At 37.6% G+C, this 144179-nt stretch overlaps 4 protein-coding genes and 1 pseudogene across 8 annotated transcripts; 2 read left to right on the plus strand and 3 right to left on the minus strand.

Annotated features, from left to right (window-relative positions):
- Window positions 1–3324: 3324 nt before the first annotated feature.
- On the minus strand, window positions 3325–117124 carry YTHDC2 (YTH N6-methyladenosine RNA binding protein C2). 3 transcript variants are annotated; one of them, XM_057490788.1, is made up of 30 exons: window positions 116760–117121; window positions 115496–115586; window positions 107143–107339; window positions 105630–105829; window positions 95755–95921; window positions 94922–95024; window positions 93858–94014; window positions 91040–91147; window positions 89276–89424; window positions 87855–87990; window positions 84356–84482; window positions 84072–84137; window positions 68142–68320; window positions 67812–67908; window positions 67646–67733; window positions 67483–67563; window positions 63653–63735; window positions 60512–60617; window positions 59294–59413; window positions 58713–58985; window positions 38991–39117; window positions 35427–35632; window positions 34884–35079; window positions 26217–26326; window positions 24554–24846; window positions 18650–18827; window positions 7815–8018; window positions 6887–7069; window positions 4382–4469; window positions 3325–4275 (listed from the first exon to the last, which is right to left on the minus strand). In XM_057490788.1, exons 1-29 carry the CDS (start codon window positions 116947–116949, stop codon window positions 4389–4391), a joined length of 4296 nt encoding a protein of 1431 aa, XP_057346771.1. In that variant the 5' UTR covers window positions 116950–117121; the 3' UTR covers window positions 3325–4275; window positions 4382–4388. The 3 variants fall into 3 exon arrangements, 2 of the variants coding, with proteins under 2 accessions (XP_057346771.1, XP_057346772.1); XM_057490789.1 differs by having other exon boundaries at window positions 24554–24842; window positions 26213–26326; window positions 116760–117120; XR_008993386.1 differs by lacking the exons at window positions 3325–4275; window positions 4382–4469; window positions 18650–18827 and having other exon boundaries at window positions 6917–7069; window positions 24554–24842; window positions 26213–26326; window positions 116760–117124.
- Window positions 85852–87834, plus strand: LOC130680391 (60S ribosomal protein L12-like; annotated as a pseudogene).
- Window positions 117125–119307: 2183 nt separating the features above from the next.
- On the minus strand, window positions 119308–126251 carry LOC130680394 (transmembrane emp24 domain-containing protein 9-like). Its single transcript, XM_057490792.1, has 2 exons — window positions 125303–126251; window positions 119308–121916 (listed from the first exon to the last, which is right to left on the minus strand). Exons 1-2 carry the CDS (start codon window positions 125553–125555, stop codon window positions 121876–121878), a joined length of 294 nt encoding a protein of 97 aa, XP_057346775.1. The 5' UTR covers window positions 125556–126251; the 3' UTR covers window positions 119308–121875.
- A 6344-nt stretch (window positions 126252–132595) lies between these two features.
- LOC118933481 (transmembrane emp24 domain-containing protein 9-like) lies at window positions 132596–134696 on the plus strand. Of its 3 annotated transcripts, none has more exons than XM_036927796.2 (3): window positions 132598–132820; window positions 132987–133087; window positions 134658–134696. In XM_036927796.2, exons 1-3 carry the CDS (start codon window positions 132637–132639, stop codon window positions 134679–134681), a joined length of 309 nt encoding a protein of 102 aa, XP_036783691.1. In that variant the 5' UTR covers window positions 132598–132636; the 3' UTR covers window positions 134682–134696. The 3 variants fall into 3 exon arrangements, with proteins under 3 accessions (XP_036783689.2, XP_036783691.1, XP_057346774.1); XM_057490791.1 differs by lacking the exon at window positions 134658–134696 and adding an exon at window positions 133998–134072; XM_036927794.2 differs by lacking the exon at window positions 134658–134696 and having other exon boundaries at window positions 132596–132820; window positions 132987–133364.
- Window positions 134697–135159: 463 nt separating this feature from the next.
- LOC118933479 (transmembrane emp24 domain-containing protein 9-like) lies at window positions 135160–137772 on the minus strand. The gene is made up of 5 exons (XM_036927791.2): window positions 137400–137772; window positions 136934–137034; window positions 136491–136616; window positions 135790–135936; window positions 135160–135663 (listed from the first exon to the last, which is right to left on the minus strand). Exons 1-5 carry the CDS (start codon window positions 137755–137757, stop codon window positions 135514–135516), a joined length of 882 nt encoding a protein of 293 aa, XP_036783686.2. The 5' UTR covers window positions 137758–137772; the 3' UTR covers window positions 135160–135513.
- Window positions 137773–144179: the final 6407 nt, after the last annotated feature.

Below are 144179 nucleotides of genomic sequence, written 5' to 3' on the forward strand. Positions count from 1 at the left end.
CATAAAAATGAACCCCAATTAAATATCACAACTTGTATAAAAATTAACTGAAAATGGGTCATGAATCTAATGATAGACATAAAACTGCAGAACTTTTAGAAGGAAACAGGAGAAAACCTTTATGACGGGATTAGGCAGAGTTGTTAGACATGACACCAAAATCACAATCCATAAGAGAAAAAAAATTGATAAACTGTAGTTCATCAAAGTTAAAAACTATAAAGAGTACTGTGAAGAGAATCAAACAAGCTACAGAGAAAAAAAATATGTGCGAATCACATATCTGACAAGAACTTACATTCCAAATACAGTAGACCCTTTCTGCAGTTTCAGTTACCTGCAGTCAACGTTGGTCCAGAAGCAGATGATCTTCCTTCTGACCTACGGTCAGCTCAGTAGTAGCCAAACACTGCATCACAGTGCCTACATCATTCCCCTCACTTTGTCTCATCATGTAAGCATTTTATCATCTCGTATGATCACAAGGGTGGTACAGCAAAATAAGGTATTTTGAGAGACCACATTCACATTTTATTATATATTGTTATAATTGTTCTATTTCATTATCAGTTATTGTTGTTCATCTCTTGCTGTGCCTAATTTATAAAATTAAACTTTATTATATGTGTGTATGTATAGGAAAAAACACAGTATATACAGAGTTTGGCACTGTCCTGGTAAAAGGTAGTCTTAGAACACATCCCCCATGGATAAGAAGGGGACTACTGTATATAATGAACTCTCAAAAGTCAACAGTAAGAAAACAACTGACTTCATTTTAAAATGGTCAAAATACATGGGCAGACATTTCACCAAAAAGGATGTATGAGTGACTGCTATAGGCTGAACGTTTGTGTCCCTCCAAAATTCGTATGTTGAAATGTCAGTGCCCAATGGGATAGTATGAGTAGCCTTTGTGATGAGGTGATTAGGTGATGAGGGCTGAGCCCTCATGAATGGGAATAGAGTCTTTATAAAAGGGGCCCCAGAAAGCTTGCTTATCCTCTTCCACCACGTGAGGACACAACGAAAAGTCATCAGTCTGCAACTACGAAGAGGGTTTGCATCAGAGCCTGACCTTGCTGGTACCCTGATCTTGGATTTACAGCCTCCAGAACTGTGAGAAATAAATTTTGGTTGCTTATAAGCCAGACAGCCTGTGGTATTTTTTAAAAGCAGCTTTAACAGACCAAGACAGTAACAGACTAAGCAAATAAAACTATGTTCAGCATTAGCAGTCATTAAAGAGATACAACCTAAAACCATGACCAGATACTACTGCACATTTAATAGAACAATAAGAAATATATATATTGACAGTATTAAGTGCTGTCAAGTATGTGGAGCAACTGGAATTCTAAGACTTTGCTGGTAGAAATGCAGAATGATATAGCCACTCTGGAAAATAGTTGGTAGTTTCTTATAAAATAAAACAAACACTTAACATATGATTCAGCAATCCTATTCCTAGATATTTACTTATGGAATGGAAACTTATTTCCACACAAAACTTGTACACAAATGTTCAGCTGTTCTACTTATGATTTTACACACACACACACACACACACACACACAAAATGGAAACAATATCATTAAACAGGTAAGTGGTCAAAAAAATGTGGCACATTCTATACAATGCAATGATCCTCAGCAATAAAAGGAAACGAACTTTGATGTACACAACAACTTGAATCAGCCTCAAAGGCATTGTGCTGAGTGAAATAAGTCAGTCCCAAAAGTTACACACTGTATGTTTCTATTTATATGATAGTATCAAAAAACAGAAAGCTGGAATGTCAGAGAACAGATCAATGGCTGGCACGGGTTAGGGGTAAATGGAGGCTATAACAACAAAGGGAATTTTGGGTGAAAGGGAATTCTATCCTGATCGAAGTGAAAGTTACATAAATCTGTACATGTGCTCAAATTCACAGAGCTGCACATATAAAAAAAGTTCATTTTATTTTAATTTACAAGTTAAACACATTTCAAAGGGCATTCCAGGCACACTGAACAGCTATAACAAGGCTGTAACATGCCTGGTGTATTGAAGGAATAGTGAGGAAGTCAACATAGAAAAAGTGGAGTGAGTATCGGAGAGGACAGGAGAGAAGGTCAGAGATACAACGGGAGACCAGATCTTGGAAGGCTTTTATGCAATTATAAGAACTTTGGCTTTTGGGTGAAATGGGAGCTGTTGGAGAGTTTTGAGCAAGAGTGATATGCGCTGATTTCATGTGTTTAAATGTTCACTGATCTCTGTGTTGAAAACAGATTGGTGGCAGAGGTGGGGGAGGCAGAAGAGGGGTTCTCAGGAGGCTGTCTCAGTAACTCAGATAAAAATGATGGTGGCTCAGTCCGAAGTGCTTGTGACAGGTGCGGAGGGAAACAAAGTCCAGGTATATTTTGAAAGTAGACCCTAGAAAATTTTCTGATGGATTGGACCGAGAGAAATAAAGGCATCAAGGGTGACTGTTTTCTGGCCTGAGCAAACAAAAGAATGGACCTGAAGAGGGCAGCTTTAGGTGGAACAGGCTGCAGGGAAAGAATAGTAGTTCAATACTGAATACACAGTCTGAGATGCTATTACACAGCCATAGGGAATTTCACACTTGGCTGGAAGGACCAAGGTGCATCTGAGAGTCTTGGACCTATAACTGTAATGCGTGGTCCTCTGAGTAGAGAGGAACGGTGCAGAGGGCTGGGGCACCGCGGGGATGAGCGCTCCGGGAAGCTCACTCTGACTACAACGTGTGATCAGTTGAGGTACATGTTCAGTTGAAGTATTTTTGCCCTAGTGTTGATTCGGGGATGAAGCATCCTTGACTTATTCCTCAAGACTGTCTCTATTCCAGAATATACGATTCTAAATGGTGACTGAGTCATTGTTAAATGAATCTGTCTTTTCTTAAAGTACTTATTTGAGATATTCCTTCCTCGCTGACTTCTTTGCTACAACGGTGGAGTGAGGCTGGGCTGTTCGGCAGACACACGGCATGTCACCAGAATGCAGGGTCTGAACTGGGAACGGAAGGTGGGTAGCTGCGCATTTTATTAACATGCAGAAGATTGGTTCTTTTAAACACACGTTGAGATTTTTTTCCATTTCCCTATCATAACAAGGTAAATTTTTTCAAGGAAGAGATACTGATGAAACTCACCTTTTACATCAATTTCATATTCTTCAAGGCATTTGAAATTCATTAATATCTCAAGGGATACACTGGTCACAGTTACCTTAGACCTATTACACAGTATCAGAAATAACATCTAAATATCTAAATATCTAAATAACTGAACAGAATTCGATAAAGTTCATCTCTTCCAAAAACAGAATTTTAATTATAATCAAAGTGTGTTCACTTTAAATATTAACAAGTTCATCATTTACATACAGGGCTATATATTAGAAAACAGATGAAAATTAAAACAAGTTTTATCTTTTGAAAGTTCTTACTTCCAAATTTAGTAACTGTAAACTGCTAAATATACACCTAAACAAAATGTATGTATCATCAGAAAAACACAAGTGGCTCTAACCGGAGAAGAGCTGTAATACACATACAGTGGAACATAACTCACATAGGCACAATTTAAAGGCATGTCTCAAGGTATAAAACAAACCAAAAAAAAACACACAATAACTACAAATTCAAGCAAAAATCATGGCTGATGTTCTAAGCTAATGCACCAACACATAATGCTTTCCAAGAGAAAGTAGAAGGGATCTCAAGATTTTATGTAGACCCATGATTTTTACTCCTTTGTTCTTCAACACAGAAATAGTGACTCAGTCTTTTCTTTTTGCCTTTGAATTAGACTTATGTTGGTTTTCTGTTACATAGCAATGACCCAAATAAATCATAAAAAGTGCTATCAAAAACCTGTTCTATTTAGAACTCAGTAACCAAGATATGTTTCTCATTTTTCCCTGTACTTCTATTTCCCTTAAAAAGTACTCTAAGGAAACTTTACAGACAATGATGGTAAAAAGATCAAATACTTTTGAGATGCAAAGAAATTGGCACTAACATGGGCTCACAATAAATTCCTCCTCATTTATTAAACTAGAAGTGCAAAAAAAAAAAAAAAGTGAAATCATACCCCCCAAACAGATATGGGATAAAAAGTGCTAGAAAAATAAAGAGGCATTTAGAATTGTGGTGTTTCTGGGTATTTGAAAGACCTTTCATAACACACAACCCCATCTCAGTTTTTGAAAGTCAGTGCTCTCAGCAGTTATAAGTATGATGGTCTTCCGTAGCTAAGAGTTCTGGAAGGGAAAAAAAAAAGAAAAGAAAAGAGAGATAAATATCTGAAAGGTATCCTTAATGATCACAAATACTGCCAATAGTACTCAAAATCAAATATGACATAACCTGAGTGTCAATCAGTTGTGCTTTTTTCTCCCAGTGGAAGGCGTTCCCATAACTGGAGCAACTGTTCACCAACCTGAGGTTCCAGCTCCTAGGTACATCAAAAGTAAGAATGAACAACTAGATTGAGTTTTTTTTACTCACCAGAATATGTACTGATTAAAAATGTAAGAAAAGCACTTTAAATTTCATTTTTCTACAAGAATACGCTAAAATCATATGGTTTGCATGGCTTTCAGCCTTCAGAACTGTAGTTAACCTGCAAATTTTAAAAATGTTTGTTGCAAAATGGTAAGACATTTCCATGAAGTTCTTCTGAAATTTTTCTCTATCTGGAAATAATGAATTTTGTTTTTATGAAGATTTAGCTAAAGCACTCAGCTTGAACTTCGAAAGGTTAACTGTGAAACTTAGCACATTAGATGTTTTGGAGGTTTTTCTCAAGAACTTATCTTAGGTGACTGTATAAAATTTTATTAAGGTATCATTGATATACACTCTTATGAAGGTTTCACAAGAAAAACAATGTGGTTATTTCATTCACCCTTATTATCAAGTCCCCCACACACACCCCACTGCAGTCCCTGTCCATCAGTGTAGTAAGATGCCACAATCTCCCCACTTGTCTTCTCTGTGCTACACTGTCTTCCCCGTGACCCCACACACACCATGTGCACTAATCATGATACCCCACAATTCCTTCTCCCTCCCTCCCCATATGCCCTCCCCTACCCCTCCCCTTTGGTAGCTGCTAGTCCCTTCTTGGGGTCTGTGTGTCTGCTGCTATTTTCTTCCTTCAGTTTTATTTCGTTGTTATACTCCACAAATGAGAGAAATCATTTGGTACTTGTCTTTCTCCGCCTGGCTTATTTCACTGAGCATAATGTCCTCCAGCTCCATCCATGTTGTTGCAAATGGTAGGAGTTGTTTCTTTCTTCTGGCTGAATAGTATTCCATTGTGTATATGTACCACATCTTCTTTATCCATTCATCTACTGATGGACACTTAGGTTGCTTCCATGTCTTGGCTATTGTAAACAGTGCTGCGATAAACATAGGGGTGCATCTGTCTTTTTCAAACTGGGATCCTACATTCTTAGGGTAAATTCTTAGGAATGGAATACCTGGGTCAAATGGTATTTCTATTTTTAGTTTTTTGAGGAACATCCATATTGCTTTCCACAATGGTTGAACTAGCCAACATTCCCACCAGCAGTGCTGGAGGGTTCCCCTTTCTCCACATCCTCACCAGCATTTGTTGTTCCTAGTCTTTTCTGTGCTGGCCATCCTAACTGGTGTGAGGTGATAGCTCATTGTGGTTTTAATTTGCATTTCCCTGATAATTAGCGATGTGGAGCATCTTTTCATGTGCCTGTTGGCCATCTGAATTTCTTCTTTGGAGAACTGTCTGTTCATATCCTGTGCCCATTTTTTAATAGGCTTACTTGCTTTTTGGATGTTTAGGCATGTGAGTTCAAGGGGCACTATAGTTCTTAATCATAACATAGGTAGGTCACAAGGACAGTAGCACAGCACAGAGAATACAATTAATGAATACTGTTTTCTGGCCTTTGTAACTCTGTAACATCTGACTATGTGATAGACAGTGACCACACTAGAGGGTGTGAGGACTTGATAATATGGGTAAAAGTTGAACCACTGTGCTGGGTATGTGAAACCATCATAAGATTGTATATTGATGATACTTTAATGAATAAATAAAAGAAAATACCCTCATACAATTGAAAAGAACGTCATTTATAGTCCTCTTTGTGACATGATGTGCATTTAAAAAGAACTCAAAGGCTTTCAGTGATTTGAGGCAAGTCACTATGGTTCAAATAAATTATCAGCTGTGTGACCTTAGGCAAGACTAATTCCTCTGAGTCTGTTTTCTCCTACATAAAATTGGGCTAATAACACATTTTATGCATTAAACTAAATTACCTTGGATAAAGCAGCTAGCACAGTAGTTCATACACACACTAATTTCTATCACCGTAACTAAAGTACATATTAGCAGCATTATGAAGGCAAAGCAAAATGTCACAGAAATAAGACAAGTCACAAAAGTATAAATAAAGACTGTTACTTATGTCACATAATTAAAGCCATAAAGAAGTTAAATACTGTTGTTACCCTTAGGTTTCAGTGAAATTACTTTAGAATTACACTCAGTGTTAATCATATCTGTAGTTAGTAATACAACAGGAGCTTCTGTGAAGTAACCTGTGAAAGATTTTACATATGCATATTGTAAAATAAATATTAGATATATGACAAGTCAAATTTATGAAACGTTAAAAAACATTTCTGGCATGAACTCTGTCAGACATACTTGTAAGCAGGTTTTTACTAGCTCTTTTTCAAATCTGAACCACTACCTCCCATGTGCATATGGAATATACAATTTGTAGTCTTATATTTGCTCCTCAAACAAGTCATTGAATAATAGCAAAAGAGAACAAAAAGAAAACTAAGACAAGAAATATTAGTGCCATTGTATACCTGCCCGTCTCTGCTGATCTGGACTTTCTTGTTGTCATTCCAAGGATTGAGTAAATGGTGTGTAAACTGAAAAGGAAGACTTTCTTTTTGTATCCACTCCACCTTAAACACTCCTCCTAGTCCAGCAGAGCCCCAGTCCTGGCTCTTCTCCTTTCCTATCTCAGAAGACATCCTAGAAAATCCCTGTGGGTAAAATGAGGTTTGGGAAGAGGGAAGGTAAGGGTGATATTAAAATGTCTAAGTTCAATTTATCTGAGAAAGCTCTGAGTTTTCTAAGGTAAAAACTAATATTAAAATAATAGATATCTAACAAAAACAAAAAAAAAGTTGCTTATTAAGTGTTTTTCATAAAAACATGTATTAGCAATTTTAGAGGAAAAACTAATCCCAGCCTTCCAACATAATTTCAAATATAAAGGTATTTTCTAAATAATGTATCAACAGTTCTAAACCCACATTTATTCTGATAAATGGATACAATCTAACTTTTAAGTTTTTACTTACAAAAATTATAATAATGTCAAATAATTTATTTTGTAAATTCAGATTTATATCAAGTCAAGATGAGTTAAGAAACATACTCAGTTTCCTGACTGTCAATACTAACTTCCTTGGCCTAGTTAAATAAAATTTAACCAAAAAGTCAGCTTCTCATTATTTTTAATCCACCTGAGAAATAGTAAATCTAAAGCTGTCTTCCAATGGAGAAATTGTTTATTTGGAGATGCTCTGGTAAGACAAGGCAAAAAAAAAAGGGATTCCCTACATATGAATCTCCTGAAGAAATGCAATATACTCCTTATTCCCAGTGAAACAAGATGCATTTTTTATTCCAATACCATAGAAAGCCAGGTTTGAGGAGTGGTTTTAATCTCTGTAGTCTAACTTTGTCAGAACAACCCCATTATACTGTTGCAGGATGGCTCACCTGAAAATGTCCAGATCCTTGAACAGAAAATACCAAGTAAACCATGCTGCTTTCCGAAAAGGCTCGATTTAGCTTCCGTTCATTATTAGGGGTTGTAGACCAGATACCCTTCTGTTGAGAAATTTCAAGGTTTCTCAGATTGCTACTCTTCATTATGAAGTATCGAATAGGCATGTTTGGTCTTGGTGAAGGAGATTTTGAGCCCTGTAAGAGAATGCCTAAGTTTTTGAAAGGTAATTTGACCTTTCAAAATGAATAGACTCTATTAAATAACATCTTCATAAACATAAACCAAAATATTTTACCAAATATTCAACAAATGCAAATAACTCCACCATGCCTGAAAACCTACACAAGGCTCAAGCAACACAAGATTAAAGAATCAAAACCAATCACTCATTTTCAGAGCATTCGAACTCCCTTATCAAGGATCCTGGACTACCAACTTTGATTTATACTCCAAATGTACCTCCAGAAAATATTTTAATAAGCTTTCAAAGTGTGAAAACAGAACAAAAACTGCTCTAGCTTACTGCCTAGATACAGTTTCCTGGTGACAGTGCAGGGAAAGGAAACACAAACAGAATCCAGTGGTCTCACTGAACTGCAGAGAAAAGAGCTCATAGTTAAGAGGCCATGGTAGTCAGAATTTCTATAGTAGAATACTAGACATAGGGAGTTGCATGGAAAGAGACTTAAGGGGAACTGCAAAAGGTTCTCCACAGTTTCTGGCTAAGTACTGACCTGTACATATGTCAGAAAAAGCAACCTGAAGCCACAGAAAGTCCACAGGAAAGCAGGAGAACAAACAATTCCCAGAGCTTACACGTGGTTGGGAATATTTCATGTTATCCCCAGCCAGAATGGTAAGAACATGTAAGACATGGGGCATTAGCCCACAGAAAGGTCACACCTTAGTACTGGAACTAAATCAGTATCAGAATAAAAATTGTTCTACATCCACACTAACACTGCTTAAAAGTAAATCTCAAGAGGATTAAACTGATTGCAACTAACTATGTACCAGATCCATGTCTAATATTAAAGGAATACAATAAAAATAGCAGCCAGACAAAATTATAAGTAGTACATGAAAAACAGGAGAATATGACCCATAACCAGGAAAAAAAATTAATCAATAGGAATAGACTCAGATCTGACAGATGATGGAATTAGGAAATGAAACATGTTAAAACAGCTATCATAAATATGTTCACTGTGTCCAAGAAAGTAAAGGAAACATACATATGGATGAAAGGAGAAATGGAAGGTATTTTTTGAAGACCCAAAAAGTGCTCTATAAATGAAAATATAATAGTTGAAGTGAAAATACACTAGAAAGAATGCATAGCAGATTAGTCACTACAAATGACAACATCAGTGAATTTAAAGACCTATCGATAGAAACTATCTCAAATGAAGCAGAGATAAAAACAACTGAAAAGAAATGAAGAGAGTATCAGTGATCTGTGGAATAGTATCAAGTGGTCTTACATTTCTGTATCCACAGTCCCAGAAAGGAAGGAGAGAAGTAAGGGATAAAAAATATGTGAAGGAACAGTGGTCTTAAATTTTCCAAAACTGATGGAAACTAAAATTACTTAGCTTGAAGAAGAACTATAGAGAGAACCATACCAAGTCATATCAAAATCATATTGCTGAAAACCAGTGATACAAAGAAAATATGAAAAGCATCTAAAGGAAAAAAGACACATTATATACAGTGAGACAAAAATAAGAGTGACAGTAAACTTACCATCAGAAATTATATAAACCAGAAGATAATGTAGTGACATCTTTATAGTAATGAAAGAAAACCACTATCAACCTAGAAATACACACAGTAATGATATCTTCCAAAATTAAGAGTGAAAAACTTTTCAAGCACCAAATATTACAGAATTCATTTCCAGCATATCTGTACTAGAAGAAATGTTAAAAGGTTTTTCAGGAAAAAGATACATGATCCAAGATAGAAAATCATATCAACACAAAAGAATAAAGAACACAGGAAATGGTAAATATTGAATAAATTATAAAACACATTTTTCTGATTTTTGGTAGAAGATAATTTACTATGAAGTAAAAGATAATACACTGTGTCATTTATGATGTAGGTACAAATAAAATATATCAACTCAATAACATAAAGGACTAAAAGGTTAAAATAAAAGTATACCATTGTAAGGATCTCAGACTATACCTGAAGTGTCATCATACAGATTCAAGATACACTAGGAAAAGCTAAAAATGATTTCACTAATGAATTCTACCAAACATTGAAAGAAGAAATAATACCAATTCTACACATCTCTTCAAAAAGTTTAAGTAGAAGGAATAGTTCCCAACCAATCTTATGAGGCCAAGCATTACCCTGATACCAAAATCATATAAAGATAACACCAGAAAAGAAAACTACAAAGTATTCCTCATGAATAAAGATCCCTCATTTTAAAAAATTTTTGACTGAACAAAATGAAATCAAGCAATATTTTAAAAGGATAATAAATCATGACCAGGTGAGATATAAACCTTAGAAAAATCAATCAAGGATTTACAATTGCATTAAAAAAATTAAATACCTAGGAATAAACCTAACCAAGAAGGTAAAAGGTCTGTTCTCTGAAAACTCTAAGACACTGATGAAAGAAATTAAAGAAGACACAAATAAATGGAAATCTATTCCACGCTCATGAATAGAAATAATTGATATTGTCAAAATGTCTATCCTGCCCAAAGCAATTTACAGATTCAGTGCAATCCCTATCAAAATGCCAATGGCATTTTTTAAAAAACTAGAGCACATAATCCTAAAATTCATATGAAACCACAAAAGACACCAAACAGCCAAAGCAATCCTGAGAAAGAACAAAGCTGGGAGGGTTACGCTCCTTGACTTAAGCTATGCTGCAAAGCTACAGTAACTAAAACAGTATGATACTGGCACAAGAACAGACCCATATTCCAATGGAACAGAATAGATAGCCCCAAAATAAACCCATGCATATATAGTCAAATAATATATGATAAAGGAGCCGTGAATACACAATGGAGAAAAGAAGTCTCTTCAATAAATGGTGTTAGGAAAACTGGACAGATACATGCAAGAGAATGAAACTGCATTACTGCCTAACTCCATATATACAAATAAATTTGAAATGGATTGAAGACCTAAATATAAGACATGAAATCATAGAACTCTTAGAAGAAAATGTAGGCAAAAAATCTCTTGAATACAAGAATGAGCAATTTTTTTTCTAGAGGTTTCCCCAGGCAAGGGAAACAAAACCAAAAATGAACAAATGGGACTACATCAAACTAAAAAGCTTCTGTACAGCAAAGGATACCATCAACAAAACAAAAAGGCAACCTACAGTATGGGAGACAATATTTGTAAATGATTTATCTAATAAGGGGTTAATAGCCAAAATATATGAAGAATTCAAGCATTCAAAATATATAAAGGACAATATTTAAAAAACCTGATTATAAAATAGGCAGAGGAGCAGAGGAGCTGAACAGACAGTTCTCAAAATAAGAAATTCAGATGGCCAACAGACACATGAAAAGATGCTCCACATCACTAATCATCAGAGAAATGCAAATTAAAACTACAATGAGATATCACATCACACCAGTAAGGATCACCACCATCCAAAAGTCAAACAACAAATGTTGCGAGGTTGTGGAGAAAGGGGAACCCTCCTACACTGCTGGTGGGAATGTAAATTAGTTCAACCATTGTGGAAATCAGTATGGAGGTTCCTCAAAATGCTCAAAATAGAAATACCATTTGACCCAGGAATTCCACTTCAAGGAATTTACCCTAAGAATGCAGCAACCCAGTTTGAAAAACACAGATGCACCCCTATGTTTATTGAAACACTGTTTACAATAGCCAAGAAATGGAAGCAACCTAAGTGTCCATCAGTAGATGAATGGATAAAGAAGATGTGGTACAGATACACAATGGAATATTTTCAGCCATAAGAAAACAAATCCTACCATTTGCAACAACATGGATGGAGCTAGAGGGTATTATGCTCAGTGAAATAAGCCAGGCAGAAAAAGACAAGTATCAAATGATTTCACTCATCTGTGGAGTATAAGAACAAAGCAAAAACTGAAGGAACAAAACAGCAGCAGACTCACAAAACCCAAGAATGGACTAACAGTTACCAAAGGGAAAGGGACTGGGGAGGATGGGTGGGAAGGGAGGAATAAGGGATGGGGGGAGAAAAGAAAGGGGGCCTTACAATTAGCATCTATAATGTGGGGGGGCACAGGGAGGGCTGTACAACACAGAGAAGACAAGTAGTGATTCTACAGCATCTTACTATGCTGATGGACAGTGACTACAATGGGATTTGTGGGGGGGACTTGGTAATGGGGGGGAGTCTAGTAAACATAAAGTTTCTCATGTTAACTGTAGATTAATGATACCAAAATAAATAAATAAAATAAAATAAACCTCAAGTGGATTAAAGACCTAAATATAAGACGTGAAATCATAAAACTCTTAGAAGAAAATGTAGGCAAAAAATTTCTTGAACAAAAGAATGAGCAATTTTTTTCTGGATATGTTTCCCCAAGCAAGGGAAACAAAATAAAAAATGAATAAATGGGACTACATCAAACTAAAAAGCATCTCTACAGCAAAGGACACCATCAACAAAACAAAAAGGCAACCTACAGTATGGGAGACAATACTTGTAAATGATTTATTCAATAAGGGGTTAACAGTCAAAATATATGAAGAATTCAAACATTCAAAATATATAAATGACCCTAAGTAGAATTCGTGCCTCATATAGAAATTACCGAGTATCATAATTCTTCCAAGTGGTAAAGATACCTCAAGACAAATGCTGGACATAGAAGCCACAGGGCATAAATATGCAAAGAAGTAAAAAGCTAACCTTTTCAAACAATAAGGCTTCTCTCTCACTTACCAACTTAACATTTCCCTGTATGGCCCCGGAAGATGACTGGTTAGCCAGAGACAGGTAAGATTCCTCAAGGGAGGAACAACCTGAGACAGGCACAGTTGCAGGGGGGCCATCAGGTGAGAAAATGGAGATCAACAGAGGTGAGGCTTAGAACCTCACCCCCCCTGTTTTGAGAGCAATCTTCTGCATCCGTGGATGTTTTGTTGCCCTCGTCTAGCTTGGATTAACACTTAGTCTACAGGCACACACCTGATCATCTACATTTGCCCTCTTACAGCAATAAACTATGTTTTCTACCTTTATCTTGCATCTACCTACCACTTCAGCATTTTATTTAAAAATAATAATAATAATAAGGGAGAAATGTGGGATTCACATATAAATCAAGTATAAAGATCAAATGAATAATCAAAATTGACCTGATTGTTTATAGTTCATGGTGTGTGATCAAAACTGAAAGTTTCTGTGATGACTGCCCTTGCACTGTTCACCATGTAAGAACTTATTCACCATGTAAAACTTGTTTCTTATGCTTCAGAAGACTGGAGACTGTTGAGAATTAGGCTTGGGGTTGATTAATGATTGTGCATTGAGTCCCCTATACAGACTTTTATTGTTGTTAACAACCATATGATCAATAAATATGAGAGATGCCATCTCAAAGGGAAAAAAAAAAAAAAAGATAGAGGACAGAGGAGAAGAAACATGTCAGAGAGTGGCAGGGCACAATCTATTGGCATTGTTTTAAAAATTGCTTAAAACACTTAAAAGCACCAACTTCCAGTTACAAAGTCTGACTCCACAAAGTGTGGACAGTTGTCGCTTGTCCCTCTCTCCTGATACCACTGAATGTGATCGATTTAATAGTTATCAAATAAAAAACTCTGCAATGACAAAATATATATATATATATATATATATATAAATGACAACATCAAAAAAAATCTGATTAAAAAATAGGCAGAGGACCAAAGGAGCTGAACAGACAGTTCTCAAAAGAAGAAATTCAGATGGCCAACAGACACATGAAAAGATGCTCTACATCACTAATTATCAGAGAAATGCAAATTAAAATCACAATGAGATATTACCTCACACCGGTAAGGATCACCACCATTCAAAAGACAAACAACAACAAATGTTGGCGAGGTTGTGGAGAAAGGGGAACCCTCCTACACTGCTGGTGGGAATGTAAATTAGTTCAATCATTGTGGAAAGCAGTATGGAGGTTCCTCAAAAAGTTCAAAATAGAAATACCATTTGACCCAGGAATTTCACTTCTAGGAATTTACCCTAAGAATGCAGCAACCCAGTTTCAAAAAGACATATGCATCCCTATGTTTATTGCAGCGCTATTTATAATAGCCACGAAATGGAAGCAACCTAAGTGTCCATCAGTAGATGAATGGATAAAGAAGATGTGGTACATATACACAATGGAATATTATTCAGCCATAAGAAGAAAACAAATCCTAACATTTGCAACAATTTGGATGGAGCTAGAGGGTATTATGCTCAGTAAAATAAGCCAGGCAGAGAAAGACAAGTATCAAATGATTTCACTCATCTGTGGAGTATAGGAACAAAGCAAAAACTAAAGGAACAAAACAGCAGTAGACTCACAGAACCCAAGAATGGACCAACAGTTACCAAAGAGAAAGGGACTGGGGAGGTTGGGTGGGAAGGGAGGGATAAGGGGGGGGGAAGAAAGGGGGCCTTACGATTAGCAGACATAATGTAGGGGGTGCGGGGCACGGGGAGGGCTGTGCAACACAGAGAAGACAAGTAGTGATTCTACAGCATCTTACTATGCTGATGGGCAGTGACTGTAATGGGGTTTGTGGGGAGGACTTAGTGATGGGGGGAGTCTGGTGAACACAATGTTTCTCATGTAATTGTAGATTTATGATACCAAAATAAAAATTAAAATAAATAAAAATTTTAAAAAGACAGAGGTCCTGAACATACATTTTTCGAAAGAAGAAATTCAGATGGCCAACAGGAACATGAAAAGATGCTATAAGTTGCTCATTATCAGGGAATGCAAATCAAAATCACAATGAGATATCACCTCACACCAGTTAAAATGGCCACTATCCAAAAGACAAGAAATAACAACTGTTGGCAAGGATGTGGAGAATGGAGCCCTCCTGCACTGTTGATGGGGGATGTAAACGGGTGCAGTCACTATAGAAAGCAGTATGGAGGTTCCTCAAAAAACTAAAAATAGAAATACCATACAACCCAGTAACTCCACTTCTGGGAATTTACCCAAAGAAAACAAAGTCCCTGATTCAAAAAGATATATGTACCCTATGTTTACTGCTACATTATGTACAATAGTCAAGATATGGAAGTAACCCAAATGCCCATCAATAGATGAAAGATAAAGAAAAGGTGGTACACATATATACAATGGAATATTATTCAGCCATAAAAAAGAAAGACTGCCATTTACAACAACATGGATGGACCTAGAGGGTATTATGCTGAATAAAATAAGCCAAGCAAAGAAAGATAAATGCCGTATGACTTCACTTACATGTGGAATCTGAAAACAAAACAAAACAAAATTAACAAAACAGCAGAAGACTCATAGACACTGAGAAGTGACTGGTGGTTACTGTGGGGAGGTGTTGGGGGTCAGTGAGTGGGGTGGGTGAGGGGATATGAAGGCACAAAAATCTCAGTCAAAATATAAGCTGATCATGGGGAGGGAATGGAGAATATACAGCATGGAGAATATAGTCAATGGTTCTCTAATATCTTCCTATGTTGACAGACAATGCACCAGTTGTGGTGAAGATTTAATGTGGATAACTGTTGAATCACTGTGATGTATACTTGAAATCAATATAATATTGGATATCAACTGTACTTCAATAAAAAAACACTTTAAAAAATCAATGAAATCCACTATTTTAATACACCTAAAAAAGAAGTTATAATTTCAAGAGATGTAAAAAAAGCTTTGAACACAATCAATGCTTATTCATAATAAACCCTCTCAGCAAACTATTTCCAAAAGGAAATGATCGAAAGTTATATCATGCTAAATGGTCAAAGACTTAATTAAGGCTTTCTTTTCCTCCAAGGTCGAGGCAAAGATGTCTGCCATCAAAATTTTTATTGAACATTTTTTTACTGGAAGTTCTAGCCAGAGAGACAAGAAAGGAAATAAGCAGCTTCCACACTGGAAAGGAAAAAAGTAAAATGAGTTTTATTAACAGATGGCATGATATCTATGTAGAAAATCCTGAGAAAGCTATATAAAAAGCTAATATAATCAATAAGTAATGTAAGATAATGGAATACAAGGTAAATATAAAATAATCAAATGTATGTCTATGTCTTAGCAATGAACAACTGAAATCAAAAATTTAAAAACAGCATCAAAAAACTAAAATACGTAGGGATAAACTTTAAAAATCTGTGATAATTGAACTCTAAAATTTACAAAGCACAGTTGAAAGAAATTTAAAAATATCTAAATAAATGCAGATACATAACATACTTGTGAATTAGAAGACTAAAATTTGTTTTCTTCAAATTGGTCTACAAATTCAATGCAATTCCACTCAAAATACCAAAAAAATTCTCCACAAAAATTGACAAGCTTTTCCTGAAGTTTATATGAAACCACAAAGGAACCAGAATAACCAAAACAATTTTGAAAAAGAACACAGTTGGAGGAAAAAATATTAACTAATTTCAAGATTTACTATAAAGATACTATAATGAAGCCACTGCAGCATTTGCAAAAAGAGAAATAAACAGATTAATGAAATGGAATAGAGCCCAAATAAATAGACGACATATTTATGGTCAATCAACTGATCTTTTTGACAAACATGCTAAGGTAATTCAATGGAAAAAGAATTAATCTTTTCAACAAATGATGCTAGAACAACTGTACGGGCAAATGCCAAAAAATGATCCTTTACCTACCCATACTATAAACAAAAATTAACTCAAAAGAATCATATACCTAAACGTAAGAGCTCCAACTACAAGATTTCTAGAAGAAAAGAAAGAAGATCTTTGTACTCCTGAGTTAAAGATTTCTCAGGACACAAAAAATATAAAGCATAATAGGAAAAAATAGATTAAATGGACTTCATCAGAATTGAAAACATGTGCTCTTCAAAAGACACTATTAAGAAAATGCAAATGCAAACAGAGACTGTTAGAAAAGAACTGCAAAATATATATGAGTAATACTTGTACCCAGAATATATTAAAAAACTCTTCCTGCTAATTTAAAAAAAAACAGCCAACCAACAAACAACCCAAAAAAGTTGAACAAGAATTTGAACAGATACTTCAAAGAAAATACAATGACAAATAAGCAAATGAAAAGTGTAGCCACTTTGGAAAGCAGTTGGGTAGTTTGTTGTAAAGTTAAACATACACTTACCATACAACCCAACAATCCTACTCCTGGGCATTTACCCAAGAATAGAAGACATTTACACACAAAGACGTGTATTCGAATATTAGAGCAGCTTTACTCATAATAACCAAAAAGTGTAAACAGTCCAAATGTCCATCAGTTGGTGAATGGATATACCTACTGTGGTATACCCATACACTAGGATACTATTCAGTGATTAAAAAGCAATAAACTAACAATATATATTACTAAATAATGTGGATGAATTTCAAAAGTAAAATAAGCTAGTCACAAAAAGCTACTTACATATGATTCATTTACAGGAATTTCCAGAAATGGCAAAAAACTCTAGAGACAGAGAACAGTTGAGTGGTTGCCAGGAGCCAGCAGTGAAGGAAATGTTGTATATATGACTGTGATACAGTTACATGATTGTATAGATATGTCAAAATTCATGGAATTATACAGTTAAATGGGTGAATTTTATTGTGTGTAAATTATACTTTAATAAAGGTATTAAAAAAATTTTTAACCTAGGAAGCAAATCCACAAAGGCATTTCTTTCCCTCTTATTTAATAAGTGTTTCAGAAGATGTTTTAACCAGAACACTACATGTAGCTAAATAACCCTAATCAAATACTTACTCAGGTACTAACAATGTAGGAAAGTAAAAGTAAACATATTCTAAATGTTTGAAGTCATTCATATTACAGATTTTTTAAAGGACACATACTTCTCAATTCCCTCTGGATATTTCCTGTCTTCCTACACCCATCCTGTCTTGTATTTTTCAATACAGCTGACCCTTGAGCAACAAGGGTTTGGACAGTGGGTGTCCACTTACACACATATTTTTTTCATAAATATATTGGAAAATTTTTTGGAGATTTGCAAATATCTGAAAAAAACATTTCTTCCTCTAGCTTACTTTATTACAAGAATACATTATATAATAAATGTAACATATAAAATGTATGTTAATCAACTGTATATGTTATCAGTAAAGCTTCCAGTCAAAAGAAGGCTATTAGTAGCTAACTTTTGGGGGAGTTAAAAATTATACTCGGTTTTTTGACTGGATGGGGGATCAGCACTCATAACTACCATGTTGTTCAAGGGTCAGCTGTATAACCATTGAGTTGGAGAAATCAATTAGCAATTAAAAGAAACCATTGTTTTCAATTCTGAAATTATAAACCAAAATTAATTTAAGATATTTTGTTATTTGTTCTAACAAAAAAAGGTCCTAAAGATATGGAAAACAAATAATGACCTACCTAGCTACATGCCATCAATGAATGACCTGTTAGTTTTAAAACACTCCAAAACAGTAATAACTAGAAATATTTGGCAAGCAGAAAAAAACTAAAAAGTTTACTCAAGGTGTCTCAAGTGTGTCGGCTTCCATTTATTATCTAGAACATAGGCCATGCTTAGAAGCTGAAAAGTAATTATATCTGTTCCTTGCCACATCGACTTTCAGATACTCTACCTTTCCTGGGGATGGAGGAGAAGGACTAGCACACGGACTTGGGTAACTACCGCTGTCTGCAGATTTCACAGAATATTGATCTGATCGGTCATCAGTGCTTCGTTTAGGATGTAAAATTCCTCTATCTTTGCACTTCTGAGGTAGGTGTACAGCTGGGGATGGAGATTTCATCAATACTCTTGAGTGAGAAAGAAGAAGCAAATACTAGTTATAAATAAGTTCATAATCAAAGCAGATGCCATTTCAAACCAAAGTTCCAATGACAGTATGATTTACAAAATATTATTTAAAAAGGGTATTTCAATAGCCAAAGCAATCCTGAGAAGGAAGAATAAAGCAGGGGGTATCTCACTTCCCAACTTCAAGCTCTACTACAAAGCCACAGTAATCAAGACAATTTGGTACTGACACAAGAACAGACCCACAGACCAGTGGAACAGAATAGAGAGTCTGGATATTAACCCAAACATATACAGTCAATTAATATACGATAAAGGAGCCATGGACATACAATGGGGAAATGACAGCCCCTTCAACAGCTGGTGTTGGCAAAACTGGACAGATACATGCAAGAGAATGAAACTGGATCACTGTCTAACCCCATACACAAAAGTAAATTAGAAATGGATCAAAGATCTGAATGTAAGTCATGAAGCCATAAAACTCTTAGAAAAAAACACAGGCAAAAATCTCTTGGACATAAACATGAGCAACTTCTTCATGAACATATCCCCCCGGGCAAGGGAAACAAAAGCAAAGATGAAAAAGTGAGACTATATCAAGCTACAAAGCTTCTGTACAGCAAAGGACATCATCAATAGAACAAAAAGACATTCTACAGTATGGGAGAATATATTCATAAATGACATATCCAATAAAGGATTGACATCCAAAATATATAAGGAGCTCACGCACCTCAACAAACAAAAAGTCAATAATTCAGTTAAAAAATGGGCAGAGAATCTGAACAGACAGTTCTCCAAAGAAGAAATTCAGATGGCAAACAGACACATGAAAAGATGCTCCACATCACTAATCATCAGAGAAATGCAAATTAAAACAACAACGAGATATCACCTCACACCAGTTAGGATGGTCACCATCCAAAAGACAAACAACAACAAATGTTGGTGAGGATGTGGAGAAAGGGGAACCCTCCTACACTGCTGGTGGGAATGTAAACTAGTTCAACCATTGTGGAAAGCAGTATGGAGGTTCCTCAAAAAGCTCAAAATAGAAATACCATTTGACCCAAGAATTCCACTCCTAGGAATTTACCCTAAGAATATAGGAGTCCAGTTGAAAAAAGACATATGCACCTCTATGTTTATTGAAACACTGTTTACAATAGCCAAGAAATGGAAGCAACCTAAGTGTCCATCAGTAGATGAATGGATAAAGAAGATGTGGTACAGATACACAATGGAATATTATTCAGCCATAAGAAGAAAACAAATCCTACCATTTGCAACAACATGGATGGAGCTAGAGGGTATTATGCTCAGTAAAATAAGCCAGGCAGAAAAAGACAAGTATCAAATGATTTCACTCATTTGTGGAGTATAAGAACACAGCAAAAACTGAAGGAACAAAACAGCAGCAGACTCACAGAACCCAAGAATGGACTAACAGTTACCAAAGGGAAAGGGACTGGGGAGGATGGGTGGGAAGGGACGAGGGGAGAAAGAGGGCATTATGATTAGCAGACATAATGTAGGGGGTGGGGGGCACAGGGAGGGCTGTACAACACAGAGAAGACAAGTAGTGATTCTACAGCATCTCACTACGCTGATGGACAGTGACTGTAATGGGGTATGTGGTGGGGACTTGATGATGGGGGGAGTCTAGTAACCATAGTGTCGCTCATGTAATTGTAGATTAATGATACCAAAAAAATAAAAATAAAAATAATGATAGTAATAAGAAAAAAAGGGGAAGAGGGGATTTCATTCTCTATTACAAAGTTAAGAAACAGCTGAACTATTAAGATACACTCACAAAAATAGTAGACAAAAATACATTTAAAACAACCTAAAAAGTCTTCACTTAATATTAACAAATACTCAAGTACTACTTCCCTTATAAAACTCTAACTTCTTTTATGGTGGTATCAGAGAGGTCTTTCACAATTATATTTATATTGATATTTAATGTCTTTTAATGTTATATAAATTATTTAAGCCCATACATCTATGAGAATGGCCCTAACTAGAATATCATCTTTTCCACTTTTGCTCCACTTTCATACAATACCTTAGTGCCAAGTAAAATAGATTTTAAAAAGCATACCAAAAATTACAGTATAATGGAATTTTTATACTCTTGAGTGAGAAAGTCGAAAGAAGATATCGGACTACAGTCAAGAGAGAATATTTCTTGAATAGTACTAAATTTATAAATAAGGAGGTATGAAATCCATGACAAGTCTCTTAACTTATCTGAGCTTTAATTTCCTTATCTGTTAAATAAAAGGATCATACAAGATAAACTGTATGATTTCTCTAAAATTCTATGAATAAATGCAGCCAAGACAGCAATCAGGAATTTTATAATTTTTTAAAAAGTGTATGTCTGTGGAACAACCAGACATTTGAAACAGACAAAAAAAGAATTTAGTACTTGCTAAAGTCATGCACTATAAAGATCAGAGCACAACCTATATAACATTCTTGCCAAAATATGGGATCTAATCAGGCCCTTAGAGCTAACTCCAGTCTACATGAAATGTATATGGTATAGAAATAAATAATGACAGGAAGAAACAGAAAAATCCAGAATTTGGTATATCTCACATTACTACTGACCTAGTTTTTCAAAAGAGTTAACAGAGGAACTGCTCTAGATCACAAGAGACTCAAGAAACATGACACCCTAAAACAATGCTTGAGTCCTCCTGGGATACTAATTCAAATAAATCTATAGTTTGAGAATTGGGGAAATGATCATTTTATTGGAATTGATAACTGGATTTTCATTATGTATAAAAAATGCCTCTATTTTTAAGAGATGCATAGTTAAGTATGGAAGGGTAAAATGCCATGACATACAGAATTTATTCTGAAATATGTTAAAAAAGCAAGAGAAAAAAGAAAATTAGGGTAGTTACATCAAGTATGTGAAAATCTTGGTAACTGTTGAATGTGGAATATGGAGTTCATTATGGAATATAATTTATTTTGTTGTGTTTAAGAGTAATTATAATACATAAATTCAAAACCAAAAAATATAATAAGTATTCAATAATTCATAAGCTCCCATAGAGTCTTAAAATTATAATTACTCTGTCTTCAAAACAAGTTAAAATAGCTTGTCCCCACAGTCCAGTTCTCTTTCAATAAATCTTAAATCTAGGATAATTTTTTACAAATGAAATAAAATAGCAAAAATCTAAAGATATTATTAAAAATATACGTAATGAATGAACATCTGAATCATTAACAACTTGATAAAAAGTGTAAAATATAACTTTTGAGGGTCGTTTTTCCCTTGTGAATTGAAGTTCAAAGAATTATCTAGTTACAACCTTTCAAGTTCCATCATTCTTACCCTGATACCTAATTGACCTGAAAATCAGATGGCAAAACTTAATGAAGATGAAACGTATTAAAACTAAAATGGTATTTTCAGTAGAACTAATGTCTACTTTTGCGGTTTTGCAATTATTTTTACTCAGAGCTCTATTCTAGCTTCTCTCTCTCATACTTGGCTTCCTCTGAAAATATCACTCAGGTAGAAATAAATTATTCCCATAAACCCTTCCACCTAAATTTTCATTTAAGAATAAAGAGTTCTGATACAGAACTCAGTTATATCTCCTTTTTCTAACATAAAATATTTATTTGTCCTCTGCCATCAAATTATTTAGAAAATAACAAGAAAAAAACATTGGTTTGATTTTAGGATAGAACATGGGCTATTTCTATTATATTAATAGTTTCTTAAACTATTTTTAAATAGTTTCAATAAAATGCTTTTATTAAAAGATATTATCTATCCTTATCTTGTCATCCTAGAGTGAAAACTCTAAATTTCTGCAAGTAATCACATAAAAAACAGTAACTTCTCCCTCCAAAAATAAATCTTCCCAAGAGTTCTCATTCTATTCCTCACCAAGATACATCAAGTCCAGGTCTTACCTATTAAAACTACCAAAAGTCTGAAAGTAGATGAAATTCTGTATCTTACTGTTCAACAGGTAAGAGAATGAAGAGCACCAGGCTGCAACTTGTAAGAAAATGAAAATGGTTGATCCTAGTATCACAGATGAACAACTGAATTTATAAGATAATCAATGGCTAAAGGATATCAAATGTTACTTTAATTCTTATTTCCTTCTGTATTTCCAAATTTATTAAATATGTACTACTGTTACAAACGGAAAATGAAGCTTTTATTCTCTAAGCATGTGTCTGTATGTGTGTGTGAATATATGCACATACATATACATAAATATGTGTTTATACACACACATACATACATATAGTCTCATAAATCCAACAAAACAAGGGTTTTTTTATAGACAGGTCTAGAAATAACACTACCACAGCACTTTCTGAGGTACTTTCACGTTCTAAATAATCATTGTTCAAGTAAGCTTTTAAAACAATCTTTTCAAAAAATGGGAAGCATTTAAGTAGAACATCGACTATTCTTTCACTCAGCAGGGTCTACATCAGAAAGGTCTGGGCTCACAGAGTATGAGGTTTTTCTTGGCAACTGGCTATTCCTAACATGTAATACCTGAAGAACCTGAAAGCCAATATGTATTATTACTCCTCTTTAACTGAAGTCTGAATGGATGAAGCCTTTATGCATCATTCAAATATGCAAAATCTGATCAAAAGATAGTACTAAAGCCCCATCTGATCTTTAAAAAACAATAAGCATCTCATATCTTTTATGTTTCTATTGTTTCTATTTTCAGTCTTTTAACAATGAAATCATATTCTTACTATACAGACTTTCTACCAACATTGCCAAAACCAGCATCACAGGCAAAAATGTTGTCTGTTATCAATTATAAGAGGGTTAAAAAAATTTCTAACTGATAGAAACTCAAATTTGATTCTAACAAATGTTTTCACAACAAGAAATAATTCTGAATTATGGTCAATGATTGATTATAACTATTATATTACCAAAATATATCTTTGGAAATATAATTCAATACAAGAGCTATTATTAATAATCATATAATAAATATAATAAACAAAAATGTCACATCTAATTATGTTAGAAACAATCAAAGTATTTGATTAAACTGTAACAAATTTTGTCACAACAGTAAATTCATTTACCTATTTATGATATGTCTCCCCTCGATAAAATGTAAATTCTAAAGGAAGAGATCTTGTCTGTTTTATACACTGACATATCCCTCACACCAAGAATAAGCATTCAAAGTGTCTGAATGGAAGAAATGAATGAATGAACGATTTTCCTGTGGGGATTAGTCGGTGCCCTTGACACCTAGGTCACACTTGTGGGGAGGCTGCTCTTTTAAGTGGCCACAGCTGGCCCTTCTTGGTGTAGGGCACCTGCGAGAAATGTCACTTGCCATGTGTTAACTGAAATGTATCAGAAAAAAGTTAGTGCTACCTTTTTAACAAAACATAAATTTGTGAATTCTTAAAATTAAACATTTTGAGTTTTTCCTGATAGAAAGTTTCCCTATTATATAACTCACAAATACCAGTACCTTGAACTCCTTTATATTACCTTAATACTAATAAGAATTATGTTTCAAAAGTAAAAAACTCTTCCCATTTTATTGTAACCTTTGTGTGTCTTAGATTATAAGAAACATTAGAAATATTTTTTAAATATTGGAAAAGCACATTCTATGATAAATAACTCATTTTCCTGGAGGAAATGTCTCATTTTGATAAAATATTACAAATTTACCTTTCAGCAGTAGCAGACTCCTCAGAAAATTCAGTATCTGCTGAACTTTTCCTACTATTATTCGACCTCCAGGATGATGTCAAAGGAAGTTCTTCTGAAGACATAGGCCTTGGCCTTTGACCAATCCCAGATGGTTGTTGTAAACCTGCAGACTGTTCTTCAGTGCTTAAAACAGCTATAATTGCTCTTATGACAGCTTCATCAACTTGAGTCCACGGTTTAGATGGAGCTTTTATTCGGCGTAAAAATAAGCTGTGCCACTTCTGTCTGAGCTGCAGCAATAAACTAGCTGCCTGTAATAAAATAGTTTCCTCAGTTCAAATACATACAACCAAATTGTTTATCACACTTGCAAGACACCTATTTATTCAGGTGTGCAATTGTTTGTGAAGAATGCACTTTAAATTTTATGTAATTTACTACTAATTTCATTCTTTCTGTTGCATGAATGAAATAGAATTTCTTATTTACCATATTTGTGGTCCAAGAGACATAATAGGAAACAGTACAGTATAATAAATAGACACAGTAAACAAAATATGATAGAGTGTAATTAATACTAGAAAAGTAACAGCAGGATAAATTTAAAAAAATAAATTTAGCTCCATTCACACTTTATTTCAATGCCTGTAGAACATTCAAGTGATAATGTCCTGAAAGCAGCTAGAATCATAGGCCCAGAGAAAGGTATAAGCTAGAGATATAGATAGACTTGAGAAACATCAATGAATAAATGGTTACTAAATTTACACAGAGGTGAGACCCCTAGCAATTGTGAAGGGATAGTGAGAAGAGCAAAGCACAGCACAGAGTACTTGAGAATGTCTAACTCTTAAGGAACAAACACATACAGAAGAGTCAGTGAAGGAACCTAAGAAGGAATGACCTCTCTAGAAAAAAGAATCAGCAAAGACTAATGTCACAGTGACAAAGAAGTAAGAAGTAAAGATGGAAAAGGGGGAAGGGCATAATTACAAAAAGAAGGTTATGGACAATAGTGCAAATATGAGAGAAGGGTCAGATTTATCAAAGAAGGAAGGCTGGCTTTGACAACATACAAGACAATGTTGACCAGTAAGCACAGTTTTAGGGAAGTGAAAGGCTGGTGAAAATGGAAGTGAGACTACAGGTTGATGTGATGAATGAATGGATAATACAGAAGCAAACCTAAACAGTGTCAACTATTGACAGTTTAGCTACCCAAAAAAAAAAAAAAGGCTATAGAATGGTCTTTAAAAGTAGAGATGGAATGAAGGGAAGGCTCCGTCAAGAAAATTTTCAATTTGTAAAAGACATTCATCTTTCCCAATTCAGAGATAGATGAACGGAGAAAACAAAATACAGGCTGAACTCACATCTTTCTCTTAAAGGCAGAGTTATGCAAAATAAAAGGAGTTCTGCGTACCCAATACTCAGTATTTTCTTATATACACAGAAATATTCAAATATTACATACTTAAATACTGAGCCACACCTAGTTCTTCAAATCCTCTTTTGGAATAAACCTCAAAATAAGAGAATGTATGCAAGCCCTATGAAAACTGAAAAAGAAGCTGTATATTCTTAAGAGCTCAAAATTTTTAAAATAATTTTCATCCTACTGTGTAGCAATTCATATTAATTGAATGGAATAAATTTATCACACTACTAAAAAGCAACTTACCTCAGGCTCTAGTTTGAAATTGAGCCACTCATCGAGCTTCAAAGCCGCCAAATTAGCAGTAGTTGTGTCTTCCATTTCACTGTCACTACTGTCATTGGGAATACCAGCCGCTATTCAAACATACATGGAAAGGAAAAAAATTTCACTTTTGCCATCCTTTATTGTAGCAAAAAAAAGGTGAAACTACACATTTAAATACATCTTAGAGAAACAGTGTAAAACCCAAAGAAAAACAGAAGAAATAGTAAGGAAAAAAATTGATATATTAGATAGGACAAACTGGTAGTAGTAGATAAAACTATAATTAAGTTCCTTGAAAAGACTAATATGCAACCGTCTGGCAAATTTAATAAAAGAAGAGCAATACACAAATCTATCCACAAAATCAGAACCGAAAATAAGATTATAAAAATCAATACAAAAAGTTTTAAGCTAAAAAAGATATAGTATGCATGAGTAACGAACAAATTAGAAACCTTCAAAGAAATTTACTCTTTTCTATAAAACAAATAAGAAATTACTAAAACTGAAAGAACAATAAAAAAAACTAATTAAGGAAGAAATTAAAGATGTCCTTAAAGAACACCAAGAAAGAAATCCAAAATATCAAGTCCCAAACTTTCAAGGACTTGATCAATGGCCAATTCCATTAATGACAAATCTGGGCCTAACCCTAAAACCTGACAAAACCTAAAGATAACTAAATATGCACAGGCAAACACCACACAGACCCTATAACGCAGCCTCACTAATGAACATAACAATTTTAAATAAAATCTAGCAAAATCTTCAGTGTTTCAGTAAATTCCCCTTAGTCCAAGGAAGGCTTATTCTTGGAACAAAATGACAGTTCCATAAGAAAACAGATACACCCTACCACTAGGCTAAACAAATTCTGATTATATTAGCAAATGCTCAAAAGCTATTTAATAAATTCAACACATTTAAAAAACATTAAAATAGAACAAGTCTGTCTTGATTTAATACAAGTGCTTTTATTAAAACAAAAATTACCAATATAAGCAATGATGCAACTTAAGAATTTAAAACTTTAAAGTTCAACAAGACAAAGTAGACAAGTAACAGTTTTCCAAGGTCATAAAAAAGAAACAAAAGGTAATCAAAGACCTGAATGTAAGACATGAAACCATAAAACTCTTAGAAGAAAATATAGGCAAAAATCTCTTGAATATAAACATGAGCAACTTCTTCCTGAACACATCTCCTCGGGCAGGGGAAACAAAATAAAAAATGAACACATGGGACTACATCACGCTAAAAAGCTTCTGTACAGCAAAGGGACACCATCAGCAGAACAAAAAGGCATCCTACAGTGTGGGAGAATATATTTGTAAATGACATGTCCCACAAGAGGTTAATACCCAAAATATATAAAGAACTCACAGGCCTCAACACCCAAAAAACAAATAACCCTATTAAAAAATGGGCAGAGGATATGAACAGACACTTCTCCAAAGAAGAAATTCAGATGGCCAACAAGCAAATGCAAAGATGCTACACACCACTAAATATCAGGGAAATGCAAATTAAAACCACAATGAGATCTCACCTCACACCAGTTAGGATGGCTGGCATAGAAAAGACTAGGAACAATAAATGCTGCTGAGGATGTGGAGAAAGGGGAACCCTCCTACACTGCTGGTGGGAATGTAAACTAGTTCAACCATTGTGGAAAGCAGTATGGAGGTTCCTCAAAATGCTCAAAATAGAAATACCATTTGACCCAGGAATTCCACTTCTAGGAATTTACCCTAAGAATGCAGCAACCCAGTTTGAAAAACACAGATGCACCCCTATGTTTATCGCAACACTGTTTACAATAGCCAAGAAATGGAAGCAACTTAAGTGTCCATCAGTAGATGAATGGATAAAGAAGATGTGGTACATATACACAATGGAATATTATTCAACCACAAGAAGAAAACAACTCCTACCATTTGCAACAACATGGATGGAGCTAGAGGGTATTATGCTCAGTGAAATAAGCCAGGCGGAGAAAGACAAGTACCAAATGATTTCACTTATCTGTCGAGCATAAGAACAAAGCAAAAACTGAAGGAACAAAACAGCAGCAGACTCACAGAACCCAAGAATGGACTAACAGTTATAAAAGGGAAAGGGACTGGGGAGGTTGGGAAGGGAGGGAGAAGAGGAATAAGAGGCATTACCATTAGCACACATAATGTAGGGGGGTGCACAGGGGAGGCAGTATAGCACAGAGAAGACAAGAAGTGACTCTAAGGCATCTTACTACGCTGATGGACAGTGATGACTGTAATGGGGTATGTGGTGGGGACTTAATAATGGAGGGAATCTAGTAACCACAATGTTGCCCATGTGATTTTATATGAATGATACCAAAATAAAAATAATAAAATAAATAAAAGAGTTCTGAGAGAACTCCTTTGTCCTTCCACCATGTGAAGTTACAAGACAGCCTTATATGAACCAGGAAGCAGGCTCTAATGAGACACAAACCCTGCTGACACCCTAATCTTGGACCTCCAGCCTCCAGAACTGAGAAATAAATCTGTGGTTCACAAGCCACCCAAGTGTGAGGTATTTTGTTAGAGCAGTTCGAATCAAGTAATAAGACATGAAGGGAATTGTCCTAAGTGAAAAAATATAATCTCAAAAGGTTACATACTATATGATTTCATTTATATAATATTTTTGGAGTGACAGATTATAGAGATTAAGGATAGATTAGTGGTTTTCAGAAATAGTATGTAGAGGAAAGGAGGTGAATATGGCTACAAAAGGGTAGCACATGGGAGCTTTTTCCATGGAGTTATCTATATTTTGATTGTTATGATGGCCACATAAATCTACAAGTGTGATGAAATACATAGAACTAAATACACACAAACACACAAAAGAGTGTTTATAAACCTGGTGAAATCTGAATAATGCTAGTAGATTATACCAATGTACGTTCCTAGTTGTGATATTACAGAATAGTTATGTAAGGTGTTATTGTGAGAAACTGGGTAAAGAGCATAGGATATCTCTTTGTGTTACTTCTTACAACTACATATAAACTGACAATTATCTCATAATAAAACATTTTTTTAAATCACTTAAAAAATAAATAAATAAAAGGTATACATTTTGGTAACAGATTAAAATACTATCACCTGAAGGTGATAGCTTAGTAAAGCAGTTAAGTAAATAAAATATACTGTCTATAGTAGTGTTCCTATTAAGCAATATAAGAAGTAAAATGACACAAAGAGAACCCATTCACTATAATAAATCAAGAACAAAAAAATCTTGAGAATCTTAACAATATAGACAATTTTTATAAAAGTTACAAAAAATTAAGATACTAATAAAGTTAACAGAAGGTATAGCTGCATAGAAGAATATACTAAATTTCCTGGAAGCAAACATTAAATTAAAACCACAAAAGAATTGCTGGTTGCAGAAAGGATTACAAAAATATGCCTACTGAATATTCAATAGGTAAAAAATAGGTAAGATTATCAAAGAATAGCTTAAGTTATAGGTACATCCTCTACTACCAGATTCTAGGAATTATTAAAAGACAAAACTACTAAACAAGATGGTACAATATGAAAGCTTAAATTTACAGGAATAGAGTATAAACAAAGTTTTAAGTGCCAAATGTAATTACATAATGATTAAAGGATCAATTCAAAAAGAGGATATGGCTGTAAATCTCTGCAACCAACCCAGAAGTGCCTAAGTATATAAAGCAAATATTAGCAGACATAGAGGGAGAAATTGGGAGTATTACAATAATAGTAGGGCACTTTAACATGCCACTTATATCAGTAGATAGATAATACAAACAGAAAATGAATAAGGAAATAGTGGTCTTAAATGACATTAGACCAGATGGATTTTATAATAAATATATACATATGTATAGATGGAATATATATATTCCATCTAAAAAATGCAGGATACACATTCTTTTCAAGTGCACATGAAACATTCTTCAGGATAGATCACATTAGGTCACAAAACTAGTCTCAATAAATTTAAGTACACTGAAATCATATCAAACATTTTTTCTGACCACAACAATATCAAACTAGAAATCAATTACAAGAACACTGGGAAAAAACACAAACTTGTGGAGGTTAAACAACATGCTACTGAACAACTAAAGAAATCAAATATCTTGAAATAAATGAAAATGGAAACACTATGCTCCAAAACCTATGGGACACAGCACAAGTTCTGAGAGAATTTTATAGCTATATAGGCCTACCTCAAGAGAAGAAAATCTCAAGTAAACAACCTAACCTTACATCTCAAGGAATTAGAAAAAGATTGAATAAGCAAAGCCCAAAGTCACTAGAAGGAAGAAAATAATAAAGGTCAGAGCAAATAGAAATGAAATAAAAACTAAAAAATAATTTAAAATATCAATGAACCTAACAGTTGGTTCTTTGAAAAGATAAGCAAAATTGACTAATCTTTACCCAGACTAATTGAGAGAGAGAGAAAGAGACAGAGAGGGCCCAAATAGATAAATCAGAAGTGAAAGAGCAGTTACAACTGACACCACAGAAATATAAAGGAAAGACTACTTTGAACAATTATATATTAACACGTTGGACAACCTAGAAGAAATGGATAAATTCTGAGAAACATACAATCTTCTAAGACTGTATCAGGAAGAAATAGGAAACCTGAACAGACTGATTACTAATAATGAAATTGAATCAGTAACCAAAAAACTCCCAACAAACAAAAGTCCAGGACAAGGTAGTTTCATGGATGAATTCTACTAAATATTTTTAAAAGAGTTAATACCCATCCCTCTCAAACTATTTCAAAATGTTGAAGAGGAAGGAATGCTGCTAAACTCATTATACAAAGCCAGCATAGTATTGCCCTGCTACCAAAATCAGACAAAGATACTACAAAAACAAAAAATTACAGGCCAATATCCCTGATGAGCATAGGTGCAAAATTCCTCAACAAAATATTAGCAAGCCAAATTCAAAAACACATTCAAAAGATCATATACCATGAACAAGCAGGATTTATTCAAGGGATACAAGGAAGCTCAATATCCACAAATTAATAAACATGATACACCACATTAACAAAATAAGGTTAAAAAATAATATGATCATCTCCATAGATGCAGTAAAAGCATTCTACAAAATTCAACACACATTCATGATAAAAACTCAACAAAGTGGGTACAGAGGGAACATATCTCAATATAATAAATATCATATTTGACAAACACACAGCTATCATACTCAGTGTTTAAAGCTAAAAGCTTTTCCCCTAAGATCAATAATAAGAGAAGGATGCCCACTCTCACAATTTTTTCAACATACATTGGAAGTCTTAGCTATAGCAATCAGACAAGAAAAAAAATGGTATGGAAGAAGAAAAACTGTCACTATTTGCAGATGACATGATACTATATATATATATAAATACTACATATACAAAACCCTAAAGATTCCACCAAAAAACTATTAGAATAAATGAATTCAGTAACATTGCAAGATATCAAGTTAATACACAGAAATCTGTTGTATTTCTATATACTAATATACTAATAACAAATTGTCAGAAAGAAATTAAGAAAACAATTCCATCCACAATTCTATCAAAAAGAATAAGATACCTAGGAATAAATTTAACCAAGAACGTGAAAGATGTGTACTCTGAAACTATGACATTGATAAAAGAAATTGAAAACAATGCAAATAAATGGAAAGAGATACATGCTGATAGATGAGAAGAATGAATGTTGTCAAAATGTCCGCAATACCCAAAACAATCTACAGATTCAGTTCAATCTCTATCAAAATACCAATGGCATTTTTCACACACCTATAAAAATTAATCCTAAAATTCATATGGAACCACAGAAGAACAGCTAAAGCAATCTTGAAAAAGAACAAAACTGGAGGTATCACACTCCCTGACTTCAAGCTATACCACAAAGCTATGATAATTGAGACAGTATAGTACTGGCACAAACACAACACATAGATCAAAGTAACAGGACAGCCCAGAAATAAACCTATGCTTATATAATCATTTAACCTATGACAAAGGAGGCAAGAATACATACAGTGAAAAAAGGTCTCTCCCAAAATAAACAGTGTTGGGAAAACTGGGAAGCTACATGCAAAAGAATGTAACTGGACCACTTTCTTATATATTATATACAAAAATAAACTCAAAATGGATTAAAGACTTAAATGTAAGACCTGAAACCATAAAACTCCTAAAAGAAAAATGGGCAGTAAAATCTGACATCAGTCCAGCAATAATTTTTTAGATCTGTCTCCTCAAGTAAAGGCAGCAAAAGTAAAAATAAACAAAGGGACTTCATCAAACTAAAAAGCTTTGCACAGAGAAAGAAACTATCAACAAAATAAAAAGGCAACCTCCTAAATGGGAGAATATATTTGCAAATGTGATGTGATATCTGATGTGAATATCCAAAATATATAAAGGTATCATACAACTCAGTAGCAAAAAAAAAAAAAAATCCAATTAAAAAATGGGCAGAGGATCTGAATAGATGTTTTTCCAAAGAAAACACACATACAAGTGGCTAATAGGTACAAGATGCTCAACATCACTAATTATCAGGGAAATAAATGCAAATAAAAACCATAATGAGATATCACCTCACTTGTCAGAATGGCTATTATCAAAGAAACACCAAATAACAATTGTTGCCAAGAATGTGAAGAAAAGGGAACCCTCATGGACTGTTGGTGGGAATATAAACTCGTGAAGCCAGTATAGAAAATAGCATGGAGGACTCCTAAAAAAAATAAAAATACAACTACTATAAAGTCCAGCAATTCCACTTCTGCGTATTTATCCAAAAACACTAATTTGAAAAAATATATACAACCCTATGTTCATAGTAGCATTATTTACAATAGCCAAGATATGGAAGCAACCTGTCTATCATAGAGGAATGGATAAATAAAACGTACACACACACACAAAAAAAAAAAAAACATAAAAAAGAATGAAATCTTGCCATTTGAACAACATGGGTAGACCTAGAGGGTATTATGCTAAGTGAAATAAGTCAGAGAAAGACAAATACCATATGACTTCACTAATATGTGGATTGTAAAAAATGAACAAAACAGAAACAGACTTATAAACACAGAGAACAAACTGGTGGCTGCCAAAGAGGAGGGGTGTTGACAAATGAGCAAAATAGGTGAGGGGAATTAAAAGGTACAAACTTCCAATTATAAAATAAATAAGCCACCAGAATGTTAAGTACAGCCTGATTATAGCCAATAACTTTGGAGGCAGATGGCAACTAGACTTATCACAGCCGTCATTTTGTAATGTATGTAAATGCTGAATCAAAACTATATAATATTGTATGCCAACTACTCTTCAATAAAGAAAAAAACAGAATCATTCAGCAAGCTGCCATAATCAAAAACCTGAGAGTTAATTCAATCCAGCAGTACCAGCACCTCCAAAATAATATTGAATCTATTTCTCTTCGTAACAGCTTGCAACTACTACAGTTCTGAGCCATCATTATCTATTGTAAGACTACTGCAAAAGCCTCCTACTTGCCTCCTGTTTTCTATTCTTGCTCCTTCACTAATCCTTTCTCATAACCAAATTGATCTTTTTGAAGATAAATCACATCATATCACCACTACCTTACTTAAAACCCCTGATGTCTTCCCTTGCACTTCCCATGGCTTTCAAGTCCATGTCTTTCTTCCAACCTTACTGCATCCCACATTCCCCTTGATTATAATGTTCCCAGTTACATAACCCCTTTGTGTCAGCTCCTAGATCATTTCCTAGTGCAGAATCTTGGCCCTTGACAGCTGCTTCTACCTAGAGCTTATTTCTGCATCTTCACATGGTTGGCTGCTTCTCATATTTTAGGTCTCAGCTTAAATTACATCTCCTTAGAGAAACTTGCCTAGAGTCCCTTCCTAAAGTAGGTCATCCCTAAGGCAGTCCTCTTTATTTCTTTCATAGTACCATGCAGATTATTTATGTTTTTGCTGTCTGTATACTCCCTCTACTGTGTAAATTCCTGAGGACAGAAACACCTTGTCCATCTTGCTTTGTTATATCCTCAGTCTTTGCACAATACCTGACACATAGTAGTTGCCCAATAAATACCTGAACCACTGAGTAGCAAAAAATTGGAAACAATCAAGATGTCCAACTATAAAGGAACATTTTCAATGCATTATGCGCATTATGCCACTTTAATGTGATAGAATATTTTGCAACCATTAAAATACTAGTTTTTTAATATTCTGTTCAATGAAAATAACAATGTAAAATAACAGTATGAGAAAATAAATTATGTAAACATTAAAAATATAAGTGCACAAGGATAATGGAATTATTACCACTTCCTTTAAATAATTACCTTTGTTATGTTAAACTATCATTAAACTCAAGGGGAAGAGAAAAACTTCCTATCAGCAAGATTAATAAAAAATGCATAAATCAACATCAAGTTAACTTAAGAATCAATTTCAAAAGAGTGGAATGCTTTAGTATTTTGTTATTAGTCTTAATATATCAAAAGGGAACTGCTACATAAATTTTTGTCCTTTCAAAATCTGTTAGGTTTAGAGGTTTAGCAAGAAAAAAAAAATGTCATTTCAAGAAGATTTTTACCTCGAAAGGATGAAGGTTCCTGAAGAGCATTACTCGCCAACCTAGCTGGTCCACCGAATACCAAGACAGTGACAGGTGTCACTGCCGAACAACATCGAATATTAGCTATTCTGTGGGCTCTGGTCATTTCGTCATAAATAAGCCAATCTGTAGGTAGTGCCTGAATTGCTGCAGCTTGACCATTGGCTGGAGGTATCTATTAGAAAAATAAATCAAAAAGTTGTTTACTGTAGTTATCACATAATTTCCTGGCAATACTTACAAAATATAGAAAGTCCCTCAATGAAACAGATGATGTATAGTAGTACCCAAGCAAAAAATTAAAGCAAGTCATTGCTTAAGTAGTTTGTATAAAAGTCCTCATAGCACATCAACTCTTCCAACACCAAGATTTGATCAAAATTTTGTTTCAATGTTAAGTTATATATATAACTAATTAATTTCTTAAAACAGGTCGGTATTTGGAGCATTTTTCATTAATCTTCAACTATCTAAATTACATTAGTTTCATCACAAGGCCTAAGAGCTTTAAAAATGTTTTACCTTTTTGTACTGCGGCTGACTGAGAACTGAAGTGGGATGAAACCGTACTTTCTTCTCCTTTGGCCCTGTCAATACTACATTATCTCTGTCCACGTGGATTAAATTAGGATACATGCCTGCAACCAATGCAGCTTTAACAACAGCCCAGTTCTCAGAATTTGTGTTAACATCTCGAATGTTACCACCACCTCGTGCTCTAACAAAACCTACAAGAGAGGAAAAAAAACACACCAACTTTTTCTATTTGTACAAAATATATTTTAAAACATACAATTCCTAAGTTTATGTTCAAATTCCACAATAATTAATAAAATCTCCTCTGTTAAGTTCAAAATATAGAAGCAATGTTCTAAGAAAGTTTAGGTTTGCTCAGGCTAAAATATGTAGAAGATTCATTAGGAACTTCAGGACTTCTTAAAAACTACACAGTCATATTAAGTTTTTCATAGGGCTTTAAAGCAGCTTTAAAGCTATAAAGCTGCTTCAGAAACATACTAAAATCATAGCTGAAAAACTATTTGACTGGTATATGTAACATTTTGCTCATAATAACATGAACTGTGGCGGTGAAGTCAAGTAAATATGCAGTATTGTTGCTAGAATTTCAAAAGTCCTCCTATATTTCCCCATATTTGAGACTATTCTTAAATGCCCAGGTTCATTCCTTATATGACTTTGGCACTTCAGCTAATTCATGAATCCATATTCTGGTTCTCTTCTTCTATTTTTTTCAATGTACTAAGCTACTCAAAAAGAAATTCAAAGCAACAATTCTAAAATGAAATAGCAACACTGGCATCCTCTTTAAATATAAATAAATAAAGTGCCTTCAAGTGATTACTATTTTTTTAATGTCCCAAATATAGTAATTTCTATTTCACAGAGCTAAATAATTATTTATTAATGTGATAAAATATAACAACTATGATATCTAAATTGATCTTTGCCAAAAAACACATAACGTGTATTATGCTCAGTGAAACAAGCCAAGCGGAGAAAGAGAAATACCAAATGATTTCACTTATCTGTGGAATATAAGAACAAAGGAAAAAGTGAAGGAACAAAACAGCACCAGAATCACAGAACTCAAGAATGGACTAACAGGTACCAAAGGGAAAGGGACTGGGGAGGTTGGGTGGGTAGGGAGGGATAAGAGGGGGGGAGAAATAGGGGGGTATTAAGATTAACATGCATGGGGGGGTAGGAGAAAAGGGAGGGCTGTACAACACAGAGAAGGCAAGTAGTGATTCTACAACATTTTGCTATGCTGATGGACAGTGACTGTAAAGGGGTTTATAGGGGAGACCTGGTATAGGGGAGAGCCTAGTAAACATAATATTCGTCATGTAAGTGTAGATTAGTGATACCAAAAACAAAACAAAACAAAACAAAACAAAACAAAAAAAAGGGCAGTTCCTGTGTGGTAACCTCCAATGAGTTCTACACAAGGGTATAAAGGGCATATAAAAGTGTAGACAAAGGGTCTGTTTGCGTTTATACAGAAGATCAAAGCCTAATTGGGCTACGCCGAAAATGAACTAAGATACGATATGAAAGAGAACTTCCAACATCAGCACTCTCTGGAAGACTCATGCCAGAAGATGATCATCAAAAAACCCCAACAAAGATCCACACACTGCTACAGCTGTAGATGCACTCATCCCACCAGTTCCTGGACTTGCCATGGGAATGAGGAAGGAGATATCTAAGCTGGCCTGTGCATACAGTAAAACAACAAATTTGACTGGATCTATACTGTTGGAACTCAATCAAGAATTAGGAGAAGTGCAAATTGTAGCGCTCCAAAATCTTACAACTACAGACTATTTACTGTTAAAAGAACATAAGGGATGTGAACATTCCCCAGGAATGGGTTGTTTTAATTTGTCTGATTTCTCTCAGACTGTTCAAGTTCAGTTGGACAATATCCACCATATCATAGATAAGTTTTCACAAATGCCTAAGGTGCCTAACTGGTTTTCTTGGTTTCACTGGAGATGGCTGGTAATTACAGGTGTGTTTTGGTTATGTAACTATACTCCCATTATGTTAATGTGTGTGTGCAATTTAAGTAGTAGCTTAAAACCTATACATGCTGAAGTTACTCTACAAGAAGATATGTCAAAGAAATAATCAATCTTCCCATGTTTTCTGCCGCCTGCTACTTCTATAGCTTTTCTTCTTCCTTCCTAATTACAACCCTTAAATAGAATTCGTGCCTCATATCAAATTTACCGAGTATCATAATTCTTCCAAGTGGTAAAGATACCTCAAGACAAATGCTGGGCATAGAAGCCACAGGGCATAAATATGCAAAGAAATAAAAAGCTAACCTTTTCAAACAATAAGGCTTCCCTCTCACTTACCAACTTCACATTTCCCTGTATGGCCCCGGAAGATGACTGGTTAGCCAGAGACGGGTAAGATTCCTCAAGGGAGGAACAACCTAAGACAGGCACAGTCGCAGGGGGGCCATCAGGTGAGAAATTGGGGACCAACAGAGGTGAGGCTTAGAACCTCACCCCCCTGTTCTGAGAGAAATCTTCTGTATGTGTGGATGTTTTATTGCCCTGGTCTAGCTTGGATTAACACATAGTCTACAGGCACACACCTGATCATCTACATTTGCTCTCTTACAACACTAAACTATGTTTTCCACCTTTATCTTGTATCTACCTACCACTTCAGCATTTTATTAAAAATAATAATAATAAAGAGAGAAATGTGGTATCCACATATAAATCAAGTATAAAAACCAAATGAGTATTCATATTTGAACTGACTGTTTAGAGTTCATAATGCATGAGCAAAACTGAAAGTTTCTGTGATGACTGCCCTTGTACTGTTCACCATGTAACTTATTCACTATGTAAGAATTTGTTCTCCATGTAAGAACTTGTTTGTTATGCCTCAGAAGATTGGAGACTGACGAAAATTAGGCTTGGGGTGGATTAATGATTGTGCATTGAGCATTGACTCCCCTATACAGAATTTTATTGTCGTTAACAACCATTTGATCAATAAATATGAGAGATGCCCTCACAAAAAAAAAAAAAAAAAAGATAAAAAAAGGACAGACTTCCAATGGTAAAATAAATAAGTAAACGGGATGTAATGTATAGCATAAGGAATATAATCAAGATATTGTAACAGCTTGGTAGGGTGATAGCTGGAACCTAGAATTATGTATATAAATGTTTTATCACTGTGTTGTACACTTGAAACTAATGTAATGTAATACTGTGCGTCAACTACCCTTCAATAAAAAATAATTATCTTAAAAAATAATTAAAAAAAAAAAAAACACATAACGTGCTCATTGGCAAGAGTATCAAAACATATTCGTGTATTTCTCAACTTCAGCTTTTACAATATCTTTTTTTTAAATCAACAAACAAAAATTCAGGTCACACAGAAGTCTACAAAAGTGTTCATGTACGTAAGACATAAAGCAATATGAAAATGTCATAAAATAAGATGGCATCAGTTAATACTAGAAACACTATGAGGTATGGGCAGGGTACTCTAGGTGGTTTTAATAAGTTTTTTGAGGAAAAACTTCACCTGATGCTCTAAGTTGACCAAGCAAGTGAGTTCTCATGCCTATGATTATTTCCATGGTAGCTTGTGAAAGAAAGTTCTTTTCACAAAAGGCTCGCTCCCATCCATCACTTCGTGCTTTCTGCCATGCCTACAAAAATATAAATAACAAGATATATTCACCAGGTGGAGAAAGACAAATACCATATGATTTCACTTATCTGTGGAATATAAAGACAAAGCAAAACAGCAGTAGACTCATAGACACTGATAAGAAACTAGTAATTTCTAAGGGGGAGGAGTTGGGGCAGCTGGGGGGTGAGAGGGAGGGGAATAAAGAGGCACAATAATTCATAATCACAATATAAGCTAATCACAGGGACAGCAGTACAGTATGGAGAATACAGCCAATGTTCCTGTAACATCTTTCTACACTGGCAGATAGTAACTGAACTAGTGGGGTTGAGGATTTAATAATATGGATAACTGATGAACCACTGTGTTGTCATTTGAAACCAACATAAGATTGTATATCAGCAATATGTCAATTATAAAAAAGATGCATTCACCAATCACTTCTTAGGCTGCAAAGTAACTGAAAACCACTACATTAACCACTCAAGGTCAATTCTTCTAAGACTTTATTTTTAAAAAAACAACTATAATAGATGCAGAAAACAGATTGGTTGCCACAGGCAAGGAGTTGCATGTGTGAAATAGGTGAAGGTGATCAAAAAATACAACTTCCAGTTATAAAATATATAAGTCCTGGGAATATAATGTACAGCATGGTGACTAGTTAATAACACTGTATTATGTATTTGAAAGTTGCTAAGAAAGTAGATCTTTTTTTTAAGCAAACTTTTTCTTTGGAGATATAACTGACATATAACGTTAGTTTCAGATGCACAACATAGTGATTCAATATTTGTACACACTGCAAAATGATCACCTCAAAAAGTCTAGTTAACAGACTAAACAGCAGATCATAAAAGTTCTCGGGGCAGAGTTGAAAGACAAGGACGAACCTCCTCCCAAAAATACATAAAACACGAAAACACAGCAAATAAGCTAAGCCTGAAAACGACCTGAAGACTGTAGGACAGACTACCTACCTCTAGGGAAAAAGAGACAACTAAATAGAAAAGGGTAAAGTGGCAGAGTCCCGATCAAGCCAAACCCAAGCCATTTCCCAACCTCAGCCCACAGGCAGTACAAAGAGAAATGGAGCATGGAGGGGGCAGAAGCCCAGGACCACAAACACCTGGCCCTGGAGATCTGCTCCAGGAGCACGAGCCCTCATTAAATGGTGTTCTGGTGAGTAGCGGGGCTGGACAACAGACAAGTGGAACACTCAAGGAGGCTGAGATCCCACCCACTTGTGGTCAACAGGCATGCTCCACCAGTACCCATGAGAAAAAGCAAAGCAGGCAGTATGAAAGACTTCCCAAGAGCAGGAGGGGTGCCAGAGGGGAGAGTGTTTGATGGAGCTCTCTTCTCAGGAGAAAGGGCAGATGGAAGATACCTCCCCAGCCTGATCTCAGTCCAACAGGTTGGGAACTTTCGGGATCCCCAGACACTCTATCCCCCTTGCTGCCAATGCAGCTCTGAGGCTCCTCGCTGTGTGCATGTCCAGCAGACAACCCACTTGGCACGGCATTAGTGTCAGATGTTGCTGCCAAGCAGGCAGGAGACCCTCTCAGCACTCGGCTGTTTCAGCCCCCCTGGGGAGGTGCCCATAGGAACCAGTCCCAAGAGCTCCTTCCTCCTTCCAGGTGTCCAAGCCTGGTGCTGTATGCAAAGCTGCAGCACATCAGCCTTCCCACCCCATTATCCCTTCAGCCCCGCCATTGCTGCAAACCAGGCAGAGTGCAGCCCTGTACACAGAAAGCCCAACAGAGACCTCTGTGCTAATCACAAAGGCATGACCAAAGCAAACTGCTCACCTAGAATCAGACCACAACAAGCCACACAGAAAGGCAGCCCACCCAGTGCATGCCAACAAATGGGGCTCCCTCACTGGAAAGTAAAGAGCCTTGAGCTTCTGGGTACTAGAGGGCATCTCCTTCATAAAGCTATTACTCAACAGGTCAGGAAGCAGAAGAGACATCTAATACAAAAGAAGAAACAGAAACCCTGACAAAACAAGGCAGCAGAGGAATATGTCCCAAACAAAACTACAAGACAAAACACCAAAAAGAGGGCTAAATGAAACAAGGAATCATCAATCTTCTTGAAAAAGATTTCAAAGTAAAAGTCATAAACATGCTCACAGATCTACAAAAATATTCAAGATCTCAGGGAGGACTTCAACAAAAAGACAGAATACCTTCAGAACTGAAGAACACAGTATCTGAAATGAAACATATAATGGAGGGATTTAAGAGTAGATTATTACAGGTTGAAGAAGCTGTAATGAAATGGAAATTAGGGAACAAGAAAACAATGAAGCTGAGAAACAGAAAAAATGATCTCTAGGAATGAAAGACTAATAAGAGAACTGCACGACCAATCCAAATCAAACAATATTCGCACAATATGGGTACCAGATGGAGAGAGGGAGACTGTGTTATGAGTTATAAGAAATACATATTTGGTCATTCATATGTCCAAATATATATTTCCCAGGTATATTTGGTTTTCATCCACAGTTCCTAAAAACACTGCAGACTTAAAGGTGAAATGAGGGTTTGTCATGTTAAAGAGACTTTTGGACCCCCTCCCAAGGGCTGGAGGCTGAAAGAACCAGTGGCCAATAATTCAATTATGACTATGCAATGAAGATCTCACAAAAACCCCTGAGAAGAGCTGTCTCTCTCCGCTGTGCTCTGCTCTGTATTGCTCAGTTGATGCTGCTTCTCACTTGTTGAGAGCTTCTATGCTTGGGGAACCACATTGCATCCCTGTTCCACAGAGCCAGGCCCCAAGCTCCACAAGTACAGAAGCTCCTATATTTGGGACCTTGTCCTGTGTATCTCTTCATCTGGCTGTTAACTTATATCCTTTATTAAACTGGCAAATGTAAGAGCTTTCCTCAGTTCTGTGAGGTGCTCTATCAAATTAATTGAACCTAAAGGGGAGGTCATGGGAACCTCCAATCTATAGCCAGTAGGTCAGAAGCACAGGTAACTGCCTGGGGCTTGTAACTCATGTATGGAGTTGAGGGTGGAGGGCAGTCTTGTAGGACAGAACCCTTAACCTGGGGAATCTGATGCTGTCTTAAGGCAGATAGCATTAGAATTGAGTTGAGTTCTCAGACACCCTGCTGGTGTTCAAGAATTGCTTGGTGTTAGCAGGTGAAGGAAGACCACCTCCCACATACTTACACACATGGGAATCAGGCCTGGGAACCCAAATGGAGTTATAGTACTATTATTGCTGTGTAATAATGTTATGGTTATTTATATATATATATGTGTGTGTGTGTGTGTAGGGAAAGACTACACCGTTGTATTTGGCATCAGACGAGTGGGAATCACAGAGACAAAGGCATAGAAAGTATCTTTAAGGAAATAACTGTTGAAATCTTCTCCAATCTGGGGAAGGAAATAGACTCTCATGTCATGGAAGCACAGAGAACCCCTAACAAAAGGAACCCCTAGGAAGTTGACACCAACACATATAATAATTAAAATTGCAAAGACCAAAGAAAAAGAGAGAGTACTGAAAGCAGCCAGAGAGAGAAAAACGATTACTTATAAAGGACTTCTTAGCAGAAACTTTACAGGTCAGAAGGGAGTGGCATGATATATTTAATGTAATGAAACAGAAGGACCTCCAACCAAGAATCCTCTATACGGCAAGATTATCATTTAAATTTGAAACAGGGATTACACAATTTCCAGACAAACAAAAGTGGAAGGAATTCGCCACCACTAAACCAGCCTTGCAGGATATGCCAAAGGGACTGCTGTGGTTGGAAATGACCCAAGGGTTAAATAGTTTCCACCAATGAAAATAAACCCACAGGAAAGGTAGTAGACCAACTAGTACCAGGCAAGTATGAAATTAAATCAACTACTCACAAAATCACTCAAGAGATACACAAAAAGTGCAGAATATGACCTAATACATAAGAGTGGAGGAGGAAGAAGGAGAGGAAGAAAAGTAATTATAGATTGGGTTTGAAATAGAATAATCAGTAATTTAAGATAAACAGTTATATACTAAGGAATCTATCCTCGAACCTTTAGTAACCACAAATCTAAAGACTCCAATAAATACACAAAAGAAAGGAAGAGAAGGAGGGAGGAAAGGAGAGAGGGAGAGAGAGAGGAAGAAAGAAAAAAAGAGAGAGAGAGAGAGGAAGGGAAGAAAAGGGAAGGGAGGAAGAAACGCAGAAAAAAAGGAAGGCAGAAAGGAGGCAAAAAAGAAAATCTAAGCACAACATCAAAGAAAGCCATCAAATTTAATAAGAGTATATGAGAGGAAAAAACAGAACAGAGAATAGACATAAAAACAACCAGAACACAAGTAATAAAATGTCAATAGGTACATATCTATCAAAAATCACCTTAAATGCAAATAAGACTGAATATAACAATCAAAAGATAGAGTGAAAGAATGGATTAAAAAAAAAAAGACCCATGCATATGCTGCCAACAAGAGACTCAGTTCAGAACCAAAGACATTCACAGACTAAAAGTGAAGGGATGGAAAAAGTTAGTTCATGAAAATAATAGAAAAAACAGGAGTAGCAGTACTTATATCAGACAAGATAGACTTCAAAACAAAATAAGTAACAAGAGACAAAGGACATTACATAATGATAAAGGGGTCAGTCCAGTGATATAACCACTATAATCACTATAACCAGATAAAGGATATAACCACTGTAAGTATCCATGGACCCAATATAAGAGCACCTAAGTATGCACAACAAATTCTAACAGAATTAAAAGGGGAAACAGATTGCAACACATTCATTTTAGGAGACGGTAACACACCACTCATACCAACAGATCAACCAGACAGAAATAAGTAGCAAACAGAGGATTTGATCAGATCGACCTAACAGGTATCTACAGAAAGTTCCACCCAAAAGCAGCAGGATACACATTCTTCTCAAGTGTACATGGAACGTTTTCCAGAATAGACCACATAGAAGGACACAGCAAGCCTCAATGAATTCAAAAAGATTGAAATTGTACCAAGCAGCTTCTCAGACCACAATGCTATGAAAGTAGAAATCAATTACACAAGGAAAACAAAAAAGCCTACAAACACATGGAGGCTAAACAATATGCTTCTAAATAATCAGTGGATCAATGAACAAATTAAAACAGAGATCAAGCAATATATAAAGACAAATAAAGACAACTCAAGAGCTCAAAACCTGTGGGAGGCAGCAAAGGCACTTCTACAAAGGAAGTACATAGCAATACAGGTTTACCTCAAGAAGCAAGAAGATCCCCAAATAAACAGTCTAAAATCACAATTAGTGAAACTAGAAAAAGAAGAACAAATGAAGCCAAAAGTCAGTAGAAGGAGGGACATAATAAAAATCAGAGCAGAAATAAATAAAATAGAGAAGAATAAAACAATAGAAAAAAATTAATGAAACCAGGAGCTGGTTCTTTGAGAAAATTTTTTTTAAAAATAGATAAACCAAAGCCAGACTTATGAAGAAAAAAAAAAGAGTGTACACACACAACCAAAATCATTAAGAAAAAAAGAAGAATCACAATGGACACCACAGAAATACAAAGAATTATTAGAGAATACTATGAAAAATTATATGCCAATACATTGGACAACCTAGAAGAAATGGACAACTTCCTAGAAAAATACAACCTTCCAAGACTGACCCAGGAAGAAACAGAAAGTTTGAACAGACCAATTACCATCAATGAAATTGAAATGGTAATCAAAAAACTCCCAATAAACAAAATGCCAGGTCCAGGTGGGTTTGCAGGCGAATTCTACCAACAATCTAAAGAAGAGCTAATACCCATCCTTCTTAAAGTATTCCAAAAAGTAGAAGAGGAGGTAATACTTCCAAACTCATTCTATGATGCCAGCACCACTCTAATACCAAAACCAGGCAAAGATACCACAAAAAAAAGAAAATTATAGACCAATATCCTTGATGAACATAGATGCAAAAATCTTGAACAAAATACTAGCAAACAGAATTCAAAAATACATAAATAAGATCATCTATCATGACCAAGTGGGATTTATTCCAGGGAATGCAAGCAGGGTACAATATTCATAAATCAGTATCATATATCACATCAACAAAAAGAGGAGCAAAAATCACATGATAATCTCAATAGATGCTAAAAGAGTATATGACAAAATTTAACACCTGGTCATGATAAAAACTCTTTAACAAAGTGGGTAGAGGGCAAGTACCTCAACATAAGAAAGGCCATATATGACAAACCCACATCCAACATCATACTTAATAGTGAAAAGCTGAAAGCTTTTCCTCTAAGATTGGGAACAAGACAAAGATGTCCACTCTCACCACTTTTATTCAACATAGTACTGGAGGTCCTAGCCCCGGCAATCAGACAAAAAAAAGAGATAAAGGCATCCAGAATGCTAAGGAAGAAGTAAAACTATCACTATTTGCATATGACAAGATACATGGAAAACCCTAAAGAATCCACCCAAAAACTATTAGAACTAATAACTGAATTCAGCAAAGTTGCAGAATACAAAATTAATACACAAAAATCTGATGCATTCCAGATTGTACCAGAGAAAATAGCAGAAAGAGAAATCAGGAAAACAACTCCATTTAAAACTGCATCAAAAAGAATAAAATACCTAGGAGTAAACATAAAGAAGTAGGTGAAAGGCCTATAGCCTGAAAATGACAAGACACTCATGAGAGAAGCTAAAGAAGACACCAATAAATGTAAATACATCCTGTACTCATGGGTAGGAAGAATTAATACTGTCAGAGTGGCCATCCTGCCCAAAGCAATTTACAGATTCAGTGCAATCCCTATCAAAATACCAATAGCATTCTTCAACTAACTAGAACAAGTAACTCTAAAATTCATATGGAACCACAAAAGACCCCGAATAGCCAAAGCAATCCTGAGAAAAAAGAACAAAGCTGGGGGAATTGTGCTACCTAACTTCAAGCTCTACTAACAAAGCCACAGTAATCAAAACAATTTGGTACTGGCACAAAAACAGACTCATTTATCAATGGAACAGAAAAGAGAGCCCAGATATTAACCTATGCATCTATGGACAATTAATATACACTACAAGGAGCCATGAATATGCACAATGGGGAAAAGAGAGCATCTTCAGCAACTGGTGTTGGGAAAACTGGAGAGCTACACGTAAGAGAATGAAACTGGATTATTGTCTAAGTCCATTGTCTAAGATCCAAAACTTGAAATGGATCAAAGACCTAAATGGAAATCATGAAACCGTAAGACTTAAGAAAAAAACACAGGGAAAAAATCTCTTAACTATAAGCATGAGCAATTTTTTCCTGGACACATCTCCCTGGGCAACGGAAACAAAATAAAAAATGAACAAGTGGGACTACAACAAACTAAAAAGCTTCTGTACAGCAAAGGACACCATCAGCAGAACAAAAAGGTATCTCACAATATGGGAAACTATATTCATAAGTGACTCATCTGATAAAGGGTTAACATTCAAATATATATAAAAAAAACTCCTATGCCTCAACACCCAGAAAACAAATAACCTGATTAAAAAATGGGTGCTGAGGGGGCATGGGGACAGCTGTACAACACAGAGAAGACAAGTAGTGATTCTACAGCATCTTACTACGCTGATGGACAGTGACTGTAATAGGGATTGCAGAGGGGACTTGGTGAAGGGGGAAGCCTAGTAAACATAATGTTCTGCATGTAATTGTAGATTAACGATAACAAAAAAAGAAATGGGTGGAGTACTAAACAGAAACTTCACCAAAGAAGAAATAAAAATGGTCAACAGGCACATGAAAAGACACTCCACATTGCTAATCATCAAGGAAATGCAAATTAACACCATAATGAGATATCACCTTACACCAGTTAGAATGGCCACTATCCAAGACAAGAAACAACAAATGCTGGCTGGCAAGGATGTGGACAAATGAGAACCCTCCTACACTGCTGGTAAGAATGTCAACTGGTATACCTACTGTGGAAGGTAACATTGGGGTTCCTCAAAAAGCTGAAAATAGGACCTGAGAGGAAAAAAGATGGCAGTGTGAGAAGTGAGGCAAAAATCTCCTCCCAAAACTACATATAATATGAAAATACAGCAAATACAACTAGTCCTAAAAGAGTGACCAGAAATAAGAGTGCATCAGCCAGTCTACAGCGGCAAAAAGAGAACATCTAACATCTCACGATAAAGGGTAAAGTAATAAAACTGCAACCTGGTGGGACCTGAGCACTCGCCACACCCAGGTCACTGGCAGGAGGAAGAGAATCAGAGCAGGGAGGGAGTAGAAGCCCAGGACTACTAAATACCCAACCCTAGAAATCTACTCCAGGAGCACATATCCACATCACTTGGTGCTCTGGAGATTAGAGGGGCTGAAAACTGAAGTCAGACTAAGACTGCAAATAGGTTCATACAACCAGCTGCCCTGGAACAAAAGAAAGGCAAAGACTTCCCAACAGTGAGAGGGTGGCTAAAAGGGAAAGGATTCAGAAGAAGGAACAGGTGGACAAAATCGTCCCAGCATATTCAGCCAAGCCGGTAGGGAACTTTCAGGAGCCTCAGGCACTCCATTCCCCTGGCTGGCAACGCAGCCCCAAGACCGCATACTGCAATAAGCAGCCTGTTGCTTCTTCCTCCATGCTGGCAACTGCACACAAACCCGCTGCTCCCACCATTGCTCCAGACCAGCCAGAGAGCAGCCCCACCTACAGCAACTACACGGTTTAATGCAGAGGCTGCCCCCTGCGCACAGCTCACTGGCCGTGACAGCGGAGGCAGGCACTGCAGCCAGGACACAGGAAACGGCTCTGTCCTCCCAGTAGACATGGGCACCACTCGCCGGTGACCCCCACCATCACTCCAGACCAGCTGAAGGGCAGTCCCACACATGGCAGCCTAGGCAATTAACCCAGAGGCTGCTCCGGGCACATGGCTCACTGGCCCAGACAGCAGAGGCAGGCACTGCAACCAGAAAGCAGGAAAAGGCCCACTCTTTAGGGTAAGCACTAGCACTGCTCACCTGCAACCACTGCCATCACTCCAGGTACTGGGCAGCTCCGAAGAGCAGAGCTGCTGGGCACTAGAGGGCACCACCTAAACAAATCTAGTATTTCTCATTATCCAATAGGATTATGAAAAGAAAGAAGAACCTTACTCAACCCCAAATCCCTCAAACACCAGAAAGAGGGCTCACTGAGACTGAAATCACCAATCTTCCTGAAAAAGAATTCAAAATAAAAGTCATAAGCATGCTAATGGAACTACAGAAAAATATTCAAGAGCTAAGGGACGAATATAGGTGGTAGGCAGACACCTTAAAAAATACAGTAGCTGAAATAAAACATACAATGGAGGGATTTTAAAGCAGATTAGAATAGGGAGAGGAGATGGTAAATGGAATAGAAATTAGAGAACAGGAATACAAAGAAGCTGAGGCACACAGAGAAAAAAGGATCTCTAGGAATGAAAGAATATTAAGAGAACTGTGTAACCAATCCAAATAGAGTAACATTTGCATTATAGGGATACCAGAAGAAGAAGAGAGAGAAAAAGGGATAGAAAGTGTCTTTGAAGAAGTAATTACTGAAAACTTCCCTAATCTGGGGAAGGAAATAGTCCCTCAGGCCATGGAAGTGCACAGATCTTCCAACACAAGGAACCCAAGAAAGACAACACCAAGACGTATAAAAATTAAAATGACAAAGATCAAGGACAAGGATAACAGCCAGAGAGAGAAAAAATAACACATACAAATGAAAACCCATCAGGCTGTCATCAGACTTCTCAACAGAAACCATACAGGCCAAAAGGGAGTGGAATGATGTATTTAATGCAATGAAGCATAAGAGCCACAAACCAAGAATACTCTACCGGGCAAGGTTATCATTTAAATTTGAAGGAGGAATTAAACAATTCCCAGAAAAGCAATAGTTGACAGAATTTACTTCCCACAAACCATCTCTACAGTGTATTTTAAAGGGACTGCTCTAGATGGAACTCCTCCTAAGCCTAAATACCTGTCACCAGAGAAAATAAAACAACAGTAAAGAAAGTAGACCAATTAATTACTAATAAATACAAAATTAAATCAGCTACCCACAAAGTCAGTCAAGAGATACACAAAGAGTACAGAATATGACACCTAACATAAAGAGAGGAGGAGGAAGAAAAAGAAGTTGGGGGGAGGGAAAGAGTCTTCAGATTATGTTTATAACAGCATAATAAGTATTATGGTAGACTTCTAGGTAGTAAAGAAGCTGCCCTTGAACCATTGGTAACTAATATTCCAAAGCCTGAAATGGCAATAAGTACATATCTATGGATAATCACCTTAAATGTAAATGGTCTGAATGCATATATCATAAGATAAAGAGTTACAGAAGGCATAAAAAAGCAAGAATCATCTATGTATTGCCAACAAGAGACTCACTTCAAACACAAAGACATACACAGACTAAAAGTGAAGGGATGGAAAAAGATATTTCATGCAAACAATTGGAGAAAAAAGCAGGAGTTGCAATACTTGTATCAGATAAAACAGACTTCAAAACAAAGAAAGCAACAAAAGATAAAGAAGGACAGTATATAATGATAAAGGGGTCAGTCCAATAAGAGGATATAACCATTATAAATATCTATGCACCCAACATAGGAGCACCCTCATATGCAAAATACTAACAGAATTAAAGGGGGAAATATAATGCAATGCATTCATTTTAGGAGACTTCAAAACACCACTTATTCCAAAGGACAGATCCAGCAGACAGAAAATAAGTAAGGAGACAGAGGCACTGAACAACACATTAGAACAGATGAAACTAACTGACATCTATAGAAAACTCCATCCAAAAGCAACAGGATACACATTCTTATCAAGTGCACATGGATCGTTTTCCAGAATAGATCAAATACTAGGCCACAAAACGAGCCTCAGTAAATTCAAAAGATTGATATTGTACCAACCAACTTCTCAGATCACAAAGGTATGAAACTAGAAATAAATTGTACAAAGAAAACAAAAAGGCTCACAAACACATGGAGGCTTAACAATATGCACCTAAATAATTAATGGATCAATGATCAAACTAAAACAGAAATCCAGCAATATATGGAGACAAATGAAAACAACAGCACAAAGGCCCAACTTCTGTGGGACACAGTGAAGTATAAGAGGAAAGTATATAGCAATCCAGGCCTATTTAAAGAAGGAAGAACTATCCCAAATGAACAGTCTAAATTCACAATTAATGAAACGGGAAAAAGAACAAATGAGACCCAAAGTTAGTAGAAAGGGGGACATAATAAAGATCAGAGAAGAAATAAATAAAATTGAGAAGAATAAAACAGTAGAAAAAATTAATGAAACCAAGAGATGGTTCTTTGAGAAAATACACAAAATAGATAAACCCCTAGCAGGCAGACTTATCAAGAAAAAAGAGAATCTACACACATAAACAGAATCAGAAATGAGAAAGGAAAAATCATGACAGACACCAGAGAAATACAAAGAATTATTAGAGAATACTATGAAAAATTATACACTAACAAACTGGATAACTTAGAAGAAATGGACAACTTTCTAGAAAAATACAACCTTCCAAGACTGACCCAGGAAGAAACAGAAAATCTAAACAGACCAATTACCAGCAAAGAAATTGAATTGGTAATCAAAAAAACTACCCAAGAACAAAATCCCTGAACTAGATGGATTCTCTGCTGAATTTTATCAGACATTAGAGAAGAGTCATAATATTCATTCTCCTTAAAGTTTTCCAAAAAACAGAAGAGGAGGGAATATGTCCAAACTCATTCTATGAGGCCAGCATCACTCTAATACCAAAACCAGGCAAAGACAGAACAAAAAAGGAAAACTACAGACCAATATCCCTGATGCACATAGATGCAAAAATACTCAACAAAAGATTAGCAAACCATATTCAAAAATACATCAAGAGGATTATATATCATGATCCAGTGGGATTCATCCCAGGGATGCAAGGATGGTACAACATTCGAAAATCCAACATCATCCCCTATATCAACAAAAAAGACAAAAATCACATGATCATCTCCATAGATGCTGAAAAAGCACTTGACAAAATTCAACATCCATTCATGCTAAAAACTCTCAACAAAACAGGTATAGAGGGCAAGTACCGCAACATAATAAAGGCCATATATGACAAACCCACAGCCAACATCATGCTTAACAGCGAGAACCTGAAAGATCTTCCTTTACGATCGGGAACAAGACAAGGATGCATACTCTCTCCACTTTTATTCAACATAGTTCTGGAGGTCCTAGCCACGGCAATCAAACAACACAAAGAAATAAAAGCCATCCAGATTGGTAAGGAAGAAGTTAAACTGTCACTGTTTATAGATGACATAGTGTATGTATCAAACCCTAAAGACTCCGATCCAAAACTACTAGATCTAATATCTGAATTCAGCAAAGTTGCAGGATTCAAAATCAATACACAGAAATCTGTTGCATTCCTGTACACTAATGATGAACTAGCAGAAAGAGAAATCAGGAAAACAATTTTTCATTCACAATTGCATCAAAAAGAATAAAATATCTAAGAATAAACCTAACCAAGGTTAAAGACCTATACCCTAAAAACTACAAGACACTCTTGAGAAAAATTAAAGAGGACACTAATAAATGGAAATACATCCCATGCTCTTGGGTAGGAAGAATTAATATTCTCAAATGGCCATCCTGCCTAATGCAACCTACAGATTCAATGCAATCCCTATCAAAATGCCAACAGCATCCTTCAGCAAAATAGAACAAATAGTTCTAAACTTCATCTGGAATCACAAAAGACTCCGAATAGCCAAAACAATCCTGAAAAGGAAGAATAAAGCAGGGGGAATTACACTCCCCTACTTCAAGCTCTACTACAAAGCCACAGTAATCAAGACAATTTGGTACTGGCACAAGAACAGAGCCACAGAAGAGAATAGAGAGCCCAGATATAAACCCACACATATATGGCCAATTAATATATGATAAAGGAGCCATGAACACACAATGGGGAAATGACAGCCTCTTCAACAACTGGTGCTGGCAAAACTGGACAGCTACATGTAAAAGAATGAAACTGAATTACTGTCCAACTCCATAAACAAAAGTAAACTCAAAATGAATCAAAGACCTGAATGTAAGTCATGAAACCATGAAACTCATAGCAGAAAACAGAGGCAAAATTCTCTTGAATATAAACATGAGCAACTTTCTCATGAACATATCTCTTTGGGCAAGGAAAATAAAAGCCGAAATGAACAAATGGGACTACATTAACCTTCTGTACTGCAAAGGACACCACCAGTAGAACAAAAAAGCATCCTACAGTATGGGAAAATATATTCATAAATGACATCCAATAAGGGGTTGATATCCAAAATATATAAAGAAATCATGAGCCTCAACAACCAAAAAGCAAATAACCTGATTAAAAAATGAGCAGGGGATCTGAAGACACTTCTCCAAATAAGAAATTCAGATGGCCAACAGGCACATATGCTCCACATTGCTAACCATCTGAAAAATGCAAATTAAAACCACAATGCTGGTAATTATAGGTCTGCTTTGGTTATGTAACTGTATTCCTATTATGTTAATGTGTGTGCGCAATTTAATTAGTAGTTTAAAACCTATACATGCTGAAGTTACTCTACAAGAAGATATGACAAAGAAATAATCAATCTTCCCATGTTTTCTTCCGTCTGCTACTTCTATACCTTTTCTTCTTCCTTCCTAATTACAACCCTTAAATAGAATTTGTGCCTCATATCGAATTTACCGAGTATCATAATTCTTCCAAGTGGTAAAGATACCTCAAGACAAATGCTGGGCATAGAAGCCACAGGGCATAAATCTGCAAAAAAGTAAAAAGCTAACCTTTTCAAACAATATTGCTTCTCTCTCACTTACCAACTTTACATTTCCCTGTATGGCCCCGGAAGATGACTGGTTAGCCAGAGACGGGTAAGATTCCTCAAGGGAGGAACAACCTAAGACAGGCACAGTCGCAGGGGGGCCATCAGGTGAGAAACTGGGGATCAACAGAGGTGAGGCTTAGAACCTCACCCCCCGTTTTGAGAGAAATCTTCTGCATCCGTGGAAGTTTTGTTGCCCTCGTCTAGCTTGGATTAACACTTAGTCTACAGGCACAGACCTGCTCATCTACATTTGCTCTCTTAAAACACTAAACTATGTTTTCTACCTTTATCTTGCATCTACCTACCACTTCAGCATTTTATTTAAAAATAATAATAACAATAATAATAATAAGGAAGAAATGTGGGATTCACATATAAATCAAGTATAAAAATCAAACAAATACCCCGAAAATGAACTAAGATACGATATGAAAAAGAACTTCCAACATCAGCACTCTCTGGAAGACTCATGCCAGAAGACGATCATCAAAAAACCCCAACAAAGATCCACACACTGCTACAGCTGTAGATGCACTCATCCCACCAGTTCCTGGACCTGCCATGGGAATGAAGAAGGAGATATCTAAGCTGGCCTGTGCATACAGTAAAACAACAAATTTGACTGGATCTATACTGTTGGAACTCAATCAAGAATTAGGAGAAGTGCAAATTGTAGCGCTCCAAAATCTTACAACTACAGACTATTTACTGTTAAAAGAACATAAGGGATGTGAACATTCCCCAGGAATGGGTTGTTTTAATTTGTCTGATTTCTCTCAGACTGTTCAAGTTCAGTTGGACAATATCCACCATATCATAGATAAGTTTTCACAAATGCCTAAGGTGCCTAACTGGTTTTCTTGGTTTCACTGGAGATGGCTGGTAATTACAGGTATGCTTTGGTTATGTAACTATACTCCTATTATGTTAATGTGTGTGCACAATTTAAGTAGTAGCTTAAAACCTATACATGCTGAAGTTACTCTACAAGAAGATATGTCAAAGAAATAATCAATCTTCCCATGTTTTCTTCCGCCTGCTACTTCTATAGCTTTTCTTCTTCCTTCCTAATTACAACCCTTAAATAGAATTCGTGCCTCATATCGAATTTACCGAGTATCATAATTCTTCCAAGTGGTAAAGATACCTCAGGACAAATGCTGGGCATAGAAGCCACAGGGCATAAATATGCAAAGAAGTAAAAAGCTAACCATTTCAAACAATAAGGCTTCTCTCTCGCTTACCAACTTTACATTTCCCTGTATGGCTCTGGAAGATGACTGGTTAGCCAGAGACGGGTAAGATTCCTCAAGGGAGGAACAACCTAAGACAGGCACAGTCGCAGGGGGGTCATCAGGTGAGAAATTGGGGATCAACAGAGGTGAGGCTTAGAACCTCACCCCCCCTGTTCTGAGAGAAATCTGCATATGTGGATGTTTTATTGCCCTGGTCTAGCTTGGATTAACACATAGTCTACAGGCACACACTTGATCATCTACATTTGCTCTCTTACAACACTAAACTATGTTTTCTACCTTTATCTTGTATCTACCTACCACTTCAGCATTTTATTAAAAATAATAATAAAAAGAGAAATGTGGTATCCACATATAAATCAAGTATAAAAATCAAATGAGTATTCATATTTGAACTGACTGTTTATAGTTCATAATGCATGAGCAAAACCGAAGGTTTCTGTGATGGCTGCCCTTGTACTGTTCGCCATGTAGGAACTTATTCACTATGTAAGAATTTGTTCTCCATGTAAGAACTTGTTTGTTATGCCTCAGAAGATTGGAGACTGACGAAAATTAGACTTGGGGTGGATTAATGATTGTGCATTGAGCATTGACTCCCCTATACAGAGTTTTATTGTCATTAACAACCATTTGATCAATAAATATGAGAGATGCCCTCACAAAAAAAAAAAAAAAAAGGACAGACTTCCAATGGTAAAATAAATAAGTAACCGGGATGTAATGTATAGCATAAGGAATATAGTCAAGATATTGTAACAGCTTGGTAGGGTGATAGCTGGACATTAGAATTACGTATATAAATGTTTTATCACTGTGTTGTACACTTGAAACTAATGTAATGTAATACTGTGCGTCGACTACCCTTCAATAAAAAATAATTATTTAAAAATAAATAAATAAATAAAAATAAAAATAAAAAATAATTATCTACAATTAAAAAAAAAAAAAAAAATCAAACAAATATTCTTATTTGACCTGATGGTTTATAGTTCATAATACATGACCAAAACCGAAAGTTTCTGTGATGACTGCCCTTGTGGTGTTAACCATGTAAGAACTTATTCACTATGTAAGAATTTGTTCACCATGTAAGAACTTGTTTGTTATGCCTCAGAAGATTGGAGACTGACAAGAATTAGGCTTGGGGTGGATTAATGATTGTGCATTGAGCATTGACTCCCCTATACAGAATTTTATTGTTGTTAACAACCATATGATCAATAAATATGAGAGATGCCCTCTCAAAAAAAAAAAAAACCACAATGAGTTCTCACCTCACACCAGTTTAGGCAGCCAACATTCAAAAGACAAACAACAAATGCTGGCAAGAATGTGGAGAAAGGGGAACCCTCCTACACTGCTGGTGGGAATGTAAATTAGTTCAACTGTTGTGGAAAACAGTATGGAGGTTCCTCAAAAAACTAAAAATAGAAATACCATTTTACCTGGGAATTTCACTCCTAGGAATTTATCCTAAGAAAACAGGATCACAGATTCAAAGACACATATGCACTCCTATGTTTATCACAGCATTGTTTACAATAGCCAAGACATGGAAGCAACCTAAGTGTTCATCAGCAGATGAATGGATAAAAAAGATGTGGTACATATACACAATGGAATATTATTCAGCCATAAGAAGAAAACAAATCCTACCATCTGCAACAACATGAATGGAGCTAGAGGGTATTATGCTCAGTGAAATAAGCCAGGCGGAGAAAGACAAGTACCAAATAACTTCACTCATCTGTGGAGTATAACAACAAAGCAAAAACTGAAGGAACAAAACAGCAGCAGACTCGCAGAACCCAAGAATGGACTAGTGGTTACTAAAGGGAAAGGGATTGGGAAAGATGGGTGGGAAGGGAGGGAGGATAAGGGGATTAAGGGGCATTATGATTAGTACACATAATATAGGGCATGGGGAAGGAAGTGTAGCACAGTGACTGTAATGGGGTATGTGGTGGGGACTTGACAATGGGGGGAATGTAGTAACCACAGTGTTGCTCATGTGAAACCTTAGCATAAGATTGTATATCAATGATACCTTCAGGAAAGAAAAAAGAAAACTAATATTAGAAATACCATTTGACCCAGTCATTCCACTCCTAGGAATTTACCGAAAGAAAACAAGATCCCTGATTCAAAAAGACTCATGCACCTCCATGTTTATCATGCACTATTTGCAATAGCCAAGATATGGAAGCAACCTAAGTGTCCATCAATAGATGAATGGATAAAGAAGATGTGGTACATATACACAATGAAATATTATTCAGCCTTAAAAAGAAAAGAAATCCTCCCATATCCAACAATGTGGATGGATCTAGAGAGTATTATGCTCAGTGAAATAAGCCAGGTGGAGAAAGACAAATACCATATGATTTCACTTGTCTGTGGAGTATAAAATCAAAGCAAAACAGAAGGAACAAAATAGCAGTAGACTCATAGACACCAAGAAGGGACTAGTGGTTACCCAGGGAGAGGGGGTGAGGAGGGTGGTGAGGTAGAGGAAGGGGGATAAAGGGGCACTATAATTCGCAACCACAATATAAGTTAGTCACAGGGACGGTAGTACAGCATGGAGAATATAGTCAATGATTCTGTAACATCTTACTACATTGATAGTAATAGCACTAAAGGGGTTGAGGATGTAATTATGGGTAACTGTTGAACCACTGTGTTGCATATTTGAAACCAACATAAGATGGTGTATCAGCAATACTTTAATGTTAAAAAATTTCCTGTATAACTTTTGACTACCCATAAACTTAGCTACTAATAGCTTACTATTGACCAGAAGCCCTTCCCATGAAATAAATAGTAGATAAACACATTAAAAAAGAAAAAGTTCTCAATACAAGAAAAAAACCCTGTAACTATGTATGGTGATAGATAACTAGACTTACTGATGATTTTACAATATATACAAATTGTTTTACACCTGCAACTAATGTTATATTTCAATTATATCTGTTTTTAAAAAATAATTTAAAAACAGATATAAAAAGTAAAATCTAATACTTCATAATCCAATAAAATTTATCATTAGTTAATTTACACTCAAATGCTATGAAAGCCAATGAGTTAATAAAATCTCAATGAGAACTAAGTACCAGGTAACCTAAATGACCAGCTATATAAAAATATTTACCTTTTCAGGTGTGTCTGCTAATTTCCCTCCACCAAAGTGTAGGAGGTTTTCAACTAAGCCCTCATAATACTAGTTTTATCTAAGAATCCTGCCATGCTGGTCCTCCAAAAATAACCTGTATATCAACCTCTTAATCTATCTGAGAATGGAAAGTGGGATTTCTAGAAACCATCTATCAGTACAAGAATGCTCCTTGAAAATGAAATCACTTGCTCTGGAATATATCAGAAAGACCAACCCAGTAATTTGTGCTCTCTGCTTTTGAAGAGGCTTAGGATAAAGCAAAGAACAGATAGGAATCCTACTCACTATCTCCCTCAACCATTATCACACAACGAATCTACTCTAATATGTGGTTTCTAATAGACTTAATTAATACTAGTGTATCATCCATTGTTCAGTAATGCTCACCAAAGAACTTACAATTTTTTTTGTATGTACTGAAAAAACCCTGTATGCTTGGAAAAGAGTACTTTCTGCATAAACAAAATGAAATTTTTTTTAATGTATAGGCACAGCCTACATTCAAGAAGATAAATAACATGTCCACCTTTTCAAGAAATTATATTCTTCCTCACCTATCTAAATTTCTAAATTATATATCATTTCCCTTCGTCAGAGTCCTACCTTCCTTATCTTTTTTTTCACCATTTGTCACTTTCTTTGATTTCTCCACTACTGTTATCTTAAAAGGTGGTGGTATTCGGATTTTGCTTTATAAGATTAAGTTCTTAGCATAGTGTCTTGAGCATACACACAAAAAAAGAAAAAAATGCACTCTAAAAAAACACAACAAAGAGGTACCAAATTCAAGATAATTTTCCCCCAAGTTTTATTCTATATCCTTTAAATAATATGCAGCTTTTTAACTAAACTTTTAGAGCATTCCTTGCCCAAGATATGACTGAAAGGAACTTAGGTATTAAAAAATAAATATGAGTATAAATAAAAATAAATACACACACACACACACACACACACACACATACATACACATATTCCTACAAAGAGAAAATTAGGAAAAATGAAAGACAAAAAAGTAGAGAAAACAATGATAATTTTAATGTATTAACAGTAGGAAGATGTTTTCCTGGGCTGTTAATAAAATGTGACTTTATAATGAAACAAAATTAATGGAATCATATCTCCTTTTTCAATTTCTTATGCTTCCCTCATAAATGTGCTTAACCGGCAACATTTTCAGAAATAAAATGACAATAATAGTACCTGAAATGCTCTTAGAAGTGCCATATGGTCACTGAAAGTTCCTGCAGTGAATCGTTTCCTACAAAGCATAGCTGCACATTTTTGAGAGGCCTGTGCTGGCAGTACAAAAGGATCTCGATAGGCTAGTGTGCAGGCAATTGTAAGGATGGGGTCCAGACACTTTAAAACAATAGCACACAGCACCATTTTACCAAGATGTGGTTCTACTGGCAAGTCAGCCAAATGATACCCGAGTTCAGTGAGATCTTCCCATGCATCCATTGCATCTATTTTCTAAATAAAAGCATAAAAAAGTCACTTGACATGACTAAAGACTATGTGTAATCAAACCACATCCTTAAAAATTCACAGGAAATAAGAATTTAACTTTTCTTTTGCTACATCTTACTACAAATACATTTTGCTTCAAATATATAAAAAAACTTATACTTACTGTTTTACTAAAATTATCATGAAAGTACTATACTCAAAGTACATAATTATTTAAGATAACTTTTTCAAGTACAAAATTAGTTAAGATGAATTCTCATTTGGTTACATTTCAAGTAAAATAGGTAAAATAAAGCTATCAAGACACCAACCTTAAGCATTTGTACAGCATTTCTTACAATTAAAGCTGGTGGAGGTTCAGGAGCTTTCATAAGGAAATCAGCAATAGGACAATTAACTGGAGCTAACAGTTTGGTATGTAAACAAAGTTCCTGTAAATAAGGACAGCAAACAGTTTTGAAATATTGAAATTTACAATTGATTTTTATTTTTAAAGAAATCATGGGAACTGTAGTTCCCAAATGCATACTACTATACTCATCTTTAGTTAAAATGAACAGTAGGGAGAAAAATGTCTTGTTATAACAAGTTCAGCAAAGAGCAGGAGAAGGAAGCCACGGGAAGTCAAAGACAATTTTTCTGAGTTAACAACACTTAAACTAAGATGTAAAGATTGAGTAGGAGTTAATTATAAAAGCAATAAGGGGAGGATTCTAGGGAGAGTAGACAGCACATATGAAGGTCCTAAGAGAGAAAGAAACAAGATGTGCTTGAGAAATTCAAACCACTGGTGTGATTTGAAAGAGATGGGGAAAGACAGGAATTAAAAATTAAAACCAGGGATATAAACAGGAGAGATAACTTAGACTCATGTTAAGAATTATGTATTTTATCTTAAGAAGAACAGAAAATGGCATACAGGCATGGAAAAATGGGAAGTCACCTAGGTATATGGATGCCAAAAATGTGATCCACTTTCTCTTTAAAGGTTTGGAAACCAGCATCTAGCTCAGCACCACAGAAAATCAAAGTAATGAATGTACTGTTTTCTCTAGATACTACACAGTGTCTGATTGTTTCATGAAATCAGAAAATCTAAAGGAAAACAGTTAATAAAGGCCAGGAATTCTCAGTGAACCAAGATTACCAAGGTAATCTCAGTATTTTAAACAGATTTTTTTGGTATCATCTTTTGGACCTTAAATAATTTATTTTCTAATCCTCATTGAGATCACAGAAGTTAAACACTATGTGGCTGACAGACTCCCAGCATGTTGCATTGAAAAAAAACAATATATTTATAAGCTATACCATAATCAAAATGCACTCAAATAATTCTTTATATTTTTGGAAGCTTATGAATTAAATTTTTCATACAGAAAAAAATATTCATATAGCCGCCCTCCAAAATATATATGTTGTAATTTTGTTTATAAATTGATTATCTAAAGCCCAATTAGTACAGTTGTAATGAGCCCTCTCCTCCCTCACCCACAGAAACAGCCTTTTAGAGTTAAGTAAATTTCTACCTGTAATGGCATTCTCAAAAGTTCTGGAGTCTGATATTCCAACATATTCTGAAATCGGAGTCTACTGAACAGCCGGAAACAAATTCCAGGTCTGCATCGCCCTGCCCTTAAAAGTATAATACAAAATTAAGGCTCAAACAAGGATAAAGATTATAACAAGAAACTGTAAAAGCAATGTGATTTAGGAGACAGAAGAAGGAACCAGGATCAGGCATCTAAATTTGAATCCCTACTCTGATATTTACCCCCTACAAATCCTTTCAGGAGGCACTTCAGCTGTCTACAACTCAATTATCTCTGTACAAAGTGAAATTCATGAATGACAGCTATGTGACAGGCCTTCTAGGATCACAATAGAAAACAAACAAAAGACATACATACGAAAGTAAAAAATAAAGTATGAATAAATGCAGGAAAATTTAAATATAATCAATTTTACTGAGCTGACAGCACTGTGTTCACGTCCTCTGACTAGAGTTGCGCAAACATGCATCACACAACTCCGAGGGAACGTCATTTACCCTATCACCACAGAGAACTGTATAATTTTCTGGGAAGTAGCAGAAAAATATCTTAAGGAAAAGCAGTTTGATTTCATCTGTGGTCACTATGGCTAATGGCAAGGCTGAACATGCTAAGTGATAGAGACACAGAAATATCCCTGTGCTCACATAGCTCACAATCCAGAGCAGCAAACAAAACTGTAGCACAGTGTGCTACAAGTTACAAAATCTGACATTGTCCCACCATACATACCTTTCCCAAATACTTCCCTTTATCTATCAGTCGGCTATCCCACCTATCCAGCCCCTCTGTGTGACTTCTATCTTTGCCCAGTCTTTAAATGTTGGTGTTTCTCTAAGGTTGGACCTCAGCCCTCTGCTCTCCTTAACCTACCCTCTCACCCAAGGTAATTTTAACCATCCTCCTGACTTCCATTTCCATCCACCTAGATCTCCATATCTTAATTCTAGATCTACACTTCAGAAGTCTCTTACTTCCACAGAGATTTTCCAGTCAACTCAAACTCAACACAACCAAAAGTTTATTATTCTTCCCAACATAACCACTCTTCCCATTCTCCCTGACAATGACACCACCATCCACACACAGAAACCTGTATGACATCCTTGACTCCACTCTATTCTTTACCCCTCACACTAGACATATGATCACCAAAATTATTCTCCCCAAAATCTCCTGAATTATTTACTTCTCTTTATTTCTACCATCACTGTAACAATTCAGGCTATCAACTCTCCCTTATTATAAATGGAAGTTTTAACCAAAGAGCCTCCTACTGGGTCCTCCTACCATCATTTTATCACTACCAATTCATTCTTCAGAGAGCTGAAAAAAATACTATAACCATGCCCTACCTCAGTTTATTAAGAAGGAAAAAAAACAAAACACAAGATGGTCCTTAAGGACAGTCTGCAACTTACCTCTTTCCACTCATTTTTAACTATTCTCCTCTATACTCAGCTCCATCCAAACAACTTTCTTGTTCACTCTTGCCCTTTAGGCCCTTGTATATGCTCTCCCTCTGCCAGAAATCCCTTTCCACAACACCTTATTATTCATATTTATCTCAGATTCTATCTTAACTCCTCTGGGAGCATTATCCAGTTGTAGCACAGATCACACAATATTAAAACTGCTTCACTTATTGGATTCCAAGATGGAATGCAACATTCCCTCCACCCAAACTTTACCCATAGTTTGGATGGGTATAGTTTACTGATCATTATATCCCAAGCTTGCACAGTGAAGGCTGTCACAAAATATCTATTGAAAAAGATGACAATGACAATTTCTACAATTTCTGATTTTTACCCCTGATAATATACTATTAACACCATATAAGTCCAGTTCCATGTGTCAAGCCACACTTTGTCATGAGAGGACAACTGACACAGTAACAGCAACAAAGCCCTCAAGGGGCAATCTGTGAAGTTACAAAGTACAGAAATAATGCATTCACTGTCTTTGGCATACGAGGCACTCTTTCAAAGTCAGTATTTGATGTTTCCTTATTAGTTAAAATGCAAGAATAATTAGTCATATAATTACTGAAAACTGATTTTTAATCTTGCCTTTTTAAAAATGAAAAAGTAATGAAAGCATGTACTGAAATAACCAAGCTACAAAAAAATATAAAATGAAAATTAAGTCTCCTTCCTTCAAGAGCCCCACAAATCCTCCTCCTCAGAGTCAGCAACAATTGTTTTCTTAATGTTTATCTCAGACTAGACAATGCATTTGTATTTAAATATATATACAAACTTAAACATATTTTTAGCACAATAGATACATGTTCTATACCTTATTTATTTTCAATTAATAATATATTCTGAAAACTCATTCCACATAAAAACACATGCATCTACATCTTTCCTTTTAAAAGTTTAGTATACTACTGTATGGCTATCACATCACTTAACCATTTCACTACTGATGGACACCAGAGTGTTTCCAGACTTAACTACTACAAGCAATGTTGCAGAACAACATTCTTAAACACGTATCTTTGCACACATATGCAAGGATACTCAGGGTAAGTTATGAGAAGTACAATTTATTGTCAAAGGTAGATTTGGATAAATAGTTTCAAACCACCCTCTAAAGAAATCATACCAATTTACATCAGCAAACTATGACAGCCAACTGGTCTATGATTTTGCCAGCTCTGTTGTGTATACCATTAAACATTGTCATCGATGCCAATTTGATAAGTAAAAAATAGTACCTCACTAATTTGAATTTCTTTTAGTATATATGGGGTGGTATCATGAGGTTAATATATTGGTCTTTATGAATTTATTTTAAAGAGCTTTTTGTACAATACAGAAATTAGTCCTTGTCCTGTATTATGAATGTTTAGAATTTTTGCTTAAATTTTTCCTTTTCAAGCTTCCGATGATTATACTAAGCAAAAATTTTTAATTTTAAAATAACCTGAATTTGACTTCTAAAAATAGTATTAAAATGGTCTGCTTTGCAAAACCAATATAAAAATTAAGACTAACCTGAAAATTTCAACATTTTATAAGAAGTGGAATATGTATTAAATATGTAATATATATGAAAATGTTTCCATTTTACAGACAATTGAATGAACATACATTAAATATACATTACCTGCCTTTTCGCTGTATGGCACTAGCTTTGGAAATCCACACCATTTTTAACATTGTAACCAAGTTCAGTGCATCAAAGGATTTCTGTAATATTTAAATTATCTTCATGTTAAAACATAAAAGGTATTTAAGAAGAAATAAGAAACACTATGAATATATTTTAACATGCCATGTTTAATTCCTAATTAGATAATTAGATCTTTTTTAAAACCCAGATTCTGATTATAAATATTCTAAGGAAAAAGAATGAAAACTAAACAGAAGAGCTGTGAAACTTCCTTGTTCTGTGCCTTGCTGAGCTATTTGCTTCTCTCTGCTACAGATGGTTAATGGCAGTCAATTCACTTAAGGCATCAAGATTGGACAGAACTGATTTATTCTCTTAAAGTCATTTTCTATCAGATTTACATCACTGTGGATCAGTGAAAGATAGCTTCTGAAATATTTCCCAGGGACCTGATCTGGAGGAATAAGAATAACCATCATTGAACTAAATCTAACCCAAAGAGAAGAATTTTTTAACCTCTTCGATTTTACCTCCTCCTGAACTACTTACTAATGCAATTAGCCCAACTGGAATATTATAAAAGAGAAAGTATGAAAGATTCATTACTACCCCCATACTTCCTCAATGAATCTAAAGTAAAAATTTACTGTACAGAACTATTTCAAAAGAATGCATTCCTAGCTGGAATGTATACTTCAATCATTTAGTGATTTATACTTTCCCTTTCATAAATAACTAGATAGAGCAAATACAAATGTGTTCTCTCAATAGTTTAATTATGGGATTTTTAGAAAACATGCTGCTTACTTCACTTTTAATAAAATGTCATTATTTGGCAATTTTGTATGTAAATAACTTTGACATGACCATCATATTCTAACGTGGTCTACTTAATAAATAACATACCTAAAGGAATTAATTTCCAAAACATTCAAAATCTATTTCATCAGCATTAGATAATTTTAGGGGAATTAAATCTGAGTTTTTGTTGACTTGCCACTTAGACATGTAGCGGTGAAACTCATCACTATCCTCTTTAAAAATTTTATCCCGGAGGTTTGGAGCCAAGATGGCGGCATGAGTAGAGCAGTGGAAATCTCCTCCCAAAACCACATGTATTTTTGAAAATACAACAATACAACTCTTCCTAAAAGAGACCAGAAGACTTCACAGGACAACAGCCAGACCACATCCACACCTGCGAGAACCCAGCGCCTAGCGAAGGGGGTTAAGATACAAGCCCGGCCCGGTGGGACCCGAGCGCCCCTCCCCCCAGCTCCCGGCGGGAGGAGAGGAGTCGGAGCGGGGAGGGAGAAGGAGCCCAGGACTGCTAAACAGCCGCCCTAGCCATCCGCACCGGAGCACAGACACAGTGCGTGCATGGGGTGCTGGAAACTAGGGAAACAGGACAGTAAGACCTGTGAGCGGGACCCCGCAGCCGGCACCCCTGGGATAAAGAAAAGCAAGTGCTTTTTGAAAGTCTTAAAGGGACAGGGACCCCACAGCGGGATGGTCTTTTCAACAGATGGTGCTGGCAAAACTGGACAGCTACATGTAAGAGAATGAAACTGGATCACTGTCTAACCCCACAGACAAAAGTAAATTCGAAATGGATCAAAGACCTGAATGTAAGTCATGAAACCATAAAACTCTTAGAAAAAAACATAGGCAAAAATCTCACGGACATAAACATGAGTGACTTCTTCATGAACATCTCTCTCCAGGCAAGGGAAACAAAAGCAAAAATGAACAAGTGGGACTATATCAAGCTAAAAAGCTTCTGTACAGCAAAGGACACCATCAATAGAACAAAAAAGGCATCCTACAGTATGGGAGAATGTATTCATAAATGACAGATTCGATAAAGGGTTGACATCCAAAATATATAAAGAGCTCACGTACCTCAACAAACAAAAAGCAAATAATCCAATTAAAAAATGGGCAGAGGAGCTGAATAGACAGTTCTCTAAAGAAGAAATTCAGATGGCCAACAGACACATGAAAAGATGCCCCACATCACTTGTCATCAGAGAAATGCAAATTAAAACCACAATGAGATATCACCTCACGCCAGTAAGGATCGCCATCATCGAAAAGACAAACAACAACAAATGTTGGCGAGGTTGTGGAGAAAGGGAACCCTCCTATACTGCTGGTGGGAATGTAAATTAATTCAACCATTGTGGAAAGCAGTATGGAGGTTCCTCAAAATGCTCAAAATAGAAATACCATTTGACCCAGGAATTCCACTTCTAGGAATTTACCCTAAGAATGCAGCAGCCCAGTTTGAAAAGACAGATGCACCCCTATGTTTATCGCTGCACTATTTACAATAGCCAAGATATGGAAGCAACCTAAATGTCCATCAGTAGATGAATGGATAAAGAAGATGTGGTACATATACACAATGGAATATTACTCAGCCATAAGAAAAAAACAGATCCTACCATTCGCAACAACATGGATGGAGCTAGAGGGTATTATGCTCAGTGAAATAAGCCAGGCGGAGAAAGACAAGTACCAAATGATTTCACTCATCTGTGGAGTATAAGAACAAAGGAAAACTGAAGGAACAAAACAACAGAATCACAGAACCCAAGAATGGTCTAATAATTACCAAAGGAAAAGGGACTAGGGAGGATGGGTGGGAAGGGAGGGATAAGAGCGGGGAAAAAGAAAGGGGCAATTACAATTAGCATGTATAGTGTTGGGGGGGCACAGGGAGGGCTGTGCAACACAGAGAAGACAAATAGTGATTTTACAGCATCTTATTACACTGATGGACAGTGACTGTGAAGGGGTATGTGGGGGGGGACTTGGTGAAGGGGGAGCCTAGTAAACATAATGTTCTTCATGTAATTGTAGATTAATGATACCAAAATAAATAAAATAAAATAAAATAATAAAAAAAATTTTATCCCTCCTTTACAACAGCCAACTATAATGAAATGTCCAAATTTATAGGACTTTATTTTCTGTAAAGTAGCCCTAAATATTATACTGAAGACATTATAAAGAAAATAACAAATTTGTTCACATAAAAAATCATTAATATCCACTAAAACAGACATTATTATATGCTTTCCAACATGTATAGTATTTCTTTCTTGAAAAATCAACTACCTCTATCACTTTCAATTCTTTCTGTGAAATGATCTACCAAAGTTAAGGGTATTGAGAATTGCTGGGCATTCCAATACTAAAAGGAAATAAATGCTGCCATTTACTTATATCAGGAGTTGCAATAAATTACTTTAGCCTTGCAGAGGGTCCCTGTTACAACCACTCAGATTGGCATTGCAGTGTAAAAGCAGCCATAAGCAACAGGTAAAAGATTGGACATGAGAATGTTCCAGTGAAATTTATTTTTATAAAAGCAGGTGATGGGCCTAATTTGGCTGCTATCATTTGCTGAACCCTGGTTCTATGTGTGCTTGCTTTCTCTCAACATGGTTCTCTTAAAATTAAATTTCTTTTGAATAGCCTACTATATGTGGAGCATTGGAAATAGAACAATGCACAAGAAGGACATGGACTACTGTTTGACAAAACTTTCACTGTAACTAGCCCAACCCTTTACTTTCTTCTTAGTATTTAGCAAGTAAAGCTAATTTTTTTGGATATTTTGTCAAAAATAACAAAATAGATTCTATATACTGAATTGTTTAAGGTAGAACATCCACCTTAGCAAAACCAACATTTACTATGATAAATTCACTTAGAATCAGAAATTCTCCCATTAAAGTGAATCCTGGTTATAAAAGCATCTATTGCAAGAGAACTTAATCTTTCTTGAAGTAAAAATACAACTTATCCATACATACCTCTTTCACCTTACCAGAATCAATGACAAAGACAACATCATTGACTGTGATACTGGTTTCAGCAATATTGGTGGAAAGGATCTGCAATGGGATGTTATGTTTTAGTGCAAAATCAGAACCAATGACTAATAAATAGGACAAAAGAAGATTTTATGAAGCTTACTATTTTTCGAACACCTGCAGGTGGGCTTTTTAAAATCTTCTTTTGATCAGATGTTTGCATATTTGAATGAAGCAGAAAGACTTGATATCTGTTGACAATTGGAAGAGAAAATACTCTATGGTACCTATGTTACTTAAAGCAACAAACATAAAGCTTTAGCTTTTACCTGTGTGCACTGTCAGCAAACCGCTTATCATCAAACAGGATTCGATCCCTCAATCCAACAATTTCATCATATCCAGGTAGAAAAATTAATATTGCACCTTGGAGAAGATTAATTTTTTTTATTTTAAATCTCATCGTAAAACCAGAACCAATCAACAGAACTATATATCATGTGAGTGTTTTCAAGTATTGATAAACTGTAATACTTATAATACTTAAGAGATTATTTATGTGGTGCTAACAACAGAATTATATAAAAATTTGTACACAAGGAATTTTTAAGTCAGTGTATACATTTTCATTTCAGTTCTTTTAGACAACATGTATTTACCAGCATCACAACTATGGCAGATATTATATAGAAGATGCATGATCAAATCCAAGTCTACTTTTTCATCATCAAAACTGTGATGATAAGTTTTCAGGAGCTCTCTGTCTTCAGCACTGAGGTCACTTCCATTTGATTGAACCAGAGAACTTTCATCTAGATTTCCAAATCCCAATGAAGCACTAAAAAAAAAGTCAATTTTCATTAAAAAGTGTATAAGGACCAATAATTCCTATGATGTCCTTCTTCCAATTTTAAATATACCCTAAAGGAGGTTAAGTGATATTTAATGACCTAGCTATAATTTATATTTTGGTTTCAAATACATTATTCAAAGTACATTTGGCAATAAATGCTTTTCAAAAACACAGTGTGAAGACATTTCTCCACAGAAAATATACAAATGGCCAATAAACATATAAAAAGATGTTCAACATTATTAGTCATCAGAGAAATGAAAATCAAAACCACAATGAGATACCACTTCACATCCACTAGTCAAAAAGACAGATCATAATAACTGTTAGACGTTCTCGGAAAAAGATGGCAGAGTAAGAAGGCAAGGTGAAATCCTCTTCCCAAAAACGCATAAAAGAAGAAAATACAGCAAATACAACTAAGCCTAAAAATAACCTAAAGACTGCAGAACTGACTACTAACATCTGGGGAAGAGAAGACCTCACAGAAAAAGGTAAAGTGATAAAGCCAAAATCCAGTGGGACCCAAGCCCTCCCCACACCCCAGCCCACAGGCGGGAGGAAGAGGAACAGAGCAGAGAGAGAGTAGGAACCCAGGATCACTGAACACCTGGCCCAAGAGATCTGCTCCCCAAGCATGAACCCACATTACACGGTGCTCTAGCAATTAGTGGCCTGGACACCAGAAACAGGTGGAACATGGGGAGGCTGAGACTTCAGCCTCCTGTGGAAAACAGGCACACTCTACTGCCCCCTGAGACAAAAGCAAAGCAGGAGTTGGAAAGACTTCCATGGGACGGCCAAAGGGGCAAAGGTCATATGGAGCTCTCTGCTCAGGAGAAAAGGCAGGTGGAAAATACCTCCCCAGCGCGCCCTGAGCCCAACAGGTTGAGAATTCTCAAGAGCCCCAAACACTCCATGCCCCTCACTGGCAATGCAGCCCCAAAGATCCTCCCTGCAGCGTGTGGCCTGCAGACCACCCACTTGATCCAGCAGTGGGGTCTGACTTTGCTGCCACGTAGGCAGAGGGAGACCCTCCCAGCTTTCCTGGCCCCAGACAGGGAACTGCCTGCAAGAGACAGCCCTGGGAGCTCCTTTTTCCTGCCAGGCGCCAGTCCTGCCCACCTGAAGTCCTGCCAATGCTACAGCCCAGGCAAAGGGGAGCCCCACCCATAGCAACTCCTGCAGAGACTTCTGAGCTGACCACGAGGCAGAGCCAAGCAAACAGCCTGCCTGAAATCAGATCACTACAAACCAGACAGAAAGGCACCCCACCTACTGCACCCTAACAGCTGGGGCTTCTGCACTGGACAGTGACATGTTTTGAGCTTCTGGGCACTAGAAGGCAACTCCAACACAAAGCTATTAATCCGTAGGCAACACTGAAAAAAATGAGAAGGCAGAGGAATTTGTTCCAAACAAAACTACAAGACAAAACACCAGAAAGAGGCCTGAATGAAACTGAAATCGCCAATCTTCTTGACAGAGACTTCAAAGTAAAAGTCATAAACATGATAAAATCTAATGAAAAATATCTACAATCTCAGGGAGGGCTTCAACAAAAAGATCTGCAAAAGAGGCACTCAGAGCTGAAGAATACAGGATCTGAAATGAAACATGCAATGGAGAACTCAGAAAAAAGATGACGGTGTGAGAAGTGAGGCAGAAATCCTCTTCCAAAATCACATAAAACATGAAAATACAGCAAATACAACTAATCCTGAAAAAGCAACCTGAAGGTTGCAGAACAGACTGCCTACATCTGGGGAAAAAGAGAAGACCTCACAGAAAAGGGTAAAGCAGCAAAGCCACAATCCAGTGGGACCCAAGCCATCCCCTCTACCCAGCTCACGGGCAGGAGGAAAAGAAACAGAGTGGGGAGGGAGTAGAAGCCCAGGACTGCTGACACCAAGCCCTGGAGCTCTGGTAAAGAGGCACAAACCCACATTACATGGTGCTCTGGAGATTAGTGGGGTTGGAAAGCAAAGACAGGCAGAATACTCAGAGAGACTGAGATTCCAGTCGCTTGTGGAGAACAGGTACCTACCCCCAGGAAAAAAGAAAGGCAGGCACTTTGAAAGACTTCCCAGCAGTGATGGAGGCACTAAAGGGGCAAAGATTACATAGAGCTCACTGCCCTGGAGAAAGGACAGGTGGACAAAATTGTCCCACCATGCTCAGTACAATAGGTTAGGAACTCTCAGGAGCTTCAAACGCTTCATCTCCCTGGCTGGCAACACAGCCCCAAAGCCCACCCACTGCCATCCACAGCCTGCCACTCCTTCCTCCCAGCAGGCGCCAGTCCCACTCCCTTACTGCCCCAACCATTGCACCAGGCCACCCAGAGGGTGGCCCTGCCTACGGCAGCTACAGAAGCATAGCACAGAGGATCCTCCCGGCACACACACCCCACTGGACTTAGCAGTAGAGGCAAGCGTTAAGGCAGGGAATGTAGGAAACCCTCCCAGCCCAGCTTTTTCTTTCCCACCTGTGACCCCAGCCACTGTTGCAGCTCCAGAGAGTACAGCTTCTGGGCAGTAGCGGGCACAGCCTACAAAAAACTATTATCCCATAAGGAAGGCTTAAAAAAATGCAGAGACAGAGGAATTTGGCTGAAACACAAATTCAAGAAAAAAAAACAGAAAGACAACTTAGTGAAACTGAAATCACCAATCTTCTTGATAAAGATTTCAAAATAAAAGTCATAAACATGCTCACGGAGCCAGAGAAAAATAGTGAAGATCTCAGGGAGTACTTCAACAAAGAGATAAAAACTTTGAAAAAAACATTATCTGAAATGAAACATATAACAGAGGGATTTAAAAGCAGACTGGATTACACCACATCAACAAAAAGGAGGACAAAAACCACACGATCACCTCCATAGATGCCAATAAAGCATTTGACAAAATTCAACATCCATTCATGCTAAAAACTCTCAATAAAATGGGTATAGAGGGCAAGTACCTCAACATAATAAAGGCCATATCAACATAATAAAGGCCCACAGCCAACATCATACTTAACAATGAGAAGCTGAAAGCTTTTCCTTTAAGATCAGGAACAAGACAAGGATGCCCACTCTCCCCACTTTTATTCAACATACTTCTGGAGGTCCTCGCTACAGCAATTTGACAACACAAACAAATAAAGAGCATCCAGATTGGTAAGGAAGAAGTTAAACTGTCACTGTTTGCAGATGACATGATATTGTACATAAAAAACCCTGAAGTCTCCACTCTAAGACTTTAGATCTAATATCTAAATTCAGCAAAGTTGCAGGATACAAAATTAATACACAGAAATCTGTTGCATTTCTGTACCCTTAGTGATGAACTAGCAGAAAGAGAAATCAGGAAAACAATTCCATTCACAACTGCATCGAAAAGAATAAAATACCTAGGAACAAAACGAACAAAGGAGGTGAAAGACCTACACTCTGAAAACTACAAGACACTCATGAGAGAAATTAAAGAAGCTACCAATAAATGGAAACACATCCTGTGCTCATGGATAGGAAGAATTAATATTCTCAAAATGGCCATCCTGCCTAAAGCAATGTACAGATTCAATGCAATCCCTATCAAAATACCAAAGCATTCTTCAATGAACTAGAGCAAATCGTTCTAAAATTCATATGGAACCACAAAAGACCCCGAACAGACAAAGCAATCCTGAGAAGGAAGAATAAAGCTGGGGGGATTATGCTCCCCAACTTCAAGCTTTACTACAAAGCCACAGTAATCAAGACAATTTGGTAGCAGCACAAGAACAGACCCATAGACCAATGGAACAGACTAGAGAGCCCAGATACAAACCCAACCATATACGGTCAGTTAATACACAATAGAGGAGCAATGGACATACAATGGAGAAATGACAGCCTCTTCAACAGCTGGTGTTGACAAAACTGGACAGCCCCATGCAAGAGAATGAAACTGGATTATTGTCTAACTCCATACACAAATGTGAACTTGAAATGGATCAAAGACATGAATGCAAGTCATGAAACCATAAAACTCTTAAAAGAAAACAGGGTCAAAAATTTCTTGAATATAAGCATGAGCAATTTTTTCCTAGACACATCTCCTTGGGCAAGAGAAACAAAATAAAAAATGAACAAGTGAGAGTACATCAAACTAAAAAGCTTCTGTACAGCAAAGGACACCATCAGCAGAAGAAAAAGGCATCCTACACTATGGAGAATGTATTTGTCAATGATTTATCCAATAAGGGGTTAACAAACAAAATATATAAAGAACTCATATGCCTCAACACCAAAAAAAACAAACAACCCGATTAAAAAATGGGTGGAGAACCTGAACAGACACTTCTCCAAAGAAGAAATACAGATGGTCAACAGGTACATGAAAAGATGCTCCACATCACTAATCATATGGGAAATGCAAATTTAAACCATAATGAGATATCATCTCACACCAATTAGGATACCCACTGTCCAAAAGACAAGAAACAATACTGGCATGGATGTGGTGAAAAGGGAGTCCTCCTACACTGTTGGTGGGAATGTAAATTGGTCCAACCACTGTGTAAAGCAATATGGAGGTGCCTCAAAAAACTAAAAATAGAAGGAGGGGCGGAAGATGGCGGCGTGAGTAGAGCAGCGGAAATCTCCTCCCAAAACAACATATATCTATGAAAATATAACAAAGACAACCCTTCCTAGAATAAAGACCAGAGGACACAGGACAATATCCAGACCACATCCGCACCTGAGAGAACCGAGCGACTCGCGAAGGGGGTAAGATACAAGCCCCGGCCCCGCGGGAGCCAAGCGCCCCTCCCCCCAGCTCCCGGCGGGAGAAGAATAGGCAGAGCGGGAGGGAGACGGAGCCCAGGACTGCCGAACACCCAGCCCCCGCCATCCGGGCCAGAGTGCAGGGCGCTCGATACTAGGAAAACAGGGGAGCAAGAACAGTGAGCGGGCACTGGAGGCCGGGTGCTGGAGGACATAAGAAAAGCACGCGACCATTTTTTTTTTTGCTTTTTTGCTGTTTTGTTTTGGCGAGCGCTTTTTGGAAGTCTTAAAGGGATAGGGACCCCAATACTAGGGAAACAGAGCAGCAAGACCGGTGAGCAGAGGCCTGAGGCTGGCACCGTAGAATAAAGAAAAACCAGCGACCACTTTTTTTTTTAATTAAAATTTTTTTTTTTTTTTTTTTTTTTTTTTTTTTTTTTTTTTTAGTGGTCGTTGTTTTGTTTTGACAGGTGCTTTTTGGAAGTCTTAAAGGGGCAGGGCGGGTCACTTAATCCAGAGGTAGGGAATCCGGGGATCTCTGGGCACCCAAACCCCTGGGCTGCAGGGAGCAGGGAGGCCCCTCACGGAGATAAATAGCCTCCCAGCAGCTCCAGCTCCAACGCGACTCCACCATTTTGGAGCAGCTGCCCCAGCCAGGCCACGCCCACAGCAACAGCAGAGATTAACTCCATAGCAGCCGGGCAGGAAGCAGAAAGCCTGTCTGCGCGCAGCTGCCCAGTACAAGCCACTAGAGGCCGCTGTTCTCCCAGGAGAGGAGGGCCACAAACCAACAAGAAAGGAAGTCCTTCCAGCCGTCACTCGTCCCAGCTCTGCAAACTATTCCTATCACCATGAAAAGGCAAAGCTACAGGCAGACAAAGATCACAGAGACAACACCAGAGAAGGAGACAGACCTAACCAGTCTTCCTGACAAAGAATTCAAAATAAGAATCATAAACATGCTGACAGAGCTGCAGAGAAATACACAAGAGAAATGGGATGAAGTCCGGAGGGAGATCACAGATGCCAGAAAGGAGATCGCAGAAATGAAACAAACTCTGGAAGGGTTTATAAGCAGAATGGATAGAATTCAAGAGGCCATTGATGGAACTGAAATCAGAGAAGAGGAACGCATACAAGCTGACATAGAGAGAGACAAAAGGATCTCCAGGAATGAAACAATATTAAGAGAACTGTGTGACCAATCTAAAAGGAACAATATCCGTATTATAGGGGTCCCAGAAGAAGAGAGAGGAAAAGAGATGGAAAGTATCTTAGAAGAAATAATTGCTGAAAACTTCCCCACACTGGGGGAGGAAGTAATCGAACAGACCACGGAAATACACAGAACCCCCAACAGAAAGGATCCAAGAAGGGCAACACCAAGACACATAATAATTAAAATGGCAAAGATCAAGGACAAGGAAAGAGTGTTAAAGGCAGCTAGAGAGAAAAAGGTCACCTATAAAGGGAAACCCATCAGGCTAACGTCAGATTTCTCAACAGAAACCCTACAGGCCAGAAGAGAATGGCATGATATATTTAATACAATGAAACAGAAGGGCCTTGAACCAAGGATACTGTATCCAGCACGACTATCATTCAAATATGACGGTGGGATTAAACAATTCCCAGACAAACAAAAGCTGAGGGAATTTGCTTTCCACAAACCACCTCTACAGAACATCTTACAGGGACTGCTCTAGATGGGAGCACTCCTAGAAAGAGCACAGCACAAAACAACCAACATATGAAGAATCGAGGAGGAGGAACAAGAAGGGAGAGAAGAAAAGAATCTCCAGACAGTGTATATAACAGCTCAATAAGCGAGCTAAGTTAGGCAGTAAGATACTAAAGAGGCTAACCTTGAACCTTTGGTAACCACGAATTTAAAGCCTGCAATGGCAATAAGTACATATCTTTCAACAGTCACCCTAAATGTTAATGGGTTGAATGCACCAATCAAAAGACACAGAGTAACAGAATGGATAAAAAAGCAAGACCCATCTATATGCTGCTTACAAGAAACTCACCTCAAACCCAAAGACATGTACAGACTAAAAGTCAAGGGATGGAAAAACATATTTCAAGCAAACAACAGTGAGAAGAAAGCAGGGGTTGCAGTACTAATATCAGACAAAATAGACTTCAAAACAAAGAAAGTAACAAGAGATAAAGAAGGACACTACATAATGATAAAGGGCTCAGTCAAACAAGAGGATATAACCATTCTAAATATATATGCACCCAACACAGGAGCACCAGCATATGTGAAACAAATACTAACAGAACTAAAGGGGGAAATAGAATGCAATGCATTCATTCTAGGAGACTTCAACACACCACTCACCCCAAAGGATAGATCCACTGGGCAGAAAATAAGTAAGGACACGGAAGCACTGAACAACACAGTAGAGCAGATGGACCTAATAGACATCTACAGAACTCTACATCCAAAAGCAACAGGATATACATTCTTCTCAAGTGCACATGGAACATTCTCCAGAATAGACCACATACTAGGCCACAAAAAGAGCCTGAGTAAATTCCAAAACACTGAAATCCTACCAAACAACTTCTCAGACCACAAAGGCATAAAACTAGAAATAAACTGTACAAAGAAAGCAAAGAGGCTCACAAACACATGGAGGCTTAACAACACGCTCCTAAATAATCAATGGATCAATGACCAAATCAAAATGGAGATCCAGCAATATATGGAAACAAATGACAACAACAACACTAAGCCCCAACTTCTGTGGGACACAGCAAAAGCAGTCTTAAGAGGAAAGTATATAGCAATCCAAGCATATTTAAAAAAGGAAGAGCAATCCCAAATGAATGGTCTAATGTCACAATTATCGAAATTGGAAAAAGAAGAACAGATGAGGCCTAAGGTCAGCAGAAGGAGGGACATAATAAAGATCAGAGAAGAAATAAATAAAATTGAGAAGAATAAAACAATAGCAAAAATTAATGAAACCAAGAGCTGGTTCTTCGAAAAAATAAACAAAATAGATAAGCCTCTAGCCAGACTTATTAAGAGGAAAAGAGACTCAACACAAATCAACAGTATCAGAAATGAGAAAGGAAAAATCACGAGGGACCCCACAGAAATACAAAGAATTATTAGAGAACACTATGAAAACCTATATGCTAACAAGCTGGGAAACCTAGGAGAAATAGACAACTTCCTAGAAAAATACAACCTTCCAAGATTGACCCAGAAAGAAACAGAAAATCTAAACAGACCAATTACCAGCAACAAAATTGAAGCGGTAATCAAAAAACTACCAAAGAACAAAACCCCCGGGCCAGATGGATTTACCTCGGAATTTTATCAGACATACAGGGAAGACATAATACCCATTCTCCTTAAAGTTTTCCAAAAAATAGAGAAGGAGGGGATACTCCCAAACTCATTCTATGAAGCTAACATCACCCTAATACCAAAACCAGGCAAAGACACCACCAAAAAAGAAAACTACAGACCAATATCCCTGATGAACGTAGATGCAAAAATACTCAACAAAATATTAGCAAACCGAATTCAAAAATACATCAAAAGGATCATACACCATGACCAAGTGGGATTCATCCCAGGGATGCAAGGATGGTACAACATTCGAAAGTCCATCAACATCATCCACCACATCAACAAAAAGAAAGACAAAAACCACATGATCATCTCCATAGATGCTGAGAAAGCATTTGACAAAGTTCAACATCCATTCATGATAAAAACTCTCAGCAAAATGGGAATAGAGGGCAAGTACCTCAACATAATAAAGGCCATCTATGACAAACCCACAGCCAACATTATATTGAACAGCGAGAAGCTGAAAGCATTTCCTCTGAGATCGGGAACTAGACAGGGATGCCCACTCTCTCCACTGTTATTTAACATAGTACTGGAGGTCCTAGCCACGGCAATCAGACAAAACAAAGAAATACAAGGAATCCAGATTGGTAAAGAAGAAGTTAAACTGTCACTATTTGCAGATGACATGATACTGTACATAAAAAACCCTAAAGACTCCACCCCAAAACTACTAGAACTGATATCGGAATACAGCAAAGTTGCAGGATACAAAATCAACACACAGAAATCTGTGGCTTTCCTATACACCAACAATGAACCAACAGAAAGAGAAATCAGGAAAACAACTCCATTCACAACTGCATCAAAAAAAATAAAATACCTAGGAATAAACCTACCCAAAGAAGTGAAAGACTTATACTTTGAAAACTACAAGTCACTCTTAAGAGAAATTAAAGGGGACACTAAAAGATGGAAACTCATCCCATGCTCCTGGCTAGGAAGAATTAATATCGTCAAAATGGCCATCCTGCCCAAAGCAATATATAGATTTGATGCAATCCCTATGAAACTACCAGCAACATTCTTCAATGAACTGGAACAAATAATTCAAAAATTCATATGGAAACACCAAAGACCCTGAATAGCCAAAGCAATCCTGAGAAAGAAGAATAAAATAGGGGGGATCTCACTCCCCAACTTCAAGCTCTACTATAAAGCCATAGTAATCAAGACAATTTGGTACTGGCACAAGAGCAGAGCCACAGACCAATGGAACAGACTAGAGAATCCAGACATTAACCCAGACATATATGGTCAATTAATATTTGATAAAGGAGCCCTGGACATACAATGGCGAAATGACAGTCTCTTCAACAGATGGTGCTGGCAAAACTGGACAGCTACATGTAGGAGAATGAAACTGGACCATTGTCTAACCCCATATACAAAAGTAAACTCCAAATGAATCAAAGATCTGAATGTAAGTCATGAAACCATCAAACTCTTGGAAGAAAACATAGGCAAAAACCTCTTAGACATAAACATGAGTGACCTCTTCTTGAACATATCTCCCCGGGCAAGGAAAACAACAGCAAAAATGAGTAAGTGGGACTATATTAAGCTGAAAAGCTTCTGTACAGCAAAAGACACCATCGATAGAACAAGAAGGATCCCTACAGTATGGGAGAATATATTTGAAAATGACACATCCGATAAAGGCTTGACGTCCAGAATATATAAGGAGCTCACACGCCTCAACAAACAAAAAACAAATAACCCAATTAAAAAATGGCAGAGGAACTGAACAGACAGTTCTCCAAAAAAGAAATACAGATGGCCAACAGACACATGAAAAGATGCTCCACATCGCTAATTATCAGAGAAATGCAAATTAAAACTACAATGAGGTATCACCTCACACCAGTAAGGATGGCTGCCATCCAAAAGACAAACAACAACAAATGTTGGCGAGGCTGTGGAGAAAGGGGAACCCTCCTACACTGCTGGTGGGAATGTAAGTTAGTTCAACCATTGTGGAAAGCAGTATGGCGGTACATCAAAATGCTCAAAACAGACTTACCATTTGACCCAGGAATTCCACTCCTAGGAATTTACCCTAAGAATGCAGCAATCAAGTATGAGAAAGACAGATGCACCCCTATGTTTATCGCAGCACTATTTACAATAGCCAAGAATTGGAAGCAACCTAAATGTCCATCGATAGATGAATGGATAAAGAAGATGTGGTACATATACACAATGGAATACTACTCAGCCATAAGAAAAGGGCGAATCCAACCATTTGCAGCAACATGGATGGAGCTGGAGGGTATTATGCTCAGTGAAACAAGCCAAGCGGAGAAAGAGAAATACCAAATGATTTCACTTATCTGTGGAATATAAGAACAAAGGAAAAACTGAAGGAACAAAACAGCACCGGAATCACAGAACTCAAGAATGGACTAACAGGTACCAAAGGGAAAGGGACTGGGGAGGATGGGTGGGTAGGGAGGGATAAGGGGGGGGGGGGGAGAAGTAGGGGTGTATTAAGATTAACATGCATGGGGGGTAGGAGAAAAGGGAGGGCTGTTCAACACAGAGAAGGCAAGTAGTGATTCTACAACATTTTGCTATGCTGATGGACAATGACTGTAAAGGAGTCTATAGGGGGGACCTGGTATAGGGGAGAGCCTAGTAAACATAATATTCGTCATGTAAATGTAGATTAGTGATACCAAGAAAAAAAAAAAAAGGGCAGTTCCTGTGTGGTAACCTCCAATGAGTTCTACACAAGAGTATAAAGGGCATATAAAAGTGTAGGCAGAGGGTCTGTTTGCGTTTATACAGAGGATCAAAGCCTAATTGGGCTACCCTGAAAATGAACTAAGATACAATATGAAAAAGAACTTGCAACATCAGCACTCTCTGGAAGACTCATGCCAGAAGATGATCATCAAAAAACCCCAACAAAGATCCACGCACTGCTACAGCTGTAGATGCACTCATCCCACCAGTTCCTGGACTTGCCATGGGAATGAGGAAGGAGATATCTAAGCTGGCCTGTGCATACAGTAAAACAACAAATTTGACTGGATCTATACTGTTGGAACTCAACCAAGAATTAGGAGAAGTGCAAATTGTAGCGCTCCAAAGTCTTACAACTACAAACTATTTACTGTTAAAAGAACATATGGCATGTGAACAATCCCCAGGAATGGGTTGTTTTAATTTGTCTGATTTCTCTCAGACTGTTCAAGTTCAGTTGGACAATATCCACCATATCATAGATTTCACAAATCATTCACAAATGCCTAAGGTGCCTAACTGGTTTTCTTGGTTTCACTGCAGATGGCTGGTAATTACAGATATGCTTTGGTTATGTAACTATACTCCTATTATGTTAATGTGTGTGTGCAATTTAAGTAGTAGCTTAAAACCTGTACATGCTGAAGTTACTCTACAAGAAGATATATCAAAGAAATAATCAATCTTCCCATGTTTTCTTCCGCCTGCTACTTCTATAGCTTTTCTTCTTCCTTCCTAATTACAACCCTTAAATAGAATTCGTGCCTCATATCAAATTTACCGAGTATCATAATTCTTCCAAGTGGTAAAGATACCTCAAGACAAATGCTGGGCATAGAAGCCACAGGGCATAAATATGCAAAGAAGTAAAAAGCTAACTTTTTCAAACAATAAGGCTTCTCTCTCACTTACCAACTTCACATCTCCCTGTATGGCCCCGGAAGATGACTGGTTAGCCAGAGACGGGTAAGATTCCTCAAGGGAGGAACAACCTAAGACAGGCACAGTCGCAGGGGGGCCATCAGGTGAGAAATTGGGGATCAACAGAGGTGAGGCTTAGAACCTCACCCCCCCGTTGTGAGAGAAATGTTCTGCATACGTGGATGTTTTATTGCCCTTGTCTAGCTTGGATTAACACATAGTCTACAGGCACACACCTGATCATCTACATTTGCTCTCTTACAACACTAAACTATGTTTTCTACCTTTATCTTGTATCTACCTACCACTTCAGCATTTTATTAAAAATAATAATAATAAAGAGAGGAAAGTGGTATCCACATATAAATCAAGTATAAAAACCAAATGAGTATTCATATTTGAACTGACTGTTTATAGTTCATAATGCATGAGCAAAACCGAAAGTTTCTGTGATGACTGCCCTTGTACTGTTCACTATGTAACTTATTCATTATGTAAGAATTTGTTCTACATGTAAAAACTTGTTTGTTATGCCTCAGAAGATTGGAGACTGACAAAAATTAGGCTTGGGGTGGATTAATGATTGTGCATTGAGCACTGACTCCCCTATACAGAATTTTATTGTCGTTAACAACCATTTGATCAATAAATATGAGAGATGCCCTCACCAAAAAAAAAAAAAAAAAAAAAAGGACAGACTTCCAATGGTAAAATAAATTAGTAACCGGGATGTAATGTATAGCATAAGGAATATAGTCAAGATATTGTAACAGCTTGGTAGGGTGATAGCTGGAACCTAGAATTATGTATATAAATGTTCTACCACTGTGTTGTACACTTGAAACTCATGTAATGTAATACTGTGTGTCAACTACCCTTCAATAAAAAATAATTATTTAAAAAAAAAAAAAAGAACATAAGGGATGTGAACATTCCCCAGGAATGGGTTGTTTTAATTTGTCTGATTTCTCTCAGACTGTTCAAGTTCAGTTGGACAATATCCACCATATCATAGATAAGTTTTCACAAATGCCTAAGGTGCCTAACTGGTTTTCTTGGTTTCACTGGAGATGGCTGGTAGTTACAGGTATGCTTTGGTTATGTAACTATACTCCCATTATGTTAATGTGTGTGCGCAATTTAAGTAGTAGCTTAAAACCTGTACATGCTGAAGTTACTCTACAAGAAGATATGTCAAAGAAATAATCAATCTTCCCATGTTTTCTTCCGCCTGCTACTTCTATAGCTTTTCTTCTTTCTTCCTAATTACAACCCTTAAATAGAATTCGTGCCTCATATCAAATTTACTGAGTATCATAATTCTTCCAAGTGGTAAAGATACCTCAAGACAAATGCTGGGCATAGAAGCTACAGGGCATAAATATGCAAAGAAATAAAAAGCTAACCATTTCAAACAATAAGGCTTCTCTCTCACTTACCAACTCTACATTTCCCTGTATGGCCCCGGAAGATGACTGGTTAGCCAGAGACGGGTAAGATTCCTCAAGGGAGGAACAACCTAAGACAGGCACAGTCGCAGGGGGGTCATCAGGTGAGAAATTGGGGATCAACAGAGGTGAGGCTTAGAACCTCACCCCCCCTGTTCTGAGAGAAATCTTCTGCATACGTGGATGTTTTATTGCCCTGGTCTAGCTTGGATTAACACATAGTCTACAGGCACACACCTGATCATCTACATTTGCTCTCTTACAACACTAAACTATGTTTTCTACCGTTATCTTGTATCTACCTACCACTTCAGCATTTTATTAAAAATAATAATAATAAAGAGAGAAATGTAGTATCCACACATAAATCAAGTATAAAAACCAAATGAGTATTCATATTTGAACTGACTGTTTAGAGTTCATAATGCATGAGCAAAACTGAAAATTTCTGTGATGACTGCCCTTGTACTATTCACTATGTAACTTATTCATTATGTAAGAATTTGTTCTCCATGTAAGAACTTGTTTGTTATGCCTCAGAAGATTGGAGACTGACAAAAATTAGGCTTGGGGTGGAATAATGATTGTGCATTGAGTATTGACTCCCCTATACAGAATTTTATTGTCGTTAACAACCATTTGATCAATAAATATGAGAGATGCCCTCACAAAAAAAAAAAAAAAAAGATAAAAAAAGGACAGACTTCCAATGGTAAAATAAATAAGTAACCGGGATGTAATGTATAGCATAAGGAATATAGTCAAGATATTGTAACAGCTTGGTAGGGTGATAGCTGGAACCTAGAATTATGTATATAAATATTTTATCACTGTGTTGTACACTTGAAACTAATGTAATGTAATACTGTGCATCAACTACCCTTCAATAAAAAATAATTATCTAAAAAAAAAAAAAAAGATACCAAATAAATATTTGTTGAATCCAAAAAAAAAAAAAAAAAAAAATAGAAATACCATTTGACCCAGTCATTCCACTCCTAGGAATTTACCCAAAGAGAATAAAATCCCTGATTCAAAAAGGCATGTGCACTGCTATATTTATCACTGCACTATTTGCAACAACCAAAATATGGAAGCAACCTAAGTGTCCATCAATAGATGAATGGATAAAGATGTGGTACATATACACAATGGGAGGACTCCTTTTCTATTTATGGTTGAGTAATATGCCATTGTGTACTTGAACAACATTGTGGTTTCAACATTCACCCATACTATCAAGCCCTCACCCCCTACCCCATTGCAGTCCCTGTCTATTAGCGTAGTAAGATGCTAAAGTCATTCCTTGTCTTCTCCGTGCTGTACTGCCTTCCCCACAATATATATTTACATACATTGTGATTGTGAATTATAGTGCCCCTTAATCCCCTTCTCCCTCCCTCCCCACCCACTTCTGTTTGGTAACCACTTAGTCCCTTCTCGGGAGACTATGGGTCTGCTGCCATTTTGTTTTTTTATACTCCACAAATGAGTGATGTCATTTGGTACTTGTCTTTCTCCACCTGGTTAAATAGCTTTTTCTTTTAAATATCTTTTTTCTTTCCTTTAAATATCTAGCCTAAAATCTATATAATCTAAATATATAACCTAAAACTATTTAAAATCTTTAATTATCTAAAAGAAGGATTAGTTTCATAGGATGTTGGATGGTATCTCTACTTTCAGTCTTTAAGTAGACTTCCACTTAAACCCCTTTTCTGTCTGATACCTGCCTCCCACTCTAGGTTTAGTACCTGCTAACCCCAAGTCCAAAGCCTCCATGGCTTAATTAATTAATTAAATGAACTTCCCACTTCCTGCCAAGGTGGAGAAATGACATCATCTGATGATGGGGGAAAAGGGAATCCGGAATTCTGAATGTTCCTCATAGAGAAGTTCAACTATTTCTATTGTTTTTTTTAGCACTTTCTTTCATTGCTTCTTTCAAAATTATTGAATGAACCTCTAAATTGTTCCAAAGCTAAACTGAGTTTATTTCTCCACTGGCATTTCCCTCTGCAGGCACTCAGGTTTCAGTTTTCTTAGCTCTGCTAAATCAAACACCACTGATACATTAGCCATCTATTATCCAAAAACTTACTAACATCTTCCATCAGCTGCCATGTCCCCTTCTATTCTCTTTGACTTTGTTAGTTTACATATTTTATTTTCCTTCCTTACCATTTTAGTGAGGATTTGGGAAAATGCAGAGATAAATACATGTGTAATATCTACCAGTTTAACTGGAAAATCCCTCATCTGCTTTTACAAAATAAAATAAAAAATAAGATAAATACAATAACACAGTGGATCTTCTTAGTGACCTACAAAGAAATCAGAAAAATTCCCAAGGTTTACAAAAAAAAAAAAAAAAATCTCTGGATAAGAGACTATAAACAGCCTATATTTGTCACATTCTATGATTTACCTGGCTAAGCTTTTTAAAGGAGTTAGGATTAATTAAACAGTATAAAATTTTACCTGTAAGATTCCAAAAGATCCACAACTTCAGTCTGCCCAAAGTGTTTAGCCCAATCTAAAGCCATCCTGCCAAAATTCAAAGATATTAAATTAAGACAAATAAATAATATTCTCAAAATTATAAAACTAGTCACTCAGAATTATTAATTCACCCATTAATATACAGATATACCAGCAATTATTACAAAATAGCTTTTAATATAAAGATAAATACAAGAAATCACAAAAGATGTATGCAATAGCTATACAAAGGTATGCCAAGAGTGGGCGTAGTTTAAAATTACCAGCCATTTGATGCTTTACTGTGGACATTGGCTCCCATACTAATTAACTGCTCTACTTGACTTGAAAAACCTCGTCCTGCAGCAACCATCAGAGCTGTTGCACTGGTTTCACTATGTCTGTAATCAACTAAAAGAAGGAAAAGATGAACATATGTTAAATTTCCAAATGATCTTAGGTCATTTAAATTTTTCTTTTCAGGGAAGTGAACCTGGAACTTGCTCTTCCACCTAACTACATGATAACAGCATTACATAACCCTTAACTCAGATCATCCAAGGAAATCCATTACTGATATGCCCTCAGTATAAATAGGATGGAATAGGGACTATCAGTTGGAAGGCAGGAGAAGGGAAAGATAGTTGTTAAGCTGTCTTAAACTCATCAAGATAATTAAAACAGAAAAGGAAAGCTACTAACTTGCAGAACCCTTGAATAATCTCCCTAAATGTCATCTGCCTTGTACAGATATCCATGCCTTACTCCTAGATTCAGATTAAGCAGGTCTGGGATAGGCAGGCACATGCATTTTTAAGGAGGTCTACAAAGATCATGATCTATACTTAGTATATGAGAATTACTATTTCAACAGAATATTCCATTGATAGCCTTGGAGAACAGAACTAAAATGTATGTATTTTGAGCAGAGGGGTATGAATAAGTGTGGGTGTTTTAAAACATCCAAAAATTCTTTCATACTCTTTTCAAGAAGTGGAGCCTAGTTCCCTCCTCCTTGACTAAGGGACTAAATGCCTCAGTCTAATGAAGAGAATAGAATGAAAGTAATAATGTATAATTTTATAGATTAGATCATAAAAGCTTCCAGCTTGCTTTTTCTCCCTCTCTTTTAAATCGTTCACTTGGGAGAAACCAGCTGCCACATACTGGGAAAAAGGAAACCCTATGAAGAGGTTCAGATGGCAAGGAACTGAAACCTTCTGCTCAGGCCTTTTGCCAACAGCCTTGTGAGTGAGCTTTCTTAGATGCAGATCATCCAGCTCCAGTAAACTTCAGATAACCATAGCCGCTGACAACAGCTTAAGCACTACTTCCTGAGTGACTAGAAGAGAGAAACACTCAGGTTAGTCACTCCCAGATAGTAAAAAAATAAAAAATAGATGTCAGGTAATAAAGGTACAATAATGAATAATAGAGCAGGGTAAGGAGAAATAGTGGCAGAAAGGTGCCATTTGAGTGAAGTGATCAGAAAAGGCCTCTCTGAGAAGGTGACAGCTGAGATCTCCCTGAAGTAGGCAGTGGCCATATGGTGGCCATATCAACATTCCAGGCACAGGAAACAACAAAAGCAAAGACCCAAAGGCAGGAATGAGCCAGCGTATATAAAGAGCAGCAAGCAGGTAAGAGTGGCTAAAGCACAGTGAAGAAGGGAAGAGTAGCAGAAAATAAGACCAAGCAGGCAGCCAGAGACCAAATAAGGAAAAGGACTTTGATTCTCATTCAAGGTGTAAGTGAAAGTCATGGGAGACTGGAGAGCAGGGAAGAAGCGCGGTCCAAGCTCCTTTTTGAAAGGATCTACCTGATCTTCTCTAGAGAAGAGTTAGCAGGCTACTGGCTAGTCCAGGAGAGAAATGTTGGCTTGGACTAGGATGGCAGCAGTATAGAAGTGACATGGGGTCAGCTTCAAGATTTATCTAGAAGGTAAAGCTAACAGGTTTTGCTAATGGACTGTAAGAGGGGTGTGAGAGCAAAGTCGAGGATGACTTTGTTTTGTTGCCTTAGCATGTGAATGGCAGTATTCTAGATTCAGATTCAGTAAGTCTGGGATGGCCAAGTACTTGGATTTTTTTAAGATGTCTACAACTGATTATGATGACTAAGGAAACTAAGGAAAGAGCAGGCTAGAGAGAGGTAGGTGAGGAGGGAATCAAAAGGTGTTTGGGACATATCCAGTTTTATTCCCCTAACAGACATCTAACTGGAGTTGTCAAGTGGTTAGGTGTACTGAGGTCGGGGGGAAGTCAGGACTGGAGAAGTAAAATTAGGAGTCATTCTAAATAAATATTTAAAGCTTTGACTAGATGAGATCCATAGAAGGAGTAAGTGTAAATCAAAGGAAAATCTAAGGATTGAGGCCCAGGACTCTCCATATGTAGAGGTCAAGAAAAAGAGGAAAATCTTGCCAAGAAAAACAAGAAGTTCCAGCCAGCAAGAAAAGAAAATACATCGAATATCATAATTGAAGAACATGTATTAAGAAGGGCATAATCAATAATAATTATCATAATAATAATGCTAAAAAGTTCAGGTAAAGAGTTAAAGTACTTGACATCTAAATCTTTTCCAGTATTGACCTTCTCACTTTCATTCTGCCTTTTGCCAGAAGTCTTCAGGGTTCTCAAACTCACCTCTTGGGGCCAATATCCACTATATCAACTCACAGAATCAGGATAACTCATCAGTGAAAACATATATGACATAAAGCATGTACATGTGAATCAAACTTGAGCTTATGTAACCAAAGACATGCCAAAATTCTCCAATCACTAAATGAAAAATCTAGAGCAAAGTTACTAACCTTTTTTTTCCTTTTTTGAAATCATAAATCCAAGTTACTCCTTCGGGAGTGTGGCGGGGGAATACGTTAATGTGAATACATATACATAAAAACAATCTGCACATAACTGTCATATATTCACAGACTCTATAAAACTATTCTGGTTAAGAATTCCTGATTTAACTTTCAGCTTTTGGCTCAGAGGAGGCCAAAGTGCAACTTTCTTCGGTCATCCTTTCTTTGGATGATCCGGGTTCATCTGACACCAGCCACCTCCGCCATGCTGCCTAAATTCAACCCCGATGAGATCCAATTCAACCTTAGATGCACCACTGGGGAAGTTGGTGCCACATCTGCCCTGGTCCCCAAGATTGGCCCCCTGGGTATGTCTCACAAAAAGGTTGGTGATGACATCACCAGGGCAACCAGTGATTGGAGAGGTCTGAGTATTGCAGTGAAACTGACCATTCAGAAAAGATAAGCTTAGACTAAGGTGGTTTCTGCCTCTGCCCTGATCATCAAAGCCCTCATGGAACCGCCAAGAGACAGAAAGAAGAAGGAAAACATTAAGCACAGCAGAAATATCACTTTTGATGAGATTGTAAACATTGCCTGACAGATGCTAGAGGACTTTCTGGAACCATTAAAGAGATCTTGGGAACTACCCAGTCTGTGGCCTGCAATGCCGATGGCTGTTACCCTCTTGACATCAACAGTGGTATAGTGGAATGCTCAGCTAGTTAAGTACTACAAAGGAAAATTTTTCAATAAAGGATCATTCGACCACCAAAAAAAAGAATCCCTGATTCAACATAATATTTATTTATTCTACTATGCTAATAAGAAGATCCTGATTTTTGCATTCTAGATAAGTAGTCCAAAAGAACACACTCATTACTGGTTGTGAATAAAAACGTAGTACATACATTTAATGAAAGTTCTGTAAATAACTGCAAGAGTAATTTTTAAATTTAAATTAGACTTACCACTAACATTTTCAGTTAAAATAAGGTGGAAGACCTGAGCAAAGGCATCAACATCTTTATGTAGCCATATGTCAGAAAGACAAGCATCCATTTCCTTTATTAACCATGGTTCAAGGCAGTTCACATCTTTTTCTGTCTTCAAATAAAAAGCAAAGATTATAAATCACCTACCAGCTTAACCTTTATTTGCGAGGAAGGTGAGATGGCCATAATGGCCACAAGAACTACTAACCATGTATTACAGCGTAGCTTTGACATAAATGTTTCTCATCTCATCACAAACATTATCACTTACAATACTACATCTTGTTCTTACACTCATCTTTTATCTGGGAATGGACTTGTCAACAAAGGAGTATGATCCAGTCAAAATACTCACTAAAAGCGCTTCTAATCAATGTTACTAAATATGCCTGTACATCCGTGGTTCTCTCTTCCAACTGCACATCACAGGGACCATCACCTGGAGCTTTTCAACACTGATGCCAGGTTCCCCTCCAGAGCAAGTACACTGGAATTTCTGGTGATGGATGCTAGATTCCATAGAGCTGTAAAAGTTCCTTAGATGATACTAATGTGCAACCAGGCTTTTAAGAGACACTAATTTAATATCAAAATACTGTTCACTGAACCAAACGGATGTTCCAAATACTAAATAGCAATTTGTAAATATTCTTTAAAAGTACTTTTGAAAAACTCTTGCATAGTTCACTTAGATGCTTTGGAACTGTCCAACAGTTTAGAAGACTGAAAGCTTATCTGCCTTGTGTACCTTCTCATGCTCAAAACAGTTTCAAAATTCTGTTTCAAAAAATGCAAAGTCCCTGCATCACACTAATCACCAATGCCTTTTTAAGAATTCTAAACCAGAATTAAAGATCAGAAAGGACCTAGGAAATCATCTAGTTCCGGTTTTCAAAGACTGCATGGAAACCAGGGTAGCAGTGGCCCCACCTGGGGGTGGGGGTGAAGAGCAAAGAATGAGCAAGCAAGGCTTCGATGAAACATTTCAATGGTAAAAAATTTTGTAGCAAAATAAAAAGAAAAGAAGAAGAAACTGAGGTCTACAGTGGGTAACTGATTTTATAAAGTCACACAACTGAGTGATAGTGAAAACACTGCTGGTATTGACTATTTGCTCTAATACCAAGTCTTTTCTCAATTTTCTCCTAACTTATCTTACATTGTTTAGCTTATAGGTTCTTCAACTTTTGAGATGATGAAATATCAAGCAATATAATTCAGCATAAAACAATAAAAGATGTTACTTTTTTTTTTTTAAGTTTTTCTGAAAAATGTGTTGTCTATGATAAACTAAGAGAACTACACTTTAATAATGCAGTAAAAATTATCTCATAAGATATTCTTCAAACTATACAATCTTCACTCAAAATATCAGTATGAAACCAGTGATGTCTTACCAGCTGACTGAAGACAGCATCACCGCCATCATCTAATAAATCATACTCTGCAGTCACACTTGGAACAGTTCTCTGCCTTTGAGACTCAGGCTTGAAAGTATTCTCTTGAGCTGAATACCATTCCGTAAGCGTGGTTTGTTGTTTCTCTTCTAAATTATTTATCAAAGAAAGAGTAAATAGATAACTTCTTTGCTTTTTGAAATATATTCCTGTCTTTAAAAATTAACTGAATCTGCAAATACTTAAAAGTTGGCCTTACTTTGAAGTTACTTTTTTAAAACATTAATTAGGAACACTAAAAAGAATGTGCTATGCTAAACCATAAGGACAAATGAAACTGCTTAAAAACCTCATCTATTCGTCTATTAGTAAGAAGTTTACTTTTATGTAAGGCCATAGTTCAAAGAACAGTATTTTAGCCATATAATAAATATTGTTAAAATCAATGACTAACATTCATATAACATTTTGCCGAAAACCATTTACTGAATGTCTACACCATGCTAGTTCTTTGAGATACAAGTTACATACAATTTTCTCTTTTCTTTCTTTTTTATTGAGGTATAGTTGATATACAAACTTATATTGGTTTCAAGTACATAACAGTGGTTCACCAGTTACCCATATTATTAAGTCATGACCCCCACTAGTGCAGTTACCATCTGTCACCATTGGAAGATGTTCCAGAATCACTGACTATATTCTCCATGCTATACTACAAAGCCCGTGACCAACTTTTATTAAGACTGAACATTTTTGTGCCTCTTTATCCCCATTACTCTCCCACCCACCTCAACCCCTCCACCATGGTAACCACCACTCCCTTCTCAGTCTGAGACTTCTACTGCTGTTTTGTTCATTTTGTTTTGTTTTGTTTTGTTTTTTTAGATTCCACTGATAAGTGAAATCATATCTGTCTTTCTCCACCTAACTTATTTCACTTAGTATAATACCCTCTAGGTCCATCCATGTTGTTGCAGATGGCAGGACCTCTTTCTTTATGGCTGAATAACATAATATTTTCATCTTCAAAAGTTTCAAGATGTAGGTGTTCTACAATTTATGCACTAGTGATTCAGCACTGCACTGTTTAATAGGTATTGCTAACTTTTTTTTCAAGTGCAAAACCCAAAGAAGTTTAGCTATTTGTCATATAGACTAAACAAAGGAATCAGAGCTTGAAGTCAAATCTTCCATCATGAATAATGTAGTTTAAAGTAAACTAAAAGAATCTAACCCTAATTCAAAAGTTCTGATATAGTGTAACTCATGATAAGAGACGTATATTTGATGAATGCTAAATCCAAAGCACAGATGCAATTCATAACAATATCAAGATTTGAAAACTTTGACATTTGTATCAAGACAAGCCTGTTAATACTCATGTTACTCTTCTCACTCCTCACAGCACTCCCATCCAGAGATATGCTGCAGCGTATCACACTCATGATACATGGCACATCCTATGTGTGGTAGCGCATACTCTCCTGTCCCCTTTAAACAGCAGTTGAATCTCTGGATACAGAAACACTCAACTTCCTCAACTCTGGCATCCACCCTCAATTTCTCTCTATAGGTTATCATTTCTGGACATAAACCAGAAGGCAAAAAGTACATTTGGGACAATACTCTTATAATACACAATTATATGCAAGAGAGAAATACTTTCAAGTGTCCTTGTACCTACAAAGTATAAGACTGGAGTACTCCAAAAAATCAATATCAGTAGTAATTTTATTCATATTTGTTTTATAATCAGCTTACCTCTCTGTTTTTCCTTTTTGTATTTTAACATTTCTTTGTTTGTGTATTCAGTAGTTCTTAAAATGTCTTCCAGAAACATTTCTTTTACTTCAAAGGGTATTCCCTGTACTAAATAACAGGAATTTTTTTAGTCACTTTGTATCTCAGAGATAGATCAAATAAAAACATGAGAACTTGGATTAAAATCCAAAAGCAGTTTAAGTCAACTGATCCTCATGATATTGCCTTTTAGATATAACTGAGATCTTTATTTTACAGAACCATTCACTTCTTGTTTTTTCCAGTGTTTATTATCTACTTATCATGTGTTTGGCATCATGCTAGGCACCAGGAATACAAATTGTAAACAGAAACAGAACTAGCTTCTGGCCTCTTGAAGCCAGCAATTTAGCAGAAGAGACAGACATTAGTCCCATAACCCAGAACATAAATGTAAAAATAGAGTTGTGAAAAGTTCTCTAAGTATAAAATACCATGACAGTACATAATGGGGGGATTGGACTGAGTCAAGAAAAGTATGCTCACTGAGAAGAAGAGGACCAAAAGAAGGGGGTAAACAAAATAGCTGAGCTACCTGGAAAGGAAAGAGTGTACAATGAAGAAAAAGCAGCACATGCAAAGACCCTATGGTGGGACAGAGCATGATGTTTTCAAGAAACTAAAGGGCTACCATAGTTGGAATATGGTGCGAGAGGGGGTTTTAAGCTCAGGAGAGTGTTCAACATCATTAGAATTCCACCTCAAAAAAGACCACTCTGGCTGCAGTAGGAAAATTGATCTAAAAGAGAACAGAATGGATGGAATAGACAAGGTACAAGCTGTTCCACAAGTTCAGGAAAAAGAGGAAAATAACTTGAATGAGACTGGTGATAGTAAAAATGGAAAAGAGACAAACTCTAGAGACAGTCAGGAAGTAAACTCACAAAACTCAGCACTAGACTGGCTATGGAGGAATGTTAAGGAAGGGTCCACAGTTCTTGGACATCTGGCTTTCAAAACTGGGGAGATGGTATCATTCTCTGAGGTAATGAAGAAAGTTTAAAGAGGCAAAGGCAGGAGTTGGGATTTGGTTTTAGACATGGCAAGTGTGAGGTGCCAAAACAAGCTTTCAATTAGCAAATGTATACATTTTATGTGCCTTATCCAAGAATATTATGAGAAGAAAGACTTTTAGGTTTGTGACTTAGGTGACTAGGTTGATGGTATGATTAACCAGAACAGGCAACACAGGAGAAGTAGATTCTGTAGCAAAGATTCATCTTTCAATTTGGGACACAGTAGAAGTGAACTGCTTATAAGATATCTAAGTCCAAAACTCTGGAGAACAGTGTGAATTGGAAGAAGAGATTCAGGAGTCATTGGGATAAAGAGAGAATAGAAGCCAAGGGCACAAATGGGAGCTTCCAGTGAAACTAACTATGCATCCCCAGGTACCTAGAAAGGTACAGCGTAGAGAAGAGGAGGAAAAACAAAGAAAGGAAGAGTGGAAGGGAAGATGAGTAAGTAAGAGGGGAAAAAAATGAATCAAGGGAATAATCCTAGAAAAATACCAGTATTTAAGCACCATGCAAAAGAAGAGAAGCCCACAAAGGAGATCATAAAAGTACAGTTTATAATATAGAACAAGACATAGGAGGCAGTGCTGCCAAACAATTATGGGATCTGAGCATTTCATTAAAAAAAGTGGGAGGCAACCATGAGAAATAACTAGAGAAAATTTAAGATTTTTACGTAAAATTTAAATAGTAGGCTTGGCAATTAAATCAGTATCAAAACAATACTGGTAAGAATGCACAAATCAACAGCCCCATACACTGCAAAAACGTGAATAATTTTGAGAAAGTGCAACGGCAAAACCTGTTAAAATTAAAATAAATACTCATTTACTCAACAATTTCACTTTCAGGAATCTATCCTTAGAAATAAGAGCACCAGTATATAAGGATATATATACAAGGATGTTCATTACAGCACTGTTTATGGTGGAGGGAAGGGAGGATCTAGAACCAATCTGCAGGTCCAAACATCAGAGAAACAGTTAAACAAATCATGGCATATTGAAATAGTAATGCAGCCACTTAAAATAACGAACTACAGCTAGAGCTACTGACCTGGAGGACTGTTCATGATGTACTATCATTTGAATAAAGTAAACTGCAAACTATTGTATAAGGTACATGCTTGTTTTGTAACCCTAATTTCTGTAAACCCAAAATAGATGTATATATTTGCATGTGTTGCATGAGCATGGAAACAGTTGAGAAAGGATATACACTAGGCTTTAACATCAAGTAATTTCAGGAAAGTAAGACATGAAATAAAAAGAGGATGAGGCAATTGTGAACTTTTTTCCTTCATATGTTTACACTATACCACTGAGGTGAACACACACAACCTTTTCAATTTTTGAAGAGGAATATCATAGTGTTTCAAAGATTGGTGGCAAAACAGTTCCGATTAAAGGACAAGGACAAAAATTACATGGCAGCATATATTCGTAAGTATATGGGAAGTTAACATGGGAGTGTCAATTACTCTTTCAAGGAGTCTAGCGAAAAAGGAGAAGCTATAGCACAGAATTTAAAAGGGAATACAGGCCAAAATAAAGAGAACTGGGCTCACGACACAATACCAGAGAGTTGTAGATGGAAAAGGAGAGGATGATATTATAAACAACTGATTAAGTATACCTCTGAGGAAACAGAAATGAATGCCCTCTACTTCAGAACATTCCCCAATTCCCATTACAAAAAACATAATCATGCCAAAAAGCATTCTTTCTTAAAAATCCTCGAAGAAATCTGATAATTTAACTTACTATATATTACTGGACAACTTCCAAAATATCTTATAAAAAGATTTATATCCAACGCAGCACTAGAAAGAATTAGTTTCAAAGTTGGGTGCTTTTGCAACAAATCTCTTAACTTTGTAAGTAAAACATCGCTAAATCGATCCCTTTCATGTACTTCATCCTGCAGAAAGCAAACAAACGAACAAGGAACAATTAAAACATTAAGGATGACCAAGTCTTTAAAGTTGTGGAGCTACTGGGTTTTATACTAATTCAAATTAAATATGGACAAGGCAAATAAGTGAAAATTCTGTCTTATGGAGAATTCAGAAATAATCAGACATTAGCAACCTGTTGTGGGTAACAAAGCACTACACTTTCTTTCACAGAATATAAAACCACACAAACTACAATAAATTCTGAATTAGTGGTGCCTAATTTAAAGTACTTTGATATATGCAAAATCTATTTATATATGCTTCTGTTGGCATTATGGTTCAGGTGAACCCTTGCACAAAATTAGTAAGTTTCTAAAAGCTACTTATTGCAAGCTTATAACAACTTAACCTAATTTTTCTCAGACAAAAACTGGATAAAAGCTTAAAATTATTTATAACTCAGTTGATCAGTTCATAGACTCACTTGATCAGCAGCTAGTTAATTTAGCAGCTTAACCATGAAGTTAAATTACTATAAAGTATGCCCCAAGACTGGGAAATAACATGTTAGCTAACAGGAATCAGATGACTAAGGCAGAAAAAAAGAAAACTTTCACCATTCTGGAAAACTCTAAGTAAATGTATCATTTTCATAAACAAAAGGCACTTATTTAAAAGCTATGTAGTTATTTTATTTTTCCTCATAAAACCTGATAGCAATAACTTTATTTAATACAAAGCATTTATTTCTAATAACTATAGGGAATAAGAAGTAACTTCTTCTTCTTATATTATAATAACCTGTTCTTATTATAATAACCTGTTCAAAAACACAAAACGATTCTCACTTATACCCTATCCTAAAAACAATGATATATTTAAATTTTAAGCAATCTGAGTTATTTATGGCAAATTCAGCAATATTCTTACCATAATAACATGTGTCACAGTTGACAATGTACTGTCTCCTGCCATCAATGTACGAAGCAATACCCCATTAGTGCAAAATGTCAGAAGTGTCTTTGGAGAAACCCTTTTTAGAAAATAAAAATAAAGTGCACAATTACAAATCTTATATGTAATTAAAACATGATCACATTAAATGCTAGTCTCAAATGTACTTCAATAAACGTTAAAGTTATTAATAGTGCACTGGTATGTATGCTTTCTTAACAAAGTTATGGAAATATGTACTTTATGCCTGACAATCTCACAAAATTTTTATTACCAACAGCCTTTCATTAATTGATAAAAGAACCATAAATAGATTTTTTTAAGACCTTAAATATTTTTTACTTGGGAAAAAAATATATCATAAATGAGATCAGATTTTTGAATTACTGCATCCAAACTATTGAGAACAAAGCATAGTACTACTTAACAAGAAGGTACGACTACTACTAAAACTAATCAATTCAGTCACTAACATTTATTGATTACTTACTATGAACTCTACACCAAACCTGTGCTCTAATGCTTTTATTAGCCCCATTTTATATGTGAGAAAACTAAGGCTCAAGAGGCAAAATAATTTGTACCTGATCATGAAACTGTAAAATGGGATTTTTATCTATGGCCCTTACTCTTCCTTAAACTATTTATTCAAAACCACACTAAGACATAACCTCAATGTCCTGTCATAGACTTACCTGGAGCAAAATGATCATCTAACTTTTCAACTAACACATTCCCTACATTTAGTGAAATACAAATATTTAGTCTTTCCTAAGAATAATAAAAGGCGACAGGAGAATCGTCTTTACCTGCTTTCTAATCGGATCTGGTAACCAATTGTTTGCCCAATCTTTTCTTTCCTCTCTGCAGCAACTCTTTCGGCCACAGCAATAGCTGCTAATCGTCTTGGTTGAGTACAAAATATACGGCAGGGTATACCATTTTCAAAGCAATCATCTAAAAGGAACTGAGGAATCTGAAACAAAAGTTTTGAAGTACTAAAAAATGACATGATTGCATATCCAGAAAACCCAAACCAGTAACAATGGAAAAAGTATTAGAACTAAAAAAGTTCTGTAACATGTCGACATATAATATATTTGTAAGATCAACAGCTTTCATATAACTAATAATACAGCCAGAAAATGTAATTTAAAAAGATCCTTTTCACACCAGTTAGGATGGCCACTATCCAAAAGACAAGAAATAACAAATGCTGGCAAGGATGTGGAGAAAGGGGAACCCACCTACACTGTTGGTGGGGATGTCAACTGGTGCAGCCACTGTGAAAAGCAATATGGAGGTTCCTCAAAAACTAAAAATAGAAATACCATTTGACCCAGCAATTCCACTCCTAGGAATTTACCTACAGAAAACAAAATCCCTGATTCAAAAAGACATATGCTCCCCTTTGTTTACTGCAGCACTGTTTAAAATAGCCAAGATATGGAAACAACCTAAATGTCCATCTGCAGAGGAATGGATAAAGAAGATGTGGTACATATACACAATAGAATATTATTCAGCCACCCATAAAAAGAAAAGAAATCCTCTCATTTGCAACAACGTGCAAGTATTATGCTCAGTGAAATAAGTCAGGGGGAGAAAGACAAATACCAAATGGTTTCACTTATTTGTGGAGTATAAAAACAAAGCAAAACAGAGGGAACAAAGTAGACTCATAGACACCGGGGGGAAGGTTGAGGGGAGGAGGAAGCGGCTTAAGGGGCACAATAATTCACAATCACAATATAGGTCAGTGATGGGGACAGTAGTACCGCACGGAGAATACAGTTAATGACTCTGTAACATATTACTACATTGATAATGACCACACTAGAGGGGGTGACGATTTAATAATATGGGTAACTGTTGAACCACTGTGTTGTATATTTGAAACCAACATAAGGTAGCGTATCAATGATATTTTAATTTTAAAAAATACCCTGTTCACAATAGCAGCTAAGCTAAAATATGGAAAACCAAATTCATAAAGAAATAGTTAAGGATTACAAAAAGAAGACTATAAAATACTACTGAAAAGCATAAAATATCTGAATATATAAATATGACATTCTTGAATGGGAATAATCAATATTGCAAAAATGTCAACTCTCTCTGTATTACTCTGTAAAGTCAATGAAACAACAATCAAAATTTCACTGTGATTTTTTTAGTCATGAAAAAATAGCCTAATACTAGGATTGCAGATACTTTTCTGTAATTAAATTCAAACAGGCCAGAAAGATTTAAAATAAAAAGTAAAAGTCTTCCCTAACCAATATTCCTCAACCAATATTCCTCCCTATAAAAGCAACTACTGTTAGTTTCTTATGAAGCCTTTCAAGGAAAAAAATATTCATACAATTTAGAATATTAATTATATAAACAGGTTTTTATTCACACAAATTATTGCACTTAATGTTTCTAATTTTCATATTTTGCTTAACACATCAGATCTACCTAATCCATTTTAACAGATGAATATTCCATTCTAGGGATGTGCTATAATTTAACAGATACAGCTACACATGAAATGATTTCCAGTTTTTTTAGGTTATTATTGATGCTACTGTTTGCTATTATAGAGACTACCACAGTGAAGAACATCTATCTCCACATACTTTTGCAAAGAAAAATATAAATAAATATATATCCTAAGCTGAAGAGTATCTAAGTTTAATTTGGGTAGGAAATTACCAAATCGTCCTCTAAAACAATTTATACTCCTACCATCAAAGCAGAAGATGCTGTTTTCCTACCACCATGCAAGTACTGGATATCAGTTTTTTAATTTCTACCAATCTGATAGTTGAAAATAATTCTTTCATTTTAATTTCTTTGAGTGAGAGAGCACCTTTACATGCATGTCTTAGCCTCTAGGATTTTTTTTAAAACTTGACTAGTTCATCCAGAAATGTAATTGAACACAAACTAAGAAATATTTAAAAGGAAAAGACAATGAAGAGGAGTATTACGCTATATACTATAAAACTACAAAAAAGCAAAAGTGGGATTCTGGTACAGAAACAGATAAAGACATAATAAAAATTCCAGAAAAATGCCCAGGTATTATAGAAACTTAGTATTTGATAAAAAATGGTATTATAAATCAGAGTGGAAAGGATAATTAAAAGTTATAGTGGAACAACTAGATAGTAATATGAGAAAAACAGTAAAATTTCTACCTAATATGATACAATTTACTAAATTTTGGATGGATTTTTAAAACTATAAATATATAAATATTAGAGCAAAAAAGATATTTTAATCTTGGAATAATTTTGTTAGCATGGCTCAAAGTCCTAAAAAATAGATTGAAAGATTTGACTAAACAAGAATGAAAAACCACTAAAACAAGATAGCACAAACAAAGCTAAAAACCAAACAAAAAAATTGGGAGAAATTATTTTTAGGATCTCTAACAGAAAACAGGCATGTATCCATAATACATAAAGAACTATTAAATATAAATCAAAAATTATTAAGCCAAAAGAAAAATAAGGCATAAATAAACAACTCAAAATATTAATAGATAGTAAGCAACTGAAAGACTACTCAACGCTAAGAATCAAGAAAATGCACATTGAAACATTATTTTTTGCTTATCAGATTGATAAAGGTAAAAAAAAATTATATCCATTGTTGCCCAAGCTTTAGGGAAATGGGAACTTTGAATATATTCAATACTATTTTAATACAATAACTCTTTTCTGAGTTAACAAACAATAACTAGTTAACTTAGCCGTTAAAATTTTAACTGCTATATTCTTGATCCAGCATCTCCACTTCTAAGAGTTTATCCTATTAAAATACTCCCACATAGTAACAAAGAAATATTAGGATACAACCTAAGAATTCTAAGTACAACAATATGATTCCTGCCCTGCACTTCCTAGCTATGTGAACTTGGAATATCTGTAAATTTTAGTTTTTATTCCTCACCTGTAAAAAGAGAAAATAAAGGGCCTACATATGTTGGGAATTTTCAGAGGTTTAAATGAGATTACTCTTGTAAAAGTCTAATACACAATAAATTGTCATTTTTTATCATTGTTACTATAAAAATTTTCAGCAATAGTATAAAATTGCTTTAAAAATAACCATATCTCTAGGTACGAACATAGAAAAATATCTAATATATATTAAGAGAAAAAAAGCAAGATGCAAAATGTCTGCATATTATTCCACCTTTGTGTTAAAAAAAACCATGTATCAGTGCTATGAAGAGAGTAAAAACAAAACAAAGACACATTTTCCCACCACGCAAAAAAAAGAACAGAAATACATACTTCAAGTTTCTGATGGAGAAAGTGGCAAGAGAGTTAGAAATATTTCACTTTCTACGTACTATATATATTCTTCTATTAAATGTTTTCTATAAGATCTGAGTTTTACACAGTGAATATGAATAATGAACATGAAAACTCAAAAGGCACTTAACTTCCTAAATACCTAATGACAATATGAAACTTACTGATGATATTAACTTCAAATTGTTATATTTATATTTCATAGAACAGAAACATTAGTCATTTAACTCCTTGAACAAGATGCAATTATTTCTTAAATTTAAGCCCATTCAACTAAGTATCTTTTTGAAAAGCAAAGAGCATAATTAAATTCTCAAATTTCTTCTCATACCTAATAAAATGATATACATACATAATTATGAAAATAGGTATATATAATTCTAATATATAAACATCATGAGCAAGGACATTCAAATAATTTTAATAAAAACATATTTATTATATTAATCAAAACTTTCATCCACCACCAAAAGACAAACAGCAACAAATGCTGGTGAGGATGTGGAGAAAGGGGAACCCTCCTACACTGCTGGTGGGAATGTAAATTAGTTCAACCATTGCAGAGAGCAGTATGGAGGTTCCTCAAAAAACTAAACATAGAAATACCATTTGACCCAGGAATTCCACTTCTAGGAATTTACCCTAAAAGTGCAGGAGACCCGTTTCAAAAAGACATATACACCCCTATGTTTATTGCAGCACTATTCACAATAGCCAAGAAATGGAAGCAACCTAAGTGTCCATCAGCAGATGAATGGATAAAGAAGATGTGGTACATATACACAATGGAATATTATTCAGCCATAAGAAGAAAACAGCTTCTACCATTTGCAACAACATGGATGGAGCTAGAGGGTATTATGCTCAGTGAAATAAGTCAGGCAGAGAAAGACAAGTATCAAATGACTTCATACATCTATGGAGTATAAGAACAAAGCAAAAACTGAAGGAACAATACAGCAGCAGACTCACAGAATCCAAGAATGGACTAACAGTTACCAAAAGAAAAGGGACTGGGGAGGATGCGTGGGGAGGGAGGGATAAGGGGGAAAAAGGGGCATTACGATTAGCACACATAATATAGGGAGGAGGGCACAGGGAAGGCAGTATAGCACAGAGAAGACAAGTAGTGATTCTATAGCATCTTACTACACTGATGGACAGTGACTGTAATGGGGTATGTGGGGGGGACTTGATAATGGGGGGAATCTGGTAACCATAATATTGCTCATGTAATTGCACATTAATGATACCAAAATAAAAAAATTTTTTTCATAATCTCTATTTAATATAATTGGAACTGCTACAGTTAACATCTACTGGCAAAATATACTCTAATCCTAAAACAGTTATAACAATCTAAGACAACCTGACAGATTCTTTGGTGTGACTACATGGAATTTCACTTAATCATAAAAGGACTCATGGTAAAGGAAATCTTATATATTTTCTCCAGATAAAAATTTCATCATGTTTTTAATTATTTAGTTTTACAGGCTCAGTTTTTTAGGGATAAAGAGTTATATTTCAGTGAAAATGGCTGAGTCCTACAAGTAAATACTTGGTAATATTCATAGTTAACCTCTCCTACCATCTTGTCTTACCTACTAAATTTATTAAACCAACCAATAAAACCACAGGAAATCTTAAGCAATTATCAAATGCAAGATTCAAATTCTATCTGAACCTCTATCAGAAACAAAGTAGTTCTACTATTTTAACAGCTAACACGTAAAACACAAACAAGAAAAGGTCATGGCAAAATAAAATAAAATCCAACTTTCATACAAACATAAAAAAAAAGGTCATATGATTGTGCCATACTTACTTCCAATCTGTCATCTATAAGTGAAACTTTAAAATAATGAAGTACTTTGATTCTAAACATCCAAATACTAATTCCATTCTATGGTTAACTTTATAAAAATTTCTTGTTGTTACTATTATTGCTTTTAATATAGCTGCTATACACAAAACACTATATTAGGCACTTTACAGACATCTCTAAACTTCACCCTGAATGGTAGCAATCATTAGTTCCATTTTACAAATGAGGTCTCTGAATCACATAGGCTTAAAGACTAGCCTAAAACCTCACATCAATAAATGAGGAAATTGGAATTTGAACTGAAGGTCAAAGTCCATGTTCCTTCCATGATGCCAAATCACATCCTCACCTCTATTTAAATCAATATCCAATGTACTAGTTTAAAAATAAATGTTTATAGTGTAGCACAGAGAACGCACATAATGGATCTGTGGCATCTTGCTGCACTGATGGACAGTGACTGCATTGGGGTATGGGTGGGGACTTGATAATATGGGTAAATGTAGTAACCACATTGTTTTTTCATGTGAAACCTTCATAAGAGTGTATATCAATAATACCTTAATAAAAAATTAAAAATGAATAAATAAATAAATGTTTATGTCTACAAACCCAATTTAAGAGCACCTAAATATTAAAACAAATACTAACAGAATTAAAGGGGGAAAGAGACTGCAACAGGAGCATTTTAGCAGACATTAACACACCACTCACACTAATGGACAGTTCGACCACACAGAAAATAAGTAAGAAAACAGAGGCATTGAACAATATATTAGAACAGATGGACCTAACAGATCCATCCAAAGCTGCAGGATACACATTCTTCTCAAGTGTACATGGAGCGTATTTCAGAAGAGATCACATATTAGCCCACAAAAAGACCCTCAAATTCAAAAAAATTGAAATTTTATCAAGCAGCTTCTCAGACCACAATGGTATGAAACTAGAAATCACTTACTCAAAGAGAACAAAAATCCTACAAACACATGGAGGCTAAACAACATGCTTCTAAATAATCAATGGACCAATGAACAATTTAAAATGGAGATAAGAAATATGTGAAGACAAATGAAAACAACAACTCAATAGCCCAAAACCTGTGGGATGCAGTGAAGGCAGTCTAAGAGGAAAGTACATAGCAATACAGGCTTATGTCAAGAAAGAAGAGCAATCCCAAACAATCAGTCTAAAATCACAATTAAAGAAATCAGAATAAGAACTAATGAAACCCAAAGTCAGCAGCAGGAGATCAGAGCAGAAATAAATAAAATTGAGAAGAATAAAACAATAGAAAGAATCAATGAAATCAGGAGCTGATTCTTTGAGAAAAATACACAAAATAGACAAACCCCCCAGCCAGACTTACCAAGAGAAAAAGAGAATGTATACATAATAAACAGAATCAGGAACAAAGAAGGAATAATCACAACAGATACCAGAGATATAAAAAGAATTATAAGAACACTATGAAAAAATTATTTGCCAGTAAATTGGACAACCTAGAAGAAAAGGACAACTTTCTAAAGAAGTACAACCTTCCAAGACTGACCCAGTGAAGAGACAGAAAATTTGAACAGACCTATTACCAGCAATTAAATGAAATTGGTAATCAAAAAACTACTTAAAAACCAAATTCCGAACAGACGGTTTCATGACTGAATTTTCTCAAACATTTAGAGAAGACCTAATACCCATCCTTCTTTTTTATTTTTTAATTCCTATCCTTCTTAAAGTATTCCAAAAGTAGGACAATAAGGAATACTTCCAAACTCATTGTATGAAGCCAGCATCATACCAAAACCAGACAAATACACCACAAATAAAAGAAAATATTATAGACCAATATCTCTAATGAACATAGATGCAAAAATCCTCAACAAAATATTAGCAAACAGAATTCAAAAATACATCAAAAAGATCATCCATCATGACCAAGTGGGATTTATTCCACAGAGGCAAGCACAGTACAATACTGTAAATCAATCAATATCATACACCACCATCAACAAAAAGCACAAAAATCACACGATCATCTCAATAGATGCTAAAAAGCACTTGACAAAATTCAACATACACTCATGATAAAAACTCAACAAAATGGGTATAGAGGGTTATATACCTCAACTTAATAAAGGCCATATATGACAAACCCACAACAAACATCATATTTAATAGTGAAAAGATGAAAGCATTTCCTCTAAGATCTGTAACAAGAAAAGAATGTCCACTCTCACCACTTTTATTCAACATAGTACTGGAGGTCCTAGCCACAGCATTCAGACAACACAAGGAGATAAAAGGCATTCAAACTGGTAAGGAAGAAGTTAAACTGTCACTATTTGCAGATGACATGATATTATACATAGAAAACCCTAAAGAATCCACCAAAAAACTATTAGAACTAATAACTGAATTCAGCAAAGTTGCAGGATAAAAAATTAATACACAGAAATCTATCACATTTCTATATACTAACAACAAATTAGCAGAAAGGGAAATCAGGAAAACAGCTCCATTTATAACTGCATCAAAAATAAAATACCTAGGAAGAAACCTAACCAAGGAAATGAAAGACCTTTACTCTGAAAATTATAAGACACTCAGGAGAGAATTTAAGGAAGACACCAATAAATAAAATCTATCCCATGCTCATGGATAGGAAGAATTAATATTGTCAGAATGGTCACCCTGCCCAAAGCAATTTACAGATTCAGTGCAATCCCTATCAAAATACCAACAGCATTCTTCAACAAACTAGACCAAATAGTTCTAAAATTCATATGGAACCACAAAAGACCCGAAACAGCCAAAGCCATCCTGAGAAGGAAGAAGAGAGCTGGGGGGATTATGTTCCCTGACTTCAAGCCCTACTACAAAGCCACAGTAATCAAGATAATTTGGTACTGTCACAAGAACAGACCCATACATCAATGGAACAGAATTAGATATAAACCCAAGCATATATGGTCAATTAATATACGCTAAAGGAGCCATGGATATACAATAGGGGAAAGACAGTCTCTTCAACAACTGGTGTTAGCAAAACTGGGCAGCTACATGTAAGAGAATGAAAATGATTATTGTCTAACTCCATACAGAGAAGTAAACTCGAAATGGATCAAAGACCTGAATGTAAGTCATGAAACCATAAAACTCTTAGAAGAAAATAGGCAAAAATCTCTGGAATATAAACATGAGAAACTTTTTCCTGAGCACATCTCCTTGGGCAAGGGAAACAATATAAAAAATGAATAAGTGGGAGTACATCAAACTAAAAAAGCTTCTGCAGCAAAGGACACTGTCAGTGGAACTAAAGGCATCCTACAGTAGAGAATTAATTTGTAAACGATTTATCCAAAAAGGGGTTAACATCCAAAGTATATAAAGAACTCATAAGCATCAACACCAAAAAAACATGATAAAAAAATGGGTGGAGGACTTGAACAGACACTTCTCCAAAGAAGAAATACAAATAGCCAACAGACACATGAAAAGATGTTCCACATTGCTAATCACCAGGGAAATGCACATTAAAACCACAATGAGATATCACCTCACACCAGTTAGGATGGCTGCTATCCAAAAGACAAGAAACAACAGATGCTACTGATGTAGATAAAAGGGAATCCTCCTATACTGTTAGTGGGAATGTCAATTGGTGTAACTACTGTGCAAAGCAATATGGAGGATCCTCAAAAAACTAAAAACAGAAATACCATTTAACCCAGTCATTCCCCTCCTAGGAATTTACCCAAAGAAAACAAGATCACAGATTCAAAAAGACACATGCACCCCTATGTTTATCATAGCACTATTTGCAATAGCCAAGATATGGAATCAACCTAAGTGTCCATTGATACGTGAATGAATAAAGAAGGTGTGGTACATAAAAGGAAAAGAAATCCTGCCATTTGCAACAACATGGATGGATCTAGAGGATATTATGCTCAGTGAAATAAGCTAGGTGGAGAAAGACAAATATAAAAAGATTTTACTCATTTGTCTAGTATAAAAACAAAGCAAAACAAAAGGAAAAAAATAGCAGTAGTCTCACAGACACCAAGAAGGGACTAGCAGTTACCAAAGGAGAGGGGTTAGAGAGGGTGGGGAGGAGCGAGAAGGGGATTAAGGGGCACTATAATTCGCAGCCACAGTATAGGTAGGTCATGGGGACTTTAGTACAGCACAGAGAATACGATTAATAACTCTATAACATCTTACTGCATTGATAGTGTCCACAATGGGTGGCTGAAGACTTGATAATATGGGTAAATGCTGAACCACTGTGTTGTGTGTGTGTGTGTATTTAAAACCATGATAAGATTGTATATCAATGATAATTTAATTAAATAAAAATATTTAAAACATTTCCATTTTATAAATTCTGAAAATGTACTCCCAGGAATCATTTATTTCTGAAATAACCATTAAACTAGAAGCTTTTTTTTCCCATTAAAATATATGTACTATAAATTTTATATAAACTATCACATAGGAAAAAAACATTTTTTTCTCCCATAAACACAAAGAAGAAACAAACCTGTGTAGTCTTTCCAGACCCAGTTTCTCCTACAATTAAAACTACTTTATTTTCCTTAATTATTTTAACAATTTCTTCTTGTTTCTCAAACACTGGCAGAGACTGTCTGAAAGAATCAAATTCAGATTCCCCTCTTTTCACTGGAATCTGAGGTATGCCATTGTTGAGTCGCCCACTTGTCTTGCTCACTTCCCGGTTTTCTTTGAAAATGAATACAAGAACAAAAAAATTATGATCAACATTTTTTCAAAAGTGTGAAATGTAAGGAATAAGTATTTCCAATGTAATTCTGCTCAAGTGTTTTTTCTCTACTCCGTCTACATAAAGTTAGCAAGCAATCCTTCAACTATTGTACTCCTATACCTAAAATTCTTAAAGAAGATGATATAAATTCCAGTATCAACTAGAAAGCAAATTTCTCAAATATTTCTGGCACATGATGTTTACAAATGAGCAAAATTCAATCATCCAATAGCCATTAAAAATAAAAAACAATTTTCATACCCTAAGATGATTTTCAGGCCTGTTTCTATCAATAATGACACAGAGAATCAAAATTTTATAGTAGGAAACAATGTGCATTATACTTCATAAATCTGTTATATACAATATGAAAACACAAACATAACCCATATGTTTAAACATGTAAGACTATGTGATCAAATAGAATAATACATGTAAATGTAAGATCCTAACGCTTAACAGATTTCCTAATAGAGCATTTTAGCCACATCTGCATCTAACTGAGCAGAGAGGAATAAAAAAGAATATTCTTCACATAACTCAAAATATTTTTGTGTGTGTGTATCTAAAATTGAATTCCTTGATAAGCAGGGCCATGTATTTTCTACATTCTGCAAACCAGTTCCAACAATAGAAATTACGCAAATTCTGTCACTTAGGTAATAAATAATTTTCTCACCAGGTAATTTACTTTTCCAGACAATGACATTACAATTTCATTTTATAACCTAAATGTTTTATCTGCTTTTCATCAAGTTAATGTACTGATACAATACCTCTGTACTTTCTCTTATCAAAAGTTAATGCCCTAATTCAAAATCTTACTCATTAGCGTGTCATGGCAGTGTAATAAAAGGAAAGTCCAGACCTTGGAGTCAAATCCCAGCTCTGTAGTTTACTGGCTGGTTGAATGGCCTTGAACAATTTATTTAACTTCTCTGAACCCCAGTTTCTTCACCTGTGAAATAATGGAAATTCTTACCGTGCAAGGGTTGCAATGAGGCCCTCTATAGTTTAGTATACTGCCTAGCACACAGTAAGTGCTCAATAAATGGCAGCTATTATGATGACACTTAAAAAAAAACTTGTTTTCTCGCTTCATGATGTGTCTTAACATGTTTCATTCCAAAATTTTCACAACTCAATCGTTTCTAACAGACCATTCAAATTGAAAAGCTTATTTGACCACAGTTTTTAAAAATAAATTTTAAATGGAAAAAGAACAATTAAATAATAGGATAAACAAGGAAGCTCCCCAGAAAATACATACCAGCTTCAACTGCAAACACATTTCCTCTTTCTGTTTTAGGCAGAAGTTGAGTACGCTCTTTACTGGTGATGGGATATCTTTGAATTAGGCTCCTAACAGCATGTTTTGTATTATGAGTCAAATTACAGGTCATCATTGCATGAGCTGTTTCTGATCCATCTTTCTTCTTCACAGTTAGGTATCTATTTGCTCCCTTTCTGAATATTAAAAAAAATCATTTATTTACTACATATAGTCAGTTTGTTCACATATGATGTATGCCTAGTTAGAAAACACGACTCAAGCAAAACATTGAAAAAATCAAAATGCTTTGGGAGGAGATGCTGAAAAATCCAAAAAAATTCGATGAAAAGGGGTTTGGTGCTAAAGTAGCCACAAGACCATTTTCAATTAGAAATTCAAAATGCTGCAAATCCAATTCTAAATCAGCAAAAATGGTCTACTTATCCATAAATGTTAAAATCTGTCTTAGCAGACTTTATGGTGGATGAAACATCACCAGTTAATACACGTTGGGCAGCATATAGAGAGAAAGGGAAAACCAATCTGACCAACAGAAACTAAAAATGATAATGAAAAAAGTTATGGTTCACTGTCCAGACTAAAATATCCTACTGCATGTTCCCACCGTATGTGGTAATGTCACATTCCCATGAAAACCTGCTAAGAGAGCCAAGTTTAGTTCTTGGACCAAAACAGCATAAAATTAGCATTACCGGTAAGTATTTTCAGAAGCTAACTGTGACAGAAATTTTTTTTTCCCAAAGCTTCTGGCTCTACCCGTCAATTATAAGGTAATGATAATTAATAACTGTTCAAATTATTTAATATAGGTTATGTCTGTTTCTTCAACTGTTACAAGACTGATCACATCTTTTATGGTTTTTGTAGCTCCAAAAATACAAACTACAATGTCATACACACAGCAAGTCCTCAAATGTGTTTTGAATGACTTAATAATACATGTCTATAACCTAGTACAATATACCTCAGGCTCTAAAAGCACACCAACCTGGGTTTTAATCCCCGTGCTACCATTTACTAGCTGCAGGACTATAACCAACTATTTAATAGCTCTGAGCCTAAGATAAATAACAATACCTGCCTCAAAGGCCTATTCATACAATTAAATATGACAATGCATGTGAAGGACAACATCTGTTACAGAATAAGCACTCCATAGATGAAAGCTAAAAATAAGTAAGTGAGAGCTAGTATAATTGTAGTCCGGAAAAAATAACATTTCTTATATTTAAAAAAATGTTACCCAAAATATTTAAAATGTTTTACCATTTGTTAATTTCACTGTATTATAGAAATGAGCAATGAAGCCACAAAAACAATGAAAATTACATGCATAGTTTTTCCTAATTAACACTAGATTTAAAATTTTTCAAACAGTATCTTCACATTAAGTTTCATATAACAGTGGAGATTAACCTACACAGTTTTTGCTATCTAAGCTTTCTTTTTTTTTTTATAATTTTTTCTTTTTTTTTTAATTTTGGTATTATTAATCTACAATTACATGAAGGACATTATGTTTACTAGGCTCCCCCCTTCACCAAGTCCCCCCCACATACCCCTTCACAGCCACTGTCCATCAGCGTAGTAAGATGCTGTAAAATCACTACTTGTCTTCTCTGTGTTGCACAGCCCTCACCATGCCCCCCCACACACTATACATGCTAACTGTAATGACCCCTTTCCTTTTCCCCACCCTTATCCCTCCCTTCCCACCCATCCTCCCCAGTCCCTTTCCCTTTGGTAACTGTTATTCCATTCTTGGGTTCTGTGATTCTGCTGCTGTTTTGTTCCTTCAGTTTTCCTTTGTTCTTATACTCCACAGATGAGTGAAATCATTTGGTACTTGTCTTTCTCTGCCTGGCTGATTACACTGAGCATAATACCCTCTAGCTCCATCCATGTTGTTGCAAATGGAATCTAAGCTTTCTAAGTGGAAGATTTCAATTTTTGGAAACTCCCTATTTTGAATGCTTTAATGAATTATAAGTTTTCTATGCTGTCATCTACTACTTGAAGTGCTTAGTGATCCTTAAAACAATGACATAAATATGATATAATTAAATGTAACCTGATCTAGAAATTTTAGTTACTCATTGCATGGAGATCACAATTACTGGATTCTAGAGATGGTCTCTGAAGTACATTCTTTTCCCATGGACCTTTCTGAAACTTCAGCACAGTTGTTATAGATTTAAGTCATTCTGTGACATTTACTTCATAAAATGTTAACTACAGAAGGCAAGAAGTGTGCTGAAATGAGCACTAATGCAAGAGTTAGGAGGATTTTGTTCTGCTAGTAATAATCTAGCTATGGTATCAAAAATAAACCATCTTACTTCTCTGACATTATATATTAATTTAAACATCTCTACCATTTCTACCAGCTCCAAGATGCTTCAATTTTCTTAAAAATCATCTCCAGAAAGTTTTCCTGTATTTCACCTTTTCTTTTATTCATTCAGTCATTCATCATATATTGAGTGCCTACATAATGCCAAGCATTATATATCATTCATCACATACTGAGTGCCTATATAACACTAAGCATTATGCTGGTAGGTGAAATTATAAAGCTGACTAAAATATACTCTTTCCTCAACAATTTCACAATTAAAATAGTGGGCCAGATTGAAATTTTTCTAACACAGGTTCACTAATAGTAATAATACAGAATTTATGCATAAAAATAATTTATACTGGGCAGGGGAAACAAAAGCAAAAATGCACAAGTGGGACTACGTCAAGCTGAAAAGCTTCTGTACAGCAAAGGACACCATCAATAGAACAAAAAGGTACCCTACAGTATGGGAGAATATATTCATAAATGACAGATCCGAGAAAGGGTTGACATCCAAAATATATAAAGAGCACACGCACCTCAACAAACAAAAAGCAAATAATCCAATTAAAAAATGGGCAGAGGAGCTGAACAGACAGTTCTCCAAAGAAGAAATTCAGATGGCCAAGAGACACATGAAAAGATGTTCCACATCGCTAGTTATCAGAGAAATGCAAATTAAAACCACAATGAGATATCACCTCACACCAGTAAAGATGGCTACCATCCAAAAGACAACAACAAATGTTGGCAAGGTCGTGGAGAAAGGGGAACCCTCCTACACTGCTGGTGGGAATGTAAATTAGTTCAACCATTGTGGAAAGCAGTATGGAGGTACATCAAAATGCTCAAAACAGAAATACCATTTGACCCAGGAATTCCACTTCTAGGAATTTACCCTAAGAATGCAGCACTCCAGTTTGAAAAAGACAGATGCACCCCTATGTTTATCGCAGCACTATTTACAATAGCCAAGAAATGGAAGCAACCTAAGTGTCCATCAGTAGATGAATGGATAAAGAAGATTTGGTACATATACACAATGGAATATTTAGCCATAAGAAGAAAACAAATCCTACCGTTTGCAACAACATGGATGGAGCTAGAGGGTATTATGCTCAGTGAAATAAGCAAGGCGGAGAAAGACAAGTACCAAATGATTTCACTCATCTGTGGAGTATAAGAACAAAGAAAAACTGAAGGAACAAAACAGCAGCAGACTCACAGAACCCAAGAATGGACTAACAGTTACCAAAGGAAAAGGGACTAGGGAGGATGGGTGAGAAGGGAGGGATAAGGGTGGGGAAAAAGAAAGGGGGCCTTATGATTAGCATGTATAATGTGGAGTGGGGTGGGGGCATAGGGAGGGATATGTAACACAGAGAAGACAAGTAATGATTCTACAGCATCTTACTACACTAATGGATAGTGACTGTAATGGGGTTTGTGGGGGGGCCTTGGTGAAGGGGGGAGTCTAGTAAACATAATGTTCTTCATGTAATTGTAGATTAATGATAACAAAACAAATAATAAAATAGAAAAAAAATAAAAGTAAAAAAATAACTCATACTAAGCAGGTATGAGTGCTTAGCCATTACCACTTAAAATGTACTGAATTCAGTCTGAACAAAGATTGGGAGGGGCAGAAAGATAATATCAACTTGATGATTTTTATGTTTTAGTAAAAGATTCTACTTGTGGCTATTAGTGCTTATTCCTACCACATTCAGCAACACAGTGACATACATGCAATAAAGTGACTAGTGAAATTTTTGGCAAAATATTCACCTTGTCATTGTGAGGATGGTAACATTCAAAAAAGAGATTTGTCCTACTATGTAAATACATTGAGATCTCATGCTTTCATTCCATATTATTAACTGACACTACCCTTTAAAGGAAACCATAAGAATCTCCTTTACAAAGCAAAATTAAGTAGAAACTAGCTGCATGATGTGGAAAAGCCCCATATGCAATGTTTAAATATAAAAGCAAATATACTAAAATTACAAATAAGAATGTAACTTCTAACTTTCAAAGGGTGAAAGTAATCAATACATGCTCTAAGTTTTAGCATATCAATGGCTTTTCCTTCTACGTAAAATGATGATACAACTAATCAATTTGATACAATTTTAATACTAATTTATCAATTTACACAATGAATGGTGTAATGAATATTTAACTCAAATACAACCCTATGCCTCACTATTCCCCACTTTCCAAATCTGTGAACAGTTTAAAATCAGTTAAAGAGCCAAAATATGAAATGACTTCTTAAAGAGCTCACAACCACCAAGAAACTAATGTCCTTAAAAAAACACATTCATCTGATGTCTAGTAGAAGCCTAATTTCTTATCTCCTTAATTTATACTTGTTAGGCAGAAAGATGCAAAGACCTAATGCCAAACCATTTTCTCCCTAATATGCAATAGAAAATTACAAATTTATTAAAGTTTGCATCATACTAATTTGCACTTTTTTATGATTACCTAGAAATTAATAAACCAACCATTTAATTTTGTCACTAAACATGGTTGCTTTCAGGTCATGAAAACTATCTTATAGTACATCTGTTCTTTCTGTGACTTAGTGGACTGTGAGAAACTTAAAGAGATGAGACCTACTTAATATTTCTGTTTTAACTCCTCACAACTCCCAGGATATTGCTATAAACTCTCTGTGAACATCAAGAATTAATTAAACATTAACTATGTTCAAATACTGGCTCTGCCACTTGCTGGCTGTGTGCTCTCAGAAAAATTAACCTCTCCAAGCTTGAATTGCCTCATCTGGTATACAGGCACCAGCTGTTAATAACAGACCCTACTCTGTTAGACTATTGTGAGGATTAAGAGATAACTACTCAAAGCACCTAGCAGAATGCCTGTTGCACAACAGCATTTAATAAATGTTTCCTGCTGTTATTATTATTGGGCACTGCAGGCTTTTTCTTTCAACGAATATCCACAAATACACTTAGGGAGTTCAGCACTTTTAATCCATTTTTCCTATTTTAGGTAGGAGAAAAGGAGAAGTGCAATATGCAACCTTCCAAGGCAAGAGGCAAAAGAGGTAGCATCCCAAATCTGAAAAGGGGGGGCCTTCTTGAAGGGTAGAGCCCCCAAGGCAGGGTAAGCAGAGTACACGGATACCTACAAGCAGTGAATTCAGGCATGACAGGTTAAGAAATTCATATTTGGAAAAAAACTTTCATATTATTTTATATTTTCTCTTTCCACAAGTTTTAGTTCATTTTGTAAATTTCACTATGTCTAACTTGTACTAAGAAGAATAGGAAAAAGATTTTGTTTTGCTCATGAGCAAGCCAAAGACTCTGCTCTTAAAACCAAAACACAGTGACTTCAATTGAGGAAAAAAGGAAATTATAAGGAGGTGACATTTTTGGTACAAGAAAATCTAAGTAAAACTTCAAAGAAAACTTCAGAATACACTAAAGAACATATAATGGGCGTGTTACTCCTACAAGAATATTTTCACCGAAAGAGCAATTATAAAAAAGTGGTCAATTGCAAACTAAATTCAACTCCTGGTGGGGGAATAGGGAGTGAGAAACAAAATCCAACACACACGGCTTCATTTTGAAAGAAAGCAGATCAAAAAGGAAGAAGTGATCCCCCAAAAATTGTAAAATTTGTAAAAACAAATTGTAAATTATCACACAGTAAGTCTAGAATCTATTTTTAAAAACCTTGTAAGAAGTGCAAAATAAACTACTGAAATTACAGAATCTTAACTAAAACAAAGAGATTAATGCCTTCATATTTTACATTTAAGAAAAAGGCCTTTAAAGGTAAGGGACATGACGCTGAGGCAGTGACAAAACAGGAGCAGAATCTAGGTTTCCTGCCCTTTCCTCCACATTCAAGTATGGATTAAGGAACTGTAATACCAGGCACAAAAGAAAAAAGACAGAAAAACTAATTTGCTAAATTGATAAAGTTACTTGGAGGCTAAAAAAAAATGTTTACTCAAGGGTGAACAGAAAATCCCATGAAATATAAGTCAGTAGTATAATACAAATTCTCATATAAATGAAAAGGATTTGAGACACGATACTCAAAATGATTTATTTAGTTTAATTTACATATGTGAAAAGAAGGAAAATCATTTGAAAAATCATAAGGACCTCTAGATACACACTGTGCTCAGTTTGCTCAAAGACAAGGAGGAGAAGGAAAGAGCCAGGCAATTTCTTAAGAGGGTTGGTGGAGCACTGGGCTTAGGTATCAGGACTGAGTAACCAGGACTGAAGTAAGCCTTGCTTCCCACAGCATACTTTTCCTTTTCCTCTCTGTCTCCTCAGTGTTTCCTCATCCCGTTTTTTTGTCCTGATAAATCCTTTCTTGTTCTCCTCTTCCCCAGATGTTTCTCCATTCTGATCATCCTTTAAATGATCATGCTACGGAACAGAACTAGAGGTAGTCTATTCTAACGAACTGCTTTTCTAAGAGTAATTTCCAATGGTCATTTCTAAGTTAACTGTTCAAAATTCAAACCCCATATAACCATGGAAATAATGCCACTGCAAAACTGTACATTTATAACAGATGTCTTCTAGTGCATACCACATCCTCTTAACCCCAAACAGCTCTGAAAACTGAAAGACTTCTGTAAATTTGCAGCAACTTTATTTGGCAGCAAAGTCTGATAAAAGGGACATGAAGCTATTTCTAGTCTTTATTTACTTTAGTGTGAATATTCATACATTTTCTGGCAGAAATATTAATGTGTTTAAATGTGATGGCTATACCTTATTAGGAGTATTACATAACATATTGCAAAAGTACAGTACTGCATTTCTAAAATCTGAAAACTGAATCTTAAAACATATTTGGTCCATATTTGGTTTTTAGATAAAGGATTAGCACTCTCTTTTTATTTTCAAGTGCAGTCTTTTACCTGTCCAAGGGACTGTACTATGGGTGTGCTCCAGAACCTCCCACTGTTCCAGCACTGGCCTTAGGGATATTCAAAACGCATTCACCTAAACGAAATCCCCTGTCTCAGTCATTAACAAATCACTGTGGTGGGTACTCATATCCAAGATACTCCTATATAAGCTACTTTCATCTTAGGACCTTCCAACTATTTAATTATTAATATATCACTTAATAAAGTTTTGTTTTCTCTCTTCTTAACCTAAACACTGGTAAACTGAAATTATATCTTTTTTTTTTCCCCTGTGTGGTTCTCAACAGTTTGGCAATACCTAGAAGAGTTTTGGTTTTCACAATCGGGAATGGCAGTGTTGCTACTGGGTAAAGACTAGGTATGGTGCCAAACAGCCTCCAGCGCACAAAGGCACCATCCACACTAAGGAGCTGATCCAGTGCAAAATGTCAGTGCTCAGAGCCAATACTGACAACCCCTCCTGTATACCAATCCCACCATCCTTCCTCCCCAAATTAAATGGCTCCACAGAATTTTAGAGTTCTTCCATTTGTCTGGCTTAGATAACTTTTCCCCCTACCGATCAGTGAGCCTTAAAAAATATATATAGTTTCCTCTGGTTCCATTTTATTTAATCACTTCTAATCATCAGATTCTTGAGTTAGCAGGAAAGAAAACAGTGAACATTTGTTGTAAAGTACAGTACAGTAACAGTAAAAGATAAATTCTGCAAATAATTGTACTTATTATCTTTAGTCCATCCAGTGTTAAAAACACAAGAGACTTAGTTGCTATGCAAAATATTTTTCTCAAGCAATCAACTTCAACTTTTATGCTATTTTTTCTTACATCTTAAAATTTACATTTTTTTTTCTTTTTGCCCCTAGAGAACATAAAAAAGGGGGATAGGAGGAGGAAAAGGAAAGAGCTGATACAGATATGAATCAGCTTATCTATATGTAAAATAATTAAGGATGTGAACCTAAAACAGTAACAAATATTTAAATGTAGTCAGAAATATTTCTCTTTTTTTGGTAAATAATTTTTTTGAATAAGCAAAGCTATCAGCTTACCCTTTACTTTTAGAGATCAAACCAAGAGACTGACTCAATCGATGAATAAAGGCTCTTTCAGTACTGGTAAATGAAGACGGAAATTCCATTTCTACATGGGAAAAAACATGAAGTACCTTTTAGGGATAGGGAATTTTCTTTCAAGGTGCTTCAATATACATACATAGATACAAAATATGAAAAAGTCATACAAGCACATAATCAAATTTATATTTTATGTGAAAAGTAGATATTAATTCAACAACTACCAAATGTCTACCAGAGTTATGATATTAATAAAAATTAAACCTAAATGTGGTAAAGGACTGTAATATTCACCAAAGATTACTCTCTTATTTGTGCTGGAATCTTGAGTTGGTATGATTACTGATGAACACATTTTACTATTTTAACTTAGTCCTTACTTGCTTCACAAAGTGTTTCCTTCCATGATGAGGTATGCTCAAGCATTATGAATGCTCAACATCCAATTCCATTTCTTTGCCTTCAAAATTATATAGAATTCGTATTTCACTATACTGAATTGGATTTGTTGTTAATAGGTGCTGAGGCTTTCTTTACCTTTGCTTAAGGTACTCCGTTCAGGTCATCCCAGTTTGGCGCCGTAAGCTTCCAGAGTAAGGGATCCCCTATTTAGGCCAGCCAATCGGAATGAGCACTCAATATATTGTACTGATCAGCACAGGTCAGCCGTATCAGCACTGTGTGCACCCAAGAAGCTTTCTAAGCTTAAGAGGTGTGGAAGACGTTTCATCTACAAAGTAAGTTTAACCCTTTGTGTTAGCGTTGATGCTTCTAGAATTTAAACAAAGCACTACATAATGCCAGTGCATCAATTTGTCTGGCTATCTTCCCTTCTACTTCTGTAGCTTAAACGTGCCTGGGTTAGGGCTACCACAACCTCCTTTAAAAAATAAAAAAAAAAGAGGGGAGGCTAACAATACCTAAGAACTGGTGGCTTAGCCTCCCCAACTTGTCAGAAAGCCTCTCCCTAGGGAAAGAAACGCCTCCTGCAAGGGAGCCTACCTGACTCTCCACCTTCTGATTCTAGGTGAGCGCGATCCGCTGGACGCCGAGCTCTTCGCAACCCACCCGAGCGCTAACACCCGCGGCCCAGGGCCCACCCCGCCTCTCTGAGGCCGGCTCCAGCGGGGCCGGCTGGGCGGCCCAGGTCTTCCCTCCTTCCTCTCAGGCAGCCCCTTCCACGGGTGTCCGGGCTCAGGGGAGGTGAGGCAGCCGGCGGGGTCCCCTTCAGGAACCTTACCTCTCTCATCCCCATATCGGAAGCGCTCCAGAGCGATACTAACTGCGATCTTCACCTCCTCATCTATACGAACGTCCTTCAGCCCCTTGGCCCGGCCTCCGCCCCCAGGGCCACACAGAGTGGGGACGCCCCCGTCGCCGCCAGCGCTCGGAGCCGGCGGCCGCGGGGAAACGCCGCTCGGCCTGGACATGGCTCTGCGAGGTCCTCCCCGCGGGAGAGCGGCCGTGCTTGCTTGCTGACGACCAACGACAGGACCACTGGGCGGCAGGCGCTGGGCCGGGGGTCACCAGAAATCCTCTAGTCACGACTGCCGAGGAGAAGCCGGCGCCACTAACACCCGAGCGAGACGCCGAGCGCGGGCGTGATGACGTCACCAAGGCCGCCGGCGCCCGTGACCTCAGCACGTCGGCCGCCCCTCTGCTCCAGCCGCTACAGGCCGGACTCACGCCCCTCCGCGGGCTGCTTCTCCCAGTCAACTCCCTCCGTACCCGCACCGAGATGCTCTCGTTCATCCCTTTATTTAGTCCCTCGTTTGGCTAGGCCCTTCATTAATTAATTCAGTAAGCGCGTGTGGCCTTCCCTATGTGCCGGTAGGCACTTTGCTACCCCCTAAATACACCTTGGGGAACCAGACCTGGCTCTGGCCCTTATGGAGTTTGCATTCTAGTGGGGAGTTGCCAGATTAGCAAACAAAAATACAGGACGCCCAGTTTATCTATATTTCAGACAACAATTTTTCAGCATGCATATTTTCCCATGCAACATTTGGGAACACGTAAGGAATTATTTATTACCTGAAATGCAAATTTAACTGAGCATCTGTATTTTATCTGGCAACCCTGAATGGGAGTGACTGACAATAAACAAGTAAATGATTAAATGATACTTAATTAGTGCTATATGAGATGATGGAATCAGAAGGTCTAATCTTTTAGTTTGGGAAATCAAGGGAGATTATGAGAATTTCCACTTGCTTATATCCACTGACATAAACAATCCCATTCACCCTAACTCCTTCCATTTTGGTCTTATGATGTGTTCTCCAGAGCACAACCAGAGTGATCTTTTTAAGAACATAAGCGAGGTAGGCTTTTATGTAAGCATACATAAAGCACTCCTAAAGTTTCCCATTGCAACTATAAAAGGCCCTCAATTCCTTACCATGACCCTCAAGACCCTGCTTGATCTGGCCTCTGCCTCCTTCCATGAATCTCATCTCCACTCCTCTCATACTCACAGTGCTCAAATGTACTCATTTTGATCTCCCCTGAACAGATCAAGCTCATTACCGTGGGGGTGGAGGGTTGGAGAGTTTCCCCCTGTACAGGAACAAAACCAGTATTTCATATGGGTGCCTCTTTCTTACCATTTAAGGCAGGATTCCATCCCTTACCTAGACAGGCTCTCTCACATTGTTCTGTTATCATTTACTACAATTTGATTATTTTATTTGCTCTTCCCACTAGAATATAAGCTGTTTTTAAGAGCAGAAACCTGATCATGGTCATCATTGTTTCATCTGTAGCTAAAACTGCACAGATACACGTGGTTGGCCTTATATTAGAATCTGGAATTTGGATTGGTCATCTCTATCCTTTGAAACCCTTCTTCATAATCCTTGACCTCCTAATCTCTTTGATTGGCCACTAGAAAAAGTTCTGAATAAGTAGAAATAGATCCTATATCCTGGCCCTGGTATGGTTACCAGTGAGCGAATTGTTTAAGCATTGACTACTACCTTGATCCTTATGTATCCTAATTTCCTTAACTGTACAATACTAGTAATTGCCATTTATTCAATGCCTAGGGGCACTGTCTTCATTTTCCCAATCCTCACAAAACTATATGAAGTAGTTACATATTCTCATGATACAAATGAGAAAACAGGCTGCATGAGGTTTAAATAACTGGCCCAAGGCCATGCTGTTGTTAATCAACTAGGTAGGGATGGAAACCTACCTAGACCCAGCCAATCAAGAAACCTAGATTTATTCCAAGGTAAAACACAGATAGTAGATCATAACTGGATGCACCAAATATATTGTGACACAACTGAAAACATTTCACATGGGGTCAGAAACATACTGCTTTCAATCTCACTCGGTAACTTCTTAGTTCCCCATTTATTGGTTGTATCTTTAATGAGCTTTGTGGACTGACTACTTACTTTGCCCTGTGAGCTTCAGATTTCTAAACTGCAAATAGGTCTATTTAATACTCATTTATAGGATTGTTGTGAATATGACATAACGTAAAAGTATCAAACACTGATTTAATGTTGGACTTCCTCCCATTCTTTTTTTTTGTTTTTGTTATCATTAATCTACAATTACATGAAGAACATTATGTCTACTAGGGTCCCCCCTTCACCAAGTCCCCGCCACAAACACCTTTACAGTCACTACCCATCAGCGTAGTAAGATGTTGTAGAATTACTACTTGTCTTCTCTGTGCTGCACAGCCCTCCCCATTCCCCCCCCACATTATATATGCTAATCATAATACCCCCTTTCTTCTTCCCTGCCCTTATCCCTCCCTTCCCTCCCATTCTCCCCAGTTCCTTTCCCTTTGGTAACTGTTAGTACATTCTTGGGTGCTGTGAGTCTGCTGCTGTTTTGTTCCTTCAGTTTTTCTTTGTTCTTATACTCCACAGATGAGTGAAATCATTTGGTACTTGTCTTTCTCTGCCTGGCTTATTTCACTGAGCATAATACCCTCTAGCTCCATCCATGTTGTTGCAAATGGTAGGATTTGTTTTCTTCTTATGGCTGAATAATATTCCATTGTGTATATGTACCACCTCTTCTTTATTCATTCATCTACTGATGGACAATTAGGTTGCTTCCATTTCTTGGCTATTGTAAATAGTGCTGTGATAAACATAGGGGTGCATATGTCTTTTTCAAACTGGGCTGCTGCATTCTTAGGTAAATTCCTAGAAGTGGAATTCCTGGGTCAAATGGTATTTCTATTTTGAGCATTTTGAGGAACCTCCATACTACTTTCCACAATGGTTGAACTAATTTACATTCCCACCAGCAGTGTAGGAGGGTTCCCCTTTCTCCACAACCTCACCAACATTTGTTGTTGTTTGTCTTTTGGATGGTAGCCATCCTTACTGGTGTGAGGTGATATCTCATTGTGGTTTTAATTTGCATTTCTCTGATAACTAGCGATGTGGAGCATCTTTTCATGTGTCTGTTGGCCATCTGAATTTCTTTGGAGAACTGTCTGCTCAGCTCCTCTGCCCATTTTTAATTGGATTATTTGCTTTTTGTTTGTTGAGGTGCATGAGCTCTTTATATACTTTGGATGTTAACCCTTTATCGGATCTGTCATTTATGAATATATTCTCCCATACTGTAGGGTACCTTTTTGTTCTATTGATGGTGTCCTTTGCTATACAGAAGTTTTCAGCTTAATGCAGTCCCACTTGTTCATTTTTGCTTTTGTTTTCCTTGCGTGGGGAGATATGTTCATGAAGAAGTCGCTAATGTTTATGTCCAAGAGATTTTTGCCTATGTTTTTTTCTAAGAGTTTCATGGTTTCATGGCTTACATTCAGGTCTTTGATCCATTTCAAATTTACTTTTGTGTATGGGGTTAGACAGTGATCCAGTTTCATTCTCTTACATGTAGCTGTTCAGTTTTGCCAGCACCATCTGTTGAAGAGACTGTCATTTCCCCATTGTATGTCCATGGCTCCTTTATTGTATATTAATTGATCATATATGTTTGGGTTAATGTCTGGGGTCTCTATTCTGTTCCACTGGTCTGTGGCTCTGTTCTTGTGCCAGTACCAAATTGTCTTGATTACTATGGCTTTGTAGTAGAGTTTGAAGTTTGGGAGTGAGATCCCCCCCACTTTATTCTTCCTTCTCAGGATTGCTTTGGCTATTCGGGACCTTTGGTGTTTCCATATGAATTTTTGAACTATTTGTTCCAGTTCTTTGAAGAATGTTGTTGGTAGTTTGATAGGGATTGCATCAAATCTATATTGCTTTGGGCAGGATGGCCATTTTGACGATATTAATTCTTCCTAGCCAAGAGCATGGGATGAGTTTCCATTTGTTAGTGTCCTCTTTGATTTATCTTAAAAGAGTGTCTTATAGTTTTCAGGGTATAGGTCTTTCACTTCTTTGGTTAGGTTTATTCCTAGGTATTTTATTATTTTTGATGCAGTTGTGAATGGAATTGTTTTCCTGATTTCTCTTTCTATTGGTTTATTGTTACTCCTCCCATTCTTTTTTGATAAATAACCTAAACACTTGTATTCCTAGTGTCTAGTAAGGATATGGAATATATTCATTGTAATACAACAGAAGACTTGCCTAATGTTACACAGCAGTAAATTATAAGGTTAATCAGATTCTACATTCACTAATACTTTTGCATAACCCTGGAAATTTCTGGTCACTCAAGGTGAAAGACTGTGACTCTGTTTTTTACAAGTGCTTCAAAGAAAAATGAAAAGTAGGGAAGGTATGAAATATTTACAAGTGATTTCAAGTTATCTTTAGCATTAGCTAAACCTGAAGTTTTAATCCTTGTTTTTACCATTTCATAGTTGTGTGGACTTGTGCAAGGATTTAACTTCCCTATACTTTAATTTCCACATCTGTAAAATATATATGATTAGAACACCTATATCACAGTGTTATTACAGGGATTTACTTAGATTATATTACTTTAATTCAGATGAAGTGCTTAGTACAATTCTGGCTCATCTTTGACATTTAGTACTAGTTAGATGCTTTTTTGACTTCAAGTAACAGAAAAACCCAAGCAAAAAGGCCCAAAATAAGGACATTTATCATCACATACAGCAATAAGTCTAGGGGCAGGGTAGCTCCTAGGGTTGAGTATTTCAACACTGTGCACCAATGCCCTCAGTAGTCCAGAATCTGTCCAGCTTACCACTCTCCCATCCTTCGAGTATTCACCACTTCTCTCTTGGTTGCAGCTCCAGCACCAGATAAAGGCATGAAAGATACATGCCCCCACCTAATGTCCCTTTTTAAGAGAGAGAGAACTTTCCAAGAAGTCCCAGGAATAAACATCCTTATGTCTCTTAGGCAGAACATGGCTAATCCAATAACCAGCAAACAGGAATCGTATTACCATGAAAGGTCTGGTCTTTCCTGAAGCAGCTGGTCACCTATAAGAGAAAGGACAAAACTGGAGTTCTCATAGCAAGTAATAAGTAATAAAGGACCTTGGGAATGGCTGTCAAATAGGCAACCACGGATACTATGGTAGTCAGTCATCAGTGAGGCTCACCAAATATTTCTAGTTTTCTTCTTTTCCAGATATGGAGCAGAATGGCACTTCCTAGCACTCTTACAGTTGTATAGGAACATATGATTAGTTCTGGCCACTGAGTTGTGAGTTGAAATGATGTGTCACTTTCATGTTGACCTCACTTTTCACTGTAATTAGCTGCAAATAACTAGCAAAACATATGTAAGAAATAAGTGAATTATCTTATTCTAATTGCTTGATTTAAATAACCAAAAACTACAAAAGAACATTGCTGAAAACAAGTAAAAACCTAAATAAGTGCAATAAAATATATATTGATTCAGGGATCAGAAGACTCAATATTGTTACAATACCAGTTCTCCTCACATTGGTCTATAAATTCAACACAATCCAAATCAAAATGTGAGCACAGTTTTTTTCTAAAATATTAACAGGCTGGTGTTTTATATGGAAATGCACTAAAATAGCCTAAACAACTTAGAAATAGTAAAAAAAGTTTGAAGACTAACACTGCTTGATTTAAAGACTTATTATAAAACCATATTTAACAAGATGGTGTGGTACTGACAAAAAGTAAGACAAACAGATCGCTGGTGCAAACAGATAGAGGGTCCAGAAATATATCCACATATATTTGGACAACTGACTTTTAACAACAGGAAAGACAATTCCACAGAGATAGGATAGCCTTTTCAACAAATGGGGCTTGGATAACTGAATGGCCAAATGCAAATAAAAACCTTTAACCCTAAATCTTCCCTCACCTCATACACAAAAATTTACTCAAAATGGACTCTAGGCCTTACCTGAATATGAGCTAAAACAATAAAATTTCTAGAAGAAGAAATATGACCTTGAGTTAGACAAAAATTTTTTAGATGACACCAAAAACACAAACCATAAAAAAAAAACTGATAAATAGGATTTCATCAAAATTGAAAACTTTTGCCCTTTGAAATATGTTGTTTTAAAAAATGAACAGATAAAGCAAAGACTGGGAGAAAATATTTGAAAATCATATATCTGATAAAAGACATATCCAGAATATATCAATAACTCTTAATTATCATACTAAGAAAACAACCTAATTTTTTTAGCAGGCCTAAGTTTGAACAAGCATTTCACCAATGAAGATAAATGGATGGCAAAAAAGCATATTAAAAGAAGTTAAATATCATTAGTCATTAGAAAAGTGCAAATTAAATCCACAAAAGTACCACTACATGCCTATTAGAATATCTAAAAGGATGTCATAGAGTTTAAAAAAATGATAATTTGAAAACTAAAAGCCGAAATACAACCCAACAGACACACATGCATAAATATTCACATTGTTGCTTTGAAATCGAGGTGAAAAAATATGTTCTGAATTGAAACCTTAAATCTACTTACTACATTTGTGTTTTGGTATTTTCCCACTGACTTCATTATTTACATATCAAAAATACTTTATAATAATAACAAGATTGTGTTCGGCCCTAATTAGATGATAAGATTGAAATGGAGGAAATATGGCTGCTTCTTAATTTTTACAAGTCATTTAATCTTTCTAAATGAGTACTTCCCAAACTTTTCCACCTGATGCCACACATAGAACATGACAATATTTGCATGGCAGTCAGGTATGGCAAAGAATGCTAGTGCTCATAAATTTTCTCCTCTTTTTTCTGAGCACAACGCATTTCTCCCATATTCCCCTATGTTTCGGCCCTCATTTTCACTTTGAATGTGAAGCCATATGACTAAGTTCTGGCCAAAAGAATGTGGACAGAAGTGATTTGCACTACCTCTCCTGTGGTAGCGCACACAGGTAGTACTGGTCTGTAGCTAAGTGTTAGAGGAAGGAATTACAAATAAAGAAAGACAGAAAGCTAGAATGATCTCTGTGGTATTGGGTTGGAATTAATAGTATCAGTATGAATTCACAGCTCTTAATATATATACTGACAGATAGAGAATTCTTTTTTAATGTTTAAGAATGTATGTATGAGTATAAATACTGGGAGGTCCTAGAAGCAATGACACCCCCTAGCACACAGATTCTAGTTTCTAAATACCTTTCTCCAATAAAAGGAGCCAGGGTTCACTAGAGAAAAGGTTGACCTCAGGGCTGGGATAGAACGAAAACAAGATAAGCCTAAAATATCTTGATATGTCAGAAAGTAAGGAATTGCTTAAAACAGTGTATATGCTTCTCAAAAGAACCCAAGAGCCAACCTCAAGGAACAACTTCCTAAGGGCTAATCTGGCAAAACTTGAGCAATAAAATAATTACAGTATTGGATGATAAGCCCCCAAACGCACATACATAAGCACACACTGATAGTAATAAATAATTGAATGAATAAACAAATGAGGGAAGGACAGCTCTTCCTTACAGAAGGATGCTAATTATAAATGGTGTTGGGAAAACTGGATAGTGACGTTTAAAGAATGAATCTGGACCTCTATCTTACACTATACACAAAATTCACTTCAAAGTGAATTAAGGACTTGAATTTAAAACCTGAAACCATAAAACCCCTAGAATAAACATAGGGAATAAGCTTCTTGACATAGTTCTTGGAAATGAATTTTTGGATTTGACACCAAAAGCAGAGGCAGCAACAGCAGAAATTAAGAGGCAAGACTTCAGTAAACTAAAAAGCCTCTGCTCCAGAAAGTAAACGATCAACAAAATGGAAAGGCAACCTATGGAATGAGAGAAATTATTTGCACACCATATTCCATGAGAGATTAAATTACAAAATATATTTGGAAATCATACAACTCATAGGTAAAAGAACAAATAATGACTCAATCTAAAAATGGCCAAATCACAGGAATCACATTTGCCTAAGAACACAAAAATTGGCCAACAGGTACACGAATGGTGGCACTGTAAACTGGTACAGTCATTGTGGAAAGAGAAAGGAAGCCAGGAGGCATCCCCATCCACACCTACGACCAAGGGCCCCCCAGAACCTCGCGGAGACGCTGCAGTCGGGGTAGGAACAAGGATGTCCCGGCATCACACCGAGGGGCCTGGCCACAACCCTCCTGCCCTCCTCCCCGCCTCCCCTCCCAGCTCCTCTTTCCGCCATCCGGGTCTCGGCCAGACTTGCCTCCTGGGGGCCCGCACCCGCAGGGGAAGGGAGGCTTTGGTCAGGCCTCTGTCCGCCCATTTCCCCGGTGCCCACCCCGGGCAGGGGAGGGCAGGTGCGGGTCTGAGCTGAGCCCGTGCAGCGCCATCCCCCTTCCGCTCTCGGGAGGGCAGGGCCCGCACTGGCCGCGCGCGCGCACCTGTGACCACGGTGCCATCGGGGATCTCCTGGATGAAGCACTTCTCCTCCAGCTCACGGACCTCGAGGTAGAACGCGCCCCCTCGGCCCACCAGCGCCAGCAGCAGCGACAGGGCCAGTCCGGGGCCCGCACTCCGCCGCATCCCCGCCCGGGCCCGCCTCGGGCCCAGCGCCTGGCGCCCCGCAGGGACCCCGCCACCTTCCCAGGCGAGCTGCCGGCCTCTGCGCGGGGCCTGCGGACCCGAGCGCCTCATCCTAGGTGTGGGGCTGCTAGCCCGTCTTGGGGGTGGAGCGGCTGAGCTGCAGCCAGTGGGGCAAGGGGCTTGACCTCTGCAACTTGCAGGGAAGGGACAGATTTACCCAAGCCCTCAAAGATGGTTAAAATCTCCCTCTGGGCGACAGGAAAGAACAATTTCAGGAGGGGACCTCGGCTTTCCTAACAGCCAGTAAGCCAGTTAAGGGACTAGGGGAACAGAGTTATGGGAACGTGGAGGCAAGAGGTAATTGGGCTGAATCACTGAGGGCCCAGGAGGTGCCAGGTCAGTGACAGAGGGAGCTGGGGGGAGAGGGTGCTTCATCCAGTGTCCTTCCCTGTGCACTAGGGACGAAAAAGAGGAGGTTGTGAGTGTGCCTGGAGGGTACAAGAAGGCGGCAGCAATGCAGCTGGAAAAGGAAAGGGAGCTGAGAGAATGGGGCCAACACGACAGGATGGGGGCCCAGGAAAAGCAAGTCTCAAGAATTTCAAGCTCAGAGTGCCTTGGGTAGAGCAGTGTAGACCCCAACATGTCACTATGAAGCTGTTGCCCAGTCCAGGCGATGGGATGAAGTCCTCCACCTCTAGTGCCTGGTGGTAATACTCATTGGTTATTCAGAAATGATGATGGTGGTGGTATCTTTCATTCTAATGTGCCAAGCACTGTTCTAATCACTTAGGAGTGCATTAACTGAATCTTTTAAACTTCTGTGAGTGACTTTAATGTTATTTCAGTTTAATAGCTGTGACAATAGCAAACAGAAGTTGATAATAACTTGCTCCGGGTCACCCAGCTGCTAAGTGGTTGGCATTTGCGCACACAGACTCTGGGCCATGCCTTACGGTACATGTTGGACACAAAAATGAATGACATCTGTCTCTTACCCTCTGAGAGCCCACTCAAAACCAAAGGAGCAATGTCAATACAGTGTTCTAAGATTCATAATATGTATTAGCTACCAGGAGTTGTGCCCTCATTTTAACAGTGTGACCCCTTGGCAGTTCTGGGGAACCATTTTATTCCTTCATTGGGAATGATGTTTTAAAAAATGACAGATGCAGGTTTTTCACAAAAGGCAAAAGCTTTAGAAAGGTCATTTAAGCCAAGGGTTGAAAAGTATCTTTGGGTTTGGGAACTAGTTCTTCCCCAGGGGCTTGGACAGAGCTGAGTAGAGGCAGAGGTGAGGACGGCTCAGACGCAGGGATCCAGCGCTGGGTGCTGTCCAGGGTCTTGAATCTGGTTGCGTTCTAGACCGCCACCTACAGTAAGGCGCTGAGTTTACTTTCGCTTTTCATAAAATTTCCAAACCCTCGAAACAACAGTCTTGTTTAGTCTTGTAAAATAAAACAAAAAATGAAGATGATCATGTGCTTGAGTATCACGTCAATGATAACTTTCTACAAAAAGTGACTAAACACTTACTCAATTTCTGTACTTAACTCATTGCAGACCTATAACAGACACCTAACAGACTAACACTGATCCTCAGACCCCTGAGTAGCACTCTTCCATGGCAGTGGTCCAATGAGTAGAATGCCCACAGAAATCCCCTAAAGGGGCAAAGTGGAAAATGCTTGCAGTGGCATTCATGTAAGGAGACTGTGTACCAGTGACTTCATAGCAAGACTTCAAGGCCCAGAACACAGACGTAGCTCCCAAGTAGCAAAAGTATCTTGTTAATGAGAGAACAACTTATTTCTGACTCATGACATGGCTGAGAAATGTCAGAACAGTGAATCCACCATTCTGGGATTCTACCATTTAGCAGAGATCTCACTCCACCATGTCTGCCAAGACCACTGACCTGGGGTGCCATTCATGAGATTCAAATGAGACACTGGGGAGCTACATCTACTTGGCTATATCTCAAGATCTGATGGGCTTTTACTACATGCTGTGCCCTTTCTGGGGATGCCCTGGGGCCTCATTCCTGCCCTATTCTCCACCTGCCTACCTCCTATTCATCCTTTCAAGACTCTCTTATTTTTTCCTCTCTGGGCTCCTGGAGATTTTATAAATCCCTCTACTGCAGTGTAAATTTCATTCAATTGTAATTGTTCATTCACAAATAAGTCCCTCAGGGAATAATAGCTGGAAGAAGTAAAGACAGGCTTCTACCACATATTTATCTCTGTGCTCCCCAAAGCCTAGCAAAGAACTAGGAACAGCATGAATATACAATGTATGTTTGGCAAGAGAAAGAAAGAGGAGAGGAAGGAAACAGAGAAAGGAGAAAAGGAGTAGAAGAGGAAAGGTGGAAGATAGGGAGTGAAAGAAAGAAATTTGTAGGAAAAAGGAAAGAGAGAGAAAAGGGAATAAAGGAAGGAGGAAAGAAAGCAAGGATGAAGATGGGAGGAAAGAAGGAAGAAGAATGGTGAGTCACATTTACAGGAAGCCAAAATCTCCATACTCTATACCTGGCTTTTCTTGTGATGTCCCCCCCTAATTATTCCCTTTAGACATCCCAAACTGGGGATGTCAGGAGTGGGATACTATGTTCTGCACATAAAATCAGAGCTGCCATGTGCAGTTCTTCTGTTCTGGAGTTGGTGGATTCTTTCAGTTTCTGGTCACTCGGTTTCTGTACCATCCTCAGGATACCACCAGGCAATTGTCCCTTCCTCTGGACCACTGGTCTCTGCATTCATCTTCCTCCCTGGTGTGTATTAAAACACCTTGTGTTCCTTGTGACCATCTCTACAAAGGGACTACCTATGGGAGTTCTTTTCCCTGTTCTCTCTGTCCCAGAATACCTGGGCACCAAAAGGTTACTAAATCCAGGGATATCAAGAAGAGTGTCCCACTGGACTTGCTTCACCACCCCTTTGGCTCACACTCACTAGTCCCTCTAACAGGATCCTTCCACTCCTAGAGAACGTTCTCAGAGGTCCCACTGTATCTCCAGTCCATCCTGCTTTGGGCTGTGGGAAATCTGTCCCACAGGTCTGTGCCTGACTGAACCCTAATGGAAGGCTTGGTCCTCCTTCCCTCCTACACTGTGGGAGTTTCCATAGGTATGTCAAATCAAGGGGAGTTCCTGGCTGTGTGTTAATCCCTAAAGTCAGAAAGCCATTGACCCCATGACTCAGAGCACTCAAGGGCAGTGTGGTGTGGCCAAAGGCCACATACCAGCCACCTAAGTCTCAGCTGTACCCCAGAAAAATACCATTACACTTTTCCACAACAAAATGTTTCCAGTCTCCTCAAAAGTCTCCATCTTCCAAGCATCTCTTCTTCTTGGTTAAGTAAATGCACTGACTTGGCTGAGGCATTAGGAAACCTCTGTGGGCTTAGTGCCTAGAAGAGCAAACTGTCTCCCCTCCTGCCTGAGGTTCCATATATGAGCCTGGACATGGGATGCAGATTTCTCAGACCATCTACTATTAATCGCTGCCTGTTCCATCAAGTTCCCTAACCAATAATTACTCCTGCCTTGGAAGGAAAATAGTTTATCCAACTTCCATGCATGTGGGAGGCTTCATTCTTCAGGTTCAGAGTTCAAAGGTCATTCATTGTCTACACTGAGAAAAAAAAAACAAGGAAAAAGAGGGGAAGGGACATTATCAGGCGACCAACGTGGAGGGAAGAAGGAAGATGGCAATTGCAGAGAGTGACATATATGCCCTCTACTTACTTTCCCTTTCTCTCCCTCCCTCACCATTCTTTCCTCCCCTCCTCTCCCTGTTTTCAAATGTAAGGTTTATTATTATTTAGGTATGGTAAGATCAACAGAATAGGAGGTGACTGCCATTGAAAAGACAGTTCCCACAGGGGTAAATACTCACTCCTGTGACAGTTCCCAAGAGGAGTGAGTATACCATGCCTTGCAAGGCCACATGGGGAAGCACCAGGGTCAGTTAGAGGCAGACAGAGTGAAGGGATAGCTCCCTTTCTCTCTTACTCCCAGGGATCTAACCAGGGGCCATTGTCCTACCATGCTCATGCTGTTTTCTTCACCTGAAATGCCCTTCCTACTTGTCTCTACCTGTCAAAATTCTTCTAGGCCGGCTTCCAACACATGTCCTTCGTCAGAACTAACCTTTCTCTCCTCTGTGCTCTCAGAGCTTTTTCTGCCCAACATTGTAATACACTTAAAACACTTCAGTGCAAGGACAATGACATTCATATTTTTTAATCCCCAGTACTTAGCACAATCCTTGGTACATAACTAGTAAAAAATGCTCCACTGAGGTTGTACAATAAATATTTTTTTTCCAACTTCTGAGTTGAAATGTGTTTCTGTCCTTCTCCTCCCCTGGGTTGCTACCTCCTTGATCAGGTTCTGTGCATCTTCATGTCTACTGCAGGACTCTTTTAGCATGGGGTTCTCACATGGCCAGCTCTCAACACTGCATCAAATTCCATAGATTTCTCAAACTCAATTGTCATAGCCAAGCTCCTTGTGAGAAACAAGAAAGGCCAGGGGATTTGGTCCCTGCATATATAGGCTAGTTTCCACACTGGGTTTTTACTTTATAAATATATAGTAACAGTAATAATATCTGGAGGAAATTCACAAAAATGTGGTTTACTCTAAAAAGAAACTGTTAATGCTTACAATAAGCTGATTAATCTCCAGAGAATTATGTTGAATAAAGAAAGCCCATCTCAAAAGGTCACATACTGTATGATTCCATTTATATGATAGTCTTGAAATGACAAAGTTATAGAAATGGAAAACACAGACTAGTTGTCTGGGGTTAAGGGGGGGTGAATGGGTGACAAGTGGGTGCCACCATAATAGGATAACATGAGGTATCCCTGTGATGATGCAAAACTTTCCTTATCTCGACTGTATCAATGTTAACATCCTGGTGTGATACTGTATTAAACTTGGGCAGGATGCTAGCTACCATTGGGTGAAACTGGGTAATGGGTACACTGGATCCCTGTATTATTTTTCACAGCTGCATGTGAATCTGACACAGGGAAGTGACGAGGGCAGCCCCTGTCCAGTAAGAGCAGGATACAGGCCCATGGAAGAGGACAAAACCTTGCTGAGGCTTCATGAATGTAAAAGAAAAAAGATGCTTGTGGTTAAAACAATGTATAGGAAAATTCCACCCAAAACCCAGTGATATGGAACAGTTTGCTGACCATAGTCACATAAGCCTATGAGTTTAAAATAAAAGTGAACTTTAATGTGATTAGTGAAACATAGCATTCTGGAGCAGCAGGAACCACACTCTCTTGTCCCTCTCAGGTCGGAGCCTTTGTGCCCACACAAACCTGGCAGCCTCTTACCCCTTCCACTTGGGGATTCTCAACAATCAGCCGCATGTATCTTACCATTTCAATGGCAACAAAGAGTCAATTCAAGGAAAAGCCTCCAAAGATAAAGGGGGGAAATGGATTTTTTCTCTAAGGTGTAGCACAGAGCTGGCCTCATTTAGCACAGGCCCTTGCTAGTTAAAATCACTATTCAAATGTGAGAATTATTTTAACTGCTGTGAGAAAACAGAAACTAAATACTGATGCTAAACAGCTAAACATTCAGGGTACGTAATTTCATTACCACAAACTGTTATTTAAGTCCCATCTAAGAAAATGCTAAAGTGGCTATACCATTTCACGTTCACACCAGCAATGAATGAGATTTCCTGTTACTTCACATCCTCATCAGCATTTGGTGTTGTCGACATTCTGGATTTTGGCCATTCCAATAGATGTTAGTAGTGGCAGCTCCCTTTGGCTGAGATCAACTCCCAGAGAGGGATTCAGACGTGAGTCTAACACCCAACAGCGGGGAGAATGACTCTCTTGGTCCTATAGGAATTGGGGCAGGTCACCACAGCATCCACTACATGCAGTTATCAGAACTGGAATATAAAATAGAATAGACCTCTACAAAAGCGGACTTGATGCTGACTCGTCTGAGCTATTGTCCTAGAAGACAGCGTTAGTTCCAGTACTTCACATTATTGCTGGAAGTCAATCGCTCTTAGCTTTGAGTATTAAAAAATTAGGCAACTGCATTAGGCCGCACAATGTTAGTCGCCCTCTCCCTAAATGCTGGGACTCGAAGGATTTAAAGGGTGGAGACATGGAAAGTACTTGAAAAGTTTGAATGTCCATTTGCCTGATCTCATTGCACTCATATCTTTGAGCTTTCTTTTCCTCCAGCACTTTCTCTCAGTTCATTTTTCTCCTGAAGGAAGTTATATTGTGTAGTAGTCAAGAGCAAGGACTCTTGCCTGACTGCCTGAGTCCAGTGGCCTGGCTGATGTAAAGGTAATTCTTCTTCTCTCTAAAGCCTTCATGTTGTTGGAATCTATAGATAACAGCTTATCTCCCTTGCCGATGCAACAGGCAAAAACCCTAGACCTGCGCCCGTAAATGACAGCCTTGCCCCTCCTGGCATGCGCTGGGAGTTCTGTACTTTGTTTTCTCTGAATAAAAACCTTTTCTCCTGCTTGCCTACCTTGAGCATTTGTGAACTTCATTCTTTGACTCCACGAACAAAAACCCCTGTAGCAAATCAGCGTGGAAATGGGGGGCGATGGAGGTTGCTGAGTGGGCGTGAGGGGAGATGGGAGGCGATGCCTGGGAGCATACAGACCAGATTTAAGAGTGGATGGGCTGGCGGGCGGCAAAAAAGTGGTAAAGGGAGACTTTGACTTTTTTTTTTTTAAGCATTTGAACTTATTTCGCGAAAAAAAAGCTTTTCAAAGATCAATTTTTAAAAATAGAAGTAAACCCAGAGTGGCAGGTGCTATGCCGAGGAAAGGAAGGGATCCTGGGCTCGAATCCTAGCTCTGCTCGTAATTCGCTCCGCGACCTCAAACTAAAGGCGTCACTCTCATCATCTGTAAACCGCCGGCAATCATCACTAATGGCCCGGCCGCCACAAGGGCTCAAGCAAAGCAAATCTCAATTCTGCGGCCCCAATTCTGTCCCAAGGGGAAGCCGCACCCCAAGCAAGCAGCGCGGTGCCGCGCGGTGCCGCGCCGTGGCCGCGGGCACTTCGGGACTTGTAGTCCAGACCTAGGGACTCGCTGTCCCGGCAGGCCCCGCAGCTGCGGCGGCGGCGGCAGGGCGACGTGGCGCGGCCCGCTGCTCCTGCGCGGGCAGGTAGGGCAAGATGGCTGCGGAGCAGGGCGTGCGGGTCGTCTGGCCCTGGCCGGGAGTCGGACTAAGCACGATGGTTCGGGCCTTCCTGCTGCTGCTGTGTTTTGCGGCCCGCGGAGGCGCGCTGTACTTCCACATCGGGGAGACGGAGAAGAAGTGCTTTATCGAGGAGATCCCGGACGAGACTATGGTTATAGGTGCTGGGGTTGGGGGAGAGTCCGGAACGAGACGGCGCTCGTGGGCAGAGGGTGCGGGAGTCAGCGCTCCCAAGCTGGGAGCGGCCGGCCTCGCTGTGCCTTGGCAGCCGCGGACCCAGCTCCGCCTCGCGCTCCTCTGACCTGCGCCCGCCCTGCTTCCTTGCAGGGAACTACCGGACGCAGCTGTATGACAAGCAGCGGGAGGAGTACCAGCCGGCCACCCCAGGGCTTGGCATGTTCGTGGAGGTGAAGGACCCAGGGGACAAGGTGAGCTGGGCCCTTAGCCCCGCCGAGTCCTCCGCTCTGCACTTAGCGCCAGACCAGGCGGGTGCTGGCAGTTCCCCTCCTGGTTTCCGCATCTGCCAAACTGCTAAAGACAGTTGGTGGTGTGGGAAGATTCGGATTTTCACTCCAGGCCAAACGTGGGCTGTTGCTTTGCTAGCTGCTCCTCTCAGCTTCTTCCCGACTGCCGCAGGACCCCGCCAAATCAGTCACCTTCCCTGAGCCATTTTCTCGCTCGTGAAATAAACGGAAACTCACCTCCCTGTAGGTGTGGTGGGTGGGTTACTTGTGCTGGAAATCAAAGGATTTTGTCAACTCTTAGGCTGTGACACGTAGACTTCAAGATTTCACAGAATAGGGTACTTTCAGAAAGAATGAGTGGCTTGTAATTTCAGCAAATGAGGATATTAAAGCAAAACAAAAAACCCTTAGCAGTCACTTGTTACTTAAAAACGGAACCACACCAAAAGAAATGAAAGGGTAGAAGCTGTGAATAAGGTACGTCTCTTCCCAAGATCATGCTCACATGCCAACCTCATGTCACACTCTTTACCCACCCAAAGTAGTTCCCAGAAGAGCTTCTGGCTACTGCTGCGAGCAGCTTTGGACCTTTCAGTGTTGTGGGATGCCTGAGGCTCTGTTTGTCAATTTTTGAGGCAGTTAGAGCCTTCAGCCTTGGATGGAGTTTCCTTCCAGCTCCATCCCTACCGTAACACTCACTGAAGCCCCTTCTCTCCAGGTCATCCCGGCCGGGCAGTATGGCTCTGCGAGGCAGGTTTACTTTCACCTCCCACATCCTGCGCAGCACCAGATCTGCCCAGCGCCCTCTCCTGGAGTAGGGATTTTGACAGTATTCTTCCAGTTTCCCCCATTGCCATTTTCTTTCTTACTTAAGGTTTTATATGTGCTGTTGCCTCTGGCCAGAACAGACTTCTTCACTTATCTTCTTTCATGAGTCTGAGTCCTAAAAAGCAGCCTTCTCTGACCATCTAGGTGAGGACTACTGTGATGTGGCCCTTAGCCCATGCTCTTCTCTGAAGTATGTATCACTCTTATGTATTGTTAATATCCTGCCTCAATTGGTCTCAGACCACAGGTTCCATTGGTAAGAATGTGCCTGTCTGAGTCATTTTCCTTCCCTGCAGGAGGGAGCAGAGTACCCAGACACTGCTCCCCACCCCAGCTTCAGGTGATGGTAGTAGACCCCAGCCACATTCTTTGGTGAGAGGTTACTCTCCAGTTGTTGCCCCCCACCCCACCCCAAGCCTTCAGTTAAGTCCTGTTCATATGTGCCAGAGGCCAGTCTTGGCCAGACCCACAAGTGATTATCCCCAAGGCTTGCAGTATCCCTCAAAAGTATCCTAGGGGAGGGCAGGTTTATCTCAGGGGCCAAGACCCAGGGCTATCACAGTTCCCCATTCTAACGAGGAGTCTCCCTGTAGTGACATCCTTGGCAATGAGGATTTGGACTTCATTTGGTTGAAATGGTCAACCAGTGAATTTCCTTTTAACAGAAAATGTCAAATTTACATGAGAGATAACTATATTCCAACAGGGTAACCAGCACAGGGCTTCGTGAAGTGTGGGCCAGATCAGGCAGAAGCAACGGGGACACGGATGTCATCTATACATGGGCGCAACATGTGAAGGTTATGTCATGGGAGATGCTGAGTATAATGGAAATGGTGAATTAGAATCCTATAAAAATGAGCGTCTCCTGAAGAAAATGACATAAAGAGAGACACAGGGTGAATGAAAAATAACAGGAAGACAGAGTTGCCCATCTGACCTTCTGAAAGAACCCAGAAGTCCAGGTGACTGAAATGGAATAGCACATGAACCTGACAGGAGCCCAGAAAGAGTCACAGGATCACCATAAGCACTCAGGTTACTCAAAAGGTGGGTCCACATTGGACCTTTCTGGAAGGGCTCCACGTGTTGCTAAGGTTTCTGGGATACAAGCTCCCTTCTCCCACCCATGTTATGATCATTGGTACCCACCAATGCATGCAGGCCCTCACATATTAACATCCTGTTAGATAAGAAACCAAAACGAATTGCAGTATTTATGCAGTTTATATTCACTCTTATTTCTCCATCTTGGGAAAGTAAATCCTTCCAGTTTAACATGGGGTTGGGCGCACCCTCACTCCCTTCTGCTCAGCCTCATAAAACAGCTATGTTCTGTGTAGTCGTCTACAGCTTCCCCCACTGAACTTTCTCCAGGTGGATACCCATCATCTCCCTAGTGCTGCCTAACAAACCAGTTCAAAGAGGTCCTGTCCCCCTGCCAGAAGCAAGGAAGCCCTTGGGGGTTGGGAGGAGGGGAAGCCAGGAGATAGACCAGGCCAGGCCACTTCTTACCAGTCTGCAGAAGAAGAGTGAGGAGGGGCTAGGTTTCTGGGGCCCATCTACACCAGTTTCTTGGCTTTAAAGAAGCTCTTGAGGTGTTGCATCTGCCAAATGCCAGTAGCCACGAGGATGAAGGTCTGCAGGATGGACCACCACAGCACCCTCTGGTTGGTACTCTCACTGGTCTGCCGGAAGCGCTCCTCTTGCCACTGGGAGGGGAGAATGGAGAAGGCACTTGGCTAGAGCTCATTCACCCCCAAGGGGAGCAGCTGGAAAAGCCACTCCCTGGGAGTTTACACATCCCCTGTCCCAACTGGGCCAGCACGACCCCTCACCCGCTGGTACTCCTGCTCCTTCTGGATCTGCACCACCTGTTCCACCAGCTGCTGCACACGAAGATGCAGCAGGGTCAGTTTGTCCTTGGCTGCAAATTCCGCATAGTCGGTGGTGTGTTCACCCAACTGCATGTCCAAGTGAATGGCCTGGGAACGGGAGTCAAGGGTAGGGGTCAGGGAGCTCAGTGTCATGCACCTGCCAGGAGCCCAGTTTCCACATGCCAGCTGGGTCTGATACTGGCAGTTCCATTTCCATTCCTCACACTCATTGACTTAGGGACCAGCCTGCTCTGCATGGAGATACATAAAAGAAGGAATGGGACATCCTGTGCACACGAACAGGTATGACCCTGTGTTTGAGACAGACAGTTCCTAGAAGTTGTGTTGGGAGGTGGGAGTGGAGAGCTTGGGAGCACTCAGATGCTGAACAATTACAAATTTCACATTATGATGCTTGGTCTTTATCCCAGGGGATGGCAGGGAGCCAAAGGAGGATTTAAAGTCACAGTCGCTTCCCCTCAGTGTCCCCTCCTCATCCTCAGGAGCTGTTCTCTGTATGCTGCATGCCTGCTTCATGTAAAGCCCTAGCCCTTTGCAACAGGCACACCTACTGCACCCTTCTCACTGGGTGAGAAGTCCCCTCACAGGGACTGAGACATTGAACCACCAGGGAGACTGGACCTTGCACTTGCCACACTCACCAGCTTGCCATCATAGAAGAGGGCGAATCGGATAGACTCCAGGTGAAGGCAGATCTGGTGCTCTCCAGGAGACTGGGAGGTGAAGGTGAAGCTGCCCTGAGGGCCATACTGACGGGCCAGGAGGTTCTAGAGAAAGCAGCTTCCAGTGAGCACAGAGAAGCTGGCTGCTTACAGGAGAGGAACTCGGGGGTATCCCAGGTTGAGACCCTCACGAGCCATGACAAAGGGAGGGTGTGAGGGGAATGGCATCGGTTTGGGCCGGAAAGTCAGATCCCAGAATTGCCAATTCACAGTTCTCTACAATTTGCAGAGCATATTGCCCTCTGAGCTTTACTACCTGTGAAGAGATGGGCCCTCCCCTAAGAAATGGAGGACCAGCTAGGGAGGACTACGCATTCTTGCTGGAGGCCTGCAGAGCGGCAGGAGGTCAGGGTTTGCCTCACCTTGTTCTCGGGGTCCTTCACAAACACGAACAAATTGATCCACTGCGGAGAGGGCTGGTACTTTTCCATAGCAGGGTCGTATAGCTCGGTCTTGTAGTTACCTAATGGAGAGGCAGCCAGAACGTGTCCACATCTACACCTACGACCAAGGGCCTACCCGGGACCTCGCGGAGACGCTGCAGTCGCGGTAGGGACAAGGACATCCCGGCATCACACCGAAGGACCTGGCCACAACCTTCCTCCCCTCCCAGCTCCTCTTTCCGCCATCCGGGTCTCGGCCAGACTTGCCTCCTGGGGGCCCGCAGCCGCAGGGGAAGGGAGCCTTTGGTCAGGCCTCTGTCCACCCATTTCCCCGGTGCCCACCCCGGGCAGGGGAGGGCAGGTGCGGGTCTGAGCTGAGCCCGTGCAGCGCCATCCCCCTTCCGCTCTCGGGAGGGCAGGGCCCGCACTGGCCGCGCGCGCGCACCTATGACCACGGTGCCATCGGGGATCTCCTGGATGAAGCACTTCTCCTCCAGCTCACGGACCTCGAGGTAGAACGCGCCCCCTCGGCCCACCAGCGCCAGCAGCAGCGACAGGGCCAGTCCGGGGCCCGCACTCCGCCGCATCCCCGCCCGGGCCCGCCTCGGGCCCAGCGCCTGGCGCCCCGCAGGGACCCCGCCACCTTCCCAGGCGAGCTGCCGGCCTCTGCGCGGGGCCTGCGGACGCTGCAGAGTCGCGCGCGGCCTGCAGCTCCCGGGAGGCCCCGCGAGGCCCCGCCCCGCCGCGTTCCCGCCCCGCCGCGCCCCCGGGGTCCGCAAGTGCCGCGGACCCGAGCGCCTCATCCTAGGTATGGGGCTGCTAGCCCGTCTTGGGGGTGGAGCGGCTGAGCCGCAGCCAGTGGGGCAAGGGGCTTGACCTCTGCAACTTGCAGGTTCGAAGGGACAGATTTACCCAAGCCCTCAAAGATGGTTAAAATCTCCCTTTGGGTGGCAGGAAAAAACAATTTCAGGAGTGGACCTCAGCTTGCCCAACAGCCAGTAAGCCAGTTAATGGACTAGGGGAACAGAGTTATGGGAACGTGGAGGCAAGAGGTAATTGGGCTGAATCACTGAGGGCCCAGGAGGTGCCAGGTCAGTGACAGAGGGAGCTGGGGGGAGAGGGTGCTTCATCCAGTGTCATTCCCTGTGCTCTAGGGACGAAAAAGAAGAGGTTGTGAGTGTGCCTGTAGGGTACAAGAAGGTGGCAGCAATGCAGCTGGGAAAGGAAAGGGAGCTGAGAGAATGGGGCCAACACGACAGGATGGGGGCCCAGGAAAAGCAAGTCTCAAGAATTCCAAGCTCAGGGTGCCTTGGGTAGAGCAGTGTAGACCCCAACAGGTCACTATGAAGCTGTCGCCCAGTCCAGGCGATGGGATGAAGTCCTCCACCTCTACTGCCTGGTGGTAATACTCATTGGTTATTCAGAAATAATGATGATGGTGGTACCTTTTATTCTTCTGCACCAGCACTGTTCTAATCACTTAGGAATGCATTAACTGAGAGAATCTTTTAAACTTCTGTGAGTGACTCTAATGTTATTCCAGTTTAATAGCTGTGACAATAGCAAACAGAAGTTGATAATAACTTGCTCCGGGTCACCCAGCTGCTAAGCGGCCGGCATTTGCGTGCACAGACTCTGGGTCATGCCTTATGGTACATGTTGGACACAAAAATGAATGATATCTGTCTCTTACCCTCTGAGAGCCCACTCAAAAGCAAAGGAGCAATGTCAATACGGTCTTCTCAGATTCATAATATGTATTAGCTACCAGGAATCGTGCCCTCATTTTAACGGTGTGATGCCTTGGCAATCCTGGGGGAACCATTTTATTCCTTCATTGAGAATGAAGTTTTAAAAAGTGACAGATGCCGGTTTTCACAAAAGGCAAACGCTTTAGAAAGGTCAATTAAGCCAAGGGTTGAAAAGTATCTTTGGCTTTGGAAACTAGTTGTTTTCCAGAGACTTGGACAGCTGAGTAGAGGCAGAGGTGAGGACGGCTCAGACGCAGGGATCCAGCCCTAGGTGCTGTCCAGGGTCCTGAATCTGGTAGCGTTTTAGACTACTGTAAAGCACTGATTTTACTTTGGCTTTTCGTAAAATGGACAGTCCCTCAGGAAACAACACTTGTTTACTATTGTAAAATAAAACAAAAAATTAAACTGATCATGTGCTTGGTGAGGTTCAACTGTGTCTCCAGTCCATCCCTCTCTGGACTGGGGGCAATGTGTCCCACAGGCCTGTGCCTGACTGAACCTTGTAATTGAAGTCTTGGTCCTCCTCCCCTCCTTCACTATGTGAGTTGCCATAGTTTATATATAATGGTATATGTAAATCTATATATAAATTTATTAAAATCGTAAAAACATCTGTAGGAATTCACCAAGATGTTAATCACAGTTAATCTCTATGTGGTAGTACTATCATGTCTTAAATTTTCATATTTGTATCTCAATTTTCTACAATAAATATGTCTTATTTGTCCATTTAAATAAGATGAATGAGTTTTAGAAAAAAGGAAGGTGCACTCTCCGGAGAGTCCTTTACTATCCAGGAATTGGCTAATCCTGAAAGGGGCAGTACCTCCTGGTCATTGAGGCCCCAGATGCCAGAGCTTCAAGAATACAGAAAATATGAAAAGATAGTTAATACATCCCCCCATCCAGAGTCTGCACCAATGGTGCAGTATCTATAGCAGCATCCTCTTCCCACCTATACTGAGGTTTTACAAGTCAAATGAGTAAGACAGTTCGGAGGGGTGAGGAGCAAAGTGTGTCAGAGCCCCACCTTCTCTTTGAGTGGGGTGGTGCAGGTCAGGGCCCAGGTATGGCAGTCCCAACTAAGAACAAAGTAAGACATTGGGCTTCTATGGCTGAAGCTGATAATGTCAGTCGGTGTTGATGAAAGTTTTAAAAATTACTTTACTATTATATTCGTTGACTGTTATATTATTTGATTATTATATTATTATACCATGATACTGTTTTGCTCATTCTGGCAAAGCTCCAGCCATGATTCAGGCTTTGAAGAACAGCCTTGAACAACTCAATAGGTCCTAGTACCCATCCCTCCCCATTCCCATCCCCAAAACATAATCCAGCATTCTGGAGTGGCCCTACATTAGTTGGTTGTGTGACCTTGGACATGTCATTTCCCTTCTGTGCTCCTCAGGTCTTCCTGTCCCCAGAGCTGCTCCAGGTGAGGGCTCAGCTCCCGCATCCTTGTCTTGTTCCTGATCTTAGGGGAAAAGCTTTCAGTCTGTCACCACTAAACATAATGTTTGCTGTGGATTTTTCATATGTGGCTTTTATTTTGTTGAGGTCCTTTCCTCATTTCTAAATATCCCTTTCTAATTTCTTGAGTATTTTTATTGAAAGTGTGTTGACTTTTGTCAAATACTTTTCTGGCATCAACTGAGCTGATCATGTGGGGTTTTTCTCTTCATTCTCTTAATGTAGTGTACTGCATGGATGAATTTTGTATGTTGAACCACCCTTACATTCCAGGAATAAATCAAACTTGGTCATGGTGTAAAATGTTTTTAATAGGCTGCAGTATTTGTTGAGGATTTTTGCATCAATTTTCATAAAAGATATTGGTCTTATTTTTCTTTACTTGTCGTGTGTCTGTCTTTGGTATCATGATAATGCTAAATCACCCTGAATGAGTGAATTAGGAACAAATTAAAAAATTATCCCTCTTCAATTTTTCTGAAGGATTGAAATGATGGTGTTAGTTATTCTTTAAATGTCTGGTTGTATTCACCAGTAAAACCATCAAATCAAGGGTTTGTGTCACTTGGGAGATTTTCTTTATTACTGATTCAGTCTCCTTACTGTTATAGGTTTATTCACGGTTTCTATTTCTTCTTGGTTTAGTCTTGGTAGGTTTGTGTTTCTAGAAATATGTTCACTTTATCTAGGTTACCCAATGTCTTTTTTTATTGAAGTATCATTGATACATAATCTTCTATTGGTACAACCCAGTGATTCAGCAATTACCAATATTATTAAACCCACACCCACTCTAGTGCAGTTACTATCTGTCAACATAGGAAGATGTTACAGAATCATCGACTGTATTCATGCTGAACTACTGCCCTGTGACCAGCTTATATTATAACTGAGAATCTTTGTGCCCCTTTATTCCACTTACTCTCCACCTACACCAGCCCCAACCCTTACCCCTTGGTAATCACTAGTCACTTCTCAGTGTCTGTGAGTCTACTGCTGTTTTGTTCCTTCTGTTTTGCTTTATTTTTATACTCCACAAATAAGTGAGGTCATTTGGTATTTGTCTTTCTCTGCCTGGCTTATTTCACTGAGCATAATACCCTCTAGATCCATCCACATTTTTGCAAATGGCAGAATTTCCTTTCTTTTTCTGTCTTAATAACATTCCATTCTCTATATATACCACACCTTCTTTATCCATTCATCTATTGATTGATTAATGACTGAGGTTGATTCATATCTTGGCCAAATCACAAATAGTGCAATGAACACAGGGGTGCATATGTCTTTTTGAATCAGGGACTTTGTTTTCTTCCAGTAAATTCCTAGAAGTGGAATTACTGGATCAATTGGTATTTCTATTTTTAGTTTTTTGAGGTATCTCCATATTGCTTTCCACAGTGATTGCACCAATTTACATTCCCACCAACAGTGTAGGAGGGTTCACTTTTCTCCACATACTTGCCAACAGTTCTTATTTCTTGTCTTTTGGGTAGTAGCCATCCTGACTGCTCTGAGGTGATTTCTCATTGTGGTTTTAATTTATATTTCCCTGATGATTAGTAATGTGGAGCACTTTTTCATGTGCCTGTTGGCCATTTGTATTTCTTCTTTAGAGAAGTGTCTGTTTAGGCCCTCCACCCATTTTATGATCAGGTTATTTGTTTTTTTGGGTGTTGAAGCTATGAGTTCTTTATATATTTTGGATGTTAACCCCTTATCAGATAAGTCATTCAAGAATATATTCTCCCATATTATAGGATACCTTTTTATTCTGCTGATGGTGTCCTTTGCTGTACAGAAGATTTTCAGTTTGATGAACTCCCATTTGTTCATTTTTTTATTTTGTTTGCCTTGCCCAAGGAGATGCATTCAGGAAGAAGTTGCTCATGCTTATACTCAAGAGATTTTTGCCTGTGTTTTCTTCTAAGAGTTTTATGGTTTCATGACATATATTCAAGTCTTTGATCGATTTTTTTAGTTTAATTTTCTGTATTGAATTAGACAATAATTCAGTTTCATTCTCTTACATGTACTTCATTCTCTTAGATTCTCTTTATTCTTGCCCAGTTTGCCCCACACCAGTTGTTGAAGAGGATGTCTTTTCCCCATTGAATGCTCATGGCTCCCTTATCATGTACTAATTGACTATGTATGTGTGGGTTTATATCTTGGTCACTCTCTCCTATTCTATTGATTTATGGGTCTGTTCTTGTGCTAGTACCAAATTGTTTTGGTTACTGTGGCTTTGTAGTAGAGCTTGAAGTCAGGGAGCATAATTCACCCAGCATTGTTCTTCTTTCTCAGGATTGCTTTGGCTATTTGAGGTCTTTTATGATTTCATATGTATTTTAGAACTATTTGTTCTAGTTCATTGAAGAATGCTCTTGGTTTTTTAATAGGGATTGCTTTGAATCTGTAGATTGATTTAGGCAGGATGGCAATTTTGACAATATTCTTTCTATCCATGAGCATGGGGTATATTTCCATTTATTGGTATCTTCTTTAATTTCTCTCATGAAGGTCTTATAGTTTTCAGGGTATAGGTCCTTCACTTCCTTGGTTAGGTTTATTCCTAGGTATTTTATTCTTTTTGATGCAATTGTAAATGGAATTGTGTACCTGACTTCTCTTTCTGCCAGTTTGTTGTTAGTATATGAGAATGTGACAGATCTCTGTGTATTGATTTTGTATCCTGCAACTTTGCTGAATTCAGTTATTAGTTCTAGTAGATTTTTGGTGGCATCCTTAGGGTTTTCTAACCAATTTCTGATGTCTTTTATCTTTTTGTGTTGTCTGATTGCTGTGGTTAGGACCTCTAGTACTATGCTGAATAGAAGTGGTGAGAGTGGGCATCCTTGTCTTGTTCCCAATCTTTTTTCTTTTTTTTTTTTTTTGGTGGCTATTTATTTTGAGAATTTAAGTGAAATTTTACAAATCATACTTTTTGAAGTAACAGAAACCTCAAATCAAACTGCGCTAAATAATGAAATTGCCTGGCTTATTAACCAAACACAGAGAATATAGATCTGTTGAATTTCAGACCTGGGTTGATTCAAGAATAAAAGAATGTGGCTAGAATTCTGCTTTTTCTATCTCCACTTCTCAGCTCTGTTTCTACAGGATAGTCCTACTTGTAGTCTTTTTGATGTATTTTTTTATTCAGTGTGCTAATATTTTCTTGCAGATTCTTGCATCTCTGTTCAGCAGAATTGGTCTGTAATCTTCTTTTTTTGTGGTATCTTGTTTGGTTTTACTTGTAATGGATGCTATTAATTTCTCAGCCTTCATTCTTTCCTGTATAAATCAAGTGCAAAAGAGTTTCTTACGATAGCATCGTAAAAAATAATAATTATAATAAACAGTAATAAAAACTAAGATTACAACAAAGAAACCTCCTTTCTCTCCAGAAGTCTCAAAAAGCATTTTCTCTCATCTCAGTGATTATAATCTAAATGACCATTTATGAAAAGTATACTTTGAACTGAGGAATGAAGCGTGTTAAGCCAATCAAGCTGTAGCCCTAGGAATTAATCTCTGAAACCACATTTTTGATAATAGGGTAGGGGTGAATTCCTCAATAGAAAATCAGGATTCTTTTTTTTTTTTGAGAGGGCATCTCTCACATTTATTGATCAAATGGTTGTTAACAACAATAAAATTCTGTTTGTTCCCAATCTTATAGGAAAACCTTTCAGCTTTTCACTATTAACTACAATGTTGGCTATGGGTTTGTCATATATGGCCTTTATTATGCTGAGGCACATACCCTCTGTATACATTTTGTTCAGAGTTTTTTATCATGAATGGATGTTGAATCTTGTCAAATGCTTTTTCAGCATCTATTGAGATGAGTGTGTGGTTTTTATCCTTTTTGTTGATGTGGTGGATGATATTGAATAATTTTGAATATTATACCATCCTTGTATCCCTGGAATAAATCCTGCTTGGTCATGATGATATTTTTGATGTATTTTTTTATTCAGTGTGCTAAT

Source organism: Manis pentadactyla, chromosome 13 (assembly GCF_030020395.1).
Source record: "Manis pentadactyla isolate mManPen7 chromosome 13, mManPen7.hap1, whole genome shotgun sequence".
Taxonomy (NCBI): domain Eukaryota; kingdom Metazoa; phylum Chordata; class Mammalia; order Pholidota; family Manidae; genus Manis; species Manis pentadactyla.

Excerpts from the sequence above, each read along its gene's own strand:
- YTHDC2 (XM_057490788.1), bottom strand. The coding sequence starts at position 116,949 with ATGTCCAGGCCGAGCGGCGTTTCCCCGCGGCCGCCGGCTCCGAGCGCT. Across the intron at positions 35,633-38,990 it reads TGGTCAACTTAGAGCATCAG|GTTTTGTTAGAGCACGAGGT; the intron begins GTGAAGTTTTTC and ends CCTCTCTTGTAG. Across the intron at positions 24,847-26,216 it reads ATTTCAAACTAGAGCCTGAG|GCAGCTAGTTTATTGCTGCA; the intron begins GTAAGTTGCTTT and ends ATTTTATTACAG.
- LOC130680394 (XM_057490792.1), bottom strand. The coding sequence starts at position 125,555 with ATGAGGCGCTCGGGTCCGCAGGCCCCGCGCAGAGGCCGGCAGCTCGCC. Across the intron at positions 121,917-125,302 it reads CGATGGCACCGTGGTCACAG|GTGACCAGCTGCTTCAGGAA; the intron begins GTGCGCGCGCGC and ends TTTCTCTTATAG.
- LOC118933481 (XM_036927794.2), top strand. The coding sequence starts at position 132,637 with ATGGCTGCGGAGCAGGGCGTGCGGGTCGTCTGGCCCTGGCCGGGAGTC. Across the intron at positions 132,821-132,986 it reads GGACGAGACTATGGTTATAG|GGAACTACCGGACGCAGCTG; the intron begins GTGCTGGGGTTG and ends GCTTCCTTGCAG.
- LOC118933479 (XM_036927791.2), bottom strand. The coding sequence starts at position 137,757 with ATGAGGCGCTCGGGTCCGCGGCACTTGCGGACCCCGGGGGCGCGGCGG. Across the intron at positions 137,035-137,399 it reads CGATGGCACCGTGGTCATAG|GTAACTACAAGACCGAGCTA; the intron begins GTGCGCGCGCGC and ends CCTCTCCATTAG. Across the intron at positions 135,664-135,789 it reads AGGAGCAGGAGTACCAGCGG|TGGCAAGAGGAGCGCTTCCG; the intron begins GTGAGGGGTCGT and ends CTCCCCTCCCAG.